The 144,179-nt window shown below is 39.3% G+C and overlaps 4 protein-coding genes, 2 long non-coding RNA genes and 1 other non-coding gene across 19 annotated transcripts; 5 read left to right on the top strand and 2 right to left on the bottom strand.

Annotated features, from left to right (window-relative positions):
- The first annotated feature begins 5,338 nt into the window (after positions 1-5,338).
- On the top strand, positions 5,339-7,477 carry LOC123756837 (uncharacterized). Of its 5 annotated transcripts, none has more exons than XM_045740211.2 (3): positions 5,339-5,474; positions 5,690-6,095; positions 6,525-7,477. In XM_045740211.2, the coding sequence occupies exons 2-3, from the start codon at positions 5,720-5,722 to the stop codon at positions 7,262-7,264; spliced, it is 1,116 nt and encodes a 371-aa protein (XP_045596167.2). In that variant the 5' UTR covers positions 5,339-5,474; positions 5,690-5,719; the 3' UTR covers positions 7,265-7,477. The 5 variants fall into 5 exon arrangements, with proteins under 5 accessions (XP_045596167.2, XP_045596165.2, XP_045596168.2 ...); XM_045740209.2 differs by having other exon boundaries at positions 5,402-5,513; XM_045740212.2 differs by having other exon boundaries at positions 5,424-5,513; positions 5,696-6,095.
- A 2,951-nt stretch (positions 7,478-10,428) lies between these two features.
- On the top strand, positions 10,429-14,667 carry LOC123757026 (uncharacterized). The gene is made up of 3 exons (XR_011229731.1): positions 10,429-10,930; positions 11,214-13,504; positions 14,528-14,667. It is a non-coding gene; the product is annotated as an uncharacterized lncRNA (long non-coding RNA).
- A 3,850-nt stretch (positions 14,668-18,517) lies between these two features.
- Positions 18,518-31,160, top strand: LOC123756839 (uncharacterized). Of its 7 annotated transcripts, XM_069331936.1 has the most exons (7): positions 18,566-18,704; positions 19,700-19,961; positions 22,755-22,826; positions 23,691-24,383; positions 25,998-26,144; positions 29,563-29,742; positions 29,868-31,160. In XM_069331936.1, exons 3-7 carry the CDS (start codon positions 22,791-22,793, stop codon positions 30,378-30,380), a joined length of 1,569 nt encoding a protein of 522 aa, XP_069188037.1. In that variant the 5' UTR covers positions 18,566-18,704; positions 19,700-19,961; positions 22,755-22,790; the 3' UTR covers positions 30,381-31,160. The 7 variants fall into 7 exon arrangements, with proteins under 7 accessions (XP_045596171.2, XP_045596170.2, XP_045596173.2 ...); XM_045740215.2 differs by lacking the exon at positions 19,700-19,961 and having other exon boundaries at positions 18,518-18,593; XM_045740214.2 differs by lacking the exon at positions 19,700-19,961 and having other exon boundaries at positions 18,546-18,704.
- Positions 31,161-33,549: 2,389 nt separating this feature from the next.
- Positions 33,550-41,930, top strand: LOC123756840 (uncharacterized). Its single transcript, XR_011229732.1, has 3 exons — positions 33,550-34,185; positions 36,303-36,361; positions 36,873-41,930. It is a non-coding gene; the product is annotated as an uncharacterized protein (transcript).
- Positions 41,931-45,250: 3,320 nt separating this feature from the next.
- LOC138369039 (uncharacterized) lies at positions 45,251-57,711 on the bottom strand. The gene is made up of 2 exons (XR_011229733.1): positions 47,019-57,711; positions 45,251-46,975 (listed from the first exon to the last, which is right to left on the bottom strand). It is a non-coding gene; the product is annotated as an uncharacterized lncRNA (long non-coding RNA).
- A 7,751-nt stretch (positions 57,712-65,462) lies between these two features.
- LOC123756841 (heparan sulfate 2-O-sulfotransferase 1) lies at positions 65,463-94,951 on the bottom strand. 3 transcript variants are annotated; one of them, XM_045740223.2, is made up of 9 exons: positions 94,887-94,951; positions 92,116-92,249; positions 85,014-85,276; positions 83,439-83,524; positions 81,468-81,606; positions 79,503-79,600; positions 78,494-78,651; positions 68,137-68,216; positions 65,463-66,633 (listed from the first exon to the last, which is right to left on the bottom strand). In XM_045740223.2, the coding sequence occupies exons 2-9, from the start codon at positions 92,246-92,248 to the stop codon at positions 66,481-66,483; spliced, it is 1,110 nt and encodes a 369-aa protein (XP_045596179.1). In that variant the 5' UTR covers position 92,249; positions 94,887-94,951; the 3' UTR covers positions 65,463-66,480. The 3 variants fall into 3 exon arrangements, with proteins under 3 accessions (XP_045596179.1, XP_045596178.1, XP_069188038.1); XM_045740222.2 differs by lacking the exon at positions 94,887-94,951 and adding an exon at positions 94,436-94,877; XM_069331937.1 differs by lacking the exon at positions 94,887-94,951 and adding an exon at positions 94,791-94,833.
- Positions 94,952-105,442: 10,491 nt separating this feature from the next.
- On the top strand, positions 105,443-108,753 carry LOC123756652 (uncharacterized). Its single transcript, XM_045739879.2, has 3 exons — positions 105,443-105,590; positions 107,099-107,925; positions 108,664-108,753. Exons 1-3 carry the CDS (start codon positions 105,539-105,541, stop codon positions 108,751-108,753), a joined length of 969 nt encoding a protein of 322 aa, XP_045595835.2. The 5' UTR covers positions 105,443-105,538.
- Positions 108,754-144,179: the final 35,426 nt, after the last annotated feature.

Here is a 144,179-nt window from a genome sequence, read left to right on the forward strand (position 1 = left end):
ACAGTTGAAATCACCCAAAAGGAGCACCGGCTCTGGCAAGGAGTCCAGGAGGTGCTTAAGATCAGGAAGGGAAAGCGGGACATTTGGGGGGAGATAAATGGAACAGACTGTATACCATTTACCCACAAAAACACGGGCAGCAGAACAATGGATAGGTGGCGGAAGAAGTAGAGGGACGAAGGGAATATCAGAACGAATTAAGAGAGCAGTAGAGTTATGGGCCCCAGCAAGAGCTGGGGGGGGGGGGAGGGAAAGAAAGGAATAACCACGAAAGTGACCAGGACGAGCACCAAGCATTGGTTCCTGGAGACAAACACAAAGTGGTGTAAACTGTGTAATTAGAAGTTGGAGTTCATGGAAGTTGGCATAAAATCCACGAATATTCCACTGAAGAATAGACATTATCAAAGAGAAAGGACAGTAACAGAAAACAAGAAAGGAACAAAGGTAAAGAAGAACACAGTTTATTAAAGAATCTCAGGATCAGGGTCAGGGTTAGGGGGCATGGGTAAACTGAGTAAGGATAGAGGGAAGGAAGCGGAGCAGACAAGAGGCGGACTGACAGGGTCCGGAGGAGGAGACAACTGAGAGGGTCAAGCAAAGACAGCTGGAGAAGGGGGGCAGAAATCACGGAGTGCACCTCAGCAAGGGCAGCAACCGAGAGGGAATTGGGGGCGAAAGAAACCTCCATAACTGGGACAGGGGGTCCGACCACTGAAATGGGAGGGGACGTAGTGACAGAGTCAGAGGGAGGGGGCGAGGAAGAAAGCGATAACTTCTTACCCGCTGGAGAGGAAGAAGAAGAACCAGGCTTACGTTTCTGACTCGAAAGAGACAGGCGTACCAGTAACAATGTACCGGGCGACAGACTCAATGGTCTCAGCAGGAGAAGAGGAACTGGAGCGAACACGAAGATTGCTGGGAAGATGAATATCAGCCTGGACAGACAGGTGGCGCAGAGGGTCAAGAGACTGGGGGGAGGGTCGGGAAGAAAGAGTGGGGGGAGATGGGGAAGAAGACAATGGAGATATGGCGGACTGGGTAGGAAGGGGGGAAACCCCAGACGGAGAACCAGGCGGGAGACCTGGCGGGACAGGAGGCAAAGGAATATGGGGAGGAGGTGGTGGGTGTGGTTGGGTATAAGGCCTGGAAACGGTTGTGAGACTGAGGAAGGTGGGAAGGACGAGGAGAGGTAGAACGCAACACACGAGCGTAGGATACGCCCGCGAAAGGGGTGAGACGACGAATTTGGCGTCTCACTTCAGGAAAAGACAGACGATCACGGTGCTTCAAGTTGAGGACGGCTTCCTCGAGTTTGTAGTGTATACACGAGCGTGAGAAAGTAGGGTGGGCCTCACCGCAATTGAAGCTGCGAGCCTGGGGAGAAGTGCACTCGGACTTAGAATGACTATCATCCCCACACATGGGGCACAGATACACAGTACTGGTGCATTTGAGGACACCGTGCCCGAACTTCCAACACTTATTGCAAAGTCTAGGAGAGGGAATGCACTCCTGAACGGAGCATTTGGCACCAGCAAGAATAATAGAGGGCGGAAGGGCCCTACTATCAAGGTGATTTTAACAACTCGAAGGGGCTGACGGCGACGACCACGAGGGGGTCGAGTAAACGTGTCCACCTGGAGGACAGAATGGCCTTGGACTTTCGAGGATATGTTTAATATCCTCATGGCAATCTTTGAGGTCCCGAACACCAGTTGCAACATGGTGTGGGAGAACAGTGCCAACACTGGCATTTAACCGAGCATTTTTGGAGACCCGAACAGGGGTCTCTCCAATGCAGGACAAAGCGGCTAAGCGAGTAGCTGCATCCTGAGAAGGAGCAGCGACGACACGCATACTGTAACTGGTGGAGTTAAAAGTAACAGAGGCATCTACTGAATCAACAAGGTGTTTATGGAGGGAGAAATCGTCAGGAGTAGAATCCAGATGGTGGAGATCAAAGTATTTAGCCCACGTAGCGGGACCAATCAAGGCGTTGTAAGTATTAGTACAAGAAGAGATCGTGTGAGTGCGGCCGTGGCGGGTACGGCGTTGAGAACCCCCTGAGAGAGAGGGGGTAAAAGGCGTAGTAGTCACAATGAGACGGAGCCGTGCCAGGGGACGAGGTGGTCACCACTGGGGACTGAGAACTCGACCCTACCGCAGAGGAGGGAGGGGAGCTGAGGGGAGCAGTCAGGGGGTCGGGGCCCAATGCAGCGGGGCTACAAGGCCTGGTCTTCCAACACAGTCCGACCCGGGGGCTTGGTCGCCCACCCCACGAGCCTGAGAAGGAACAAGGGAAACATTATCAGCCATGAAAACAAGGAAAAAACTTTCATTCACGAATGTGCCCCCAAACCCACCATGGAGCCACAATTAGAGGCAGGACACCCAACAAGAAGCTATCGCCGATCTTGCCGGCCCCCCCTCCCCCCCAGGGGTGCGTCGTGAGTATACGCCCCACAAACGCCACCTTTAAGAACCGTCAGTCCGTCGAGATCGGGTTCAGTGACGAAAGGAGGATTGACAATAAAAGGTTCCCCTCACTCTCGACGTTGGGTACTACAGTTCTACGGGTGCAAGAGTATGCCTCCTCAAACACCCGGGCGTCAAAATAGAAGTCCAAGAGAATAATCAAAACGGGCGAAAGGTCGGCAGGAAATGACAATTAGAAAGGAGAAGAGGGGGAGGGGGGGGTAGAAAAACGAAACACAAGGAAAAGGAAAAGAGTTCTGGCAAGATTGGTAATGACAGCAGCCGGAGCATAAGGCTCCAAAAGGACAGAGGACTGACCCATGGAGCATCACACTCAGGCAGCCGCCCACTAAGCCCCCTCACGGCGACAACAAGCCAGAAAGGGAGGGGGCGTCGGTGACGAGTACCCGGCCTTTGGTCTAAATATGATGTTTATACCTGCCTTTGATCTAAATATGCAACGTTAGGCTTAATATAAGCTATCTTAGGCCTAATTTAGTATGTGTTGTGTACTAGGCCTAGGAAAGCTTAGTAGAGTAGCACGAAACTTTTTCGTCCCCTCTACTAAATTATTAGTACAAAGTATGAACATTAACTACAAATTACGCCTGTATTTGGCTGTTTGCCCGTATGGCCGAAAATGGACCTAATTCGAAATTGAAAAAGATTTGAAAATAAATTTGGGATAGTTTTTTTCCAAAACAGTAAATTAAGGGTCTTCTGGTAGATTAGGAGGGCAGGAAATTATCCTAAAGTTTCAAAACGTCATGAAAAACATTAATTGAAAGTTTCCTCTTAACCTTTCCGAATAAGCCGGAGGACTCAAACAGAAAACTGAACAGTACATCACTTTTGTGAGGCGATTTAATTTCAAATTATGTCCATTTTTGGCCATAGTGCATACGAGCGAAAATTGACATTATTTTTAAGAGGACGAGTTGAGGAGCTGCATCAGTCTATTTTTGTACGTTCGATCAAATAGTTGTTACACAGCATTCTCATTCTGGAGGATGGGTTATTTAAAAAGACATTGCTGAAAACAATTTGTCAAAGTTAATTCCAACAAATATCTACATTTATCAACACACATTCCACATATACCTACAAGAGCTCTGGGTGAAATGTGCCATAAATGAAGTGTACTTTAAGAAGTTCGTGTTGTACTTATGGTGTACTATAAATGTCATGCAAGAAAATTGATCGCTACCTATTGAACAGAAATGTCATTTTGGCTAATTCAGTAATACAAAACATGAACGCTTGGATTCGGCAGAACAATCTGCTATGCTCGACAAGATAGGCTATTTCTTCCTTCCGAATGATAATACTAAGCTACTATCCCTTTGAGATGTATTTCATTGTCTCAATAAACGTACTTGAACTTGAGTACTATCACTTCTGTACGTACTACCATTTGTAGTACGTACAGTACGTACTTCTGTACGTACTATTGTAGTACGTACGTACTACAATGTACCTTCTTGTACACACAAGAAGGTACATTGGGATTGTGAGGATACATAGCAAAGTAATTACATTCTTGTAAAGCCACTAGTACGCGCAGCGTTTCGGTCATATATATATCGAAGTTCTATGTATAGCTAGGCGTACGTTGGGTTGGGTTAGGTGTTTAGATTTTGTTGGCGATTATTTGCATTTGAAGTACGTGGGTGAAGCATTTTCAGCAACCCGTCCTCGACTCAAGTCCATTACATCCAACGGTCAACCCCACAGACGATTGATTGATGAAGATTCAGCTACCCAAAAGGTGGCACGGGCATGAATAGCCCGTAAGTGGTGGCCCTTTTGAGCCATTACCAGTATCAAGAGCTGATACTGGAGATCTGTGAAGGTGCGACTGCACCCTGCGTGACGGGAGATGTCTCCCGTGACCCCACAGACGCATTCCAGCCCGTCCTCCAAACAAAGACTCAAAAGTGATTCCATGCATCCGCCAACCCCCCCCCCCCCTGTTTATGAATAAAAACGGTTTACACAAGACTCACAACTGATTTCGTTGGAACACTTCCGGAACAAGTGCTTCACTGACGAATTTTGTTCGGACCACAACGCTGTAAATGCTTCACCCACATACTACAAATACAAATAAACGCCAACAGAACCTAAACACCTAGCCTAACCTATGCCTATATATGCACAATATGCTAATATATTATAATATTAATTTATATTTGAGAAAATTCCCGATACGAATGAACAGCATGTAAAAGTTTATGAATGCGTCTGTGAGGTCGACCACTGGATGTAATGGACTTGAGTCTAGGACGGGTTGTACGCATTCATAAACTTTTACATGCTGTTCATTCAAAATGGGAATTTTCTCAAATATAAATAAATATTATAACTAGCATATTGTGCATATAAATAGGCATAGGTTAGGTGTTTATGTTCTGTTGGCGATTATTTGAATTTGTAGTACGTGGGTGAAGCATTTACAGCGTTGTGATTCGAACAAAATTCGTCAGTGAAGCACTTGTTCTGGAAGTGTTCGAACGAAATCAATTGTGAGTCTTGTGTAAACCGTTTTTATTCATAAACAGGGAGTTTGGCGGATGCATGCAATCACTTTTGAAGTCTTTGTTTCGAGGACGGGCTGGCTATTTTCAGAACATGGATGAAGCATTTATAGAGGTGTGATTCGAACAGAGGACGTGAACAAAGCACTTGAGGATTAACGAGCAGTTGGCGTTTGTTTATGAGGATAGGCTGACAATATATGCTTTTTCTAAAATATACGGTTCTCTCAATGTAACTACTGATGTTCTACAATACAAAGCAAATTATTAAATTAAACGATTTGCGAGAAAAAATGTGTCCTACAACATTGAACGGAGACAGCCAGCGGCCGCTGCGCATGATTGAATTACCCGTTAAGTTGTTTCTACCATCCTCAATTGTTTTGCTAATTATGGAGCGATGGTTTCCTTGCACGTCGCCGAGAACTGCGTCGCACTGTGACAACGGTCGCCACTAGTGTAGGTTCTCCACGATTTTCCTAATATATTTTGCGGCTGGTGTGTAAGAGGCTTTTTACGGTGACGATTGGTGCTTTGCGAGATTACTGACGCTGTAATAATTTTTTGTTTTAATGAACATAGTTTCGCATTTTTATCATTCTGATTGATAAAATTCCAGTTTTGTTGCTAATATGGAGCTTCCAGGTTGATTTGTGATCTTGTACGTATTATAGTTTCAGATACGTGCTCGTCTCCTTTTAAATATGGAAAATGAAGAAATTCACCCGGTCGACGTGTCTCCAGGACATCTCGACCTGTCTGAAGGTGACGAGGCTAACTTGACTGTGGCTGATGCTGACTACTCGGCGGGGCCCCTTAGCGAGTCTAGACACTACGTCACTGAAGCCAGCTCGGGACCCAAAGAAAATATCATCCAGGGCGTCTCCCACAACAAATTCAACTTCTTGAGCTGGTTGCCCTACCTGAACTCCACTAATGGGACTGACGCAGACTCTGACATCCTTGAAGATGAACCAGAGGATCCTGAGAAAGCCAAAATAAGGCGCTGGCTAATAGTCTGCGTTGCTCTTATCGTGGCTATTATGGTGGCTGCGTACGTTTTCAAACGTTTAAAGAGCGGTAAGGTTCCCCCACCTCTTAAATGTGTTGCACTTGTAAGTAGGTGTTTAGTCTTTAAACTGCTTCGCAACTTTAAATTTGTGAAAGAAACGTGGAGATTTAAGTTATGGATAAATTTAACTGTCCTATGAATCTTGGACAATATCAAAGCTTAATTTTGCTCCCATATTTATCCTTTAATATTAAAGCGTTACTCTTCCCAGATTTAAAAAAAAAATAATCTTAACAGCATTTTTTCACAATGGCAGCATCGGATTACTGTAGAGGGAACTTTTTAAGGGATTGCCAACATGCTTACTCCTGGTTAAAATGTTTAATCGTTCCCCCTAAACTACACTAATATTAAATAAATGTTTACTTGCGTAAGCTTCTCATATTTTGGATTAAATCTATTACATAAATTTTAATTCCGACCTGTGTTCCCAGCAGCATGGAGAACTTGGCCCCGAAGTCCCCTTCGACGACGCCTAGGAGCTTTGTTCCCGAACTGGTTCCCAGAGATCTCTGATGACCCTTTGCTGGAACCACAAGAAAAGGCGAATATTGCCCACGCAAGCACTGGATCCAATAACGACGAGAACGCAGGAACTTCAGAGGTTAAAAAAGGGGCGTCCCTGACAGATGAGGTTTCGCAAGAGGCTACCCAGATAAAAGCAGAGGGAGATTCGCAGAAAGATGACCAGACAGAAGCTAGTGAAGCGGAGAAAGTGGCAGCCGTTGACAATGAAGAGCACGTTCCTCTGGAAGAAGGAAAGAAAGATGTAGAGAGGGATGCCCATTCTCCTGCCAAGAAAGATGCCGAGGTGGGAGCCACGGATGATGCCCAGCAGCTTACCAAGGAAGAAGCCGCAGATAATGCCCAGGCGGAAGCTCATCATCCTGCCAAGAAAGATACCCAGGCGGAGGCTACAGATGCCCAGCAGGTTACAAAGGTAGAAGCCACGGATGATACCCATCAGGTTGCCCAGGCAGATGCCCAGCAGCTTACCAAGGGAGAAGCCGCAGATAATACCCAGGCGGAAGCCCTTTCTCCTGCCAAGAAAGATACCCAGGCAGAAACTACAGATGCCCAACAGCTTATCCAGGCGGAAGCTGCAGATATCCAGGCGGATGCCCAACAGGTTGCCACAGATGATGCCCAGCAGGTTGTACAGGCGGAAACCTCTTAAATTTTCCTAATTATTGGCAAAAATTATTAAGGGGGAATCTATTGACTCCTAATACTGAACAAATGCAGTTAATCATTCAAACCTTGCTCCTTGATGTAGATCCGCATATCCTAGAATGCCTCTATGCAATAGGCGAAGTAACATTACCTGTAAAGCCTTCTTTGTAAATTCTACCAGAGAAATAGAGCAGATGTAATAAAAGTGATAACAGCGTACTTTAGTTTTAATATCATAGGTGGTAAATTAAGACATAATAAATGGTTTTGTCTACCATATTTACTTCAGCTGAATTGTAGAGAGACTAAATTTACTTTCAGAATGTTAGTTACTTTGACCTCTCTCCTTTTGGAAAATCTCTTCTCCATACATGAGGATCACAGTAACGTGATAAGATCGCTCTCAAAGAACCTAAAGATATATCGGGTAAATACCAGTAGATCGTCTGGATGTAGACTCCCAAACCACATACTGAAAATAGTGACCAGAAGGTAGTAGGCTACGTTAACTTAAAATTTCAGTACTCAATGTTCTATTTAACAGATTCATTAACTTTAAGGTTGAAAGTGTTGAGTTAATGTGGTAGTCTTAACGAATGTTCACGCAACGTACTACAAAACTGGCTTTTACTTTTACTTCAATTTTGTAGTTAAATGAGGGCTTAAGAGTTAAAAAAGGCTGATCGATTTTAAAGGCTGAAGTTAACCATACATCGGAAAATGGAGAAAACGCTTGTCAGTCCTAGACCATTATTAAAAAAGTTAGTTTAATACGTGGTTTTGATCAGTGTTAAACCATTTCATTGTTCCTAATTGGTAGGATAGTGATGACATTAAATCTGTTGCAACGTATGTGTTTCGCATTGAATTGGCGTTTATGTTGGCCATTTTGCCACTGGGACTTGTTTGAAAGCTCGCAAAGGCTTCCAGACCTGGTCACTCACGCTGAGTAAACATTAAAGGATCCTGGTCAGATGGAAAGATTCCCGGTTCAATAACAATGGCTGGATGGACGAGTTGGAACTTTTTTTTTTTTTTCTTCCCACCTAGCATTACTTAGCCTACTCATGGGTTGCAGACTCTGCAAGTTGGAGGATACTTAACCCAGATTGCCGTCTTGTCCTTTCCCAGACTCTCGGAAACTTTCAGATAACTTTCCTGGGGCACCACCAACCTCACTAGTTTCTTTCCAGCCATAGAAAAGTTTAACTGATTAGAGTAACAGCAGACAAGTAAATTGAGTATCAACTTGGGTTACTGCTACTTTTCCGGTCGATAGGGTTAGTACCAATACTCCTAGTCCTTATCAGGCTACGAGTATTGGTACTAACTTTTGCCTACACATTATGGGGCTGTACTTTTGAATAAGCTCTGACAATAAATAAAAAAAACTCTGGTCCTTGGTTGTCTTTCTAACACCTTTATATATAAAATAAAGTATAAAAAGTATAGTATAAAAAAGCTATGGTATATAAATAGCTATGATTTGTTTAGATCTGAAACCTATATCTATGGGCAGTACAAAACGTCCACCAGTCATTTCCATTTATTTATATACTCAGATCTAGGGTCTCTACCAGCCACATTTCACAGGTTTCGTGGATGAGATCACTATTTTACCAGGCACCCCCCCCCCTCCAAGTTAATATGACTAAAAGGACCGATCCCAACCAGCTTATGTCCATTCCGTACTCCAGACTATTGACCCTGCAAAGCTGGCTGAGGCTATCCCCAAGCATCTGGTCTCCAACTTTTAGCGGCTAAAGCATGTTTAAGTATCTTTTTTCAATGTTGATTCATTATTACCTCAACGTCATTTGCCCAAAGGGATATAAGGAAACCATCATAAAAGTAACGTCCTAGATGTAGGTTCCCTTGATTGTTTCAAACGAAGGTTAGACACACATGAATTAGTCTGGGTTGATATAAATAGCAGCGATGTGTGGAGCCAATAGGCTCGCTAGTTTCCTTTTATTCTTATGTGAACCAAGAACCTGTATATGCCTCATCCATTTAGGTGAATCAATCGTATTCCATCGGCTCTTGAAGGAAGCTCGGTAAGGGTTCATACCTCTTTACTTCTATTCCGTATGTGAGGAGAGGGGGGGGGGTAATTTATTTATTAAAATTGCTCATTATCAGTCGTGTTATATGCGAGAAGCGGTAATAACATCCTTGCAACACAGTGACAGCCTCTCGCACGACTATCCCACTCGCAACAAAAACAGCAGCACATTCAAGTACCTTTATTGAGACAATAAGTTACATCTGAAAAGGATAGAGTACCTTAGGCTATTTCTACCCTCCAGCAGCACAGTGTGTATCCATCCTGCAGACCCATCACAAGAGCCAAACCTCAACCTGTCTTCTTACAAAGAAAGTCGCTTTTCGCTCGTAAGTGTAAGGCCAAAAACTGTCGTACCAGAAAATGGAAACGGATCGCAAAAGTGACGTACTGTTCCGTTTTCTGTTTTGGGTCCTCTGGAAGGTTAGAAGAGGAAACTTTAAGTTGACCGTTTTCTTGACGTTGGGAAATCTTAGGAGGACGGACTGAAATACCTGTAAGTCGCCACACAGCTGCCACTGACGTTTGTCATCATTTATGCACCTCAAAAGCCGCTTCGTGTTGCCAACAGTTTTCCTCATATGTATAACCATCAAACCCAAATGCAATTGATGGCAAAACACTGCCATTATGTAGCAAAACAGCTTCAAGACACGTCTGGGATGTAAACTAGAGCTAAATCAGCAATTTGAAAACATCATTTCCGTTCTCAGTGACCCAGAATTAGTCAAGATTGACTTCATTCGTTTCACATTTATTTTTAGCTGTAGACTGGTGTTATCTACAGTACAATATCACAATTTGTATGAATATAAAACCATTCGTTCATGACTTGCCACTTAGAGAAATAAGGTGAGACAAGATATTAAAGTTATAATGGCAGTATCGCCTCAGCGTTGCACATTAGTCCTTTTCATTTTAACTTTCCAATTCTTTCATACACTTTTTCATTCCAATTCATTCAAAATTCTTGTCAAAATGCGACATATATAATTACTTGAGTATAATAAACAAAGATAAATGTTAAAATACACCAATAGACGACCCACGTAAGCAAACAGGGGCTTGCCTGAGGCATTGTGGGAAGGTATTTGGCGGGTTAATGTTTGTTTACCTTTCCAGCATTCGCAGACGACGACACAAGACCCTTCTGTATTCTGGACGTTATCGTGCAATGAGACACCATTAAAGATACACATTTATCCATGGCTAATCTAGAGAATATTGACAAAGACAGTCATGCAGGAACAGCTGGCAGACATGCTAATGTCTCCCATACAAATGTCACATTTGACGGAAACCTGACCGTCTACGGACTCCAAGAAAGTAAAGCAAACTGCAGCCATCAATTTCCTACCGGGAACGCCGGAAATTCCTTTGGAGATGAAGTCGATCCCAGCCTTTCCACGCTGACTAGGATCTTAGGTGATGTGCCTGCCAGGAATGACTGCCTACCGGTCGCACCTACAGTGCTGCCGCCCACTGAAGATGAAGAGACGATTAAGCTGTCCGCCATTAAGGAAGAGATCTGGCGTGCTGTTGTCATATTTTTTTCTTTTGTCCTTGTGGGGTTTTCTTTCGCATACCTGTATCAAGCTCTTAAACGCAAGTAACAATGTTATCTCCCATTTTTGTTTTAAATTAATATAAATAGTTTTCACGTGTTTATTTATTTTGAAAACATAAGTGTAATCTAAATTCGAAGCAAATCTACTTTATATTTGTGCGTACAAAGTAATATTGACTTAACTCTTAAATATTTGATTTGCATATATTGATCAATTGTTTGCACAACGTGGAATCTTTTTAACACTTTTATATTGCTAGAATGACTCTGATATCTACTTGAGAATGAAGTGAATCAACGGTTTAACATTTCCCTTAACAGGTCACAGCTGGAAGTGGCCGGTGACATGGCTCTGGGAACGGAGGCAGCTCTATGTTAGCCAGAGACAGAGCAGCTCACATCACCTACCTACTCCCGACTTTTCCCTCGCAGACTCTTCTCTTAATGACACCTCCACGTCAGAGAGCGACTCTGTGTTTGGTGTTGGATTGGAGACTGCATCAGCATCATCATTGTCTCGAAAATAAGCTTTGCTACGGACAGTGTATAAAGCTAAAATGGAAATGCTTCACTTCGGCAACAGTGGCCAGCAGATGATTTCCAATTCAACGTTAACCATTCATTTAATGATTTCACAGAAATGAGGATATTTAAATTGTCAGGGATATACATATTTTATAATACAGGCTATAGTTAGGAGAACCTTGTATACGGCGAAGATATACAATGTTGCTATGGTCATCTTATGTATAATACACATACTGGCGTAAACCAGTCTTGGAGCCTATATCCCATATGTATGACCAAAAACAAAAAATCCCACTGATAATAACATGTGGCTAACATGAATTCCCATTAAACCCAAGTAAGGACATTTTGTATAATTATTAAATAAAATAATCGTTGCGGGATTTTTGTCATAATTAACAACTGTCCTATAAAATACAACTATTGCACAAGCTAGTTTGCGCCAGGCTAGCCTTTGAATATGCTTATTTCAACCCGTCCTCGACTCAAGTCCATTACATTCAGCGGTCAACCCCACAGACGCATTCATAAATTTTAACATCCTGTTTATTCAAAACGGGAATTTTCTCAAGTATAAATTAATATTATAATATATTAGCATATTGTGTATATATAGGCATAGGTTAGGTGTTTAGGTTCTGTTGGCGATTATTTGTATTTGTAGTACGTGGGTGAAGCATTTATAGCGTTGTGATTCGAACAAAATTCGTCAGTGAAGCACTTGTTCCGGATATGTTCGAACGTCAGCAGTTGTGAGTCGTGTGTAAACCGCTTTTCATTCATAAACAGGGGGTTTGGCGGGTGCATGGAATCACTTTTGGCTCTTTGTTTGGAGGACGGGCTGTTTATTCAAATACGACTAATACGAATAAGTCTTGAAAATATTTTGTTTTATACTTTGATCAGTATCGTTCAAATGATATTCGAACTCGGGCCTCAAGAGTGCGAAATCCTTGTACTACCAACCAGTTCGCATCTGCAATGATCACAATGCAGCCCTCCTCGCATACAAAGATAGAAGCTCGTTAATCCAGCCGCCAAACATCCTGGTTATGAATGAAAAGCGGTTTACAGACGACTCACAACTGATGACGTCCGAACACTTCCGGAACAAGTGCTTCGCTCACGTCCTCTGTTCGAACCGCAAGTCTATAAATGCTTCACCCACGTACTTCAAATACAAATAATCGCCAACAGAACCTAAACACTTAACCTAACCTACGCCTAAGTATACATAGAATTTGTATTTATGAGAACAAACCAATTTTTAATACACAATATGTTAAGATTGATGACTGCATCTGGGGAGGACGGACGCTGCTTTAAACAGCCTAGTGTGAGGGACGGGTTGCACATTAATGGCTATTGGTTTGCATCTTGTTATTATTCCAAAGAATATCTTTGACCTGAAACATTATATTGCTTACTCTCAATAGTAAAAGTTCCTCATCCATATCAAATGAACTGCTGACCGATTAGGCAATTTTTAATTTATTCAAAATAAACCGAACAATCTGGCCAGCCGTTGGCATTACCAAATTGCATTTTGAACACAACCTTTGTTGAGCAGTTTAATGCGATCCAAAGATTCAAGCAAATAATCTTCACGAGGTTCTGTTTATTTGAAGACTCGACTACTCCTAATCACTTAGTACAGTGAGTTCTGCGTAACTGGTTAGGTGACTGATACTGCTTTTCAAGGCCATTTAGTTTGTCTGGAAAGTGTCAAGATTATATTTTGGGGGTGGATTAGAGAGGACTTTCTCAAAGGCCGGTGATAAAAAGACGCTGATCAGCGTACGTTTGCTGTCAAAGTTTGACAAGAGGGTTAATACATATTCGACACATCCCAGAGTAAAGATGACGGCCGCCAATAACAGTAGTTTCCTAATTCTCGAGCAAGAATTTTTGGCCCAAAACGACCTAATTCAAAGTAATATTACGACGTGGAGCAGCAACGTTGAACACGCTGATGCAAGCCTCGTGCAATCTATCTGGGCCATAGGAGGTGCCGTTACACTTTCGCTGATGATGATAATCTTCATTGTCACCTATTTCGTGAGAACAATGATGCCTCGCCAGGGGTGAGTCTTTCTAAATTTTTTCCGTATCTTGACTAAAGAACTATTTTTTTTTTTTTTTGTTTACCCGAATTTGTATGTTGAAAACGGAGTATGTACTCGATAAAGTACTTTATACCAGATACACTGAGTATATTACTCCTTTTATTTCTAAATATATATAAATTTGTGCTTGGAAGCAAAAATTTGTCAACTAGGAATTTGCAGATACTTTATTAATCTTTTTAAAAATTCTCTTGATCTGGTCTAAAATTTATTTAAACTATAACAATTTCTTGTCCATGGTGTACCCTCAAATTCGCCCTGTGAGTGGTAATGGAAAAGGTCAAAAGCACATTGGTAATTTTCTGAGCCATGGTTTTGCTTAGAAAATTAGCCTTGATAATCCAGTTACATGCTTTAACATTTATAAACGGCCAATTAAGTTATTAAGAAACTAATATAACCAGCCCATCCTCCTGTTTAATTATTGTAACGGTGAGGAAGATCGTACATGCATATAGTAACGTAGACAATTGGAAAGTAGAATTTGGTACTATACAATTTAAACCAATTTTGCGTCTCTTTTTACAAAAAGAGTATAATTGTCTTCAGTTTGGTGGCCTATAATCTTTCATAGACTTTAAATATATTAAAGTTCTTAGGTGAAACCTACACTCGCCCCATGCGCAGAAGTTAGTAGTTTGATGCTATAATATCTTAGGACCTTCAAGTGCCCATTTACAAAATCTGTTAATCTCCCATTTAATCATGGCGACTTGAGCTCTCAAGTTTATACACGTACTTGGTAACTCAAATGTGCTGTTTAATTTGGATTAGATTTTTTATTCGTGTAAAGGTACATTGAAGATAAATCCAACATTGTTTGTAACTTAAAGATAGAGCTAGTACATTGTATATCTAAAGCCACTAGTACGCACAGCGTTTCGGGCGGAGTTTCATGTTGCCTAGGTTAACATGTAAATGATTGACTCGGTGTTAACACTGAGGATAAATTATACTAATTTATGGATGCTTTTCTTACAGGTATGCAGAGTTCAGGGCGAGGGAGCGGCAGATGGTTGGCATAACTAAGCTACTGGAGGAGATCCGTGGACATCCCAGAAGTGTAAAATCCTTTGAGCCTCTGACGGAAAGTGAAAAACACTTCCTCCTTCACGACTTTCACGATTTCTTCTAAATTTTTAATTTTGATCTATAGTACTAACGTTATATATCAACAGCAGATCTTGGTTTTGTTTAATCATGCATATCCCTGTAACTTAATCTTGTCTTTTTTTATATAATATCAGATCAGATAACGCAAATTAGTCTATTCTGGTGTTTGTGTAATGGAGTTCTTATGACGCCTGATAGTATTCCTTCATGACCCCGGGCAACCAATCCTGTTCATCACACATTCAATTGACTAATTTTTGCTTGCGAAAAAATGTCTACATTGCATAGTTTTATTGTTTAGATCAATCGGAACTAGACTTTTTATGAGTGATACCATTTTCCGTAAATGTAATGGTGTAAAATGGTTTTTAATAAAAAATGAAGTGTGAAATGTCTAAATTTAATTGTGAATGTTCACAATAAATGGTTAATAAAAAGAGCCTCTTTTAATAGACCTTGTAATATGCAACCCGTCCTCGGACCAAGTAGATTCCATCCGGCGATCGACCCCAGAGAGCCTCGTCAATTTTAACATGTCCATTCAAAACTGAAATTTTTATCAAATACAAATTTTATAATGGTATATTGTACATATTTAGGCACTGGTTAAATATGTAAAATGTTTAATAATTGCACGGAGATTTGCTCAGTGCAAATCGCCTAAATGACAAAAAAAACATAAAATACACTAGAACATACTAACCCAATATAATTGGTCCGAAATGTGGGTCCTCAAGGTGGCACTGCAATGACACTTAAGACGCCATGCAGCCTCATAACTATCTGCTTCCTCAGGTACCTGTCTCGACTTGGTGGTGCGTCTGGTAGGTTGTTGCATGTTCATTCTTCCTGTTGAGGTACCATTCGGACGTAGACGGTTAAAGTACGTTCATTGAGACAATAAAATGTCTCAAAGGGATAGTGGCTTAAGCTATTTCTACCCCTCCTCTTAGTTCCTCAAGGGGCACATAAATCTAGTGAGTACAAATCGAAGGTAGACAAGGATGGTGGCCAGGGGGCCCTTCGAATACCCGACGTTGTAGTTGATCGCTGTTGTTGCGATGCTGAAGTCAATCATGGAGGCGACCAACAAATCTGCTTGGGGGCGAGTTTCCAAACTCGCTGGTGTAGACTAGTTTGGCTTCTGAGTCTTTCCCCATCAGACACTTCTTGTTATTCTAAGATACAAGATTATCGTATCTTCCAGATTTCATTCATGTGATTGCTCGGTAGCTGGAATTGTACAAAATTTTGTTGTGATCAAGGGGGGCTTTCCATCTGTTAAGTCTTGTTTGTAGAAACGCCAAATCTTTTCCTTTAGAACTGTGCTTGTACACTGGCTTCTCATCAGTGGACGTTACACGATATACAGTCCGGCATTCCTATTTTTCTTCTTCCCGCCAGTGTTGATATTTTCCGTGATTGTTTTGGTGCAGTATCCTGCCATCTTCACAATGGCAGGGTACTGCCAGTGTCACTGGTCAAACAGTTTTACCAGTGACATTCGTCTGCTCTTCCCTTTTTGATTCCTTCACTTCGACAGCTGATTTCTGGAAGTTGTGTAGCCGTGTTAAGTTTCTCGCTGTAGTGATTTATACACTGCCTTTTCCACCTTGTTAATATGGTCCAGCACCATTGGTTATTGTACACAGAAGTCACCATCACCTACAAAGGTCGTATATCTGAGTTTGAAGTTTTCTGATCAACTCCACATCAACACTGCAGCATCCGCTTCCATATTTTTGCCACTAATTGTAATTTTTATCGCACTTTGGTAAATGTTTCGCTATCTTCTCGTCAAACTGAACCTGGGTTATTTTACCATCTCGCTTCCTTCGCTACAACACTTTGCACTGCCTACAGTGGCAGTGTGGTTGACAAATGGAATGCATTTGGAAGTGATGTGGAGGAGGCTGACTCCATACAGTTTCAAGTGTAGATATGAGAGCCCAGTAGGCTTTGGAACCTGTACATTAGTTGATTGACAGTAGAGAGGCGGGACCAGAGAGCCAGAGCTCAACCCCCGCAAGCACACATAGGCGAGTACAGTTTTTGCGCCATTCCTCCCTCGCCTCACTTCTCGTTTGCTGTAAAGCTGTCATATCCCTTGCTTGTGCACGATGAGCGAGTGCCCAATTTGCTGGTCTTGATTTCAAAAGCCTTTGACTTGGGAGGCATAGTGCAGTAGAAGTAATAGAGGTGATACTCCAGGGAGGGAAAAGAGCGAGTATTACAACACCTCTACACACTACAGTCCGCACTATGTAACTGTCATCTCTATCTCTTACCACACGCCTCACCCACGATACAGTGGTCAATCAACATATATTTATTTTTAACATAATGCTTATTCAGGTAAAAATACAATCAAAATAAATGAAAACAATGTTGGATTTGTAGATAGAGCTAGTATATACTATGCCTAAAGCCACTAATACAGTTTCGGGCAAAATGTATAATTATTAAAATGTATAATGTGGAGGTTGGAAAATTGCCCATAATTACGTTAATTTTCATCATAAAAGTATACGGTTTCCACTGTTGCCATAAAGTTTTTTTTTTTTTACAAATATTTAAATTTTAGATTTTTTTGGGCGATTTTTTTTTCAGTTATGCCCATAGTGCTTCGTCACGAGGCTACGGTGCCAGCCACGCCTCCGATAAGCAGGTTGTACATGTTCTTGTACAACCTGCTTATTGTACACCTCTCCCCTGGCTCTCAAGTTCTACAGTCTATTGCCTGTGCCTGTCAAGTTTTCTTGAGCAGACTGATGTTTTTAGGGATGTGGGGAGAACTTGAATGTTGAGCAACGTTGAACAACTAGACCGTTGCCCGAAACGCTATGCGTATTAGTGGCTTTAGGTATTGTATGTACTACCTCTATCTATAAATCCAACATTATGTTCGTAACTCATCATTTATGTATGTACCTTTACCTAAATAAAAAAATTGAATTTTAATTTTTTAATTTGAATTTTCAAATTTCACGCGCCAACCTTTAGTGCCAAAATTATTGCCCTATTGTCAGGAGAACCAACGTTGGTTCACAGCTATTAATAATAATAACAATAATAATAATACAAATTATTATTTAGGCAATAGTATATACATACAAATATTTGAACAGTGGAGGATTCAAGTAACGTAAATACCCGCTTATGCCCGAAACGCTGTACTTAACAAATTGTACTTGCGGAGGTTGAGCTTTGGCTCTTTGGTCCCGCCTCTCAATTGTTAATCAACTGGTGTACAGGTTCCTGAGCCTGTACATACACAATGAGGGCTCTATCATATCTACACTTAAAGCTGTGTATGACGTCAGCCTCCACCACATCACTTCCTAATGCATTCCATTTGTCTACTACTCTGACACTGAAAAAATTCTTTCTAACGTCTCTATGGCTCATTTGGGCACTCAATTTTCACCTGTGTCACCTAGTGCATATGCCCCCTGTGGTAAATAGTCTGTCTTTATCTACCCTATCAATTCATCTGAAAATCTTGTATGTGGTGAACATGTCCCCCTCTAACTCTTGTCTCCCAGTGACGTGAGGTTTAATTCCCGTAATCTCTCTGTGCGTGAAGCTGGTGTGACTAGCTCTATCTATAAATCGAACAAATTTTGAAAATCTCTTGTATGTATGTACCTTACCTAAATAAACATTTATTTATTATTATTTATTTATTTACCATTATCAAGTACAGTGTCTAAAGCCGCTAATACGCACAGCAATTCAACATCGCCTCTGGACCATAATAACTTTTTCTTGACTTTAATCACACAAAATTAAACTCAAAATAGAGTTAAAAGAAACTTGGCAATATTGGAGGTACTAGGGAAAACTGAGATTGGACTTGTAAAATTGTAAATGTGAAAATATGAGAAGGAAGTTGAGGTTAAGGGAAGCATTCGGACAGTGGCCAATGCGTAGGGTAAACAAACCATTGTTATTGTTGCTTCAGAATTAAGTTATATTTGAACCATTTTATGTTGTGAGTATCGTAACTGGCACAACATTACCGCAGGTCTTCACACACTACAAGGTAAGAAAGAGCTAGTTGTTAGGTGTTAATGTGTCTCCTGAGGCTGATTGGGTGGGAAGTAGACTCTATCCCTGCTTGAAGTGGTAATTTGGGGTCCACGGATCCTTGCCTGGGTTTACCTGAGAGCCACTAAGACTAGTGGCCTCGACGAGGACAGAAAGCCGGTGGCTTGTCGAAGGTCTCTCCTTCATTTACCTTGATCCTTTCCAGCTGTACTTGGAAAGTACATCTGGGCTATGGTCAATCTGGTGTAGTGGTAAGATGCTCGCCTGGCGTTTTGTGAGCGCTTTGTCCTGAGTTCGTATCCTGGCCGGGGAAGATATATTGGGCATCAATCCTTAACTATAGCCTCTGTTTACCAACCAGTAAAATGGGTACCTGGTTGTTAAACATTTTGGTGGGGTCGTATTCCAGGGAACGTAAGATTAAAGACTTGCCCTAAATCGACTTGAGAATGGTCCAGGGCGGACCGAAACGTCGTCGTCCCTTCACCTTCTAGTGTGTGGTCTGGTCAACTTGCCCTAAATGCTATGCGTGCTAATGGCTGTACAAGAATTTAAGAACTCTTGTATATATATAAATAAAAAAAATTGGTAAACAACGCTCGCTTTTCGATTGTCAAAACCGTTTATCTAGGGAAAAGTACATACATACACAATGAGTTACAAGCAAAATGTTGTATTTCTACATACAGCAAATATATACCATACCTAAAGCTACTAGTATGCGCAACATTTCGGGAAAGATGTGAAAAAATAAACTTGAAAGTTAGGTTGTGTCAGGTCATGTTGGTTTTAAAATTTATTGGCAAACTGTTTAATGTATGGTGTTGCAAGTATCCAAGGATACTTGACCTAATCTACATTATTGTGGGAAAATTATTTGAATTAATTATAGCAAAAACAAATCAATAAATGATTCACAACATGGTTGTACCAAGGGCTGCTCATTTTTTACATATTTGCTTTCATTCTGTTCCAAAATTATTGAGGCAGTTGTCAGAGGTCCGCGGTTGTTCAACGTCCTCCCAGCGACTATAAGAAATATTGCCAGAACAACCGTGGACATCTTCAAGAGAAAACTGGACGGTTTTCTAAGAGAAGTTCCGGATCAGCCGGGCTGTGGTGGGTACGTGGCCCTGCGGGCCGCTTCAAGCAACAGCCTGGTGGACCAAACTCTCACAAGTCAAGCCTGGCCTCGGGCTGAGCTTGGGGAGTAGAAGAACTCCCAGAACCCCATCAACCAGGTATCAAAAAGGTATCAACCAGTTGATATTGAAAAGGTTTGTGATATTGTTTACCTTTAGCACAGCTTTTGATACAGTACCAGTTGAAAGTGATTAAAAAGATAGACTCATGGCATTAGGGGTGCTATCTTGGCTGGATTTGATATAACCATGCCCTAGGGAAACAAAAAGTTAGTATAAATGGAGTTAGGTCAGGGGTGGGAAACTGTTGTAAGTGGATTGCCTCGTGGCTCTCCCCAAAGACTCTTGACATTTACAAAATAAAATATATATATATATATATATATATATATATATATATATATATATATATATGTCGTACCTAGTAGCCAGAACGCACTTCTCGGCCTACTATGCAAGGCCTGATTTGCCTAATAAGCCAAGTTTTCATGAATTAATATATTTTCTCTTAATTTTTTTCTTATGAAATGATAAAGCTACCCATTTCATTATGTATTAGGTCAATTTTTTTTTTATTGGAGTTAAAATTAACGTAGATATATGACCGAACCTAACCAACCCTACCTAACCTAACTAACCTATCTTTATAGGTTAGGTTAGGTTAGGTAGCCTAAAAAGTTAGGTTAGGCTAGGTTAGGTAGGTTAGGTAGTCGAAAAACAATTCATGAAAACTTGGCTTATTAGGCAAATCGGGCCTTGCATAGTAGGCTGAGAAGTGCGTTCTGGCTACTAGGTACGACATATATATATATATAATATATATAAATATAAATGAATGTGTATATATATATATATATATATATATATATATATATATATATATATATATATATATATATATATATATATATATATATATATATATATATATAATCACACATATACAGTGGTACCTCGGAAGACGAGGGTGTTGATACGCGTACAGGCCGACTAGCACGTAGTGGTACGGCGATCGCGCCTCAGTTTACCAGTGCCTTGTGCCCAGTGACTATCCCGCCTGAATTCTTCACAAGGATTTACAGTTTTTTGTCATTTTTTTTGCCATTTGAGCATAAAAGTTGTTATTATATATCTCGCCGTGGGTCCCAAGAAAGTCCCAAGTAAGGTTCATCCTAAGAAAATAGTGAGTAGAGGCAGTAGAAGCTGTCCCTTCTTCATTAAGAAAATGTGTGAAGTATGGGAAGAACTGCAAAGTTTTGTTGAAACAACTTACCTAGATAAAGCTGTAGCAGGCCGTTGCATTGACCATTTAAATGACGATGTGATGTCTTACTACAGACAAGTGTTAAAATGTAGGGAAAAACAAGTGTCTTTAGACAAATTCTTAGTAAGACAAACAAGTCCTAGTGGTATACAGGCAAAACGTGCCAGAGAGTGCACACCAGTGAAGTCCTCACTGCCTGATGTTATAATGTAAGGGGACTCCCCTTCCAAACAGTAACACCTCTCTTCCTCCCCCTTCCTCACCATCTTCCATACGCCAACAGCAGTCATCAGCAAGGGTAAGTAATAACTTGAACATAGTTTTGTAGGTTTATTTAGATGAATTAGGTATAAAATTTAGTTTGAAGTGAGGTTTTTGGGTAGTCAGGAACGAATTAATTCATTTCCTATTATTTCTTATAATCCGAAGCTAATTTCCCCATGAGTTTTTGGAATACGAGCTGTCACCAGGAATGGATTAAACTCTTAAACCGAGGTACCATTGTGTATATGTGTGTGTATATGTGTGTGTATGTATATATATATATATATATATATATATATAATATATATATATATATATAAAATATACTATAATATATATATATATATATATATATATATATATATATATATATATATATATATATATATAAGCCTATACTTGCATAAACCACAAGTGAAGATTAACAATCTTTGGACAACACCCACCAGTGGGACTCGAACCCAGAAAGCACAACTACCTTCCAGTAGCTGGCATAACTAGTATGCTTTAACCCACTATGCCATCAGACCTTACAAGCATACTAGTTATGCCAGCTACTGGAAGGTAGTTGTGCTTTCTGGGTTCGAGTCCCACTGGTGGGTGTTGTCCAAAGATTATATATATATATATATATATATACTGTATATATATACTGTAATATATATATAATTGAAAACTCACACCCCAGAAGTGACTCGAACCCATACTGCCAGGAGCGCTATGCAACTGGTGTACAGGGCACCTTATCCACTCAACCATCACGACCAGACAAAAGCTGATGGTAGCCGAGGCTATTTCCCCATCAGCTACCATCAGTTTTTGTTCGGTCGTGATGGTTGAGTGGATAAGGTGCCCTGTACACCAGTTGCATAGCGCTCCTGGCAGTATGGGTTCGAGTCACTTCTGGGGTGTGAGTTTTCAGTTGCATGTATGCCTGGGGACCATTCAGGCTTGTATGCATATATATATACTGTATTATATATATATAATAAATAACACACACAGTATATAAGATTTTACCGAGAATGCAGTTATTCCATAATTATATATGGGTATTTGTATTTTTAAGGTGTATCATCAAATTTATTGCATTCCTACACCCTCATTGTTGTATTTAATTATTATTAAACTGGTGATAGATAAATGTGCCATATGATCAGAATCCGTTTTGTTAATTTTTTCTTTTTAATATGTTTGACATTTTATGCATGCCCCAAAATTTGGACTTATAATAATATTGACTGCACGAAAATTTAGGTTGAGCCGAACAAATTCTTTTATAAAAACAAAATGCATGTACAGTATATTTGATTTGACTACACTTAAAAATTAATTACAGTACAGTATAGTATTAATTCAAGTAATTCCCTTGCAGGCAACATTGCTTCCAGTGTCTGCTTGACCTCCAAAGATGAGCATAAACGACACTCCAGCCTTGTTGATGATGGTAAGGATAATTGTTTTACTCACTTCATGGCAGATATTGGAAGGTCAAGCCCCAAATATGAGTAACAAAATGGAGCCAAAGATATGATAGGATATGCAAAATAGAGCCAGTGAAGAGTAGAGGTTCCATAGGAACAATCGGCGAACATTGTAAGCATCTAAGGTCTGTCTCTTCCTCCTCCTATTAAATATAAGAAACTGGAGAGACTGTACTATTGCCCGGGTCTTTCCCATCTATCTGTCTATCCATCTACCTTGCTATATATCAATTTATCCAACCATCTACTGTCTGTCTGTCTGTCTCTCTGTGTCTGTCTCTAACTATGTTTCTCACTCTACTGTGTACCCAGCACCTACTTCTGTCTTCAATCTTTCACCCACAAGATCATCATTCTATTTTTGCCATAAGTATGGGGAGGTGCATAATTTTGAAGAGTACTGTACTGTATGTGTTAGGCTTGTATCGAGGTCCCAACAGAGTCGAATTATTGACCCTCGCCAGGATGCAACCCCACAATAAGCAGACTTATGGTTACCTATTTTCTACTAGGTGAACTGGATCATTAGGTGATAGGAAACGTGCTCAATCGACTTGAGAATGGTCCAGGACGGACCGAAACGTCGTCATCCCTTCACCTTTTAGTGTGTGGTCTGGTCAACATGTGCTCTTGATTGAGAGTAAAGAACGAATCCAACTGTATTACCGGTACCCTTGTTGGCATCGTACTTTTCTGGTCTATATGGGGCTAAAATCCATATTGTTTTTAATAAGTATTTTATACCTGTAGTAAGAAAACTTTGTCAAGTAGTGCTATTAAATTTTTTTTTATACTGTATATCCAGTCTAACATGACACATTCTTCAGCAGGATAACAGCAAGCCAGAAGAATGTACAATCTGTTTTGGCACTTATGATGAAATTCTGCTCAGGCCACGCTCATTGCCTTGTGGTCATGCGTTTTGCTCTCAGTGCATTGAACGGGCTATCAAGAATGGTCAGGTTGCATGCCCCAGCTGTCGTGCTGAACACATTGCTACAACTGCTACTCAGTTTCCAATCAATTATGGTATGGAGGCCTTTGTTAGGAAACTCGCTTCAGTTGGAACTGTGCCGGCAAAACGTAGTCAAGACCCTCCAATAGGCATCGGCAAGAAGTTACGCTCCTTAGTGCAGGAGCAAAAGAGCAACATCAGCAGCCTCATTACCAGCTGTGAAGACACTCTGTGCCAGCTGGGTGAATATCGGGGACAGCTGAGAGACCGAAAGACTCGCCATCACCAACTCCAAGATAAACTCGATGGTCTGGTAGAACAGAATAAAACTACAATTGAACTCTTGGAACAAGAAGACACCAGTGTAGTTGATATGACGGCAAAAGGAGAGGACGGGAAAAAGCGGCTCCAGGTTATGTTGGGGAACCTGGAAAAAGTCTACACTGCACACGAGGTTGACACAATCGCAGACAGAGCTGATCAGTGCCATGTAGAGGTAAAAGAATGGCTCCACGAATGCCAGGACATCTTCCCAGATTTCAACGCACTTCACACTTCAGTAAAGGTATGCTGTTAAAGGCCACATTTGCTTAAAGTTCAAAAAGTTTAAAAGTTTTGAATTAAGGTTTTTTTAAGTCATAATTTTGCATATGTTTCACAAAGCTGCATGTTGTATATGTGATTTTTGTTTCATTCACCTAATTATGAATACATTTCCTGTTGACGGGGAATAGGAAGCCTCTACTCAAGTCTCGTCGAGATCCCCTTGGGCCAAATACTGAGCTTCCCCAGGATGCAACCCACAACAATTGATTAGCTTCCAGGTAACCAGGTACCTATTTTGCTGCTAGTTGAACAGAGGCATCAGGTGAAAGGAAATGTGCCCAATAGTTTTCTCTGGGACTGAACCCAGGTTCCATGGTTGTGAGCAAAAAAAGATGTGATCCACCAAGTTACAGAACCAAATAGTTGTCTATTGGTCTCTTAAGTCAAGGCCTGAAGCATCATCATAGTACATTTTATTGACTTATTTATTTATTTACTAACGAGACCATACGTTGGGTTGTGAGAGTACGTAACACTGGTGTTCTTACATTCTAGCAAAGCTACTAACATGCATAGCATTTTGGGAAGATAGCAATTATAGCAAAGTTATCTTCAGAAAAACTAATATAAGTATTGTTATTTGTAATAAATAAAATAGTAACAAAATTTTATTTTTTAAATGATTTCAGCTAAACTCTCTTGTTTTTAATACATTATATTCTCTGCTTTCAAAACTGTGTATGCATTTTCTTGCATGTATATTTTACATTTTAATGCAAAGTATTCCAAAAAAGTTTATCGATTAAAAACATTGTTCTCTGTAACCCTTATCTCACCGGAAAAACTGTCTCCATTATTCTTGTGTTGATAGTGACAGCAGCAGGAGACAATTGGTGAAGGAGGCCGCTGGAGGTGATGACTACACAGATGGTACCATGGCTGTCCCCGTTTACTCGGTAGACTTGACCGGCATAATTAATATTCTTGTTGAGAAAATCCGTACAAGCCGTGATGGGGATTTGAACCTATACCTGGTTGATACCTGGTTGAGGAGGTTCTGGGAGTAGTTCTACTCCCCAAGCCCAGCCCGAGGCCAGACTTGACTTGTGAGAGTTTGGTCCACCAGGCTGTTGCTTGGAGCGGCCCGCAGGCCCACATACCCACCACAGCCCGGTTGGTCCGGCACTCATTGAAGGAAACAATCTAATTTCCTCTTGAAAATGTCCACGGTTGTTCCTGTAGTATTTCTGATCCTATGCGGTGGGTAGTCCCACGCCTGACAGCTGAGTGGACAGTGCTTCGGATTCCTAGTCCTGAGGTTCCGGGTTTGATCCCCGGTGGAGGCAGAAACAAATGGGCAGAGTTTCTTTCACCCTGATGCCCTTGTTACCTAGCAGTAAATAGGTACCTGGGGGTTAGACAGCTGCTACGGGCTGCTTTCTGGGGGTGTGAGGCCTGGTTGAGGACCGGGCCGTGGAGATGCTAAGCCCTGAAATCATCTCAAGATAATGCCCCAGACAATCCCACCACCCACTGCATGGGTTCGAATCCTCATCACGGCTGCTACGGATTTTCTCGTTGATTCATCACATTAGTGTGATTACTCTCTAAATACTTGTGTTGGTAATGACAGGTGCAGGAGACCATCAAGGAGGCCCAGGAGATAATAACCCCAGAAGCAGGTGCCGCAACTCTGCTTGTCCACCCGAGGGACTCGGCCACCAACATCATGGAGAAAGTTTGGGACATAACTCGTGGAGTTCCTCTTGAGGAAATAACTGTAAGTTTGCATTTCTTTTTAAATTTGGTATTCCCTGTAATACAGCTCAATAGGATAACTTATGCAGCATGTGTATTGTCTAGATTTTTGCTTTTTTTGCTGCTAGAATTATGATAGCAGTTGCATTATACAGTAATGATACTCCTTTCTGTAAAAAAATTTCACTGTTGAAAAATTTACAGCTAAATAATAGTTCTACCATTATTTTCAACCCACAAAGTCACAAGGTAAACAGGAATGTAACCCATGTATGTCCATAGTATTTCACCATTACAAATTTCCCCAGCGCTGTTTTACACTGCTCACAGTGAGTGCCTCCACTAGTGCCGATTTCCTAAGCATCGTTACATATAATATATTTCAGATAAGCGGGAATAAAATCCATCGATGTACTTGCAACCAGTGAAAATTCTTTTGAGCACTAGAGTACATTCCCGAGCACCATTGTACACCGATTAGTGTCTTATCGGTGAAAATATCCAGAGCACCGCTATACACTACCACAGTTCCTGTAATATCTATATGTATCGGTATATACTGTATATACCTACATACTTTAGACTTGTATTGAGGGTCCCATTCCCCCCCTGTAGGTCAGACTACTAACCTTCTCCCAGGATACAACCCACAACAGTTGCTTAAGTCCTGGTACCTATTTACTGCTAGGTGAGTAGAGACATGAGGTGAAAAGAAATGTGCCCAACCATTTCTGTCTTGCCTGGGAATCAAACTTGGGATCCCTGATTGTCATTTTGCTGTCTGCAAGCCCCCCCTTTCCCTCCATCCCCAACAAAGTTTTACATGCTTACCCCTCATTGCACATGGTAAGCATGTACTGTACATAACAAAATTCTACATAATTATTTCCAGATACTTTGCATCAGCTTTACTGTCTCACTGGGTGCCTCTTGACTATATATCAAAACCATGTGCCTGATTAATTTAAGTTCTCTGTTCCTTCTGCTTTTACATTTATGATATGTCTCTACTTCTCTCCTACATACACTGAATGTCTCAAAAGATTGCAGTCATTTGCCAACGCAGACAATTACAAAATAATAAGTTGGAGTATTCGTAAGCACATAATGTAATGTTATAAAGTCACTAATACACACAGCTTCATTACATGGGGACTGACTAAGCACTCAAACTGTAATTCCTGGAATGAAGAGGAGAGAGAGAGAGATGTCAATTAATATGAACATGGAAAATATTGGAGAGACAGGTTTGAAATCTACACAACACAAATACAGCATACTCAAGTGCAAGATGTGGTAGGACGTGCAAAGGAGATCCAATGAGGAGTCCAAATGCTATAAGCATAACTGGAAAATACGTTCTAAACATCAGAGGCTCGCAGCTCTTCCATCTCGTGCCAACAAATAAATGTTGCTGGAACAATGGTGGAAACTATCAAGTAGAATTGGACACACGTTAGAAGGTGAAGGGACGACGACGTTTCGGTCCATCCTGGACCATTCTCAAGTCAATTGTGAGAATCGACTTGAGAATGGTCCAAGACAGACCGAAACGTCGTCATCCCTTTCCCTTCTAGTGTGTGGTCTGGTCAACATACTTCAGTCACGTTATTGTGACTCATCGCCTGCACAGAATTGGACACATTTCTGATGGAGTTATTGGATCACCTTGCCTATTTGGGCCTTTGGGCTGTGGGAGAGGAACCATCCTCGTATACCACACAATTGCTGGGGAAGGTTACAGAAGTATAAGAACTCTTGAAATTCTCAACAGGTAATCTTTTTCATGAGGTTTCTTTTTTGGTGTTGGTATTTATGAGATGTCTCTGTTTATCATCTAGACTCTTAAGAGTCTGGTGACTGCTCTCTGCTGGTATCCTTGGGGGTCTTGTCACTAGATCTGATGCTCTGTTCTGTGTAAAGAAGTGTAAGGATGAGTGTAAAGAAACCTTTCATGTGCCTGGATTGCCAGTCACCAGAGTTATGCTCTCTGTATATAGCCAGTTTGTACTTCGGCTGTTATGATTCTCATGAGTTTCCCACTACGTGAAAAGACGCAGATATTTGGGCTGAGCATCGGTTCATTAGTTGTCTGGTTCTCCTTAGTGTTTTTTTACCTTGTAGGTTGGCCGCTATAGAACGTTCATAAATTTTTATCTCTTTTGTTCCAGAGAGTGCGGGATTATTCTTGTTGTCGGAGACGGGAAGCCTGTACGTACTTAGGTTTGTCAACAGTTGCCTAACTCCCGAGTACCTATTTACCGCTAGGTCAACAGAGGCGTCGGGTTAAAGGAAATGTACCCAACAATTTGTGTCCCACCCAGGGATCGAACCCGGGATCCTCGCTTGCAAGTCGAATGTAAACCGCTGTGCTACAGAACCCTGCCAGATATACATGATGTATCCGGCTGCTTCCTCACCCCTGTATGTAAGCACTATTTTTATTGTACCCTTGAGCTACACCTTGGCAGTGTTTTTGTGGATACATTTTTCAATCTGTCGGTTCCAGATGGGCGAGCCTCTCTAGCCTATCCTTGTCTCTTTTGTTGAGATAGGGTTTGATTAGGGTTAGCCTGGAGCAGTGGTCTTCACATCCCTCTCCCTCCTCCTCCTCCCCAAGACCCAATGCGATAATATTACATACCCTCATGGCCATATTTCTGTTCTTAAGTCTGAAAATATCCAACAAGTAATGTAAAGCAAGATAACATGTAAGCTAGTTTAACCCCTGCATTGCGCACCTGTGTTTGGCAAAAACTTCAAAGTGCAATTGTTAAAGACATATTTTTGTTGTTTTTATAAATGTTCAGGTAAAGTTAATGTCAAAATGTTTCCAAACTAAATTACTGTATTTTCATTTGAAAACACAAAGATTAATGAAAACATTAAAAAAAAACATTAAAATATAGCCTAATAAAAAAACGGAAAACTCTCAAAACGACATTTGTTGGCCGGCACAGTTGAGGGGTTAAAACTCTTGACATGTTAGGCAAAACTTAAAGTATCAATTTAAAGAGATTTTTTGTATACTTAATAATGAAATTATAACTAATAAATGAAACATTTACTTCTTCAGTGTGACTGGTGAGCCTGCCTGTTGCTGGTTATTTTGATCCAGTCTGGTTCGCGTGGTTTTGTTATACACATCGACTGCACTGTTGAGTCGCTCTCTCTTTGGATGTAACCTTGTCAGAGTGGAAAACCCAATTTCACACTTGTAAACTGCTCTTTTTTTTTTTTTTTCTTAATGGCAGATATTCATTTGCAACACTGATCCAAAATTATGACAGTGATAATGCCCACTAGTGATAATAGGGTTGATACTGCACATAGGCTATAATGGGGACTGCTTTGTCCAGTTTCAAGTGGTTCAGACACTGTCCATATTGTCCAGACCTCTTGTTGTCCATGGGTAACAATGGAGCCGATATTCTCCGCAGATTGAACATCTTCGCAGAATGAGTGAGCCGGTCAAGAGACTGGTGGTGGCTGGCCAGGTGGTGGCTGTGGAGCAAAAGCAAGATGGCTGCCACTTTTCCAAGATTACTTTACAAGATGGAGAGCTGTTCCTCCACCCACTTCTGCGTCAGGCCTTGCCCATTCATGCTCGCTCGATCCAGGTTCCTTTATCATGCTTTCCAGTTGCACTGCAATTATTAATTACTATACTGTGTATTTTGTAATAACTGACATGTAACAAACTATTTGCAATTATAAAAATGTAATATTTTTTTTTTTTTTACAGCACAGTGATATTGTGAACATACTGGACTACTCTTCCACCATGGCATTCCTTGATCTGGCATGGGCTGGGTCAACAAAAGGCCGGGTCGCCATCTGGTTGACCCCAGACACTGGGCTAGCCAGACAGTTTGTGTTATTGTGCATGGGCCTACAAGGCCCCACTTACACAAACACTAAATTCTTTGAGGTAGAGGACAAGGATCAGCCAGGGGAGTGCATGGTGGGAGGGGACTATGAAACTAATGATGGTGAGGGAGGCACATCATTGCTGCCTGACCTGGGTGGGGAGTACAGGAGGTCGAGCAGGGCAGGAGCTGTGGGGTCTTGGTGGGGACCCGAGGACCACCGGAGTGCCCAGTTCTACATCCTCACCCGGGACCTCCCGGAGGGCCAATGGTGTTCACGTGTCTTCGGTGAGGTGGCAAGTGGTCTGGATGTGCTAAGGGCAGCAACCAGTCACGGTAACATTACGGAGGTAACTGTGGTGGACTGTGGTATTGTACTACCACTCTAGGTTGCCATCATGTACAGTTGCCATCATTCTTGTGACACCTGTGTGTGTCCCTATCTGTCTGGTGGTAGATTGTGCTATACTTCTACCACTTAACATCCCTATATCATCACTCCTGCATCACTAGCATTATGCTACTGTTGTAATTCATTATATTTTCAGCCACCACCATCACAAGAGTTGCAAATCTCTCTTGAGGTGTACTACAAACTAGTATGACAGTATTGCCTCTTGTCTTCCCAGTCTTCATATCACCATAATTCTTGTGTACATTCTTGTGTTCATTCTACCAACATGTATAATCATTACTTCTTTGTCAAAATCCTAAGGTAGGCTGTATTGTTGTCCTGCCACTCTAGGTAACTGTATCTTCATCAGTCATCATCACACCCATTGGAGTGTTTACCTGTCACCTCTCCTGCATCATCATCACTGCTGTTTTAACACTTTATTGGCAGACTATAGGGTTATGCTTCCACCAGTCTTACAGCCCTCCACTCCAATGACACCAGCATTCATTATAATGTGTGCACACCTCCATTACTATTCTCTTGCCGAAATGATCACTTGGAATCGTACAATCATCACCCATATCACCATACACCTTCATAACTATTGCTACTACATCTCTATTTCCTCATTCTCTCCCAGGCCCTGTGTTTGAGATCATTTATTGACTACCGAGTAGCAACTGAGTAGCAAACTATTAGTTTCCTTTAACATCTGTGGCCAAGTTGTTCTTGTCAAGATTTTGCACCAATATAAATATATATGTAATTGTAATATATTTATTTCATTATCCTAATAACTGTAGGCATCAGTTTTAAGTTTATAGATGCAATGTTATATAAACACTGTATAGTGATAAAAATGGTACCAGTTCGAATATTCATTTTACTAGCAATGGCAATTGAATTTCACAACAATACAGTACTGTACTAGGTTGAGAAAATATTGAAGCCATGTGATATGATCGAACATTCATCTCTGAACTCCTTGGGCACATGCACTACTGACTGGATCATGATGGGCTAAAGGCAACTTCATATATACATGGTAAGATTTGCAAAAAATTTTCTTACTATGTCACAGCTACACTGTTGGACATCTGCTACTGGATGCTCAGTAATTGGGTATGATGCAGTAATTTTACTGGATCAGTTTAATTTGAAATATTAGCATATTTACTATCAGTACCCTTGAACTAAGTACAGTATTGTACAACATAATCTCAAGAACGTGATGTACCCATGACAAAAAATTGAGGTCATATGATGATATCAAACGCACATTCAGGGATACAAGTTCCGTCCCATTATATGAACTCGGTATTTACTCACAGTACAGTATTGCATTTTAGAGTAAGGTCGTCTTGTATCGATACTCAACTCTCAGATAAATAACAGTACAGTACAAGCTTGGTCATATACATGCTCATCCACCCCTATAAGACTAACAATGTCTGAAAGTAATGTCATATTTGTGAACATCTTTGAACTGATGGTGTAAGTTTAGTTTCTCTTGTGGTAAGATGGTTATCATAATATCCAGATAATTAAATGGGAATACAAATACACAAAAGAAGTTTTTGCTTTGCTAAAAGATATTAATAATAAAATTTGGAAATTTTGGGAAAATGTGCACTGGTCTAAATGCAGTAAATTTTCTCTGTATCTTGGCTCTACAATGCATTGCTTGCATGCAGTCTCTAGCCTTGTTAATACAAACCTGGAAACAAAAATATGCACATTTGTAAAAGTAGAGAGAAAAGTTGTAAGCACAAAAAAAAAGACAAGCAAAAACTTTTGATGACAAAGAATTTGCATGGTGGCATAAAATAATCTCGGTGGACTTGAATTGCATCACATAACATTATCGTGACAGTGTCAGACCACGGAGGAAGAATTGAAACAGGAATTTCCTTAAGTACTTTCGTATATTAATACATCTTCAGAAGGAATCCTTCTGAAGATGTATTAATATACGAAAGTACTTAAGGAAATTCCTGTTTCAATTCTTCCTCCGTGGTCTGACACTGCACTGTCACATTTTTCATCACGTGTTAATTTTCGTGATTTACACACATAACATTATCGTGTAAATAGATATAAAGAAATGACCCAATGGTTACAAAAACACATAATCAACACTTGCACAAAAAAATGGGAGTTATCCAAGACTTTCAAAATTTATCAAAATCAAAATCTTGGCAAATGCCAAAGCAAGCCAAACCACTAAAAGTAATGACTATAAATAGCCATAAATCAGCCAAAGCTTCCCTCGACTCTACTAGTTTGTGGCTGAAATTACAGACACGCACAACCGAATCTCTAAACTTTCTACTCATACCTATACAGAGGAAACTATGTTCAATGAGGCATCCTGATACCACTACAATACAATGTATCTATTATATTATAGTGTATCAGATACATATATCAGGAATAGTGGTAACCTATTTGGACTCTTATTTTTGTGCATAATTACATTAAATAACCTCCTAATAGGAAATACAGTAAATGTAATCTGCCAGCCATACACCTATGGACCACGTAAAATCAGCAGACTTCTGCATGTTATTACTGCTGGGCTAATAAAGTACTCTGCTCTAAGTATGTCTGGGAATTTGCATTACATACCTGCTGATGTGGACATACCCAAATGTAAATGATGTCGGCTAAAATATTTGCACACTCTCGGTCACTATGTGATGGAGTGCGAAAAGATAAATGTAATTTTAGAGACAGCTCTATAACAAGCGTTATAGAGCACAAGAAATGTGTACCTACAGTACTCTATTTCATTCAAAATGATCTATCAGAAATTTTAGCCAAATATCCTCTGTTTGCTACCTGAAAGTGTGAATGATTGTAACCTTTCCAACACTGCCCGCTGGATGGGGGGTGTTGTACTCACTTAATTGTGCTTGTGGGGGTTGAGCTTGAGCTCTCTGGTCTCGCCTTTCAACTGGCAGTCAATAGGTTGTGCAGGATACACCCATCAATGATACTAGCTCACCACATATGTAAGCTACTTAGCTTAGGAACTGTACCAAAGAGCCAGAGCTCAACCCCCTCGCAAGCACAACTAGGTAAGTACAAATAGGTGAGTACGAAATAGCCTGTGAACGAACTGGTTAGTTTTTTGTGTACGAAACAGACGGTATAGGAGAGAGTTCATGTACGAATCGACCAGAGTCCCTGACGAGTCACGACATCATTCCCCCACAAAGGATTTACCTGAATTTACCCGAGAGCTCTTTCTAGTGGCCGCGGCGGGGACAGAAAGCCATCGGTTTGTCAACGGTGCTCCCTCTCCAGCCCTGATTCTAAGACTGAACTTAAATGCTGTTCTATTCGGCCAAAATTAATAGTCCGGATATCTGGCTTTTATACATATATATGAGAAGTTGCTGGAAATTGTGTTTTATATACTTTTTTTCCTCGAAATGTAATTTCGTTCAAGAGTCTGAGGTCACGGGAACACTGTTTGCTAACGGGTTTAGTGGCGTCAGACTTTTGAAGACTTTTGTGGAGTTTTCTGACTTATCTTCGTCGTCCATAAGAGCAGCACCTGGCCAGGTGCCACAAGTCTGACCTTCCAAGTCTGACCTGTGGTGGCCAGGTTTGAGGTCCAAGTCTGACTTGCTTCCAAGTCTGGCGTCCAAGCCTGACCTGCACCAAAAATGTGACTAGAAAGCCTGATCTGTTGCCAAGTCTGATAACCAAGCCTGACCTGCAGACCAAAGCAGAGTCTGTACAGTCAGCAGAAGACTCTGGTCCAGTGACACCAACTTTGTCATCTTCAGGTAATGCAGAGAAGAGTTATTATAACAAAAAACTTGTTAAACAGAACACTAATGTAGGCAAAATCAGGAAAGACCTGGGTAAATACTGGTCTTGAAAAACCTGGGTAAATACTGGTCTTGAAAAACCTGGGTAAATACTGGTCAGGAAACAGAGTTGTGGAATTATGGAACAAATGACTGGGTAATATAATATAATAGATGTGGGATTTTAGTCAGTTAGTCTTAATTTAGTCAATTAGCCTTGTCTTAGTGTTCAAGTTTTCTTTTTCGCACATGTTGCCCAAAGTGCCACACGTATTAATGGCTTTAGGCCTAGTATATATTAGCTCTATCTAGAAATTCAATATTCTGCTTGTAACTCAATATATATATATATGTATATTATGTATGTATACATACATATACCGAAATACAAATTGTATTTATTTAAATTTTAATGAGCTGTTTCCAAGCAAATTTGCCTAATATGGCAAATTTTTGGGAAATGGTATTAAATTTTTCAAACATTTTCTCTTAGGAAATGATGAAGATTTTTGTTGTATTATATGATTGGGATTATTTATAATAATAATAATAATAATTTATTTAGGAACAGTACATACATAGTTGCAGAGTTACAGTACAAAGATTCTGTTAGATTTAAAGATAGAGGCAGTACATACAATACCTAAAGCCACTAGTAACGCATAGCATTTTGGGCACTTTCATAATGAAAACTAACATAGAAATTTAACCTAATTTAAGCTAATCAACCGAACCTAGTCAGTAGTTTATGTTCCTAATATAATAATATTGTTAAGAATGAACCAATTTGGAAAGAATTATTTGAATTAATAAAAATTGCTCTGCCTGTTAGGCAAATTGGACCTTGCATACTAGGCTAATAGACTTGCTTAATAAACGTACTAGGCTTGCATATGAATGAGTTTCGATATAAGTAGGAACTGCCTTGTATGTTTCAATAGACCTTTTGCTGTGTCCTCTATTCTTAGATAAGGGTTCCGGTAGTACAGTACAGTCGGGTTCGTTCTCGACGCACAATCAAGATTTCCGGGTTCGAATCCCAGGCGGGACAGAAATGGTTGGGCACATTTCCTTTCACCTAATGCCACTGTTCACCTACCGTTCAGAAGGTACTCAGGAGTTAGTCAGCTTGTTGATGGGTTGCATCCTGGGCGGGGGTCAGTAATTTGACCTTTAGCGGAATTGGCCTTGATATAAGCCTAATGTGTATGAATACACTAGCTTCCTGTCCCTTGACACAATGAATTATTATTATTATTGTTATTAAATTATATATGGTGTTACATGCTTAAGCTCTCTCAGTGCTTAATGTATTCTTTTCTTCCCTACACTTCCCTACAGTAATTGTTGATTATTATGCAGGTACCAAATTAGCAATTTCTAGAGCAAGAATCACATAATAAGGTTCAGGAAGTAGACCTCAATATTCTAAAGGCTTAGAAATTAAAATTTTTGGTAAACTAATTTTAAATTACCCTGATTTTTTATAGTTTCAAGGGGTAGTAAAGTGGTCGAATTACTGTACTGTAGGTAACATAAGGTACAGTATGTGGTCGTAAGATAAGTAAGAAGCAGTCCTTGTGGCGCAGTGGTAAAACACTCGCCCGGTGCTTTGCGAGCACTTTGGCCTGAGTTTGTATACTGGCCAGGGAGGATTGACTGGGGGCGCCAATCCTTAACTGTAGCCTCTGTTCACCCGGCAGTAAATGGGTTCCTGGTTGTTAAATGATTTGGCAGGTCATATTCCGGGGAAAAATTAAGATTAAAGACCTGCCCGAAACGCTATATATGCTAGTGGCTGTACAAGAATGTAAGAACTCTTGTACAGTGGGGCCTCGACTAACGATGGTAATCCGTTTCTAGAGACGGATCGTAAGTCGAAATATCGTAAGTCGAAGCGATTTTTCCCATAAGAAATAAAGGGAATTGAATTAATCCATTCCCCACCCTCCAAAATATTAACTTACAAATACATTTTATACTGAATACAATTTTTTTCTAACTACAATACAGTACATATGTTTATCTAACCTTTATGGAGGACTCATGACATATTTCCTTTTGAGTCTCATTGATCTCATATTCTTTTGCAGTTCACCATCATGCCAGAAGTACAGTATGAAGCACCAACACCCAAGGCCATCAATCTAATGTAAGTTAAGGAAATACTACTTTATGTAGTCAATGTAACGTAATGAAGTATACGAGTGTCGGGCAATGTTAGCTCCCATCATGCTAAAATTGGGCTTAGTGTGAGTGTGCTTAAGGGGCTAATGTATATATGTTCATTCATTCAAATTTTCTGTTCAGTACTATAATCCAAAGCAGTAAAAATTTACTTATATATAGGAAGTGTTGCATTTTGACATCTACAAGATGAAGTTTATCTCTATATCATAGTTGTTGTCTGTTATAAAGTAATGTTTAAAGACCTTGTTGTGGATTGGGAAGTAATATTTTACAGCATTACCAATTGTTGATGATTTTGGACTTTATCCTGTTAAACCAAAATGGCCACATTTAGATCATAGTTCTGTGAAGGAATCTTATTTAATGATCACACTCAGGGGTATGAATTTATATTTTTTTATTTTCTGTCCTTTTTTTAATCATTATTTCTTCTAATAATAATCCTTTACATTTTTCCACGAATTTCTGCGAAGCTTGGCAAGAGAAATATAAATAGATCAAACGTGAGGCGAGTTGAATAAGTTCGTATTGGAGAGAAACAATATTAGTACCGTATACAGCATAGTGATTCAGACTGCATGAATATCATTTTGTGATGTCGGCTACAGATCTACAATAGTAATTCACATAGCAAGTCAAACAAGATAAAATTATCAGTAACTTTTTCAGACTACATATTCTAAAATATATTTTCTATAAAAATATGAGAGTTCAAATGAAAGGTAAATCATATCAGTGTTCTGAATGTCCTAAGAATTTTTCCAGAAAAAATGGGTTAGTAACACACATGAGAGTTCATAAAGGAGATAAACCATATCAATGTCTGGAATGCAATAAACACTTTAAAACAGAAGTTGAAAAAAATGATCACATGGAAATTCATTCAGAAGAAAAGCTGTTTCAGTGTTCAGTGTGTCCAAAGCAATTTTCAAGGAAAACACGGGCTAGTGGCACACATGAGAGTTCATGCAAAAGTGAAAACTTATAAATGTTCAGTGTGTCATAAACAGTTCAAGTCGAGATCTGAAAAAATAAGCCACGTGAGAGCCCATATGAAAGAAAGGCCATACCAATGTACAGTGTGCCCAAAAGGTTTTACAGAAAAGTCTAAACTATATTCACATATGAGAATTCATTCGGGAGAGAAGCGACATCAGTGCTCACAGTGTCTCAAAGAGTTTTCGCCAAATTATAATATGGTCATACATATGCGAATTCATACAGGAGAAAAACCATTTAAGTGCTCTGTGTGTCAAAAAGGATTTTCAGAAAAATCTAAATTAGTAACACACATGAAAGTTCATACAAGAGAGAAACCGTATCAATGTACAGAGTGTCAAAAGTACTTTTCAAATAAAAGTGGTTTAGTAATTCATATGAGAATTCATACTGGGGAGAAACCATTTTTATGTACAGAATGTCTTAAATCTTTTAAAACAAAATATGAACAAATAAGCCATATGAAAGTTCATACAGGACAGAAACAATACCAGTGTTCAGAGTGTCAAAAGTACATATCAAGAAAATCTGATTTAATTAAACATATGAGACTTCACACTGGAGAAAAACCATTCACGTGCTCATATTGTCTGAAACAGTTTTCAGATAAATCGGATCTAGCAAGACATATGAGAGTTCATACAGGAGAAAAGCCGTATCATTGTTCAGTGTGTCTGAAAGACTTTGCAGAAAAATCTAGTTTGGTAAGACATAAGAGAGTACATACAGGAGAGAAGCCATATCAGTGTCCAGTGTGTCTAAAGGACTTTGCTGAAAAAGCTAAACAGATTATACATGAGAAAACTCATGCAAAAGAACTATATCAGGATTCAGAATGTTTAAAAGACTACAGAAAAACCTGAACAAGCAATACATACCGAGAGATCATGCTGGAGAGAAACAATATTGGAGCTCTGGAGTGAGTTTAAAATTCTAACAAGATATGTGTGTTCATATAGATCAATTATATTAGTGATTAAAGTTAAGAGTTTTGTTAAAAATATTCTTTGGTAAAGCTTATGACAACCTGACACAGTACAGTATTTTATATTTACTTGAAAGTTCATGGTTAAAGCTTATTTATGCAATAAATATTCAATATAATAATAGATTCAGAGTATGTAGAGCTCGTGTTGCCTACTAAGAAATTATCAGAAGAAAGCACCAAATCAATATGGCTATGTAATTAATTTCCATTGTTGATAACAGGAAAAATGTACGTAGGCTTGTTGAGGTACCCACTAGGTTGACCACTGACCCCCCTCAGGGTGCAACTCTCAACAATTGCCTAACTCTCGGGAATCTATTTTACTGTTAAGTGAATAGAGGTATCAGGTGAAAGGAAACACTCAACCATTTCTGTTCTGCTTGGGGATTGAACTCGGTGCCTTGGTTGCGAGCTGAGGATGCAGATCACTGTACTATAGGACCTTTATAACACCATTACAAAATAATCAAGAGCCCTATGTATCATTCAGGATGTCAATATTAGAACAGAAAGACATAATTGATGTCAAAAGTGTCATATTCTCCAAGGATGCTATTGAAAGACATGTGACTTGTAGGAACAGTTGGAAAGCAGTACATGTACATGTAATAGCCTTGAAAATCAGGACAGTCAACTAGAGGATAAATAACAGAAAGTTGAAAATGCAATTCTTGTTCCATTATATGCCCATGGGTTAATAATTTGTGGTGAAGTACAACTTATGATGTTGCAAGCTACATTTGCTTGTTTCACTAGATAAGAGGAAGACTGCAGAATAGGTCACATTTGAAATACAGTGTCATAGTTAAATAAATAAATGTTTATTCAGGTAAAAGTACATGCAGTACATACAAGATGAGTTACAAACAGAATGTTGGATTTCTAGATAGAACTAGTGCATACTATGCCTAAAGCCACTAATACGCACAGCGTTTCGGGCAAATGTAGCTATACATAGTAGTTAGCTATGTATCTCCAATAATTGTGGTTCACATTATGAATGACAGAGAAGACGCCAGAGTAAGGAATTGACTCCTGGGTGATGGGACACGTCAAGATGGTACTGCTAAATTGCAGACAACCTCAATACGACTTGGTACCCAGCAAAACTTAATTTTTTATAATTAATATCAAGTTAATATGTTATTCCAGTGATGAGTAATGAATATGACTCATTTTAAAACAAAAGTAATATAAAATCTTTTAAGCGAAATTAATAAGGCATAGAAGATGTAATATGCACTGTTTTGACTATTCAGTAATGAGAGAACGATTAAGGTGTGGGCTTGACTGCTACTAATTATGGAATATTGTGATGAATTAAAATGGCAGTAAGGAGGCATGCAGAATTGAAACACCAAATTGGGCCTCACAAATTGGATCATCCATTGGATAGAACTATGCTTTATTTTTAATAGATCACTTAGACATAATTTTAGTTTAGAAGCAGCTGAGATTTTCACAGTACAGTAATATACTCTGCAAAATCTGATCATGGTTGTCAAAAAGTAATATTACTTCAGAGTAATAAATGCTTACAAATACATGTACTCCAGTGAACAGGACAGTTTTTAATATTCAGTCTTTGGATATGTGTTAAAAACACATAAAGAAGGGGCCTTTACAGAAATAGTACTCGTGAAGCAGTGTTCTTTCAAAGGTTTTTATGACATTTGTAACTACAGTATATTGGAAGAGTTTTGTCCTGAATACTGTACCTGTATTTTGTTTGTATTTCCCAGTTAAATTTGTTGCCTTCTTGTAAAATACTATAATAATTTATTTAAAAAATATACAGTAGAACATAATTATGTATTATATTTCTATGACTTATATTAAATAGCCATGTGTGTAATCTTCCATGTAAGGAATTATTTATAAGGCAATATTTTATAAGCATTGAGAATTGCAGTGTTATCAAATATTACATGGCATCAAATGCCACTGCATTTGTTGTGCAATTATGATATTATGGTTGTCATGTGGTTTCTACACTGTTGCTTTCAGTATGTAAGAGCATGGTAATCCAAATTCCAGTAATCTGAATGAATTCGTGCTCATCATTTGCAGGCAAGCAGCAGAAGCAAGCAGGTAGCTTCTAAAAAATGCAAGGGGGGTACACTGTGGAGGTAACAGGGTTGTGGTGCAACAAATTGGGAATTTGCTGACTTTTGTACATCCCTGGTAAGAAATATGGCTAATTCGAGTAGGGTGAGCCCCAAATGATTCGAATTATTGAGCACAGACAGTACAGTATATCCTAATGTTATTCATAACCTGACCTAGCAAAACAGAGCAGTTGCATCCCAGAATACTGGGATGCAACTGCTCTGGGTTAGAGTACTAATGATAATTATTATAATCATTATATATAATTATCATTATAATAATTATTATTGGCATTCAGCTGAATCAGTATTATTATTATAATACTAATAGGATAAAAATCCACACTTGTGTATTTGTGAAATTTATGTAAAGAATTACAAAAAGTCTTTTGCATTCTTCTGAGTGTTTTGTCAAGGTCTGAGTGTGTGGTTAGGATTGAGAGGTACATCCCAATTACTAAATCATTGATTTAATCTAATAATAATAATAATGCTAATTTTACTGTAATAACCCACATTAATAATAATTACTGTATTATTACTAACATTCAGCTAATACATCATGTGTTTAAAAACAGTAGTATGTAAGAGCATTTGTTGCATATTTTATATATTACTCATCCATGTTAAAGATAAACACAATATATCTATGTTAAAATACAGAAGTCATACAATGATACTGAACCTGCAGATACCTTTAAGCCCGTTATGATCCATTTGATAGTGCATGTGCATTAGGAGCTCAGTGATATGGGTTGAATTTCATTGTATGGCTTCAATATTTTCTCACAGTAAGATTACCATTATGTTTCAATAGTACTGTGCTGTATTTGCTGATGTAGAAGATGTATCATAATTTTAGAACAAACTATTTTTGTTATAATAGAGTATTTTAACATTTACTGTATTCTTTATAATAATGGCAACAAATGTTATATAGTACTGTACTGTATATAATGTAGTGTAAATATATATATTCTGTATATTCATATCAGCAGCCAGTGCACAACTACTCAACCTGACTTAAAAGTAGGAAGAAATATGAGCAAGGGAGAGTGTGGGTCAATTTGCTTAAGAACAGATATAGTTGACATGTTAATATCAGATGTTGTTAAGCCTCCAGGCATTTGTTTTAAAATATTTATAAAAACTCCTTATATATAAGGAGTTAAAACTCCTTATATATACACTTTCCCATACTTTTACTGTGTCACAATTTGATAAGGGTCCAGAACAGACTGAAATGCCATCACTTTCATTTCATGTAAGTATTCACATGGGTTGGGTTATGTGTTTCAGCCATGTTATTGTGATTATCTTCTCTGCAGAAAAACAGGCTGGGTGGTTGATCGGTTGATGGATGCTAGCTTAGAGGATACTGTACACATCTAGAACTGGTTTACATGGCTTCTTGGGGTAATAAATGAAAATGTTGACAGCTTGTATTGATCAATCCACTGAATCAACATGAATTGCATTCACTGATTAAGGCTGGCTGTACGTGTCTTATGTATTGCCAACCTGACCTGGCTGGCCAACTGACTGTAGTGACACCCAGAAAAACTGAACCATACTGACTGACTACTGTACGTAATGATATCATTCTTTGCATTTACAGGTATTTACAGTATTTACAGTGATATTCTGGTATTACTTTTTCATTTATTAATACAAAATCAATGTATACAAATGTCATTATATGCACCTTTAGCTCTACTCTAATGCCTTGCAAGCTCCTACATTAAATGAAATGGTTGGGCCTCCTACTTTGGCTAAATATTTGAATTTAATTATACTGACGAGAATGTGGTTGTTGATTATCTCCAGCTGTATATTTGTTTACTGTGGTTCATTAGCTCAAACATTGCCTTTGTGTTCATGATAGTTTGGCACACATGTTGTTGTTGATGTATTTTCAATAGAAGGCCACCAATTTACTTCACTGCTCCACATTGTTGAGGTTCTGGTAAAAGTCACCAATAATATCTTGCGTAATGCAAGCTTTTGTACAACTACAAAACCAATTCTACAGGGTTGGGGTTTTTGGATATAAATAGGAGCTGCCTCATATGGGCCAATAGGCCTTCTGGAGTTACCTTCATTCTTATGTTCTTAACCTTGTTGCTGGAGGCAGGGACCTCCAAGACTGGTATGATACCAACATTATAATAGAGTACCAGGGGCACTCCATCGTCCAGGTGGACATATTTATCCACACCCTTCGTAGGAAGTGTGCTAGCCCTCCTAAGTGTTGCTCAAATTACTTTGCAAGACAATTGGACCATTCTGACCTTGCTTGTACTCTGGAGAGTCAAATTTTCTGTCCTAGAATATGTACCCTCCTCGTATCGGTGCCATACTTGTTGGAAATTTGGCCATGGGGCTTCAACTTGAATGGGTGCACTGTTCTTTTGGCAAATTTGGGGTGAATCCAACCATGTTAAGGCTACTTATACAACCCTACTAGTTCACTGCACAAATCACAATGTTGATCATGTGCTTTGTAGCTCCTGTGTTCATTATAAAATGAACCTTTTGCAATGCGAGGCATCAGTAATAGAACCTGGGTTTCTTCATGAGTGTCACATATGCTTGTGCTAATCGTCATGAACTTTCATCACATTTTCATTCTAGTCCCCTTTTCCAGAACTATTTCCATGGCCTTGCCATTGTGAGCTCAACTGATGTGCATTATTCTCCTGCCTCTTCAGTCTGCTGCTGGCAGAAATCTTCACCGACCCATTCCCACATCCATGTCCCTTCCTCCATGACCATCCTCCGTGCATGGTCCCGTCCCCTGCCTTTGAGTGTCCTCTGATATCTTATTGCCAATGCAGGCCTAGACTCAATACCCCCACTTTAGTTCTTTCCTCTTCCTGCCCCTCATGGTCACAGTTCTTAATGACCTTGGCAGACACTGACACGACACAATAGAGGCCGTTCGTTCCTGTCCCATCTGCAACTATTGGGGGGGGGGGGGGGTGAGAGAGAGAGAGAATGAATGAATGAATGAATGAATGGTTTGCAAAGTACACAATTTGTTATTTGTAATAGCTTTCAAATGTGATCTCTCTGTGGCCTTTCCCCTGCCACTGAAACTGTGGGAAATGTTTGGCTAGATTTTGTATTGGCCACAAGACTAACTTATGAACACTTGTTAGAAAGAAATCTGCACCTGTTGAAACTGTGTCGTTCCACTGAAAGTTGCTTTCATCCTCGTATAAAGTCCTGATTTTCAAGATGGTCAAAATACTTTTCTTTACAAATGTTTCATGTGCTGCTCTATAAAATCTTCTGTAAGCCTAACTCCTTTGATATCACTCATCTTGTCATCATGCTCTCGTATTAGCATTCTGAATGATTCCTAGGAACATTTTGAATGTTCTGTGACAGAGGGTTCTATACTGATATTGTCTTTCAAGCTTGATGTATTGTTTTGATAACTACTTATTTGTAAAAATCTTCCATACTGTTGCTGCATAAACTGCTTATAATCGTCCTCGACTAGCACCTTGTTCTTTGATTTCTTTATGGGATATCCAGAATATATGTTGTCCTCTAATAGCCACATCAAGAAATACTAAGCCACATTGTAGTCACAATACAGCTGATGACGACAAAGGATAGCTCTGATCAGTAAGTATATCTGTTTTAAAGTTTAATATTCTTAGTTTATGTATGTTATCACAGTAACTACATGGCATTAGGCCTGTTAGAATATATAGGGAGAGGGGCGTCAGCTGATAAAATTTCAGCATCTTGACCTAATTCCTCTGTATAGGCGTCAAATTCACCAAAATCCACCACAGCACCAATTATTGTATCCCAAATAAGAACATAAAAGCATCATACAGGGATTTTATGTGGAGCAACACTTTGACCCTTGGTGAGTACCTTTTTTCAATGTATTATTAATGGTGTGATTGTGACTAGTGAGATTCAGTACCCTTATAATTATTGATTATGCTTTCTGAACTTCAGTCAGCATAGTTGCACCACAACAACTATTCATCACAAGATGCTCTTACATTTTCCGCTGTTCATCTTGCGGCTTATGTTGATTATTTTTTAATAAAATTTTGGATACTAGATCTATCTAGAGACCTGGCTCAAATAAATTTGCATATCACAAAATCCAAGATGGCAGAACATTCAAAATCCAGGCACTTTGCCTGTGAATTTTCCCCACATTGCTCTAACCAGTAACATTTGTAAGATCTTTTAACAGTGTGAAAGAAACTCTGCCCATGTTTCTGCCTCAGCCGGGGATCGAACCCGGGCCCTTAGAACTACTGACCCCAGATTGCTGTCCCACTCAGCCACAAGGGCCCCATTTTGCTCTGGAACTATATCTTGGAATTTGTTACTAACTAGTATTATGTACAGTACCACAGAAGGTACTAAATAATTTTCCAGGTTAGGTACCAGTACTTTCAAAATTAAAATACAGAATTACCATAAGTATTACAACCTTCCATATATTATGGAATGATAAGATTCAGGCTAAAAGCCAAATGCTGAAATGAATTTTGAAGGGTTGTGGTAGTCATGTTAAGTGACAGAAGCAACACTACAGTACACATATTTACTGTAAACTGGAATAAAATAGGAAGAGAATAAATATAGAATGGAACAGACAGCAGGGCATTTTTAAGGATCCAAGGCAGACACTTAACAAGGCTCTGTAGCTATCAGTTGAAATTAATGAATTTTTAATTGTCAGCAATGTTAAAGGAATGGCAATGATACAAGCATGTTAGTAATAAATATTTTTAATTTGTTATACGTGTATCATAACTGCAAGTCACAATAAATTAATGTATTAGCCATTAACAGGCCAAATAAAGTTAAAGGTCAATACTGTACTAGTTTTGTCTACTTTACACATGCTCTTAAATGAGCCGAGTTTACTTATGCTGCATATTTGTTTATGCTGTCAGAAATCTCTTAATTTTCATTCACAACACAAGAGCATGGCTGGATGACACTCCAGTCATCACTGTACATGTCCCTGAAGTCATTAAGGTGTTTCACTTTCTGCCGCATGCATGCCCAATGCCACACATTACAGGAAACTTTAGCTTGTGTTAAGCATTTGAAGTTTTGTTCTAATGCTGCTGATGTACAATGTATTCTATTATTATAGAACTTGTAATTCTAATAATATACCAATTATAAACAACCTACATTTAGAATTAAAATTTACACGTTAAACTGACTTTGCACATCACAGGTCATACAATACAGTACTGTACTGGCAAACTGTGAAACACACAACATTAAAGTACTGATAACTTGGATATAAATTGTTTAATATACAAAATATAATTTTATCTCTTCTTATAAGCCACATTTCCTGACTATGCTTTTAGTTACATAATTAAAAACAGGAATGTCTTGTGAAATTATCTAAGTACTGTACCATAGTTTCAAATTTAATAAAGGTAATGAGCAAAACATTATTGGAACCATCCAATGTTTCCAGCAACTAAATACAAATAGGTGAACCCATTCCAGTCATAAAAAAAAGTTAAAGTGACATTTCAGTCTGTCCTGTACCCCTATCATAAGGTGTCTGGGACAGACCAAGATGTCATCTCTTTTCTTTTTGTATGTGTGTGTGGGATGGGTATTAACCCTTAAACTGCTCCTGTCATTCTCAAATGATAAACCGACAATGATCCTGTCACTTGTGAAAGATTCACATGTGCCACTTAATATTCAAAGTCCTTAAATATTCTATGTAGTTTCTTTTGACACACTGACTGTAGTTTACCATATTGGGAAAAAATAAAAGCCTTGGTTACTTTCCTGGACATTAAAAAAAATTGCACTATGTCAGGTGCTTCATTTACACCTATGCTCAGAAAAATTGATGCCATGCAAAACTTCAAGGACATTTATGGACCAGGAGATATGCCGGATGTGATAAAATATTACACATAGTTTACTTGAAAAGTCAAATCCTGAAAATTAATTTTAAACATAATGGCAACATGTGGCCAAACTAAAATGAATAGATTTTTTCTTGACACATCAGAAATAAGGTTTGGTGATATACTGCAAATGGAGAATCATTTTTCTTTTTTATGCACCAGGACCCGGATTCACAAAGCAGTTAAGCAAGTACTTATGAATGTGTACGTGCATCTTTCCTCAATCTTTGACGGCTTTGGTTACATTTATTAAACAGTTTACATACATGAAAACTTCCCAATCAACTGTTGTTGTTGTTATAAACAGCCTCCTGGTACTTCGGAGCTCATTCCTGCCCGAAACGCTTTGCGTAATAGTGGCTTTAGGCATTGTATGTACTAGCTCTTATCTATAAAGCCAACAAACTTTGTAAAATCTCTTTATGTATGTACCTTTGCCTAAATAAAAATTATTATTATTAACTGTTAAATAGCAGTAAAAAAGTTGCCAAAGATTGAGAAAAGATAGACAGGTTCCTAAGTGCTTGCGTAATGGCTTCGTGAATCTGGCCCCAGGTTCGTCAGTGCTTGCGTAACTGCTTTGTGAACCTGGCCCCAGGTTCGTCAGTACTTGTGTAACTGCTTCGTGAATCTGGCCCCAGGAAATGTATCAAAAAATTTGGTGTGCAGTTTGAGGATTAATTTCCAGCCACATTATGACTGCCAAAATAAGAGGACTTGCTAGCAGAATAACCTCATCCTCCTCAACATAGGAGCAGCTAGAAGAGACAGAATCGTAGCTTGCTCCTCATTAGCCATAAAATGCACAAGCTTAGTTTATTATAGAGAAAATAACCAGAAACTATTTCATCTGAATCCACAGTACTCTAATTCTGTGGAGAGCAAGAACCGAAATGAACGATTCTGAATATAGTACATTTATAACAAGAAACAGAGATGGCTGCCAGTACAGTATGCAATTTCCATTTATGAAGTGTTACGACCCTTGCCTAGCGACACTTGTGTGACCTGTAACAACTCTGAAAGGGAGATATAGCTGCTAATATAACCTGAGATGAATGCTGAAACTTGCCATTATAAACTAAACACATTTATCCTATGGTACAGATGTTTTGATGCTGGTAAAAAAGCTATCATAGCCAAGACATACACATGTGCACAAATGCATTAAAATCTAGACATGATCCTGCTATTGTCAAGTAATGCTGAACATGTTCAATAAAGATAACGAGGCAGTCATTATATATAACAAAGATAACGTGCTTCTTTGTAAATACTTCTCACTAGACACAGCTTCTGACCATATGGAAGGCTAAATAGCTTCATGTACAAGTAGGCTTAAATTTGTTTAAGAAACAGGCTCTTGAAAAAAGCCATAATACCCAGTACATTATGCAAATGGCTCATACATGCCCAATTACGGTTTCCTGTAACTTATCATTTTGAATAGGATACAATGCTGTTATGTGTAAAGATCATATCAGTAATACCTAAAAATCCTTGAAGAATGTTTGTTTGCAGACAATACCCTAAATCAGGTCTTTCATTACTATCCATTTATTTATATTAAAAAACTACTCTTAACAATGTGTTGGTTCAAGACAGTCAATCCTTATCATGCCTCTTATAACAATGTTGCTAATTTGCTAACAAGTTGAATGACAGTAGTGTAGCTGTCTGACATCCTGCTTCAAATGCACTGGCTAGCCTTATGTCAGAGCCAATAGGCTTGTGTAAGAATGTCTTCAATAGTCCTTAACACATCCTGTACTGTACATCCAGTTGCACTTGTGCCACTCGCAAGAAATCTTCTCATACAATAAAGGTAATTCAAGAGACTATACTCGCTTGAGAAACACTCACCACTATATACAGACTGCATTATCCAAGATGTCTAACCCGAGGTATGTGGCACAAGAATAAGAAAACCTTATTTTTGTGCAGACTAGGACCCACTGACCATCAAAACCTTGGTCTGTGGGTCTTAGATCCACAGATCTATATCCTAATTATTAATCAGGTCATCAATAGGCCTGGTCAACGATCAGGCCACAGGGACGCTAAGCCCCAAAATCATCTCAAGGTAACCACAATAAGATATCAAGTATTTTCTTATCATATCTGAACACCGTTTATAAACTTCATCTATTGGCAACTCGACTTGCAAGTATCATCAGAGCTCCATCCCTGATATGATGCTGTGAAATGAATTTAACATGATGTTACTAAAAGAATAAGAGCTAAAATTATTGACAATACAGTACTGCAGTATCTTAAGATTTAAGAAAATACTCAAAATGTCTATATATTTACAGTACCTAAGGAAAGGTAGAAGAATTACCGTATTTTCCAGCATATACGACGCACCTATTTTACAAAGGTATTTTGTGGAAAAAATTATTTTAGTACATTTCATTATAAATTAATTAAAAGTAATGTTCAAATGGTTTTGTAAGGGAAAAAACATAAATTTTTTAATTACCTAGGTGTAGTTACAGGATGAGAGCTACGCTCATGGTGTCCCGTCTTCCCAGCACTCTTTGTCGTATAACACTTTGAAACTACCAGTACTGACGGTTTTAGCCTCCACCACCTTCTCACCTAACTGCATGTCAATACATGCTCAGTTGGTGGTGGACCACAAACTTGTATCCTATCTGCCTGCAAATACGGTAAATGACAGAGATAGGGCTATAAGAAAAAACATTACAGCCCTCAATTTTAAGTAGAGCTTTCATAGTATAAGATCATCTTGGCTACGACCTTAGTATCTAACTACGGTAATATAAATCTTTTATGATGAGAGTCTGAGCAAGCACAGTAATTATTGAAGGCTTTACATTATACAATACAGCATTATAAATTATAAAATACTTTACAATTGTATAAATTTGGGATGGGTTTTCTCTTTATTGAGTATTTGGAAGACTGTTGAATACTTCGTCATTATTATTCTATACATGTCAATGCAATTGGATAAAATGTTAATCAATAAAGTGGATACTCTAAATACCGCACACATCACACCTCTGCGCATAAATCACACTGTATACTGTACCTTCATAAACATGCTCCATCATGATTTATAATGAATTATTCCTGAGAAGCCAAGTTGAAGGAAATACATTTTGTAAATCAAAGATGAAGATTCAAGTTTTTCACCCGCTGTACATGATTAAGAAGCCATGAGGTTCATAGCAAAACACTCACTATTGTGGCTTAAGACTTACATAAATAACAAAATTACAGAACTAGCTAGCAATCTTAAAAGCAAATGAAATATATCAAGGCAAAAAATTTTTTCTGCCTTGAATGAATGATACTTATGAATGAATGCTGCCTTGAATGAATGATACTTATGAATGAATGATACAGACCTGCATATTTTTTGTATCAAAATGCCTCTTGTTAGCTACAGAAAGAAACTTATATTTAAGATAGACAAGTAATTATGAAACAGGGGAATATAATTTTACACGCTCAATATTTATCCAGTGATTAAATCACGTAAGGATAAAACACCTTCCTAGCATTATCATAAAGTTCTGTTTTCTTTTAAATTATGTTTCTAGTTTTTATAAATTAAGAATTTTCAGATTTCAATATTCCCTACACCTAGGAGGCCTGGACCAGGACCGGGCCGCGGGGACACTAAGCCCCGAAACCATCACAGGGTAAGGTAACCACCTGAAACTGTGCAAACACCAGTGGCTTCACAAGGTCAAGTCTTCACTGAAGACAGTCTACGGTGAAGAGTTGACCTCATGAGGTGTCACATCCTTGACGGCTGCCTTTTGTCTCATGGTCAATCTATCATGAAAAGCCTACCCAAGAATAATAATAATAATAATAATAATAAAATTCTTAAATGCAGTTTGAATGGAGCTGGAATATTAAATAAGTTCAACGCATATGTGCAACATTGAGACACTCGATATCTCACTACAATATGCCTGTAGCTTCAAAATTGTATTGTATAGCTTTTATGGTTTGTAGTTCTAGTACATATATATGTATTAGAACTATAATACCAAGGATTCTACTGAAGGATTATTGACCACAAGGGAAATTAAGAAAGCAAAGTACTGTATATGATTGGCCTGAAAATCAGGACATTCGAGGAGGTGCAAGACTGTAAATGAGAATGCAGTTCAGACAATAAGGAGCGTGACAGCATTCCACCAAGTGCCTGCGAGTTAAACGTGCATAGCCAATACGTAACCTAACCAGAGCCATTTCCCATCATATATTATGGTGGTAGGAGGAAGGTCAAGAGGATAGGTTACCTTTAAGAATGTGCAGTTTGATACTTGCAGTGTCAGACTAATGATAAATGACCCTGGCAATGGTCATAAATTGAGGAATGAATGACTGGATGGAAATCTGAATAAGGAATACCTTTTTTGGGAAATAGGGCAAGTGCAAATGGCCTCCTTGATGGCAGTGTTCACACATTCAAGGAAACACCATATGGCTGGATGTGAGGACGAGATGCTGGGATATGAGGATGGAGGGAAGGAACAGTACCCAACACCTTGGACCATCTGGGATCAAATGTCAACCTGCAAGAAGCCAGGCCATTGCTCGACTGATTAGTCCAAGTCAAAATTAATGTTCTTTGGCTAGGCACCGGAACAACGAAGGCCCTTCAGCACCAGGGGAATGAAGAAGTTAGATCTATTCTCATATTTGTATATATTAAGTACAAATGTTTCTTGTCTTTTAAACTTTTTTCATATTCCATATACAGTACAAACAAATTTTTTCATATTCCATATACAAACTAAATTCATCATAAAATCTTTTATAGTTATATTTCTTATATACATACACACCATTTCAAATGTGTTAATTTTCCCATAAATAATTTTACCTTACATACAGTACAGTATTTCATACTTTTACCCACTAACTTCATATTCCATATACACTTAATTCTCATCCTACTCCATTAAACATAAAACAAATATAACCTTTAATCTCAAAGAATGAGTAATGCATATACACTACCAGAAGATGATTATAATTAACACTTCAGTAGTAATGTTAATCCCACACTTGTTTACGTGTACCAAATCATCAATTAAGAGCAAACCTTTCTCTCGTGCTGATGTTGGGGCAGTCTTAAATACATACAGATTAGCCACACAAATGGTCCCTGTAATACGGTAGTCTACATCCTCTACTCTCGATCAAGGGACCCGGGTTCAATTCTGTGGGACAAAAACGGCTGGGCAAGTTTTCTTTTACCTGATGCTTCTGTTCACGAACCAGTATATAGGTACCCAGGAGTTAGACAATTGTTGTGGGTTGCACCCTGGTGAAGGTCAGTAGTTGGCCTAGGGGGGGCCAATAAGCCTAAGTACAGGATTCTTGTTGTAGCAATGGGAATTACTAAGTGTTTGTCTCATTTAAAGAAAGTGCCACACAATCTACGTACACTAGAACCCTGGCCTTGTCCAAGATCCTGGACCATAACCTTCCATGACTTAAACCTGCAGCGAATTATAAACGTCTAAGGCCTAAGGTATGCCCTTGTAATTTTGAACTTTTTAAAATTATTCTTAAAGACACTAATTCACAAAAGATGCCAATACAAGAACAAAAGTACATAATGAGAGCGATATCAAAGGTATTGGATTTACCAAGGATTCTATTGAGGGACAATTCAGGAAGCAAGACCTCACAAAGGTCCTCAAAAACAGGACACAGCAAGGAGATACATGACTGTAAGAGGGACAATGCAATTCGGACAATAAGGAGCAGGGCGGCATTCCATATGTGCTCGCAAGTTAAATGTGTGAGGCCAATACTTTAGCATTAGATTTAGAGCCAGCAGTATATGCAGGAACAGTGCTCTCATGGAGGGAAGAGTGCTCTTCAAATAACCGACACAACATCAACATCGAGAGAGTTGCCATTTGTCCCAGCCAAACACTTGCAGTACACTACTTGAGGCAAGACACAAGGAGCAGTCTTCGGATATTCTACTTGGGTAATTGGCATGTGTGCCAGAACCGGGTTATTAATAATTACTGCATATTGGCCCTATTACTGAAGGCCAAGGCAAATTTAGATCAAGGAAATGGGAATTCTGGGAGGTATTTCTCACAGCACAAACAAGAGAAGTTGGTATTTTTCAAAATGGAGAAAACACATAAGTGTAAATGAGCCAGAGAGAAAAGTGCAAACAAATTTTTTTAGGCAGGCGAGAGCAGATAACAAGGGTAAGTCACTGATAGTATCAGCAGCAGTAGTAATGGTGGTGGTGGCAGCCTGTTCCATTTGCAGTCTCACTAGCAACTATAACAACAATTGGAACAACTAGAGAAACACTTAACTGTAAATGGAAGCACCAAACAGGTAGGGAATGATCAGGAGAAAGTGCCAAGCCATTACAACTATATAGCCACCAGACAAGAAGGGAAGGGAAGGGAAGGGCAACAGTGAGAGAGAGAGAGAGAGAGAGAGAGGTGGCAGTCAGGCTGAAAGGGTATACAGTAGTAAGAAGGCTCGTGTCCTGCAAGGCTGTCCTAGGCCCATTGCTGTCCCTGATATACAGTACTGTGTATGAAGACTTTATTTACTAGAGGGAGTGAGCTTGTGTATGTCAATGTTTGAAAGAAACTGCAAAGCTAATGAAAGTAAAGCCTAAGGAAGACTTTAGTACTGAAAAAAACATCTTATCAAGAGCAAGGTAAGGTAAGGTATTTATCAGGAGAAAATGCCAAGCCAGTAGGACTACCTATATAGTACCTGGGAGAGAGAGAGAGGGGGAGGGGGGGTACTTGGAAGTGGATATAATTATATAATTCCAGCACTAACACATGAAGCTCATAAACAAGTAACATGGAAAGTTGGTACACATAAGAACAGCATTTAAAAATCTAAAACAAGGACACTTTTGCAACAATTTACACAGCCTGTGTATCACCAGTACTCAAGTATGCAGCTCCTGCATGGAATCTGCACCTCCTAAAGTATAAAGGTTTGCAACAAGGTTTGTACCTGCATTAAAAGAATTATGCCATGAGGACATGTTAAACGAGCTCGTTCTAACAACTCGAAGAGGAGAGAAGGTGCAGAGAGGATATGAGAACGTACAAAATACCAAGGGGAAAGAGATAAGGACAGCATCTTTAAATCGTGTGAAAAAAGAACACAAGAACTTCTATGGAAGTTGTAAATCCAACTTAAATGAAGATACATGAGGAAATTACTCTGAACAAGTGGAATGCAGTATTGTATCATTTGCAAGGTGAGAAAGACCTAGATAGCATTACCCACAGACTGCTAGGCAAGCACTCTTATGTAATTTTCATATTAAATGTGGATATTATTTATCTCGCATTACATTCTATGGAATGTGTCTATTGGATTGTCAATTATTATTTAGAAATATTGGGACGATTTTGTTTCTTGAAATTTGTGCTTACGGTTGTACGTTTTAAATTATTAGAAGGTATTTCAATTCCTTTTATTCACATTGGACAAAATCTACTGAATGTATTGTGTTCCTTGAAATAGTTCTTCTTTATTGGAGTACACATTAAACTGTAAAGGCATGTTATTTTTTCTTATTTATAGTGGAACATTTGTATGCCTAAAAAATTACATGCTTCATGAGCTAATTACTTAGTAGTGTACAAACCCCTCACAATCTTTAGTTTTTATATCTTTCCTTTGATCCTATTAACCTTTGGACTGTAGGTATATAAAAATGGTCATTCCTTGCTATGCACAAAAGATATACAAAAGTCAAAAAAAATTTTTCATTATAGAATTACTAATTTGTACACAAAATATAATAAAAACATGTATTTACCTATTTACTGCGTGGAGGCACTCTAAAAAAAGGTTCCGCAGTGGCGGAACCTTTTAATCTTGTGTGGCGTCAGTCAATACACGATGACAAATTTACTCACACAAAAGTATGCGAGACATGACTCCTGTGTGATCCTCAGGTGTTTCATCGATTGTTTATGACTCGTTTCTCTTCATTATTTACAAGAGTATGTGTGTGTTAAATAACTTGATAATTCACATAACACGTGATAATGCACGTGACAATTGGTTTAATTACAACTGTAGAGAGTAGCGGAAAGCATATAAACATAGTATACAATAGTGTTGGGATCTGGGCAATGCTATATGGTCTAACTGGCACCATATGGGCGAGAGTATAGATTGAAACAAAGGCGTGAACCACCAATGTGCCACCCACAGGTGACGGCAGACTCTTAGTATAGGTAAAGAATGATAACGGTTCAGCTGATGATTGGTTTACCTCGTATACCTCATTACACCCATACAGAGTTGTGAAAACCATATGATCATCACTGGTGTACATATGTAATTATGGAATTTTATACAATGATGAGAACCACATTCACATAGTGACGTAACCATGCAATGATAGCAGGATGTCTTCAAGGGTCAAAGTAACTTCATTACATCGACAGAGAGCTATTATATCCTTATTTGCATCATACATGTAAAACTCAAGACAATAATTGATTAAACCGTCATATGACAATAACCGCATTACCCCGTGAATCAACATACGACGATAACACTGTCTAAGGGTTAAAAGTACAGTACTGTAATGCTAAATACAACACTGGCTACATGAAACAAAAACACACACACACACACGTTACCACAACTACTCCTGTGCCCTTGCGTAATACATCACATTTTTCACAGAATAGCTATACATCCATTAATAAAAATGGCATATTAGTACAAATTAAAGCATGGTAATATTGATCCTGTCTATGCATCAAACTCAATTACAGTACGTAGGTTGCATAGGTTTGTATGTTTCTTTCGACAAAATAGTTGCATTTTGGACAGAATAACAAACTGAAAGAACAGGGTGACCAGACCAACATACTAGGGTCAAGATGTCCCAAATCACTGTGGGTCATTACAAGGCCTTAACTGAGGTGGTTATTCGTGTAACAAGTGGTCGCAGCAGATTGGTCTTTCATGAAATAGCATGTTAATACTACCAATCATGCAACCTAGATCATCATCATCTTTTACACAATGTATTAACCCCTTTACATGGCTCTAATTGCTATCTGCAATTACTTTCTGTGCTCAAATTGCCACCCTTTTTTTTAATTACTTTTTGTCACAAACACTATGATGTAGGAATTTTAATTAGGCAAGCTGTTTAAGGGTTAAAAGCTGTGGCATAAAAAGCTAGCCATTAATAGGTAGATAGAATGTAACATACCATGCCAATGACGAGACACAATAACGTGGCTGAAGATATATATGACCAAACCACACACGCACACCAGAAAGTGGAGAAACGACGTTTCAGTCTATCCTGGACCATTATCAAGTCATGTGATTAGGTTGGGACATCACATAGCTGTGCCAGGCCATGGGAACCTGGAATGGGGGCTCAAGTGATGCTACCTAACTTCATGGGGTAGCACCACTAAGGTCTCCCTAGGTAAGCAAGGTAAGGGCTACCTAGCTTCCTCGCCACTCACACTTTCCACAGAGTCGTCAAACTTTTGAATGCTTATCCCAGTATCATGGAAGCTTTGTGATATATTCCACAGTTGGAATAAGCAGCATCCCACAACTCAAATACATCAGATTAAACTATCTCCTCACACAACTTGATAATGGAACAGAACGGACCGAAACATCATTGTTTCTTCGTTCTCTGATGTGTGGTTTGGTCATCATTTAATATACTAATTATATTACATGCAAATTGTTTAAAATACTGTATTACTAAACCGAAGAAATAATAATGACCAGCTTATGTAACAATATCCAAAGGGATTCATATCTTGTACTGAATAATAAATAAGGAACTTTTAAAATAAAAAGTACATTCCTCTGTCTCAATATACCATAATTAATAAATATAAATACACACACACACACACCTCGACTTACAATTGCCCCTACTTACGAAAATTTCGAGTTACGATGTAAATTTCATTGAAAAATGCGACTCGACATCCGATGGTGTCGTCAACTTCCGATATTTGTTGGTACATGTTCAGGTCGACCGAGTGCATGGTTCCCAGTCACGCGCTCCGACCTGCCTCGGTTTACTACAGCTGCCCGCTTAGTGACGATCGCCCCTATAAGAAATTCCGCGTTTGTGGTGATTTTTTGCATTTTGAACATTAAAGTAATTATTATATATCACACCATGAGTCCCAGGTAAGTCAGTGGTAAGGCTCAACATATGAAAACCCATGTAAGGATGACCATAGAGCAGAAACAAGAGTACAGAATGTCTCTTCCTCAACAATTAAGAAAATTTGTGCAGCATGGGAAGAATTGCAAACCTTTGCTGAAACGACTCACCCAAATCAAGCTGCAGTAGGTCATTGCCTTAACCTATTCAATGACACTGTGATGCATCATTACAGACAAATGTTAAAACGAAGGGAAAAACAAATGTCTCTTGACAAATTTGTAGCGAGACAAACAAGCACTGAACCACAACCAGGTCCTAGTGGTATTCAGGCAAACGTAGGAGAGAGAGTACCCCAGAGAAAACATCACTGCCTGATGTGATAATGGAAGGGGACTCCCCCTTCCAAACAGTAACAACTCTCCTCTTCCCCCCTCATCATCATCTTCCATACGCCATCAAGAGCCCTCCATGAAGTTAAGATAAACTTAGGTACTGTATTGTAGTTAGAAAAAACATTGTATTCAGTATAAAATGTATTTGTATGTTAATATTTTGGAGGGTGGGGAACGGATTAATTCAATTCCCTTTATTTCTTATGGGAAAAATCGCTTCGACTTGCGATATTTCGAGTTACGATCCGTCTCTGGGAACGGATTAGCATCGTAAGTCGAGGCCCCATTGTATGTATGTATATAAAAAAAAAAAAAAAAAATAACACACACACACAAACACATATTTTGAGTATTATGATACGCCATGGACGTAAGCAACACTGGTGGTGGAAGACTTTTCCGAAATAAAGCAAACATTTTAGAACGTAGTAAAGAGAAACGAGTATATGGACATATTTCCATCCAGTAACCCATTTTACTACATATGTATGTCCTAAATTGTCTTCTCTTCAATTGGTAGTTAGTTACGAATATAAGTTGACCCCCCGAACCGTCTAAGCAGTAGAGAACGTTTTGGACACATTAATTGCAAAACTATTTGGACATCAATTCTCTAAGATACATCCTGATCTTGACCCATTGCTTTAAATCCTACATCAAAATTTTATTCACATTCAAAATTACTCTTAAACACACACACACACACACACATATATATAATAATAATAATAATAATATATATATATATATATATATATATATATATATATATATATATATATATATATATAATCTTAAAAGATGACTTAAAAAGATTAACCTTCAAAATTATTACTTACAGCTTACAGTAGGCCTATGTCAGCTCGCAACATAGAGAACCGGGTTCAATCTCCGGGCGGGACAGAAATGGTTGGAAATGTTCCCTTTCACCTGATGCCACTGTTCACGTAGTAGTAAATAGATACCTGGGAGTTAGGCAACTGTTGTGGGGTGCATCCTGGGGTAGGTCAGTAGTTGCCCCTGTATGACCTCAATAAGCCTAAATACAGGCTCCCAGTCCCAACAATGGGGGATTTTTTTGCAGGCAGTTTATTGCAAGCTTGCAAAGAAAAGTCAAAGTACCAAGAAAAATGTCTCTCCCAAGCCCATGTGATTGGTGAAGATGCTCCCAACATTGCCAAGAAATGGAGCTTGCCATTTACAAAATTTTGTATATCATGTATCAACATGTGCAATTCTTCCAAACACATGTACTGTACTGTACATAATCATCATTACCCCCTTTATTTCCCACTTTCAGGGGTGGGGAGGCATTAGCCTGGAAAAAACAGGCGAGTAATATACACAACGAGATCACACAAGAACATGATGTATCGAGATATCGAGATAGATATCGGAGGTCGCACGATGGGATCAAATCCCACATTTGTGGACTCCCCAGGCACATGCACTACAAACTGAAACATGAGTAATACACTAAATGATTACAGATATGAAATAATAAAATGTTAAAAATATTACTTGTCCACTCATTATAACATCCGCAATAAAATATTTATCACGGATAAACAAGCATCACCGCACTCCAGCAGTCATTCACTGCAGAACTCTACCACTGCTCAGTGTTTTATCCACACTCAACACACCCACCCACCTTCTTTCTGATTCTTCTCCTACCCTCAAATTTCCTTTACCACACTTTTTTGCCAGTCTTCAATCTTCTATTCATTCAACATGGCCAAACCATCTTAGTCTTGAGGTTACTAACTTTTTACACTCCAGATTTCTAAATGACATTTTCATTCCTCGATGACCTTCTCATTCCTTATTCTCATCTACTCTCCTAACGGCACATATGATTCTCAGATTGTCTGTTTTTACTGCTCTAACACTGTCGTCAAGCATTCGTACATAACAGGTGGCATCGCTTCTCCTTCGTGCACACCTTTGAATGCATCTAGTCTTGTTTTGATATTCTAACCCAAAGCTTTTAGAGCACCAGCCAATTTTCTTCCCTGACTGACCTTACTCTCAACTTGAATTGCACAAATACCACTCTTGGCAGTCACACATCCCAGATATTCAATCGCCCACTACCACTGGTCAAACAGTATTTCATACAAAGAATTTCCATTTCTCTCAACTATAACCATTTGTTAAACATTTACTTCAAAACACACTTCTCTCACACACTTCAAATTTGAAACTAATCTACATAGTTCTCTTTCACTCTATTAAAAGTTTATGCAACATTTGCATAAATAAAATTGTATAAACTGTTCTCCCGTCACTAATTTTAGATCTATAACAAGGTTATCAACCCTTCTCTAATATTTATCTCCCTCATGACTCCATATACAGTATGCATACCCAGCACCTTAAATAACCAGAGTGATATCACACAACCCTGAAGTGCAGCTGTCTACATCTTCAGCTCACAACCAACGATTCTGGGGGTTTGTTCCCCCCCGAGTAGGATAGAGATGGTTAGGTACGTTTCCCTTCATCTGATGCCCATGTTAGATTAATGTAAGTTGCATCCTGGGAAAGATCATCAGGAGTTGTTGGCCTAGAGAGACCTTAAATTAATTAAGAACATAAGAATGAAGGTAACTGCAAAAGGCTTATTGGCCCATACGAGGCAGCTCCTATTTGAGCTGCCTCAAACCTTGATGAGCATTAATAAGCTTCCTGTCCCTGACTATGGGTAATTGTAAGGTGACCCATACACCTATACTAATATCGCACTTGTGACTCATTGCTCCATTAGCAGTCACATGCATTGCTACCAACAAGGAAAGTTCTCAGGATTTAACAATACTGCCAACTTCATAAATGCTCAGGCACTCTGAAAGTTCTTCTTCATTAATTTTCTTCAATACCATATGCAACTTACAATCTCTCCCATACCTACTTTACAACCTGTTTCAATGCAAATCTCTGCAATATAGTCTCTTCCACCACAGAACCCACTTTATTCATCAATGATAAATTTCTCTGTAATCTCCTGTACTCTTTTATCTTGCTTTGACCACTTAAAGTCATCATGAATGTTATAATAGTTCAATCACGGCTCCTTTTCCAAACCACCAACAAATACAACTATCTTATGCTAGCCGGGCAAATTCTCTGCACACACACACGAGTAAACACTACTCGGAGTTCCTACGTATTTTCTTCACAACATTTAATGATTTCTGCATATACCTCATCAACTCCTGTAACTTTCCCACATACCAGCTTCTTCACTAATGTATTAACCTTTTCCAAAGACATATCAGTTATTTTACAATCTTGCATTCTTCTACACCATCAAACAAAAGGCCAAGCATACCTGGATAGAGTTTCGGGAGTTATTCTACTCCGCGAGCCTGGCCCGAGGCCAGGCTCAACCAGGGCCAAGCACATTCACATTAATTCATCACTTCGAATCATAATAGCATTCTCCCCACCTATTTCTAATCTCTACACCATTTAACTTTCTCCCATGTACAGGGAATAAATAACAATAACATGGTTGAAACAAATAACCCAACCCACACATGGGATGAAATGATACTGACAATGTTCGGTTCGTTCTGGACCTTTGTTGAGATGTGACATGGCATGATAAGGGTCCAAGACACCTCAAAATGTTGTCACTTTCATTTCAATCCATGTGTGTGAGGGTCAGGTTATTTATTTCTCCCAAAGCTATCTTGAACATCCCATTTACTCATCCACGAGTCTGCGTGCTAAATTTCCTGACTTAATTTCAAAAGGTGCCCTGCTTTCTCAAAACATTACTGGTAATTACTTTTAATTTTTCTTCTGATCTCAATTACTATTTTTTTTTTAACAAAGGGAACTGCATAAGGGCTACTTGCCCATAAACAGGCAGCTCCTATTTTATACCCATCCAAACCCATTCATATACCTAACCCCTCCACACTCCAAACATTCCACCAATGCTACATCTATTTGGTTACCCGATAATTTGTTCCCTAAATCAACAAGCCTATTTCTAAGCCAGTATTTACCACTTCTCCAATAAATAACAACTGTTAAAAGTTCTAATTTGTGTTTATACATTTAAAACCTAATTTATCTCTCTTGTTATAACTCATTCATATACAATACACTGTACTGTACATTAACAATGCCACTCCCTATTCTTCATCTTTTTATTTTTAATCTTATTGTAAATATTACTATATTTTTAATCTTTCTTCCTACAGAAGGTTTCTCATTCCCAGGATTACCTTCTTCATCCTTCACGGCACGCACTCAAGTGAACTTATGTCCCTTCTAATCTGTTTTACATACTTTGATGCTGCAATAAATTATCCACAGCATCTGAAGAATTAATCAGTTTTCTTTATGTAGCTTTATTCCAATCACAGCACATTAAAATGTAAATAATGCGGTAATAACTTTAACTGCCTAGAACTGTTCACTTTCTTAACCTCAATATAGAATCAAAACCTCTGGAAATGAAAATACAAATATATAATTGCATTCTTAAACAGGAGGGAGGATGGCTCAAGTGGCCGCAACAGGAAGAGTAATCGTAGCAACGTGTATAATACGATAACGTGGTAATATGAGCAGAATGCCGGCAAAATCTGGTAACAAATTATGAAAAATGTAGAACCAAGTTAAAAACTTAAAAAAATACTGAGAGTTTTGCAAAGTTCCCAATAAAAATTACATAAATCTGATGTATACTTTGGACTGTTAAGCATTAAGTACATGCATGTCACGAGTGGTTAATAATCCCCCCCCTTCCCAATGGAAACAGGTTTCAATAAATAATTAAGAAAAACTTCATAAAGTACTTCAGAATAACATTTTTGTAGCCCGTCCTCATAAAAAATGGCCAATTTTCACTCCTTGCAGCCACCAAACCATCTGTTTACAAACGAAAATGCTTTAAGCTTCACTCACAAGTGATGATATTCGAACATTTCTTGAACAACGTTTCGTTGGCAACCTATGTTCGAATCGCAACTCCGTAAATGCTTCACCCACATGCTACAAATACAAGTACTGTAACTGCCAACACAGCCTAAACACTTAACCTACCTTAACCTATGCCTAAATACATACAATAATATATAATATTAATTTATATTTGAGAAAATTCCTATTTTGAAGGAACAGCTCAATAAATTGATGAATGCATCTTTGGGGTTGGCTGATGGATGGATTGAACATAGCCTGAGGATGGGTTGCATTTTTGTTACCTCAACCAAGCCAAATTCACCCACCGAACTTAAATGTATCGAATCTCACCACTTCAAAAACTGCACGATTTCATCCAAAATGGTCCCATTGACTTTTCTACACTGTAAATAGTTTAATTAAGTTTAAGTTCTCTGACATTTATAATAATATATAGAGATAATGGGTCACTATTTAGATCTCCTCGCTCTCAATAAGAAAACTAATCCTATGATCCTTTTCAAACAAGACCCATTCACTTTTACTACCCCCCAAATACTATATGACCAACTTCACCTATGAAATAACTTAGGAACCTGTTCCAATTACAGTAATAACATTTCTGGCACCTGTAGACGTAAACTCGGAGTTCCATTGAATGATAAAAAAAAGCACAAGAATACTGGTATAAAAATTTAGGAAAAAGAAGCGCTGCACTAAATAACTTGGCCTAGTCATCTGGATTTAACCAGGCCTCTCTCTGGAACTCGGACGTTTCTTTCCCCACAGCTGTTTCACAACTACTGGGCTATTAAATAACGAAAAAAAAAAAAAAGCATTGAATGTAATGAAATGTCATTTTCTGGGCGAGTCCCGGAGGCTCCCCGGAGCTTACTAGGCTGATATGCTAATGTCAGACTTTGGCATCAGTCATGTGTATGGAGTTTTATGGGCCTACCGGGGACCACGAGCCAGAACCTGGTTCCCTCAGAAGAGGCAAGGGGAGCAATGGCCTATAGAAACCCCCGTGTGGTTGGAAGCATTCTATGTCTGCCATCGACCGGGTTAGGCACCCAGAAAGGTAAGCGTCCCAAAACAAACTCCTATTCTGGTGAAAATTGCTACCACAAGCTGAACAAGTAGATAGAACTCCCCCTAAAATAAACGAGCAAACAATCATGACGTCACACGTATCCGCACCGCTGTCCACGCAGCTCCCCCCTCCCCGGGAGAGGGAAGGGGGAGCCCCAGACCCCATGCACCACCTAGAAGACAGACACCACACTCTAGGTACATGGAGCACATGTCAGCCTTTAGCATCAGCCTTAGCCTTAGAACTGGGGGTGGATAGTCGGTGCGATGGGTCTGGGGCTCCCCCTTCCCCCTCCCAGGGAGGGGGGAGCTGCGCGGACAGCATCACGATGACGTGTGACGTCATGATTGTTTGCTCGTTTATTTTAGAGGGAGTTCTATCCACTTGTTCGGCTTGTGGTAGCAATTTTCACCAGAATACGGGTTTGTTTTGGGACGCTTACCTTTCTGGGTGCCTAACTTGGTCGATGGCAAACATAGAATGCTTCCAACCACATGGGAAGGGGGAAGGCCTTCTATAGGCCATTGCTCCCCTTGCCTCTTCTGAGGGGGCCAGGTTCTGGCTCGTGGTCCCCGGTAGGCCCATAGAACTCCATACACATGACTGATGCCAAAGTCTGACATTAGCATATCAGCCTAGTAAGCTCCGGGGAGCCGAAGGGGCTCTTCCCAGAAAGAGAACAGAAAAGACCACCGACTACCTTCACACGGCAGTACAATAATATGTATATACATTAAATCTTAAAACATATAAAATGATGCACATACATCTACATAAACATACAGATATGTCAATACATGAATATCTATACGAGTGGTTTACAGTCAAGTATTTAATTTCTAAGGCATATATAATAGTTTTGTTTTTGCTTGCCAGTTTGCCCATACAATATACAGTATTCAAAGAATTCACTTAAAGGGAAACACAGCATTTAAATAGACTACACGAGTTTGCCCAGCTGAACTCTTGGGGAAGAACAGGGTTGGTTCGGACAGCATGTTGTGATGACATCACAGCCCGCCCTTTGCTTTTGGAACGGGATTCAAACTTTTGGAACAGACTTTTGTAAAGTCTGCAATGGTCAAGTGAATAACATACTGGATCTGCTAGAGTATTTGGAGTACTAGGCTATCTCAGGTTCGAATCCTTCACAAGGTTGAATTCTTCAGTTGCATATAACTTACGCGTTTATGCAAGTGTGTCACGTATTTATTTATTTATTTACTGTATTTATATATATATATATCGTACCTAGTAGCCAGAATGCACTTCTCGGCCTACTATACAAGGCCCGATTTGCCTAATAGGCAGAGTGATTTTCTTTATTTTCCATAAATTGTTTCGAATTGGTTTATTTGAATAATTATCATTAAATTATATTAGGAACATAAATTATTGACGTAGTTGTGTTAGTTTAGGATAGGTTTAGATAGGTTAGGTTAGGTTAGGTTAGGTAGGGTTGGTTTGGTTCGGTCATATATCTACGTTAGTTTTAACTCAAATTTAAACAAATTAACTTATACATAATAAAATAGCCAGATTTATCATTTCATAAGAAAAAAGGTTTGAAAAATATATAAATTCAGGAAAACTTGGCTTATTAGGCAAATCAGACCTTGCATAGTAGGCAGAGTACGACGTTCTGGCTACTAGGTACAACATTATATATATATATATATATATATATATATATATATATATATATATATATATATATATATATATATGTATATATATATATATATATGTATGTATGTATGTATGTATGTATGTATGTATGTATGTATGTATGTATGTATGTATGTATGTATGTATGTATGTCGTACCTAGTAGCCAGAACGCACTTCTCAGCCTACTATGCAAGGCCCGATTTGCCTAATAAGCCAAGTTTTCATGACTTAATTGTTTTTCGACTACCTAACCTACCTAACCTAACCTAACCTAACTTTTTCGGCTACCTAACCTAACCTATAAAGATAGGTTAGGTTAGGTAGGGTTGGTTAGGTTCGGTCATATATCTACGTTAATTTTAACTACAATAAAAAAAAATTGACCTCATACATAATGAAATGGGTAGCTTTATCATTTCATAAGAAAAAAATTAGAGAAAATATATTAATTCAGGAAAACTTGGCTTATTAGGCAAATCGGGCCTTGCATAGTAGGCCAAAAAGTGCGTTCTGGCTACTAGATACGACATATATATATATATATATATATATATATATATATATATATATATATAATATATGTATGTATGTATGTTTTTTAGGTTTTAGTAAAGCTCAACCTACTCCGACTCACATGACTCCATGATAGAGTCACATCACATGACGAACTAGGCAGAAGAATAAATGAAGCTGCAGAAGACCTATTGGCCCATGCGAGGCAGCTTCTATTTATATCCACCCAACTCGCTTGTGTCTTGCCTACACTTGAGACAATTCGATGATCCTACATCTATCAGGTTACCCCAGCAACTGGTTCCATAAATCAACAACTATTTTCAGGCAACTCATCAATTAAAATGAAACTTAACAGAAATGTAAATCAACTGGTCGAACTATATTAATTAATTTTAATTAATTGTAATTTTAATTAAAACTATATTAATTAATTATTAATTATTAATTAATAATTCAGTAATTTTGATTATATGACTGATGAATACTGCTTTCTTTTCAAAATAATGATGTACTGTATTCATACTGTGGCTTTGAGGTCATATAAATATATATCGTTTCTCAATTCACCTCTATATAAATTTATTTCATACTATTGGAATTAAACGTGTTTTTGTTTCAATGTGTTGGCTTTTATGAACGCCAGAATTTACAGATATTTTCCCAAAACCTGTCCAAACCATTCCCAGTCTCCCCCTCCATTAACAAATCCAATTAGGTCATTTGGATAACAAATAAGCTTCGGCTAATATTTAAAAAGATTCTGCAGAAAATCTTGACACTGAAGAAAATAAGTATTGCAAATGTGTGTAAACACATTGTGTGTAAAGTAGCAGTGTGGGTACAAACACCCAACTTGAGTCAGACTGCCAATGCACCACAACACCCAGAAAGATCATAGAATTAAGTGCGGTAGATTAATGATTCACAGAACCATCATTTCTTTTTCCAATTCCATTACAGTATTCCAATGCACTTTATGGAACATGATGGAACTACAAAAAACTGTAATATATCTAGTAAATGTATTAAATTATATATGCACTGTCTACATAATTACCAAGATTTCTCTAATGTGCCTTATCTACGTCATTACCCTAAGAGTGACATCATAAACAGCAATTAAAATGTCGACGAGGCACTTGTGGGGGAAGTGAAGACTGACTCTGTGGTGTACAAAACTGAGAAAGCCAAGCACCTTAAATAATCACAATTCCCAATGAGTTTACTTATCCTATATAGCACCATTAATTTCACTGGGTCATGTTTTGAACACTCCTTAGCTTTTCCTGGGCTTAATTTTACCATAGACAAAGTTTTGTCCTCTGTCCACAAGACCGCCACCATTTTCAGCTTCTACGAGGGTCTTCTTACGAATATAGTGGAAATGATCCAGAGCAAAGTTGTAAAACTCATTTTCCAACCTCCAAACCTGCAAAGACAAATACTTATTCAAATTATTCAAACAAACAAATTCAAATGTATTGTAGCCTCTAAAAGAGCCTTTTCGAGAATATGGCAAAAATCATCCAGAGCAGAGCTGTAACATTCTTGTTCCAATCTCTATACCTGTAAAGACAGCACATTAAGTTTAAAATTTAAGCCAATAGTGGAAGCTTTCAAGAGAGAACTGGACAAGTTTTTGCTGGAGTTACTGGATCCACCAGGCTGTTATGGTTATGTGGACTTTTGGGCTATAAAAAAATGAACCAATCCGTCCTCTTATAAATTACTGTACGTCGCATTTCACTCGTATGCGCACTCAGGCTAAAAATTGACGTAATTCAAATTGAAATCTGCTCACGAAAGTGACGTACTGTCACGTTTTCTGTTTTGGTTCCTCTGGCTAAGTCTGTTAGGTTAGGAGAGGAAACTTTCAATTAATGGTTTACATGACATTTTGAAACCTTAGGAGAACTTCCTGCCCTCCTATCCTACCAGACGACCCTTAAATTGGTGTTTTGGAAAACAAAATTCCAAAATTTAATTGGAAAATTAATTTTCATTTTGGATTACGTCGATATTTGGCCATAGCGCATACGAGCAAAAGCGACATAATTTGTAAGAGGACAGGTTGGACGAAATGCCTCACAAACCAGGCAAGTCCCAGGAACGGGTGGCCAAAGACTAGGCTATGGTCGTAGACGAATTCCCGAAATCACAAACTGGTAATCATTTAGTTATGGAAAAGGACTTTTACACACGTGCACCATAGTCTGCTCATAATGATTTTAACTTTTTGGTTAATAAGTGATTCGCTTCAACAGAAACAACCGATTCATCCAAATACTACAGCAGATATGCTAGGCATTATCCACCAATGATTATTATCCAAGAGAGCACACACGTTCTTTAAGCTGTTGCATCAAGATGATATTAATATGGAGCTCCAGGTGGAGGGCTACACTCAATATTTACAACATAGAACAGTTCTACATACTACACCCAGAGGGCTTAACTGGAAGCTAGAAATGCAAGGAAACCAGTTTACCACCCAGTACGGGTGGTCAGTGAGTGGAATGCACTGAAAAAAATTTTGTGAGAGCCACCTCCATCCATAACTTTAAAGCCAGATTCAACAAAGGATTTGAACACCAGAATAGTTAAATTAATATCAAACTGGTACAACAAGGGTACAGGGGCAAGGCATAAAGAGCCAGACCTAACTTCCCCACAGTCACTAATAGGCAAGTACCTGGTAGTATCCACCAAATTTTGAATTTCTGCCTCTCAAAGATAGAGCATACGTACAGAGCCAGAGAGCTCCATTTGGGGAATATTCAGGCGTCCGTTACTTAGGGATAGAGCGGGCACAATCTAGGGGAATAATGTGCTAGTGATAGCTCCTCAAAGACGGGCAGAAAGGGAAGAAACATTCTGCGGAAGAATATACAAGAACCATAACTACATTCCAAATAAACAAATAAGACTTTACCTTTGTATTTTGAAGCTTGGCTATAGTTTCATCAGACGGCATTATCTTCTTAGATGTTTTTCTTATGTGAGATTTTGTACCTGTAAAAATATAAACATAATAGTGATATCAAGAAAATTCTGACAACATTTTATATCTTCTTTTTCATAGCCAATAAACGTTCTCGGTACGAAAATGTAGAAAATCAATGTTATAAACAACAATTCTACATCCAAGTAGCAAACTATTAAGAGTTAAAGATAGTACAGGTCTATAGTCAAAGCATAGATATATATATATATACAAGGTTTGGCAAAATCTACTACACATTACCATGAAAATCAAGCACAGTACTGTACAGTAGTAAGTTTGTAATAATAAACATTACTACATTTATAAATTACATACTATACTGTAAAATTATGTACATATTTATAATTACAGCATTGAGTGAAGATTACTTGTCATTTACAGTGTATAGAGCATCTTCATTACGAACTTTGGCTATGTCTATTCTCAGTAATTTGCAAGGAGAGTGTGCAGCATTTTCTCATGATGTGTCAAATCATGAATCTCAGTGGAAAAGATCATACCATCAAGGCAAATGGGGGGGAGCCTTCAAGAACCCGCCGGCTGCCTGTCCTCGTTGAGGCCACTAGTGTTAGTGGCTCTTGGATAAACTCGGGTAAATGTGAAGTAATTTTACTTAACCAGAAACATTCAAAGCAAAGGAAGCCACCTAACCTAATGAGACCAATGCTCGCTAATCAGAGGAAGCGTCAATAAAACCCAACTTGAAATTTTGCAAAACCACTATTGCAGTGGTTACGAGAGTCAAAATTGCTATACACTGTGTATGTGCAGACGGGATGGAATCTGAGACCCCTTTTACTACCATGCATAGCGGGTAAATGTTGCTGTAACGGGTAAATGTTGCTGCAATGGGTAAATGTTGCTGCAACGGGTAAATGTTGCTGCAACAAGTAAATGTTGTTACGTGTAAATGTTGTCGTAACGAGTAAATGCATAATGTTTTAATGAGATCACATGAACGTGATACATGTGTGGGAAAATAATGAGAAAATAAAAATAATGTTTATGCTCATCTCGCCTAATACCGTTTCAATGGTATCTGAAACTTCATCATAGAATTTTTCCCATTTACTCTTCCTGCTAGAAATTCAAGCAAATTGAGCTAACATCTTGGAAACCTTCACTGCCTAAAGAAATTCTATAACTCTTATGTGAATACCAGAAGCCCTATAATTTACATATTACATGTAAACTGCTTCATCTAGCTTTTTATATAAATTTTTTTGTATACTATGTGGTTTTATTATTACTCAGTATATAGCATGTAATGAAAAGAAACAGTTTCAACAGTTAATATTTTGATGCAGATTTTAAAATAACCTTCATTTTATATCTTCCAAACAAATATTTGTTATTTTTTGGCACCTAACGAACAATAAACTGTTCAATAGAGCCTACTATCAGGTGCTGATAAAAAATTTACACAGATGACTACACAACCAAAATTTAAACAGCAAGCCAGCCTAAATGCCAAACATTCGTATATGTTGTCCTGCTACTTCATAATATATTTTTAATACTCTATAATCCCAGATACTGCAGTTGAGCTGTACATAAATTTTATATAATAATGGAACACTGGTCAAGGCAGGTTTTAAATATATTGCTTATGCTCAAAATTTAGATGTGTATTCTCTCCCACACAACTGTGCGTGCAGAGAATAAGTCACAATAACGTCAGTGAAAAAACCAGCCTAACCCATGTGAAGTGAAAGTGACAAAACATTGGCCCATCTCGGACCCTTATCAAGCCACAACTTGATCAGGATCCAAGACAGGACAAAACATTGTCACTTTTCTTTATTCTCATGTGTGTGGGTTGGGTTATATATTTTGCATACCGAAATAATTTGCTCAGCATTTCGATGGGGGCTTGTGCAATGTATGACAAGCACAGCCATGTACAGGCTTAAATGGGCAAAATGTGTAATTTGCTACGCACTGCAAAATGACATCACAAAAATGTAATATATTCATGAGAACATGATAAGATCATTTGATAGGATCAAGCCCACATCCCCGAACTCCCAGGCACACGATACCTGGAGAGGGTTCTAGGAGTTGTTCTACTCTCCAAGACCGGCCTGAGGCCAGGCTCGAAAGCATAACACTATGTTGCCATGCTTAACCCATAACATCTTCATTACCCATTTTCACCACTTTGTGGAGTGGAGAGGAATGAGCCCAGGGAAGCAGTACAGTAAAACTAAAGTTAAGATTCCATTCACCCGAACCGTACGGGCCTCGAACCACGGATCCCACGCGTGTGAGGCAATATCTTCTAAAGTTAAGATATTTTAAATTTTTTACTCGTCTATATTCTACACTACACACGTCCACACTACAACACAATATGGGAAACCATCCACAGTAGCACCCCACTGCATCATACAACCAGGTGTACAGTGCCCTTCACGAGTTGTCAGTGGTCAAATTCCATCCCACGCTTAAACCGAGAGCTAAATGACGCTTCCGACACGGTTTGGGTATAAAGATTTGGCCAGGGTGTATAGTCATAGGAGTTAAAGGGGAAGTGGTATGAGATGGTTACGAAGTATAACAAATGATTGAATAGGCCTCTAAACTCTTTCTAAACTTAAATATATATGAATAGTTAATGAGGCTATATCTTTATTACTAATTGAATGATAATATTGTTGTTTTAAAAGTGGCAGACAGTGAACAGTGGACTGACAGGTGCACTTCCATGGTTCAAATTCAATATCCCAAAAAACTGACGCCAGCAACAAGCGGCCACATTGGATAGACGAGACAGGACACTTCTGGATGTCACTCACTATGCTAGCTAAAAACCTTATTGTCTTATATTAATCAATCTAAATTTATCTTGTTTAACTATTATATATAAATTAAATAATAACTAATCATTCACAAAATTTACAAGTAAGGTTTAGTCCATTCAGTGATGTTCATAAATGAGTTAATTTGTTTAAGAATAAACTTCAACCACTTGAGCCTTACTAAATACTTGAGTTTAAAGTCAGATTCAAATAAAATAATCACTGAATAGTCTAATTCAAAATTCGGATTAAATACGTCATATAATTCAGCCCTCAAGTACTGGGTGAGAATCAACAACAATTTTTTTGATAAAATCTACTGACGGTAGGATTTATTACAAATAATTTCCCACAACACTATATTCACTATCTTCTATTCACCTGGGCTCTTTTTTATCACTCACTATATCTGCCCATCCTTTTCACACTCACTTTTACTCCTGCCCTAAAATTCCCTGGAATTATTTGACTAATGTATAACTAATGAAAAAATCCACAAGGGCCGTGATGAGGGGTTCGAACCTACGCACGGGATGTTCCCAGATGCACCTTAGTCAACTGTGCCACAACATGGTAAAAAGAATTGCAACCTGGAGTGCTACTGCCCTCACGAGGATAGTAGGTTCGAACCCTCATAACGGCCCTTGTGGATTTGTTCATCTGATATATCATGCTATTGTGATTTCTGTGTGCAATGTATAATTAGTTTGCCCTATATACCCTATAAGGTATATATGATAAACACTAGGATTATAGTAAATATGCAGGAATATTTCAGGAATGTTTAAGAGGACCTTTGACAAACCATCAGCTTTCTTTCCCCATCAAGCCACTAGAGAGAGAAAGTGATCATCAGGTATATTCAGGTAAATATAATACAGTAAGATAAAAGCAAACATAGATTGTCAATTTGAGGAAAATGAATCGATCAATACTTTACAATACCGTATTATAATTTGGGTATGGCCACGGTGAGGTTAACTATTAGTGAACATGTTGACTAAACCACACACTAGAAAGTGAAGGGACGACGATGTTTCAGTTCGTCCTGGACCATTCTCAAGTCAATTGTGGAGCAACTTCTCAATCGACTTGAGAATGGTCCAGGACAGACCGAAACGTCGTCGTTTCTTCACTTTCTAGTGTGTGGTTTGGTCAACATATTTCAGCCACGTTATTGTGACTCCTCGTCTGCATATTAGTGAACATTACTGGGTAGATTTTACAGCTGAACAGCACCACTTCCTCTAATAAAGATTCATATAGATTATATTAGTAGAGCAGGAAAGCACTAAGCCAGTGTAACTATATAGCACTTGGAAGGGACATGAGGACAAGGTGCTGGGATATAAGCACGGAAGAAATGGTGCCTAGGTATGCATTAAAATACTAATGAATTGTGCATCTTATAATACAAGTGCAATATTTGACGGAGGTGGATAGCTCTTTGCAGTGAAAAATTTACAAGATGGAGGTATTGGCATATGACATCATGTGACATTATACATTGAAAATACCCACCAGGAAATATGCATGTTGTCACTGACAGGCCAAGTACAGTATAATCATATTAATAAGACTACTTCAAAATATCATCTAGTGCATCTGATGGTTACGTGTGCATGTTACAAAGAATGGAGAGAGCAAGAGGCATGTGTGTATAGCACCAACATTTCTGCATAAGCATTTTTCCCACTTCAGATGATCCATTATGAATCCACAACAATACTAGTCCTCATCCTCGTTAACTTTCATGCCCAACGTTACTGTAATCCCTATGCAACTGCAGCAGTCGTGCAGAAACATGAGAAAATTGAGGCAACACCTAACCTAGATACTAAGGCAATATAATACAAATCACCAGGGGGCCAGATTCACGAAGCAGTTACGCAAGTACTTACGAACGTATACATCTTTCCTCAATCTTTGATGGCTTTGGTTACATTTAATAAACAGTTTACGAACATGAAAACTTTACAATCAACTGTTGTTATGGTTATAAACAGCCCCCTGGTACTTCGCAGCTCATTAACTGTTTAATAATTGTAAACAAAGCCACCAAAGATTGAGAAAAGATGTACAAGTTCGTAAGTGCTTGCGTAACTGCTTCGTGAACCTGGCCCCAGGACCCTTGGATTTGGATTAATACATTCTTTGCCAAACTTCAACCCAGACACACTACTATATCCAGTAGATGAATACAAAGTGCAGGATACTGATACCAGCTACTGTATATGTAAATACTGTCGATGAATTTTGTAGAAATAAAGAGCTTGCAATCCTGCCAACTTCAGTACACACATTAAGGTCTTTGTTGAGGGCATTAAAATAGGATAAACATTCACAAAACAGCAGAAATTTTCATATACCCTGTATACAACAATAACCTACAATGGGATATAGAGTGTAAAAGAGCAAACTTGAAATTTATCACTCGATGCGGGGAATCCAAAACCTCTAAGTGTGGCACAATAGAGCTGATTACACAGCAAAACATATACAGGCGAGGTGTCACAATAACATGGCTGAAATATGTTGATCAAACCACACGCTAGAAAGTGAAGGGACGATGACGTTTTGGTTCGTCCTGGACCATTCTCAAGTCGATTATGACTGGACCATTCTCAAGTCACAATTGACTTGAGAATGGTCCAGGACGGACCAAAACGTCATCGTCCCTTCACTTTCTAGTGTGTAGTTTGGTCAACAAAACATATACAGTATACGTACCGAGTTAGTTGATTTGCTTGTCACAAAATAAACTTGATACGACTCCCAAAGTAATGCCTTGACATTTCATACTGATAAAATGAGTTCACAGTCATGGACATGAATTCATTGAGGAGCCTGCTAGTAAAATTGGAAAATGGTCATCCTGGAGCAGAGATGCCAAATAATCCAAGAAATACAAATAAAGCTTTTATGCATAGCATTTACTGAATTAGTGACTTATATGAAGCAGACATATAATGAATTTAGAGGCAGTCTCATCGTTCATATTAGCAAAGTTAACAAAAACAGATGCCAGTCATATAGAGCAACTTTGAGGAGGAGTTGCATGTGAAGAGCTTTCTCATATGGCTTGGTTGAAGAAAATAATACTTGCCCACCTAACATTTGTGCAAGAGATTAATAAGGATGTTATGTTTTACTTGCCTTTACTAAAGAAAACTGCAGATGCACTGAAAAACTGTAATGAAAATTACCATAAGAAAACCTGTTTTTATGCCTGGAAAATCACGGTCATAAGTTAAGAAGCCAAAAAGAATATGAAGAGACATGCTTTCCAGTGACAATATACACCTTACAGGGGGACCAATCAACAAGAAATCTAAAGTGAACACTGTACCAGGCTCACTCACCACCCTTGTCAACATGACAGTACTGTAGATGGTCCTATCCTTCATAATACATACTGTCGATGGTCCTATCCTTCACAATACATACTGTGGCAAGTGCATCACAACAATGCGTGAGTGGGGGTATTGTTTAATCCCTATTACGACAATGATTCCAATCTACCACCTTGCAAGGAAAAAGCAACTATTTCCGGAATAAAATTACATGCTGTAAATGCTGCCCAGAATGGGTGCAAATGAGTAATGATACGTACTGCCGCCACCACCGACTTACTCGTGTTGACAATAACTTTCTTCGAGTGAGCACTCCATGCAGTCGGATAAGATAGTCTGTCATCATCAGTAAGAGAGAAGAGTCGGCACGAGATGTGTGTGAAATGTATCTGAAGATGTTACTGCTGCATTCCCTGCCCTCTCACACAATCGAGATGCACTTGAACAGGACAAAATGCTCATGCTGGAACACTTTATATTTCTCTTGCATGACCATACTAATGACCTGCAAAAGGTCAATGAAGCTAGAAAGCATTTTTCATTCAAAAGGAAAAGCACTGCTATTTTACCAACTGAAAATGCTGTTGTACAGCTTACCAGTACAGGTATTTGGATATCTTTGAAAATGATCAGAGTAGCCGATAAATCAACCCGTCCTCCCATCTATTAAAGTTCATTTTAATGAACGCAACCATTCTGTTAACATTAAAGCACTGTAATATGCATCTTTAGTATGCATCCATCTTGGTAGGTCAGGTGTGTTTCTCAGGTTTGTATGTTTCTGGTTAGGCAAAACAATTGCATTTTTTATGGTGTGACAAATCGGGAGAATGGGCTGGAAGCCCAAATTGATCTTTCATTATACTTAATCAACAGAATGGAAAAAGTTTGTGCCCAAAGCCTTGTTTAGTGCAATATTACTTATATTTGTAAAGTATTACTTATATTACAAATAAGTAATACTGTTGGGACAAGTTTTGAGACATGACCAGGATTTATCAACCATTTTCAGTATTTACTTGTAAAACCAGCACATCTTTTTTTAATCATGGTGGCCTACTTTCCTTTAATTAAACAGCCTATAAGCTCCAATGCACTACGAGGTTGCTCTTAATAATACTAGCCTTGCATGGAAGTTTCAAAGCTCATAAGCTGTTTAATAAATACAGACTAAGTGGCCTTGATCGAAGAAAGCCATACAGCTTTCCTAAGTGGGCATGTACGTGGTTGATGAATCACAGACTTTTTCTTCTCTGATTATTGTGAAAGATCAACAGAGTATTTGAATCAACCTGTCCGTTCACAAAGAACATCGCATTTCCATCGCATGAGTTAATCGAGGCCAAAAATTGTCGTACTAAAAAATGGAAGCGGCTTGCAAAAGCAACTATCTGTCATTTTCTGTTTTGGGTCCTCTGCTAGGTTAGGTGAGGACACTTTAATTTGACTGTTTTCTTGACGGTGGGAAACCTTAGGAAGACAGACCGATTTGAATAGCCACTCTGGATAATGCTTGCAAGGGCATTGAATAATATGCAAGGATCCACCACAATGTTTAAGATGGCAGGTCAAAGAAATTTAATGTTCCTATGATGGTGCACATCTATAATTCATGTGGAAAACATGAATTGCATCCACTGTGTTAATGTGGGGAGTACTTATTGACAATGAGGAATAGTAGTAAACTAAACTACCAATACTCGGTAAACTTGAGGAAATCTTCCATGCATGAGCACATAGTGGATACATGCCCCATGGGCATGATAATAATATTGTAAGTTGGCATATTTATGCATTGTGAAGCAAAACCAATATACATTTCTAATTACACGCAGAAATCACAATTGCGTGATGCATCAAATGAACAAATCCACAAGGGCCGTGACGAGTATTCGAACCTGCGTTCGAGAGCATCCCAGACGCTGCCTTAATCGACTGAGCTACGACATGGTCAAAGGGAGTTTGAAACCGAAGTTCTACTGAACTTACTGGATCCTGCAGCCTCCTGCAGCCTCTCCGAGGCACAAACCAGGCTCTGAGGCCTGGTTTGTGCCTCGGAGAGGCTGCAGGATCCAGTAAGTTCAGTAGAACTTCGGTTTCAACTCCTTTTGACCATGTCGTAGCTCAGTCGATTAAGGCAGCGTCTGGGATGCTCTCGGAAGCAGGTTCGAATCCTCGTCACGGCCCTTGTGGATTTGTACATTTCTAATCATTGTTATTATGCATGTGATTTGCATTTTGGATCACTAGCAGCATTAAAATATAGTTAAACCCAAAATGTGTGTAGTTATGTACCCTAAACCTAAGCAGAAAATAATAGAATCCTTAGAGTTTACAGGGGTCAACGTTTGAACCTATGTGAGCTTGATAGGGAATAAAAGTCATCTGTAAGGGGGATGAAAGACCATCCGCCAAAACTAAGTCATATTTTCTTCCTCACTTCATCATTAAATAATTGGCCCATCCATACTTAAAGAGATGGAAGGGCCCAACAACAGATAACAGTCGGCAACAAAATTCAGTACTGTAATGTGAAGTTCAATTCGGCTTGAATAGTGAAGCACTTAAACCTGAATGTAATTGGGCTTCTTGTCTGCCAGAAACTGTGGAAACCAGAGTATTTGTTCTGTATAATTTTTTTAAACTGAATTCCCATTTGGGTTAAAAGGTCCCCCCCCCCCAAAAAAAAAGGCGTTGAATGTAATGAAACACCATTTTCTGGGCGAGGCTCAGTAGCTCCCTGAAGTTACTATACTGATATAGTGCCAGACTACAAATTGACATCAGTCACAGAGTTCTATATGGTCTACAGGGGACCATGAGTCAGAACCTAGCCCCCCTCAGAGAGGCACTGGGAGCAGTGACATGTGTAAAAATAAGTTATGTAAATTTATTCATGTCTGCCACCACCAAGGGAAGGCACTTAGAAAATGAGTGAAACACTTACTCGAGACCTGCCCACCGGGAAAGGAAGAGGTGGTGTAGATGGAACCTCGGTAGAGTTAACCAACACCTTCAAATTCAAGTCCCTAAGATCACCAGCTTACCTGAAGGGCGAGGGTCATCACAAGCGAAGAGACCCCTCTAAGGGACTAACCCCGAACACTCCAGGGAAGATAACCCTGACAGTGCAAGGCAGCACTTAAGGAGCACACAAGGACAGTAACCAAGCACAAGCAACTTCAAGCACACTAAACTCGTGGCTCACTCATGCTGCACAACCGTGCACAGGAAAAGCTGCAAAGGCAAAACACCACTTTGCCAAAGGCAGCAGACTGGAACCAGAGCAAACCGAGAGGTCAACCAGACGTGTACACATTAAAATAAGAACTGTTGGTGGAGCAGCCGGCTGATTCAGTCATTCCTCCCTCCTCCACCCCCCAAACCAGGGGGGGAAGTGAGTTGAACTAGCTCGTGCTAGTGTCATAAATTTTTTATCGGTTGTTTACATAGTTGGAAAGTTCTTTTGGCTGTTTTGAGGCTGCTGTCTCATGTCTAACCAAGTAGTAATCTGTTTTGTTTCTCTGATTTTCTGGGTGCCTTCCCTAAGTGATGGCGGCAGACAATTCAATTTACATAAAAACTTTTATGTGCCACTGCTGCCTGCACCTCTCTGAGGGAGCCAGGTTCTGGCTCATAGTCCCAGGTAGGCACAATAGAACTCCACAACTAATGACACCTTGTAGTCTAGCACTATCAGAATAGTAGCTTCAGGAAGCCACAAGGGGCTTCCCCCAGAAAAAGTAAAAATTATGAATGAAAATGTGAATTCATTCAGATTACTCAGAGTTACCGTATTCCAAATTACAAAGCTTTAATTACAAATTACAAAATATATACAACTTTGTACAGTATAATACTTTTCTGTGACCTGTACATAATTAGTAAGTAATCTTAGCATGTTTTAGGCTTTAATAGAAAAAAATTATTATTTGGCAACTCACCATTATTGCTAATTAAATATTTCATTATCATCATCCATTTTTTTTGTACTCAAACATGACTGACTGAAAAAAAAAGGCAGCATTGACCTCTCTCTTCTAACGAAAGCTCAAAATATAGATAATAATCTACGCTATCTAATGGTGATAGCGTAGATTATCATCTTGAAGAAAATCAAGACATTCTCACCCAAAATATAGAGATCCAGAGCCCCTTTAAACATTCGCGGGAGAGAATATTCGAGCATGGCCACAAAATCTTCCATTTCTTCAGTTACCCCAACAAGGAAGTAATTGTGTACTAAGTTATGCTTAGCAAGTTCCAGGGCCCAACTTGAACCTGGTATCCTGTTAGAAAAATGACAATGTAAATGATCACAATGTGAAATGTAAGTCTGTTCCTAAAATTAGCCAGGTCAAAAGGGCATGATGTAATGATCAAAACATTGTTCATATAAGTTGACCAAACCACACACTAGAAAGTGAAGGGACGACGACGTTTCGGTCCGTCCGGAAACCGAAATGGTCGTCGTCGCTTCACTTTCTAGTGTGTGGTTTGGTCAACATATTTCAGCCACATTATTGTGACTCCTCGTCTGCATTGTTCATATACAGTAACAGTCTTTTAAGTAATAGGGATGATGTTGGAGAATGATCCTACTTTGAGGAATTCCATGAATAAAATTACAAGTAAAGCACCAATAGGATAACCAATTTTTATACCAAACTGTTGACAGAATTTAGAGCCAAAGCAGAAGTAATAGTAATGTAGTGTAAATCATACTAGAAATACAGCTTTTATTTACATTTTTATACAAAATTTAAATTATTCTATTAATATAAAAAGCTGTTTATTACAGAAATAAACAGCTTTTCATGTTATTAAAAATTTCATAATTTCAGGCATAGATCTACACCAACCAGCAAATTTACCAATCAGTCCTCTCATCGAATACATCACAATTTTGAAAAGAACCAACCACCATGTTAAAAACATGATGCACTGTACTGTATTAGTAGTAATAATTAACTGTGATAAGTTTGAGTTAGGGGGTTTTTGCTTGAGTTTATACAATTCTAGTTAGGCACAAAAGTTGGATTTTTTTTTTACGTAGAGAGTAAATAGGCAAATACGTAGAGAGAACAAGCTGCATTTAGACATTTAAACGTTATCACGTTGCTATGACTATGAAACTTGCCAGCACTCAGCGTGATGACCACAGAAGAATGGAATTTGCATCCATAGATGATTAGTTGAGCAATCTGGATGCTGCAAGGCTACACATTCATCTAACGTCTGAAAATGTCAAAATACAGTACAGTATGTGGGTGATATATATTTTACACGTACATTATATGTATGTTGCCTATAATTCAATAACATATTTAACAATGAGGCTCACTTAACCCCTTGTTTACGGAAATACTGGAACTAAATACAAAAAATTTTCCTCCACGTGATATTAAGTTATAATTATTGATTTGTCTTTAATTATTAAGGGAAATTATAGTTTTACATTTTAAAAAATGTTGACAAATGGTACAGTTTTGCCCTAATGTTTGCTTGGTGCATTAGCAAACTTGTGCTCTGAAGATGATAGTAATGCCACAACTGCCTATATACATCCAAGTGTGGTTTTGAACTACATACACTTCGAAACTATAACGTAACCTCCAAAATCCAGACTATATCATTTTAGACTCAATAATTCCGATTCACAAATGATCCAGAATTCCAGTGTGACCCCAAAACCATATACGTAAATCACTAATGCCAAATAATATTTAAAAGTCTATTTTGTGCACAAAGTTGACTAATATGCACACCATCTTCTACCTTAACACTGTACATTATCATCGTTATTGATTTTCGGAAAATCTAAGATTGACCTAATATTCTCTTCTCGCCTCTCGGTAAAGTCATCTCCGGATGTTCAGAAAATCTGGCACCAATTTAAATCTGCTTTTGTTGGGCATTTTGGAATTTTTTTGTTGGCCGAATGGTAACTCTTAATATGCCTCCAATCACAATTTAAATGATTTTTGTAGACGGACATAACAAGAAATAGTAAGGGGCCTTGGGAAAGCCATTGTGCATATATAAAACCAAATTCTAAGATTCAATATAATTTTGAGATTCCCTGCTTTTCCTTAACTGACACGAATCCTTTCTCCTTTGAAAATGAGATTTCAAGGCACAAAAGTTACGTGGAAAAATATGCTAGATGTAGATGAATCTCTTTACAGGTTCTTTTGGTAGTTGTCCTTCATATTACAGGTTGAAATTAAAATTTCACTCGGTGAAATCAGCCCCATAAAGCATAGGAAACATTAGTGTATGAATAGTAACTCTTAATAAGGCTCCAATTAAGTTTTCGATGATTTTTGTAGATGGACTCAACATTACAAGAAATAGTTGGAGTTTTGAGAAAGTATATTGAGGATATTTAAAACAAAATTTTATGGTTTGTTTTTATTTAGCGTTAGCAAGATTTTTGTTCACTCGGGTATGGATGGCCCTGCTATAATTTGGAAATGAGTTTTGAGGCTGGGGATGTGAGAAATAAACTAGACGTAGTTAAATTTCTTTGCAGACATGTTCATTTGGTAGCTGACTATTATATTATAGGTTGAAATGAAAATTTTGCCAAGTTTAAATTACCCCATAGGGTATGGAATATGGATTCTGAAGGCATTTCCAGTTGCAACGAATCCCTTCACTGCAACAAATTGGGGCTGGTCCAATGTAGTTCATTGAATTGAGGTTGTATTGTATGTTATAAACAGGCCTGCAATATTGGAGATTTCACTCTGACACTGTACTAACATGGCAAATATTCACACAAGAAACTTATACAGTAACATCAATGTGTTACTGGTAAATATACATGACTAAGAGAAACTTGTGTACAGCAGTATCAACATGATACTGGTATTAATGCACAACGAAGAGAAACTTACCATTTTATGTTGACCAAACCACAAACTAAAAGGATGAAAAGATGACAACGTTTCAGTCCATCCTGGATCATTATCAAGTCGATAGTGATGAGACGAGGGAGGCACAGTCATAAGTAAGGCAAGAGAGGGGTAGAAGAGGAGGAAATCTTAGAGGAAGGTAAAAGCTTCTTCAGCCACATTATTGCGACTCATCATCTGCTTACCATTTTATCACCCATCTTCTTATAAACGCGTTGTGGCTTAATGTCATCACCATATCGGATGAAGTAATAGTGGGACACTAGACGTTCGAGAGGATTTCTTATGATGTTGATGTATAGTGGTTGGACATTTACACCAAACCTGTTTTCAGTACAACAAATTTTATATTTCTCTTACATGTTAATATATAATGTAACCTACACAATGAAGTCACAAAAATGTGATGAATCTATGAGAAGACATTGAAGCCATATGATGGGATTGAACCAGTATCCCTAAACTCGGAATAGGTGTAGCTAGAACCGCCCAAGCTCATCCCCCCAACTGATTAAGCATACATCATGAACTGTTGCTTCGTCTGCCATTATACAAAATATTCAACGTTGGTCTGTAAACAACAGGACCTGTCTTGTTTACCGCTGCTCAAGACAAGTGGCTTATAGCTGCAAATATATTTTAAGTTTTAGTTATTAGGTAATTCTAAGGAGCTCTTGGAAGCAGCTCCTTCCCTTGAAAATTGAAGTACAAGTCGATCTTATTTTCATGTCACAATGAACTTATATTTATTTAGTCTCCATTCTTCACTACAGGACTACATTAAAGCTATGTGGTTATAATTACATTTAATTTTAATTATCATTATCATTATTATTACCTAATTCTAGATTCTTACTAGATGCTTAACAAAGTCTGGAGAAGTTGATTCAATTTTTGGTAGAGAATTTCCACATTCCAGTTGGTATTGTATGTGGCTGAGGAATTCAGTGATGTGAGTCTGACCACATCATACAGCTTTAATGTTCTCATATAATGTAATCTTATATTGGTAAAAGTAATTAGTAGCATTTTAAATACATATACAGTGGAACCTCAGCTTACGAATGCCCATATTTACAAATTTTTCAGGTTATGTGCTCAATTTATTTGCAAAATTCGATTCGGTTTATGAGTGTTGCCTCGAGTTGCGAGTTTATTGATACATGTATGGGTCGACTGAGCACGTGGTTCCTGGTAGAAAGGGCGACCGCGCCTCAGTTTAACAGTGCCTCCCACATAGTGATGATCACGCTTGAATTCTTTGTAAACAATTTAATTATTTTTCAGCTTTTTTGGTTTTTAAACATAAAAGTAATTATTACATACCACATCATGGGTCTCAATAAAGTCAGTGGTAAGGTTCAACCTATGAAAACACATGTGAGGATGCCCAGAGTAAAAACAAGTCTATGGAAAGGTTCTTAGTGAGACAAACAAGCAGTGAGCCACAACCAGATCCGAGTGGAATGCAGGCAAAACGTAGGAGAATACCCCAGAGAAGTCATCACTGCCTGATGTTATAATGGAAGGGAACGCCCCTTCCAACCACTAATACCTCTCCTCCTTTCCCCCCTCCTCACCGTCTTCCATATACTGTATATATATATATATATTTTTTTTTGAGATATATACAAGTTGTTACATTCTTGTACAACCACTAGTACGCGTAGCGATTCGGGCAGGTCCCTGGAATACGATCCCCGCCGCGAAGAATTGTTGTTACAACTAAGTACTCATTTTACTGTTGAGTTAAAGAGTCTACAGTTAAGGATTTGCGCCCAGTAAATCCTCCCCGGCCAGGATACGAACCCATGACAAAGCGGTCGCGGAATGCCAGGCGAGTGTCTTACCACTACTCCATGGAGACTGGTAATATGCCAACAAGAGTCATCAATAAAGTTAAGCTACAATTTGTACATACAGTACTACACTGTTTAATAAAAAATATGTGTTTATTATGTATGAAATGTATTTTGAAGTTAATATTTTTGGGAGTGTGGAACAAATTCAATTTACATTATTTCTTACGGGAAAATTTGTTTCGGGTTACAAGCCGTCTCTGGGAACAGATTAAATTCGTAAACGAAGGTATCACTGTATATACTGTACTATAAACAATAACCCATTGCAAAAATCCAACTGAATAATTAACTGACCTATTGAAATCCAAGTATGCAATATGACCATGATATATTCCAGGTTTCTTCTCTTCCCAGTTTGAAATATTATAGACAAGCCGCATCTGTAGAGGATGTTAATGCTGTAGAGTTAACTCCTAAATTAGTTTACCCGAGAAATCAAAATAAGACATCTGGTCAACAGGAAAAGCTTTTTTTCCGAGCAAATGCTGAAGAGTACAGTACAGAAAATACCGTACTCAAAACTAAATCAAAATCAAAGTCCGATAACTTGTTAATATAGACATTTATGTTTAAAGTTATTGATTGGTTATTTGATAAAATATGCCTAATGTGTTAAATATATATCATAAATAGAAGAAATATATTCTCCAAGGAATTTTAAGCATTTAAGTTGGGAGAAAATAAAGATTCAGCTATATTTTTACCTAAATTCATTTGTTTTCTTGATAGTAATTTTTATACAGTACATTCCTAAGAAAAAGAATGATCTTTCATACTTATTATTGATTATTATAATAGTACTCATTAAGGTGACCAAATATAAATGTTTATAATAATAATTCATAACTCATTGTGTCGTGGATAGGAAGCCAGAGTGTATTCATACATGGTAGACTTATATCGAGGGGCCCCCCCCAAAGGTCGAATTACTGACCCCGCCCAGGATGCAACCCCGACAACAAGCCGACGAACTCCTGGGTACCTACTTACTGCTAGGTGAATTGACGCATTAGGTGAAAGGAAACGTGCCAGACCAGGATTTGAACCTGGAATTCTCGTTTGTGCGTCGAGAACGAACCCGAATGTACTTTCAGGACCTATTTGTTTTTTTAACAAAGGTGGTACAAGTTTTTACCAAAAAATTCTAGGGGGGGGGTGGATGGTTGCTTAGAAATCCCATATTACTAAGATTTGACATCTCTCTGACAACTGTTACCTTATAAATAAAAACTCCCTTATTATTATACAAAACATAATTAAGAAAATTTTGGAGAACATAATGCCATCATGGCCAAAAATATTATGTAATAAAAGTATCCCTGGGACCAATTTTTTTTTTTTATTTTACTTTATTCACCCATATTTATTTATTTTCTGTGAATGTTTTCATGGATAATGAAAATTTTTGTTTAACCTTTTATCCAAATCTCAGGAACTGATATCAATAACAGAATTTAATCAATTTGCAATTCTGTATATCCAAGGGATGCATGTCGATTCTTTTTTTAACTATTTTTAAGTCTCCTACAAAAGAAATCACAAGAATGTAATGGACGAAAAAATACTGAGGTATCTCCGAGATACTTTTGAGCTCATCATGGTCCAGCCGGTAATGTTTGTACCTGGAAAGTCCACGGATGCAATCCCATTGCATGACCTCAATATTTTCTCAAAACATATATATTTTCTTTCTAATATTTTAATAATTGCACATACTGATGACCAAGACTAAGATAATTACACACACTCATTTAAAAAGTGGAAAAACTGCAAAATATTGCCTAAATCGTTGATATTTGGTTTAAATCACATAAAGGAAAAAAAATTATAAACGTAGAGTTAACAATGAACATTATCATTCAAATTTACCTGATCTGTTAAAGACAGAGTTGGGGTCTTCTTTGTAGTGTTTACATTAATGACATTGAACTTGTTTTTAGAGCAGAGGTCATACGCCAAGCCAATAAATGACGTAGAGCCTGTCTTTGGGACCCGGTTGTAGATAACAATTAAGTTATCCAAGTCGAGACCTCTAACAATATTGTTGCTGCTGGTGAGGCCTCTTCTATCTTCATCGTTACTGCTGCTGCTACTACCCGCAAGTGCACTGCTCACTTGAAGTTCCAAGGCAGCTGCATGGAAAATAGCACAAATTGATGCTTAATAGTGGGGCAACCAAGAATTTGTAGGGAAAACTGCATGTAACATGTTGTTAAAATTTCCCATTTGCAGACATGTAATGAAAACACAATGGCTAGTTATGCATATGAATGTAAACTTCATTATCTCAGTTGCATTGGCTGGATAAGAATTAGAGCCAAAGTAAATAAAAGTATGAAAATTTTATATCTTGCAATTATAAATGGCAAAGTAAAAATTTACTCTACCTTAAAAAACTACAATCATGGTAGATTAGGTACTTTATCAGATAAGAAAGACAATTGGTGAATCAGCAATAACAGTAAGTCAGATTTCAGAGAAAACCAAGTGTCTTCCACACGAAAAGTATTCTAAGATCAAGAGTTCATTCACAGTAAACATTCAACACTAATCCATTTAAATACACCATTCATAGTGTACCTAATGTATACTTTCAGGAATTCTAAAACATTGAAAAAATACTGTTGGTAACAGTGGTAATGGAAATTATTGTAAAAACCTGCTGTAGTCTACATTCAAATATGTATCAAATCATGTTGCAGAAGACGATGACACGTTTGCCTTTCCACAGGAGACTTTCGGTGCTGAGGAGGGGGGGGGGGACCTGCTGCATGGAGTAACAGCTTCTCCACCGTATCAACCTACCCTGGCTTTGCACCCTAGAGAGGCCACTCCAGACCGACAACCAGAGCGCAACTTCATAGTCTTCTGAGACTGATGGATGCCTACTAGATCCTTGAGTATCTCCTAAGGTTCTAGCCTCTTTCAATGACTTTGTTCAGCTTTAATGTTAGTAACTGTTCCTGGCATTAGCAAACTACATGTCTGTAATATTTCTTGTAAACTTTATTTATGATTGAATAGTGTGGATAGATTGTGTAAATATCTATAATCCTTGTACTATTCAATAACAATCATCCAGACACCATAAGTTGCTGATCCGAGTTGTGTGTAATTATCGAAGATGTGGCTAATATCTGGGATGTGTGTAATTATCAAAGTAATGATCCAAGATGTGTGTAATTACCAAAGTAATGATCCAAGATGTGTGTGTAATTACCAAAGTGTGCAGTAGTTACAGGGATGAAAGTCACATGGTGTGACTTTCTTGTAATGTCATGTGAAGTTTTTTGAAGCTTCTAATGATTTTTGGGATTTACTATATCATATAATTTATACCATCCATCCACCAGTCTTCAAAATTATAATTTTAGTTTTTTTCCAGTTGTTTTTGATTATGCAGACTTGAAAGATGATCCTTATAATTTTTTAAATTTGTTAATTTTGTGCACAGAAAATTTCTCGGTCTTCAGTACTCGTTTTGACATTTAATTTAATACCTATAGCCCCTCCTCGATGCCCTATATTTTATAAAGATGGCTTTGCACCCTTTATAGTGGAATGTATTTTCAAAGTATGAATGTCATACAACTGCATTCTAATTCACCTGTCATACAATTCTAAATTCCTATGACAATTGACAATTCTAAAACTGCCCAGAGGAGTGTAGGTGAAAGGGCAAGTAGGAAAACAGTGTTTAATATTTATTTACATGATAAACGGTACAAACACAGTTCTTATTTTTTCTTCCATCATCACACCCAACATCACTGCTCATACTCTGCATGCTTTCTGCTAATTACATACCATATTATAAGGCATATAACATGAATTTAATATAGGAATATGTTTCATGGAAAAGGCAGTTTTAGTACCTTTCTTCATACATTTATTGAAGAGATTTTCAAGTATATTTTGTAGGGGCGGGGAGGACATGATTATGTGCATGTAAATGCAATAGTGTGTATTCTCGGCTGGTGATGGAGAAAAACAAAGAATCCTACCCACTGCCAAATACCAGGCCATCCTCCCATTTAGGTAGTACTTATACCAACATATATATACCCTGTACAGGTATTGACATAAAAGGCAACTAGAAAGTAGAAATTAATGCTGCTGAAGTTGGACAAACCGGAAAAGCTTTTGTACTGATGTGCAAAGAAAATCTAACCTAACCTAACCTTCCTAGGCTTAATACATAGTATTCGAGGCCTAATATAAGCATATACGTATGTTCTGTACTAGGCCTAGGAATATTTAAGTTTGGTTTTAGCTTTATTATTTTAGGACTCAATAAAGTGAATACAGTAGTACCAGATTAACAAATCTCACTGTCCATTATGTCTGTGTGTACGATGGTCCACAGGTACAAAAAACCAGCGTTGAATGTAATGAAACGCCATTTTCTGGGTGAATCCCGGAGGCTCCCCGGAGCTATCCCAGGCTGATATGCTAATGTCAGACTTTGGCATCAGTCATGTGTATGGAGTTCTTAGGCCTACCGGGGACCACGGCCAGAACCGGGCCCCCTCAGAGAGGCAAGGGGAGCAATGGCCTATAGAAGCCCCCGTGTGGTTGGAAGCATTCTATGTCCGCCATCGACCGGAACAGGCACCCAGAAAGGTAAGCGCCTCAAAACAAACCCCTATTCTGGTTAAAATTGCTACCAAAAGCCGAACTAGTGGATAGAACTCCCCAACCAAAAACAAGCAAACTAGTGTGACGTCACACACCGCCGCGCCGCTGTCTGTGCAGCTCCCCCCTCCCCGGGAGGGGGAAGGGGGAGCATCAGACCCCTCCACGCCGGCTACCCATACCTCAGTTCTTGAGGCTGGATGTCAAAAACGCGAAAAACTGCCAACCGGAGGGAGGGAGGGATGCCGGGGAGCCTCCGGGATTCACCCAGAAAATGGCGTTTCATTACATTCAACGCTGGTTTTCTGGGGGGAGCCCCTTCGGCTCCCCGGAGCTAACTACCCACAGACAGAAAAAAAGAGGGACTTACCCGGGAGGTGGTCGTCGCTCACTCCTCAACTCGAAGCCGAGACAACTGCTGCAACCGCCGACCCAAAGCAACACAGGCCCGACGAGGCCCAGGGACATTCACAAGGTAACGAGCAGCCAGGACCCTGTTCGACCGCCAAAATCCCCGCGCCCGAATATCAGACCAAGACATATTCCCAAAGACGGCAGCAAGAGCCGCGAACTTATGAACGTCATGGGCACGGGGATAGACTGCAGGCTGGCTGGACTTAATAACCCTGCGGACGACCTGGGAGACCCGAACCCGCGAACAGGGAAGAAGGGAAACCGGATCAACCCACAGCGCGTCCCCGGACACAGGAGCTGTGGCACGCAAATAACGGCAACCGGACACAAAACATGATGCACCCCCGGCCTGACCAACCAAGCATCAACCACCCATGGACCCCTCCGGAACGTAGCAGTCTCATTCTTCGCCAGAAAAGAAGGAGACGGCTGCAAACGAACAAAACAATCACCACGACCAAAAGAGCAGAAATCCCTGCGCCGGAGGAGAGCATGAAGCTTCCCTACCCGACCCCCAGAGGCCAAAGCCTGTAACACTGTAAAAGTGTTTGGTTTAGTTTATTTAAAATATATATAGAGATATATGAGTCAGAGACAAGAATTTGGGAAGGCGCCAGTTGGTCGACCTGAGATCTCACACCTCTAAGAGGTAATGACCCCAAGTGACCTGAGGTCAGATCATGCGAATTTCACCTTGCTTCTGCTAATCTTATAATTGGAGCCTGGTAGCCTTCAAACATGCCGACGTTTAAGGAGTGGCTTGGTAGAGAGCCGGAGGCTATCTACTTGTGGGCGGAGTTAGCTACTAGGTTTCCCAATATATACTCGGAGAGCTATCGATTCGAGAGCATTAACACTTTCGCGCTCCGTGGAAACTCGCGGTTGACAGGGGGTAGGTGGCCCCTCCATGCGGGTAAGCGCGCGGTGACACCCAAATGTGTATATTCGTTCCAGCTTTATCACCTTAATTCTCGTGCTACGTCGCTCGTTTTGGTATCATTGTGTTCGCAATTAAATTCTCTACAGGTGTGTATAAATATAATGTCCAAAAGCCTAGCGTGACTCCCAACAGCAAAGCGTAAAGTCGGCAAAAACGCACAAAATCAGTAACATGTGCATTCTCGTTCCATTTTTTTACCTTAATTCTCGTGCTACGTCGCTCGTTTTGGTATCATTGTGTTCGCAATTAAATTCCCTACAGATGTGTATGAATAAAATGTACAAAAGGCTGGAGTGCCTCCCCGCAGAAAAGCCTAAAGTTACCCGTGAACGAGCACCATTTTGTACATTGCAACCTAATGTTCAACTCGTTCAATTTGATAACATCAAATTTCGTGCTACGTCGCTCATTTTGGTATCAAATTGTTCGCAATAAAAAGGCGATTATTTTAAAACTAGTCCCAGAATAATAGAGCAATAACTGGATTTTTAACAAATATTTTAATTCTGGACGCTCATCATCACAAATTTATTTATATCTTTCCAGTGTTCTGACATAAATATTTGTGTTACATCTTTCATTTTGGTATCAAATTACTCGCAATAAAAAGGCGCACATTTTAAAACAAGTCCCAAGATAATAGGACAATAAATAGAATTTTAACAAATATTTTAATATTCAGACCATAGACCTATTTATAATATTTCAAGTGTTTGGACATCAAGTTTCATGTTATATCTTTGATTTTGGTATCAAATTGTGTGCAATCTAAAGGCGCTTATTTTAAAACCACTACCAGATTGATCTGATAAAATTTAAATTTTTAAAAAATATTGTAATGAGTGACTCAGTATTGCGTCGTTGGAACACATTCAGTAGAAAAGTGAGTGACGAATTATTCAGTCTGTGGAACGCGAAAGTGTTAAGAGAACAACAGCAGTCAGGAGAGCAGAGAAGACGGCCCTAGCAGGGGGGGCTGTCGGCCGGCAGGGCGAGACAGTCTCTGTCAACTATAGACCCCCCCCTCTCTATCCAGCTATAGGCAAACACTTGGCGAGTTGAACATTAAGGTGACTTGGTCGTGTTTTACAAGTGTTGTGTGATGATCAGGGGCAGTCAGTTGTAGTGTTCTCAGATTCTTGGAGGATGACTCACTTTACATATATATATCTTGAACATTGCTTGAATTATGATACTTAGTATGTGAAATATAATTGAATTTATTATTTAAATTGCCTTTGTGTCCCCTAGAGTTGAGTTGAGGTGAGAAGCCTCTGTGATTACTGGTTTCATGATTTAATGAGTACATGTTTGGAGTTGATACATGATAAAAATGGGACATACTAATAATGACCTTGATAACATCTTTTGAGAATTTTGTGATACAGACAAGTTCCATTCCTTGTCTTGTATGTAATGATCATGAATGGATGGTGGCAGCATTTCGTCTTCTACTATCTACTCTTCTACTTCTACTATCTACTTCTCTACTTCTACCTATTTACACCTCTCCCTCCACTCCTCTCCAGACTCTCACTTTCAACTAATGACCCTCCTCGCTCCTCCCACCTCCCTACCTCTCACCCCAAACCCTCACTAATTACTTCACTATTCATTTCTTTCCTTTCGTTTTCTCTTATACGTTTGTGGCAATGATTCTGTATTCTAGAGTTCTCTCTGGGGTTTCGGGTAGCTGATCAAGTTACTGCGCCTTGTAGTCTTAGCACCTAGGTAGTCAAATACCTAGGTTACAAGGTGTTGAACGAGAGAGGCTGCCTTAGGAACTCTGGAGGTGTTCTAGAATAGTTAGCTAACTGGGGACGGGATAACGGACTAGAGAGAGCTGTTTCCCCCGGCCTCGTTAGTTAACTGGGGGGTGGAATAATGGACAAGATAAAGCTATTTTCCCCACCCCCCATTACAAGCCAACAAGAAAAGTGCCTTGGAAAAACAATCCTGGACCAAAGGGGCCACAACGAAACGAGGAGACGAAAGGAAAGCGAGCACTCTGTCCAAAGACCAGGACGGCTCAGGCGACGCATGAGCAGGCCGGAGGTGAAACAATGCACGAGACAGCTTGCGAAACGGCGCAGACGTAACATCGATACCGAAAGCAAGCTGAAGCGGCTCCGCCAGCGCCGCACGATACGAAGCGACAGTGTTAGGCATAAGATGACGGTCCTGAAACAATTTGAATAAAATGACAGAACCCCCCACCAGGCAAAAAGAAAAAGAAAAACAAAACCCCGCAAGAGGACAGCGAACCCCAAGGAACAGAGCCGGCCGCGATGTCGGGAAATACAAGCTGAGCAGCACCACACGCAAAGCACAGTGCAGTAGCAACACCGGAGCCAGAGCACACGACCATCGCCTATAGCATCAGCCTCAAGAACTGAGGTGTGAATAGCCGGCGTGGGGGGTCTGGGGCTCCCCCTTCCCCCTCCCGGGGAGGGGGGAGCTGCACAGACAGCGGCGCGGCGGTGTGTGACGTCACGCTAGTTTGCTTGTTTTCGGTTGGGGAGTTCTATCCACTAGTTCGGCTTTTGGTAGCAATTTTAACCAGAATAGGGGTTTGTTTTGAGGCGCTTACCTTTCTGGGTGCCTGTTCCGATCGATGGCAGACATAGAATGCTTCCAACCACACGGGGGCTTCTATAGGCCATTGCTCCCCTTGCCTCTCTGAGGGGTCCCGGTTCTGGCCGCGGTCCCCGGTAGGCCTAAGAACTCCATACACATGACTGATGCCAAAGTCTGACATTAGCATATCAGCCTGGGATAGCTCCGGGGAGCCGACGGGGCTCCCCCCAGAAAATGATATCTAAACAGGAGGATGGGATGCAAATACAATATACTGTACAGTACTTATAATAATCTTGAATATAATACAGTACTGGTGTAGATACAAATGTATGATTAGCACAGAGCACTAGATTTGGTAATTTGATTTACGTAAAATATCAGTAATCAGAATTGTTAACTTACGATGAGAATGGATATAATTGCGTAAGTGACAAACTTCCTTCGCCAAGTGTATATACATCAGTATTACTACCGCACTCACTCCCACCATCAATAAGACAACCACACGGGAGGTCTGCAGGCGGGAACTTGTCATACTGCAAATTAAATGGAAGTCATGTTAGTAATTTAATAGACAGGAGTAGAAAAAATAATACTGTGCAAGACAAAATATGGATGATCAAGGATTTTAATTGAATAGATGATTAGTTTATTTCTTCCGACTTCCAATGATAGGTTAAAGGACCTGTTGCATTAAATACAGTACAGTGTAGTGGATTATCGAGCACTCGGCCACAGTGACTCGAGGACTTTTACTATGGTAATTAAGTTAAAATTCTATTCAACAAAAAGCACATTACTTTATATACAGTACATTTTTGTGTCATCCACCTAACCGGTATTTTTTTAAGTAACTTTTTAATAATATAGAAAAAAAATAAATCTTTTGTTGAATACTATTTTACTGTATGCATGTAGATATTGCCCTATTATGCTCTTGCATACTGCAAGAGCTGGACACTGAACAAATTACAATAAATCTGTTGGCCAAACCACACACTAGAAAGTAAAGGGAGGTCGACGTTTCGGTCCGTCCTGGACCATTCTCACAATCAATTTGAGAATGATCCAGGACGGATCCAAACGTCGTCGTCCCTTCAATTTCTAGTGTGTGGTTTGGTCAACATATTTCAGCCATATTATTGTGACTCCTTGTCTACAATAAATCTTAAATATGGCGGTGAAAAAGGCTCAATTGCTTCACGCTCCACAAGGCATGTTCAAGACAACTTGAAAATGCCTCACTTGAGCCAAGGTATCTTTTGCAGGTTCCTCAATTCTTAAATCACTCGTTGAACCTGAATTACATATAACCCGACAAAGATAAAGCCTGAGTTTGGAAGGATTGAATCACTTCTGACATGCTGCATTCGCTATCTCTTGTGCCGGGAAATCCTGTTTTTGAATTGTATAACATGAACTATATAACTTCAGAACTGCCTAATAACTAACAATTTCATCATTTCCCTACCTATGCCTTATCAGCAGTTTGTCTTCACAAAAGTTCCTAGGATATGGTCAAATCTTACACAAATATTAACCAAACCACATCTCAGAAGATGGAAAAGCGAAGTTAGTTTATTTATATTTATGCAAGAAGGTACATTGGGTATCAGAAAGTACATAGAATTGATGTTTTTACATTCTTGTAAGGCCACTAACACGCATACCATTTTGGGCAAGACCTTAACCTAACATAATTTTAAGCAGGTACAGCAATTTGTAGTGAAACTGATTTGGTCATCAAATCTAAAGTTGTTTGGTCATCATTTCTTCAGCCACGTTATTGCGACTCATTGTCTGCTAATACAAATGTTTCGACACGGCTCATTTTCAAACTGCAAAAACCATGTACTCTACAGTAATGACTTACTTGCTTGTACTATAGAACATTAGTTAGGCTAGGTTGCAAGCAAGTCTTATATGACCGTACTCCATTTCTCAAGGCATCAGTTATATGCTTGCGTTATTAAAGACCGCTTAGCCTATCCAACACGGGTCAACTGGAGTAGGGTTAAAAATGGGCCAAAAAGGGTTGTGTTGTGGCATGTCATCGCTACTCTTTAAATCCTACCCTAACAAAAATCAAGATACATTCATGTGTTGTATATATACTTCGTGAATGGTGGCCAATGTCATTGTCCTTCCTCCGGGGGAACCTTTTAATATACCACCATTGTAAGAGATTGGTAATTTGGATTCCGGTAACCGAAACCTCATCGTAATCTGAACGAATTCACATTCCAGTTTTTGACTTCTTAAACTCAAAATTCAAGCCTAAAATGCAGCACTCAATAACATAACTAGCCTTAAAAATATAAAAAGTATATAAATTTATATATTATATATTATAATTATATATACAGTATAATTATATATATAGGTTAGGTTAGGTTAGGTAGGGTTGATTAGGTTCGGTCATATATCTACGTTAATTTTAACTCCAATAAATAAAATTTACCTCATACATAATGAAATGGGTAGCTTTATCATTTCATAAGAAAAAAATTGGAGAAAATATATTAATTCAGGAAAACTTGGCTTATTAGGCAAATCGGGCCTAGCATAGTAGGCTGAAAAGTGAGTTCTGGCTACTAGGTACGACATATATATATATATATATATATATATTATAATTATATATACAGTATATATATATTACAAAGATATTGTAATCAGAGCCTCTCAATTGTTTATTACAAATACAATAATCATTACATACATTGTCATTAATCTTGAAAAGGCCCCCTTGACTGGCAGCCGGCTTTCTGTCCCCGTCGAGGCTCACCAATGACGTGGTGCAGGTAAATCCAGGTAAAACAAAAGGAGTGTAATTCTGAAAAGCTTCGACACTATAGAAACCTCCTGTCATTAGTACGTCACTCTAAAAACTCTAGTTAGAGTGCCAGAGTGCCTAAATCCCCACGTTCCTAGCCGTGTCATTAACCGAGAGAGGAGGTATAGCTAGGAGTTAATGCTAGGAATGCTAGGAGTGTGTGTGTAGTCCCCTTCTTAAGGAGCTAGGAGCTGCGTCTAATCTTTCAGACTTTCCCTCCTCCTCCCCTAATGTCACTCACACGGGTGGTGGTCCAGACCCACCACAGCACCCTAGGGGTCGTGTGTGAGGTGTGAGGGGTTGTGAGGAGGGGCAGTGTGAGGTGGTAGAGACTGACCTGGTTGCGGAGGAGTCCGGACGGCCACCACGGCAAACATGGCCTCGCCGGGTACTAAGCCACCACTCTCAACACTCTTTATTTCTCTCTCTAATTCATCCTTCAGCTCTAAATACAATCATTTTACCCTTCTAAGTTCACAAATGGTGTTTATTCTAGATAATTTTGTGTATTTACGGTTCATTCAATTCGTTATATGGGATTATATATTGGTAATTCATGTTTTGAAAAACCCGCCCCTTGAAACCCCTGGCAATTCTGCTCCAGCTTTGGCCTATATAGGCCTACTGAGGGAACTCAAGGCCAATGGAGGTATACCAAGAGGTTTATCTTACGGTCTATATACACTCAGAGTTTACTTTACTATGTTCAAGGCTAAAACGCACATATTGGTTGGTCAGTAAGCTTGTGGTGACCTTAATAACCTTTCAAAGTCCATTTTGAATTTTTATCTCAAATTTCAATTAGAATAAATCATATAAACTTTAAATGGCATTATAGTTCCCGTTTTGACTGCTAGTTCCCTCTCCAATGTTTAAACAAAAAAATCCCCTACCGCCCACAGTATGGGTATATGTATGAGTATAATAAATGATGCAACAGCACAAATTTGTTCCAACTGTAATGGAGCATAGTAGTCTTGTCACTATAGTTCCAAGACTACTCACTATGGTTACAAGTAGTTATAGTTGTAACTATAACTATAGAACGAGAGGTCTATAGTTACAAGTAGTTGTAGGAATTATAGTTACAAGTGGTGTCGTAACTATAGTTACTATCTCTAGCAAGTAATTATAGAAACTATAGTTACAAATGGTGTTGTAACTAGTTACTATCTCCTGCAAGTAGTTATAGGAACTATAGTTACAAGTGGTGTTATAAATATAGTTCCAAGACAACTATATATAGTGACTATCTCCTACAAGTAGTTATAGGAATTACAGTTACAAGCGGTGTTGTAACTATAGTTCCAAAACTACTATAGTGACTATCTCCTGCAAGTAGTTATAGGAACTATAGTTACAAGTGGTGTTGTAACTATAGTTCCAAGACTACTATAGTGACTGTCTCCTGCATGATCCCTGGCTCAAGTATGGAGAGAGAGACGGTGTAGTGTTAGATATATACCTCGCATCCTGACCTAGTTTAGGCTATAGCGTATTAGCATGCACCGCGGTGGCCTCCGGCAGATAGCTTACTGGGGTCAGACTGTCTGGAGCCTCCATATTGGCCAACCACCCGCCACTCCACATTACAGGGGCCACCCCTTATTCCACATCACAGGTGCCATCCGCCACTACACATCACAGCCGCCACCCCCTTGCCACCACTTCTGAATAAGCATCTTCAGCATATGGTACCCTCACCTGGAGAAGAACAAGGGCAACTAGAAAAGGTTCAAAGATATGCAACGAGGAACTGTCCGTGAGCTGAAGGGATTGAGTAATGAGGTAATGAGGTTTGAGATCCTAAGAGAACAGGATCTCAAACACACGTAGGAGAGGAGATATAGGAGGGACGTGGACACGATAAGAACACATAAGATCCTAAGGAAAACTGACAAAGTAGACAAAGAATCAGTATTCAAAGCTAGGAACGGCAGAAATAGATGGAAAGTTGAGACGTAAATGAGTTACAAAGACGCCAAAAAGAAGCCAAGCTCGACCCTGCAAGCACACCTAGGTGAGTACATCACTGCCGCCACTCCACATGTCAGGCAACATATATACATAAGGCGAGTGTTTGCAGCTATGTGTTTATTTGCCACATCTCATTCTATTATCCTCGTCTTCTCCTTCCTCTGTGTGTGTGTGTGTGTTTGTGTGTGTACTCACCTAGTTGTGTTTGCGGGGGTTGAGCTCTGGCTCTTTGGTCTCGCCTTTCAACCGTCAATCAACAGGTGTACAAATTCCTGAGCCTATTGGGCTCTATCATATCTACACTTGAAACTGTGTATGGAGTCAGCCTCCACCACATCACCTCCTAATGCATTACATTTGTCAACCACTCTGACACTAAAAAAGTTCTTTCTAATATCTCTGTGGCTCATTTGGGCGCTCAGTTTCCACCTGTGTCCCCTAGTGCGTGTGCCCCTTGTGTTAAATAGCCTGTCTTTATCTACCCTATCAATTCCCTTGAGAATCTTGAATGTGGTGATCATGTCCCCCCTAACTCTTCTGTCTTCCAGCGAAGTGAGGTTTAATTCCCGAAGTCTCTCCTCGTAGCTCATACCTCTCAGCTCGGGTACTAGTCTGGTGGCAAACCTTTGAACCATTTCCAGTTTAGTCTTATCCTTGACTAGATATGGACTCCATGCTGGGGTTGCATACTCCAGGATTGGCCTGACATATGTGGTATACAAAGTTCTGAATGATTCTTTACACAAGTTTCTGAATGCCTTTCGTATGTTGGCCAGCCTGGCATATGCCGCTGATGTTATCCTCTGTATATGGGCTGCAGGAGACAGGTCTGGCGTGATATCAACTCCCAAGTCTTTTCCTTTCTCTGACTCCTGAAGAATTTCCTCTCCCAGATGATACTTTGTATTTGGCCTCCTGCTCCCTACACCTATCTTCATTACATTACATTTGGTCTGGTTAAACTCTAACAACCATTTGTTCGACCATTCCTACAGTGTGTGTGTGTGTGTGTGTGTGTGTGTGTGTGTGTGTGTGTGTGTGTGTGTGTGTGTGTGTGTGTGTGTGTGTGTGTGTACTCACCTATATGTACTCACCTATATGTGCTTGCAGGATCGAGCATTGACTCTTGGATCCCGCCTTTCGAGCATCGGTTGTTTACAGCAATGACTCCTGTCCCATTTCCCTATCATACCTGGTTTTAAAATTATGAATAGTATTTGCTTCCACAACCTGTTCCTGAAGTGCATTCCATTTCCCCACTACTCTCACGCTAAAAGAAAACTTCCTAACATCTCTGTGACTCATCTGAGTTTCAAGCTTCCATCCATGTCCTCTCGTTCTGTTACTATTCCGTGTGAACATTTCGTCTATGTCCACTCTGTCAATTCCTCTGAGTATCTTATACGTTCCTATCATGTCCCCCCTCTCCCTTCTTCTTTCTAGTGTCGTAAGGCACAGTTCCCTCAGGCGCTCTTCATACCCCATCCCTCGTAGCTCTGGGACGAGTCTCGTTGCAAACCTCTGAACCTTTTCCAGTTTCATTATATGCTTCTTCAGATGGGGACTCCATGATGAGGCGGCATACTCTAAGACTGGCCTTACGTAGGCAGTGTAAAGCGCCCTAAATGCCTCCTTACTTAGGTTTCTGAATGATGTTCTAACTTTTGCCAGTGTAGAGTACGCTGCTGTCGTTATCCTATTAATATGTGCCTCAGGAGATAGATTAGGTGTTACGTCCACCCCCAGGTCTCTTTCACGCGTCGTTACAGGTAGGCTGTTCCCCTTCATTGTGTACTGTCCCTTTGGTCTCCTATCTCCTAGTCCCATTTCCATAACTTTACATTTGCTCGTGTTGAATTCTAGTAGCCATTTCTCTGACCATCTCTGCAATCTGTTCAGGTCCTCTTGGAGGATCCTGCAATCCTCATCTGTCACAACTCTTCTCATCAACTTTGCATCATCCGCAAACATCGACATGTAGGACTCTACGCCTGTAAACATGTCGTTAACATATACAAGAAATAGAATTGGTCCCAGCACCGATCCTTGTGGTACTCCACTTGTTACTGTTCGCCAGTCCGACTTCTCGCCCCTTACCGTAACTCTTTGGTTCCTTCCTGTTAGGTAGTTCCTGTGTGTGTGTGTGTGTGTGTGCGTGTGTGCCTGTGTGTACTCACCTAGTTGTGTTTGCGGGGGTTGAGCTCTGGCTCCTTGGTCCCGCCTCTCAACCGTCAATCAACAGGTGTACAGATTCCTGAGCCTATTGTGTGTGTGTGTGTGTGTGTGTGTGTGTGTGTGTGTGTGTGTGTGTGTGTGTGTGTGTGTGTGTGTGTGTGTGTGTGTGTGTATGTGTGTACTCACCTAGTTGCACTCACTTAGTTGTGCTTGCCTGGGTTGAGCTCTGGCTCTTTGGTCCCGCCTTTCAACTGTCAATCAACTGGTTTACAGATTCATGTGTGTGTGTGTGTGTGTGTGTGTGTGTGTGTGTGTGTGTGTGTGTGTGTGTGTGTGTGTGTGTGTGTGTGTGTGTGTGTTCTTGAGGCTAATGCCGAAACGTGGAATAAATTGCAAAAGAATATACCTAAGTATACTTAGAGTATTCATATGCAACCTCTGTAATATGTGCTTATGAATATTTTATGAATAAAATTATTATTATACTTTGCCGTTTCTTCGTTCCTTAATATTATTATTTTATTTATAAGATATATAAATGATTTGATTACATGAAATATATTTGTTTATTTTATAAAACTGTTGTGTTCAATTACATTGATTATAGTACTATAATCTGTTTATTATAGTACTAGCAATAACCTTTACAAGCCTTGATATGTGAGAAATCATTGCAAGGGGCAAAACACAGATAGATGATCAAAAGTTATAAACAGTAGCAGGAAATAATCATATATATAGTCTCACATGAGAGTTTAAACACCCTTAACACCAATAATATACGGGAGCACGAGGCTATGATGTGGATATACACATGCCGGGTAGATTGTATTGTTTAACCAGCCAGCCAGCAGCAGGAATGGCGATCACTGGGCGTGGGTGAGCACAAGCTTCTGGTCTGGCTAACGCACGCACGCAAACACATACGCATACTAGTTGATGGACAGTTGAGAGGCAGGACCAAAGAGCCGAAGCTCAACCCCCGCAAGCACAACTAGGTGAGGTGAGTACACACACATACACACATGTGTATGTGTGTGTATGCGGTGACTCCATACACAGTTCCAAATGTAGATATGATAGAGCCCAATTGGCTCTATTGGGAGGACAGGAGATAAACGGAATCATTTGTGACTCACAGAAAAGAGATTGTCTCCCTCTACTATCTTGATCACTTGAACCCTTCTTACCGTCACACTCGCACTGTACTGTGAGCTACCCCAGAATATGTGCCTAAGCCATATAACTTCACCGTTGTAATCACTGCCATCATCTTATATCATGTTTGTTATGTTGAACGCAAATTGTACTGCAATGTACCTAGAAATAATCCTCAAATTTTGCTACAATGTATCTGTCAATAGACTTCAAATTTTAATAAAAGGTACCTATTTATTTTCTTCAAGTTTTCTTACAATGTGCCTGTTAACTTTTCTCAATTTGCTACAAATTACCTACTTAAAATTATGTGTTAGATTAAGAACCTGCCCAAAACACTTTGCATGTTACCATCATTTAGTTTGAGGTTGCTGCCTAAATGAAGTTGTGCCCAAGAATGTCAATAATAGAAAGCACGATGCGTAATACCGAACAGGAAATAACTTGACATTAGCCAGCAAGGAAATGCTATATATCAGGGGATGCCGGGAATCTGAGATAATATAGTGCCTTAAAATGCAAATAAATTGATAGTGGGGGAATGTGTTAGAGAGCAGACATGCCAAAAAGCAAGTGATGCTGTGCTCAGTTTAATCGTCATATAAAGGCAATGTCTAAACTACAAGCTCTTATATGAACTTTATTATATTATATGGACAGTCAAAAGTAAACAAATGACTTGATCTCGTTCAGGGAAGGCTGAGATACGATTGTTGTTGAAGTTTTGCATCCACTCAGGCGAGACCACGCAGGGAATGTGACACCAGCACCACTGCCCACGATAGGTAACGCGAGCACAATGAAGGGGGAGTAAAACACCCTCCCAGCCGGAGCCTTCCCAACGGGGGACAGTTGTAACATACGAGTCTTCTCAGTACTCAATCTTTCAAACCAAAATTCGTCACGGTTTTATTGAATATACGAGTATATTAATGAGTTATTGCACATGGTTGTTTTTGGCAATCAGTTTGCTAGAATGCTTCACTGTCAAGAGTTGTGCTTGATTAAGTTTAAGTGTTAGTTAGTTTAGAGCCGCATACTTTATGTCAAGATGTCATGACGTCAGATGTTTAATGGGATGTGAGCAGAGTGGGAGGGAGGGAGGGATGAAAAGGGAGAGAGAGAGAGAGAGAGAGAGAGGATAGGGGTATCACTTGGAGTCGAAGTAAGCGGAATTGGTACGTTTTTCAGTGTTAAGGGTGTTTGTTCACAGTCATTTACATATTTTTTTTAGTTCGGTATTCACTGTGCCATTTAGAATAAGATGGTTAGCATTAGAGAAAATAAAGGCTGTGTCATCAGCAACTAGTGGTGGTGTGCAGCATTTGATAAGTCATTGATGTAACTGGTCCACTCTTCTTTTCTCATTTACATCAATCGAAGCCAATTCTATTTACTAATGACACAACCTTCATTTTCTCAAATAATACCCCACTTATTCTGAATGACAGTAAATATGGAACAAAAAAATAAGCCAATCTGTGGCTGACTGAACAAACTCGCCCTTATTGAAAAAAAGTATTATATATTGTCTGGAAACAAGTCCACCAATCAAATTAAACTAAGAATTAACACTAGCCAAATTAAGAGCAGAATAGATAGAAAATTCCTTCGTGTTCACATTGAGAACAAACTGGGAGCGTGTGCCTAAAGCCCACATGAGACGTCAATGACAGTCCTTGGTGACCCGCCCGAAACGCTGCGCGTACTAGTGGCTTTACAGGAATGTAATTACTATGCTATGTATCCTCACAATCCCAATGTACCTTCTTTTATATATATAAAAGTACCTTCTTTTATATATATATATATATATATATATATATATATATATATATATATATATATATATATATATATATATATATATATATATATATATATATATATATATATAAGTAAATAAATAAACAAATAAATGACGAAACTACCGGTTGTACAAACTGGCTTACTAGTGGCTAAGAAAGCTATGCTGCAGACTAGCAATTCAGGAAAAGGCTTAGGACAATTAAAGACTTAAAACCATCTAAATTAGAAAATATAATTATAATACCTCTTTCCGGTATCTGACTTGATACCGGAATTGAGTGGAAACTTGCAGTTTCCACTCAATTGCCGAGTTCTAATACTTAGCAATAAAGAATTATTATATATATTTTGAGATATATACAAGAGTTGTTACATTCTTGTACAGCCACTAGTACGCGTAGCGTTTCGGGCAAGTCCTTAATCCTACGGTCCCTGGAATACGATCCCCTGCCGCGAAGAATAGTTTTTTCATCAAAGTACACATTTTACTGTTGCGTTAAACAGAGGCTACAGTTAAGGAATTGCGCCCAGTAAATCCTTCCCGGCCAGGATACGAACCCATGACATAGCGCTCGCGGAACGCCAGGCGAGTGTCTTACCACTACACCACGGAGACTACGTCCAGACATAGTGAAGTGTTATTAATTATTGGTGCAACATAAGCGCCTTATTCTTAACAATAAGGGATCGATGTACTCGGTCCATCAGGCTTCACTATTGATATCTGTCATGACTGGTAAAATGGCGTATCCTGCGCAGTGGCGCGCTCTTCCAATGAAACCGAGTTATTGCCACTAGCAGACGTCATGCGTATCTGGCTGGTATTTGCGTCGTGGCATGAACTCAAGGATTAGTGCAGCTAGTGTTGGCACCAGTAGTGTTGGGGAGCCTAATGGTATTGGGGCCAATGATGGGGGTTCAACACTCCCTGTCTCGCCTTCCTTGGAGAAAGAAGCACATGATATTCGCTGAAACCACCAACAGGTATGCCAATTGGACAAACTCGGTAATTATATATACATAAATACCACGGAGGATATATTTGATATTGATTCTATTGTTTGCAAACTCGCACACTACCTAATTGATGGGTGACCTTGAAGTAATTCCGAGGTGTAATTTCCCCGCGGTCCGGTCTCCAAACCTGGTTGAAGGAAGAGTTTGGACCAATCGGAAACCTGGTGGCTTAGTCACTATCCATTCCCACTATCTATCACAACAACAGTCTATCACATTGACATTAGCAGTCATTATCCTTAGTTAATGTCATCAATAAAGTTGATATTGTTATCTAAGTTGATGACACTGGAGTAAAGAATATTGATGCTGTGCGGCTAACAGCCTGGTTGACAACCAGGCGGCCTGGTCCAACCCGTTCTCGCACTTTCTTACACTCAATATTGACTTATTAAATACGTGCATATGTGACATACTAAACATACTAGTTTACCTTGAAAAGCTTAATAGAAAACACCGACCTTACCTAACCTTCTTAGTATGTTAAGATAAGCATCTTATTGCTTCGTAATTACAATTATTACTTAACCTATACCTATAATAGGTTATTAATAAGCATCTTATTGCTTCGTAATTACAATTATTACTTAACCTATACCTATAATAGGTTAAGTAATAATTGTAATTACGAAGCAATAAGATGCTTATCTTAACATACTAAGAAGGTTAGGTAAGGTCGGTGTTTCCTATGAAGCTTTTCAAGGTAAACTAGTATGTTTAGTATGTCACATATGCACGTATTTAATAAGTCAATATTGACTATATGAAAGTGCGAGAACGGGCTGCCTCGTCAGAGACCGGGCCGCAGGGACGTTCATCCCCGAGTCAAGAATCACATCTGTACATTTACTTTAGTATGGGCTCCACATGACGGGAAAGGAGTCACCAAGAGACTGGGCCGCAGTCTCTTGATGGCCCATTGACTGGGGCCACGAAACTTCCTGACTGGAAGATACTTATCTTCGACAATGCACTAGAAGACACGAGGCTGTCACCTAAGAATGCAATGAAGGTAGGGTGATTAATCTATGCTGGGAAAGTGAAGACCAAATTCAGATAGTAGTAGGCATCCATCAGTCTCGGGAGACTTTGGGGGTTGCGCTCTGGTTGTCGGCCTAGAGTGGCCTCTCCAGGGCGCAAAGCCAGGGTAGGTTGATACGGGGGAGAAGCTGTTACCCATGCAGCAGGTCCCCCCCTTTCCAAGGTGCCGAAAGTCCCCAATGGAAAGGCAAACGCCAATACGGTACAATAGATAACACTTGGTTTAAAAGCCCTTGGTTTAAGAATCCCTCGTTTAACAGCCTTTGGCTTAACATTCCTTACCTTAACAATTCTTGGTTTAACAGCCCTTGGTTTAACAGCCTTTGGTTTAACAGTCCTAGGTTTAACAGTCCTTGGTTTAACAGTCCTAGGTTTAACAGCCCTTGGTTTAACAGTCCTTGGTTTAACAGTCCTAGGTTTAACAGTCCTTGGTTTAACAGCCCTTGGTTTAACAGTCCTAGGTTTAACAGTCCTTGGTTTAACAGTCCTAGGTTTAACAGCCCTTGGTTTAACAGCTCTTGGTTTAACAGCCCTTGGTTTAACAGCTCTTGGTTTAACAGCCCTTGGTTTAACAGTCCTAGGTTTAACAGCCCTTGGTTTAACAGTCCTAGGTTTAACAGCCCTTGGTTTAACAGCTCTTGGTTTAACAGCCCTTGGTTTAACAGAGAATGCGTAGAAAAAACTCATAAACAAAAGGAAAACAAATACCTGGTTGATGGGGTTATGGGAGTTCTTCTACTCCCCAAGCCCTGCCCGAGGCCAGGCTTGACGTGTAAGAGGGGGGGGGGGGGTTCTATCAGGCTGTTGCTAGGAGCGGCCCGCAGGCCCACATATCCACCATAGCCCGGTTGATCTGATAGTTCTTGGAAGAAAATGATCTAGTTTTCTCTTGAAGATGTCCACGGTTGTTCCGGCAGAATTTCTTATTTCAAATCGCGATGTTCTAATATTGCCCTTTCCTAACTCACGTGGTTGTGGTAACACATTTGCTCCCTTGCTGAATATATTTGAAAAAATTGTTGACCTGGTAAAGATTGGTAGTAATATATATATTAATACGAGTAACCCACAGTCTAAGGAATTTATTATTATTATTATTATTATTATTATTATTATTGTTGTTGTTGTAACTAATATTTATTACTCTTCCTTCTGCTGAGTAAATGAAGGAAGCCGTTCTCGGGTGAACGAGGGCTGTGACGATCTCTTTCTGGAACCCGTAGGTGCGGGACCGGGACGTCCACCCCCTGGGGCTCGTGCGGCCCCAGGCTCTGCTTCAGAAGACTATGGAATCGTTCTTGTCCTTGCTGGGGTGGTTCTTCTCTGGCCCCGACCACGGCGGTGTCCGGGTTTGGAGTCCCTGTGCCTTCTTTTACCAACTTCGAGGAGCCCCTAAGGCAGTTCGTTGTTGCCTTCAACCTCATTCTGACAGTTCCTGCGACGGCGCTGGAACCAATCGTATTGCCGTTTGCCGATTCCATTGGAGACTTTCGGCGCCGTGGTGAGGGGGGACCTGCTGCATGGGTGACAGCTTCTCCCCCGAATCAACCTACCCTGGCTTTGCGCCCTGGAGAGGCCACTCCAGACCGACAACCAGAGCGCAACTCCATAGTCTCCTGAGACTGATGGCTGCCTACTACTAACCCACAGAATGTTTGACATTGCAGGAATGTTGACCAACGGGGCGTAGGAGCCGTGGGCGGGACGTGGGTGGTGTTATGGGTGGAGTGGGCGGGAGTACTGCTGGGTCTGCTGCCCCTGGGCGGCCCCCATGGACGCTGGTCGCTGACGAAGACGCTGCTGGCCCCTACCATGGCCCTCATCTTCCTCATCATGATCTTATTATTCGTAGTTCTGTTTGTCTGTAAGTATATACATATATATATGTGAGTAAGCTGCAGGAACACGCAACCCATAGAGTCCAGGGGTCTCCAAACTATGGCCCGCGGGCCACATCCGGCCCGCCACATAATTTCATCCGGCCCTCCAAACCTGTGTGGCCCTGTGTGGTGGCCTTGAAAAAATAATTATCGTACGAATGGCATCACAGAATTATTAAAAGCTGGGGCTGCTGACTGGTGGCGCTCAACCCGAGTCAGTTTTCCTCTCTCTCGATAGTGTGACGCACAGATACTAATACTGGTAGGTATGTGTTGTGCATTACAACCAATCAGTTGTGTATAACTGTATATTGTGGGGATGGAGGGCGAGTGGGGCTTCGCTGCTTCCAACTCAATTTCAAATGGAAATTATTGATCTCCAGGCAGATGACAGACTGAAAGATAAGTATAGAGAAGGAAATCTGATTGAGTTTTATAAATGCCTGCAGCCAGATCAGTTTCCAAATTTGATAAAGTTTGCTTGTAGTTTTGTGTCCATTTTTGGTTCAACATACTTGTGTGAACAAACTTTTTCCAAAATGAAGTATGTGAAATCTAACTATCGAGCAAATTTGTCTGATGATCACTTGAAATCAATTCTTACAATTGGCTCATCTAATCTGGAACCTGATTTTAATGAAATTTTGAAGTCAAAACGACAGTATCATTCGTCACACTAATTTGGTTGCATAAAACTAAAGGCAGGAATCTATTTAGTTTACCCTGATTTTTTCCAAAAAGATATGTTTTAATTTTTCCATGTTTATACTTTAATATTTGAGGAAATTAAATTACTGGCACTGATTTTTTTTTTGTTTTTTTTCATTTTTTATTCCTCCGGCCCGCATAAATATGGGAAATATATTATGTGGCCCTTACATTGAAAAGTTTGGAGACCCCTGCGGCATAGACCACTAAAAACTCTAATTGACCCGGCCAGGATTCGAACCCATGCCGTCAAGCATCACCCCTAAACATACACAGTACCTTGACCACCTGCAGCAGATGATAAGTGGCGCGGGGGTCACGGTACTGTGTACGTTTAGGGGCGATCCTGGACGGCATGGGTTCGAATCCTGGCCGGATTAATTAGAGTTCTAATTGATATATATATATTATATATATATATATATATATATATATTATATATATATATATATATATATATATATATATATATATATATATATATATATATATATATATATATATATATATATATAATATATATATATATATATATATATATATATATCCCATATTTTCGGAGAAAAGCGCACACGAAGCATTAGAGTGGAATTTTAGGTCCCCCAATACATAAAATATATTGCAACCCCGTTACACAGTGTTTCAACGTCTGCCTTTGCTTTCTTTAAGAAATATCTAAGCTTGGCAGTTGTCTTGAATTATCAACTTTTTATCTAACACAATGTAATTCTTATCACGACACATGAGTACATACTAATTTACTGTTTGTTCTTCTTGTTTCTAGGCATCACTTCGTTGCCTCTGATATTAATGGCACCATACACTCCTGTTTTCCTGGCTATTGATTTGGTGGGTATCGCCATGAGTGACATGGCGCCTGTCCTTGCGGGGATCATATTCTGGTGGAGGAGTCGAGCCTTGGTCACCTTGCTGCGGTCCTTAGAGGATCTCATGCTGCTTGAAGGATTCCAGTTGATGACCGGATCTTATCTGTTCAAGATGTTTATTATTCTTCTTTCACCGTTTTCTGATTTCATTATGAAGACTGTATGGTACGGTAATATATTTAAAAAGACTTCATCACACCCCGTGCTGAAACTGAGTATGGCCTACGGTATACCCGTTATGCCACTAGTGCTGAGCTTTCCACTGGTACTGTGCGTCACTGCTGATCATGTACTCCGGAACGCTTTCATTTGCACCAACGGGTCCCTGGAGCGTCTGCTCTCATGCCAGGCGGGTATGGAGGATCACCCAACTACCCGCATAACCGGCCAGGGGGTTATGAAGGATAACCTAACTACCCGTATAACCCGCCAGGCGGGTATGGAAGAAACCCCAGCATCTCTGCTTGACTCCACCTGCAAGCTCCGACATACATACATGAGGCTACATAGGATCCACCAAGAGTTTTCCAGTGCTTTGTCGGTCCTTCTGTTTCTCTCCAGCCTAGAGCGACTCGTGCTGCTCACCTTAATGATCATTTACATGATTGCTTATCCCCAATCCATCGCAACTGTCCATGAATACGTTGCAATATACATAAGAGCCATGTCTATCGTGGCTATCTTCTACCTTCAAGGCTACACGGCAGACTTGCTTCAGAAGGAGGTATATAAGATACTCGTTCTTTTAATAGCAAATAGAATTTGTCAGTGTTTTTAGACAGGTGATAAAATTCTTGATTATTTGGTATTAGCTTATTACTCTCATGAATGTAATAATGTAGAATAACTTGGTGTATAAGTATTTTTTTTTCTCTTTATTGTTCTCCTCATCTTCCTTATCTACATAAACAGTGTTAACCTAAAGTTAGAACTTAAATTTATGGACGCAGTGTATAACTAAATTTTTAAAACCCTAATATAAAATTCTAAATTTAGGGTAGCAATGTATAAATTCAAATTAAAGGAGTCCTTATATATATATATATATATATATATATATATATATATATATATATTATATATATATATATATATATATATATATATCTTCAAATTTAAGGGTTACAACCCTTATAAATTTAATTTACAACCAAGTCCTGATATCGATTGGCACCTTCAATCAACCGCAACCTTCACTTTTAACTCAGAACGGCATCATAAAACCAACAGCAGTCCACAAACCCAGCTATAATGCCTCAACCATGCAAAGAACCACACCTCCCACAGCTACCTCAAAAAAAACAAACACGTTATCAGGTCACAACCTACAACTACCTCAATTACCACCCTCAGCTCACAACCCCCAACCCTTCAACCAATCACTAGTGAGACCCTAAGCTCTAAACGTCTCTCGAACAACCAATCACAAGCTGACATTCTTACTGTATCTTCCCACCATTAGGCTGCGACTCCAGGGAGGATAGTACTCTACGTGGAGGCGATCAAGAGGAACAACAGAGATCAGCTAGAGATTAAAGCCGAGGCAAGTTGACCTGTTAGTTAGTAACTCGTACCTCACTCACATAGAGCACTCACCTAGGCGATTAGCTTCTGGATCATGATGATATTCCTTAATGTGCTGGCCAACGCCAACTACCTCACCCGCATCGTTACAGAGTGGTAACTCATCAATAACCAACTCCAACTACTACAATCATTTCAAACCATTTCGTCACATAGTCTGAAAACTGAAGTTATTCATTTTTTTGTTTACATGCATCTCCATGTGGTATACTATGCACACATACACAAAATCTTGTTCCAGAGCTGAGGAGCACGAGCTACCAGGAAAGACTGTGTGTAGTATTCTCACAAGAGTTCTGTGGGTGTGAACATTGTTCTCACAAGAGTTCCGTATTTGTTAACCTTTGTGGTCGCCTGGTGACCTGGCGGCCTCACTAGCTGGCTATAAGTGTTAACTTTATCTGTCATTAAAAATCCCCCTTTAACTTTCAATCGTACTTGTGTGATAATATATCTTTCCTCACAAAGAATCTTCAACGTTTCTACCACCTGGTCCTGTTATCACTATGTTCCTTGGGAACTTATATACACAACATTACATTTTCAAGGCTCAATGTTTTGTTTACCCCCCTCGTGCTCAATAAAACCAATTTCCTGGTCCCCTCAACCGGTTAGGAGTCGTGAGTCGTCACCACTGTACAGAGCACACCATGCTTGCTTCATAATCGTAACTTAGTGCTATTCAATGAATTTACGCTTATAATTGTACAACAAGGGACTGAACACGAAAAGTCTGTACTAGTTTGATCAAAATTTATATGATCATTAAATGGGTGTTTTGTCCAAATTGCAGAGCACAATAGCAATTAGTTCAGGTACAACTGGTTAGTAAATATAAATGTTGTTTGTCCATTACAGGTTAAGAAGATCATCAAGATAAGTGAGCTACCTGTTGTCACTGACCCCTGCGGTTTCTACACTGTCTCCAGGACCAACCTGTTGGCTGTAAGTGTCTGTTCACTCAGCCCTGTGAGCAGTACATTGTTTTTCATATATATAATATACATATTTGTCTATCTTCAGAAGCACATATCTAAATTACACATGTAAGTGTACGGTTCAGGATCTTAAAAGACTATAATGTACACATATACCTAACCAAACTAATTATTCGTCGAGAATCCCCTACATGGAGAGGTTGAGCTAATACCCCATTTTATACCACAGATGATGAACTTCGTCACTTCTTATCTGGCCATAATTTTGCAGTTCCACTTCGCTAGCAACCCCAACATGGCTAACAACTCCAATATGACAACAAACCGCTGACAACCTCAACATACCTACCAACTGCTGAGGGAATCAATGAGTTTTCTATTTGCATCCTATACCTACAAAAATGAGACTACAATGAGTCGTTTAAATATATGTTTTCTATCTTAGTGGAGTCACTCCTGACAGAAGATATATGGGCTATGTGTTAAGCCTGAAAACGAAATATACAATATTTGGGGTGTTTGTCAGTTTTATACTGGTGTTCAAATCATTGCAAATAAATACAGATTTTTGGAAATTTAGGCGAAATATGTTAGTATCAAAAGTGATCTTTGCACTGACTTCTAATAATACAAATTAATTTAGCTCACATGCGAGAGTGGTCAAGAGTTTCATGTATCGATAAATTTGTCTCCTTCCAACTGGCAAATATATTGCACCTGGATTGACAACAAAGGCATATTCCCAAAGCTGAGATTATATACAGTTGATATATCTCCTGAAACTGAGAGCTATTAGGCTACTTGTGCTTGATGTTATATACTTCAGTGTAATTTTATATTGCAGTATTTACCCTTTGATAGAGTGATAGAACATATACCAAAGTATATGTTCACAGCTACTGCGACACCCAGATGGAGTTTCTCATTATATTCAGCTTGCATATTCTGTAACAAACTATTAAAACATTCACTTGAACACTTCATTGTTGAATACAAAACTGTAAAAGATTTTGGACCTCGTAGCCTATTGTTCAATCAACTCTGTAACTAAATAATTAACTTCTGTATATTGGAACACATCCTGACCACTTATTCAAAATTTCCTTGTCCATATTAAATAAAGGATTTTTTTTTTTTAAATACTTCTATTAGAATCCATCCCTGTCCTGTACATTAAATTCGTAAATTAAAACATATAATATCTGATATAGTGGAGTATAACTTCATGAAATATATATAAGTACTAACTATCAACAATTTAGACCTATTGTCTTATGTATGATTCTCTGTCCTGCGTGACAGTGAATATGAGCAGCATCTTCACTGTCCTGTGTGACAGTGAATATGAGCAGCATCTTCACTGTCCTGTGTGACAGTGAATATGAGCAGCATCTTCACTGCCCAGTGTGACAGTGAATATGAACATCCTCCTCAGTGCAATAAGACTTAATTGAATTACTCGGATAAGGCAAACTGTACATTAATTTTGTCAATAAAGACTTTAATAAACAATGTCAGCAGACCAACTAAACCACACACACACACACACACATACACACTGAACTGAACAAAAAGGCGTGGAGGAACTTCCGGAATAACAGAACACCAGAAAGCAGAGAGAGATACCAGAGAACCAGGAATGAGTACGTCAGGGTGAGAAGAGAAGCAGAGAAAAATTTTGAAAATGATATAGCAAACAAAGCCAAGACCGAACCAAAGCTACTCCACAGTCACATCAGAAGGAAAACAACAGTGAAAGAACAGGTATTGAAACTTAGAACAGGCGAGGACAGGTATACAGAGAATGACAGAGAGGTGTGTGAGGAACTCAACAAGAGGTTCCAGGAGGTCTTCACAATAGAACAGGGTGAGGTCACTGTGCTAGGAGAAAGGGAGGTAAACCAGGCGGCCTTGGAGGAGTTCGAAATTACGAGAGAGGAGGTCAAGAGACACCTGCTGGATCTGGATGTTAGAAAGGCTGTTGGTCCAGATGGGATCTCACCATGGGTACTGAAAGAGTGTGCAGAGGCACTTTGCCTGCCACTCTCCATAGTGTATAGTAAGTCACTAGAGACGGGAGACCTACCAGAAATATGGAAGACGGCGAATGTGGTCCCAATATACAAAAAGGGCGACAGACAAGAGGCACTGAACTACAGGCCAGTGTCCTTGACTTGTATACCATGCAAGGTGATGGAGAAGATCGTGAGAAAAAACCTGGTAACACATCTGGAGAGAAGGGACTTCGTGACAAATCGCCAACATGGATTCAGGGAGGGTAAATCTTGCCTTACAGGCTTGATAGAATTCTACGATCAGGTGACACAGATTAAGCAAGAAAGAGAGGGCTGGGCGGACTGCATTTTCTTGGATTGTCGGAAAGCCTTTGACACAGTACCGCATAAGAGGCTGGCACATAAGCTGGAGAGACAGGCAGGTGTAGCTGGTAAGGTGCTCCAGTGGATAAGGGAGTATCTAAGCAATAGGAAGCAGAAAGTTACGGTGAGGGGTGAGACCTCCGATTGGCGTGAAGTCACCAGTGGAGTCCCACAGGGCTCTGTACTCGGTCCTATCTTGTTTCTGATATATGTAAATGATCTCCCGGAGGGTATCGATTCATTTCTCTCAATGTTTGCGGACGATGCTAAAATTATGAGAAGGATTAAAACAGAAGAGGACTGTTTGAGGCTTCAAGAAGACCTAGACAAGCTGAAGGAATGGTCGAACAAATGGTTGTTAGAGTTTAACCCAACCAAATGTAATGTAATGAAGATAGGTGTAGGGAGCAGGAGGCCAGATACAAGGTATCATCTGGGAGAGGAAATTCTTCAGGAGTCAGAGAAGGAAAAAGACTTGGGGGTTGATATCACGCCAGACCTGTCTCCTGCAGCACATATCAAGCGGATAACATCAGCGGCATATGCCAGGCTGGCCAACATACGAACGGCATTCAGAAACTTGTGTAAAGAATCATTCAGAACTTTGTATACCACATATGTCAGGCCAATCCTGGAGTATGCAGCCCCAGCATGGAGTCCATATCTAGTCAAGGATAAGACTAAACTGGAAAAGGTTCAAAGGTTTGCCACCAGACTAGTACCCGAGCTGAGAGGTATGAGCTACGAGGAGAGACTACGGGAATTAAACCTCACTTCGCTGGAAGACAGAAGAGTTAGGGGGGACATGATCACCACATTCAAGATTCTGAAGGGGATTGATAGGGTAGATAAAGACAGTCTATTTAACACAAGGGGAACACGCACAAGGGGACACAGGTGGAAACTGAGCGCCCAAATGAGCCACAGAGATATTAGAAGGAACTTTTTTAGTGTCAGAGTGGTTGACAAATGGAATGCATTAGGAAGTGATGTGGTGGAGGCTGACTCCATACACAGTTTCAAGTGTAGATATGACAGAGCCCGATAGGCTCATGAATCTGTACACCTGTTGATTGACGGTTGAGAGGCGGGACCAAAGAGCCAGAGCTCAACCCCCGCAAACACAACTAGGTGAGTACAACTAGGTGAGTACACTCACACTCACACACACACACACACACACAGGAATCTGTACACCTCGTACACCTCGAATCTGGGGGCCTCGTAGCCTGGTGGATAGCGCGCAGGACTCGTAATTCTGTGGCGCGGGTTCGATTCCCGCACGAGGCAGAAACAAATGGGCAAAGTTTCTTTCACCCTAAGTGCCCCTGTTACCTAGCAGTAAATAGGTACCTTGGAGTTAGTCAGCTGTCACGGGCTGCTTCCTGGGGTGTGTGTGTGTGTGTGTGTGGTGTGGAAAAAAAAAAAAAATGTAGTTAGTAAACAGTTGATTGACGGCGGGCCGAAAGAGCAAAACTCAACCCCCGTAAAAACACAACTAGTAAACCTGTTGATTGACGGTTGAGAGGCGGGACCAAAGAGCCAGAGCTCAACCCCCGCAAACACAACTAGGTGAGTACACACACACACACACACACACACACACACACACATATACACACACACACACACCGGACGACTAGGCTTCGTATACTTGTTCACATCAAACATTTCGCAACCAGATTTAAACTTGTCCGGATGCTGCAAACACACAAAGGTAGGTAAAGTAATTTTGAGGAGAAAGTATTGAGCCATTACGAATATATAAAACTTAAATGGGGCATGAAGATAAGGATTTAGGATGGGACGGGGAAAATGAATAATGCCCAACTATTTGGTCGGTCTGAGATTGAATGCTAACCTGCAAGAAGTGAAGCCTTTGCTCTACCGTCCAGTCCAAATGGCTGGGTTTCGACGTTATAACGTGCTTAAAAAGTAAAATATAACGATGTGTTGTCGGCGTATTTGTTGGGATAAAATTTATTGAGTGATTTGCCCTTCTCACCTGATGGTCTCGCTTGCTGACGCTGCCTCGGCTGGTCGACCCATCCGTGACAGTCATCAGCTCAGTTATGTCCACGGAAGCTGACATCAACCTAGTTTTGACCAGGGGAAGCTGTTAAAAGCCATGGGCAGCTATTAACAACAAAGTCTTGACCAGGGAAAGTTGTCAACATCCATGGGCAGCTATCGACAACAAAGTCTTGACCACGGAAACTGTCATTAGCCAATGTGTTTATTTCCCTAGGTTACGAAGTCTCTGTAACTCTATAGTTTCTTGACACGTCACACCCCGCCCCCCTGAGGGGTCGATGAACGATTATTCATTTTTTGTTGGATCAAAGGAGCTATGTTTGCCTTCCACAGCCACACCCAGTCAACGAAAACAGCTCCAAGGTGTGAACCACTTGCCTTGTTGATCTTGTTGTGAATTGAGCTGAAGTGTTGTAGCCAGTGTTAAGGTCGGCGTTGGGGCCACTATTAAGGCCAGTGTTGGTGTCAGAGTTGAGGTCAGTTTTGGGGCCAGTGTTGGTGTAGGAGATGGGGATTTACCTTTCACAGCTCCTCACATCACGGAACAAGACGCATGTAATCTCCATCGCTGGCGTCCACAACAGGTAGGATAACCTGACGAGAAGTGTGTGTGTATATATATATGTTCTACACGGCAAATGAACATTACATTACAGTATAAGTGCGGCTGCCTCACTTGCATTATAGGGATGTAGACCAACGGGACGTAGGAGCCGTGGGCGGGACGTGGGTGGTGTTATGGGTGGAGTGGGCGGGAGTACTGCTGGGTCTGCTACCCCTGGGTGGCCTCCATGGACGCTGGTCGCTGACGAAGACGCTGCTGGCCTCTACCATGGCCCTCATCTTCCTCATCATGATCTTCATATTCATAGCTCAGGTTCTCTGTAAGTGTGACCCAGTATGTCCTGTGTCCTATCATTACATATATGGAGAAGTATATGCGTGAAGAATATGCGTTATATTAGCTTTTCCAGTTTTATTAAAATTTCCGAGCATATCAAAATATTAAAGTATTGAATGATTGCTTGAACTATTATGTTATATAGGTCTTGTTTTACTTATTTACTACATCTCTTACAGGTATATATATATATATATATATATATATATATATATATATATATATATATATATATATATATATATGTCGTACCTAGTAGCCAGTACGCACTTCTCAGCCTACTATGCAAGGCCCGATTTGCCTAATAAGCTAAGTTTTCATGAATTAATTGTTTTTCGACTACCTAACCTACCTAACCTTACCTAACCTAACGTTTTCAGCTACCTAACCTAACCTAACCTATAAAGATAGGTTAGGTTAGGTTAGGTAGGGTTTGTTAGGTTCGGTCATATATCTACGTTAATTTTAACTCCAATAAAAACATATTGACCTCATACATAATGAAATGGGTAGCTTTATCATTTCATAAGAAAAAAATTTGAGAAAAATATATTAATTCAGGAAAACTTGGCTTATTAGGCAAATGAGGCCTATATATATATATATATATATATATATATATATATATATATATATATATATATATATATAATATATATATATATATATATATATATATATATATATATATATATATATATATATATATATATATATAGACTAAGCTCACGAATCCTTTTCAGAAATATTCTCATAATTCCAGAAAATTAATGTATTTCCATTAAAAATGCCCAAGTGCATTATAATTAATTGCTTGACCATTCTTTTGTTGACAGGCACCAAAATGCTGCAGTATATGTTGGAACAATACACTAAGACCTACCTGGTTATTGAATTGACTGGTGTATTCTTCTCCAACACGGTTCCCGTTTTAATGGCGATTATATGCTGTATGAATAGTCGAGGCTTGGCCTCATTACTGCGGTCCTTGAAGGATCTACTGCTGTTTGAAGGATATCACCTCTTGACTGGATCCTATTTTTTTAAGATGTTCATAGCTCTTCTTGTTCCTTTTGTTGATGTTCTTGTTAGGCTGTATTGGTACGCCCACTATATCCATTTGTATGGGACTGACTTTGCCGTGAAATGTAATATAGTTTATTCTATACTCGTTGTCCCACTAGTACAGAACTTTTCTCAGGTACTGTACGTCACTGCTGGTCATGTACTCCAGAATGCTTTCATTTCCACCAACGATTCCCTGGAGGGTCTGCTCTCAAGCCAGGTGGATATAGACGACCACCGAAATACCCGCCAGGCGGGTATAAACGACCACCTAAATACCCCTATAACTCGCCAGGCGGGTATGGAGGATCGCCCAATTAACCACATAACCCTCCCGGCGGGAAAGGAAGAAGCTCTAGCACCTCTGCTTCACGCCATCCGCCATCTCCGTCACACTTACCTGAGGCTCCAGAAGCTCCACCAAGAGCTCTCCAGCGTCCTGTCGCTCCCTTTGCTTCTTTTCAGCCTGGAGAGACTCGTTATAATCTCCTTAATCGTCCTTTACACGATAGCATTCAATAATTACATTAAGTCTGCTTACGAATTCGTTTTATACGGCTTCTCGTGTCTTGCCTTTGTGGGTGTCTGCTACCTTCAAGGCTACACAGCAGACGTGCTTCAGAAGGAGGTAAGAAACATCAATACCTTTACTATATTATATAAGATTTTGTCTCGATTCCCGATTTATTAATATGACATATGAGATTCTTGTTTATTGATCACTAATTATTTAATCAGGAAGGTACTAATTTGGAGGGAACTGGTCGGAAACTCTCACTTAAATGAGTCTTGTTGCTATTATGCAATCATTTCTTCAGTATATTTAAACAATACATTTCCAAAATATTTGTATACGAAATATTTTCATCTAAAGTCCTACCGCCAACTACAACGCACACCCCTTGCCCACAACCCACACTCTCGAAAGAGACCGCAACTCTACATTCAATCACAAGCTTGAATGTAGCACAAGCCTAAGCACAAGCACACGCATCCAAGCTACATACAAGCACAAGTGCACGCAAGTACATTTATTAATAATTGAACGAGCTTTATCTATCATTGTTTCCATTCTTATTCTTGATACTGTGTATGTAAAACATAAATATATGCAAGGGTTATGAAAATAAAAACAATTCTAGCTCATATGCTAATTTTTTTTAGTTGATCATAGCCTAGTGTGGCACATATATGATAATAAGCAACCCGATTGATGGACCGGTTGTTGGGCCAAGAACTATTGGAACATGCGATTGACGGCTTGCTATTTCACCAGCACATATGATTGGTGAGCAAGTTCCTTGGCCGGGAACAATGTACATGTAATAATGAAACAAAGTACACCCGGACTATTACAACACATTTTATTATTCAATACACATACAACTGTCACCGTTTCTTGCAAAACATTTAGCCAACACACTCAATTTTTATAAAATTTGGTGACAAAACGTTGCCAATTCACCCGACCCTCTACCTGATCGGGTCTTTTCCCCCACCCCAAACACACACACCGGATGACTAGGCTTCTCTGTTTGCCATGAACCCGTATGGTGGCTTGTCCACATCAAACACTTCGCAACCGGATTTAAACTTGTCCGGATGCTGTAAGCACACAAAGGAAGGTAAGGTAATTATGAGGAGAAAGTACTGAACCATTACGAAAATATAAAACTTGAAAGGGGCATGAGGATAAGGATTTAGGATGGGACTAGGGAAATGAATGGTGCCCAACCATTTGGTCGGTATGGCATTGAATGTCAACCTGCAAGAAGCGAGAACGTTGCTCTACCGTCCAGTCCAAATGGCTGGGTTTCGACGTTATAACGTGATTAAAAAAGTAAAATATAACGATATGTTGTCAGAGTGCGTGTTTGTTGGTGTTACGGCCACAATGGGTCGTAACCGGGTTCTTTGCTGGTGGAACTAATGTTCTGATATCCGGCCCCAAGTTAGTAGTGGCTTTCAAGGAGTGAGCTCGGTAATGCAAGTAAAACACAATGAGGGAGGTGCATTGAATACGACACTTCATCAATTATCAATATATTCACATATAATCACTTTTCCATCACCTCATATATAATCCTAAAGGAAGTATTACTACACTTAATATGTACACAAGTGTCTCTCTCATAGGACACTAAACGCTCCTCGAAGCTCAATCGATGCAGTCTTGTCAGCTACCGTGTTTCCCCAACACACAGTACCGTCCTCAACCAGTACTGGGAAACACCAACGAGTCTACCCTGGCCACGGGCCAGCCAAAACCCAGTCTCACTAGGTGCTCTTCGTGCACGCCCACAATCACTCTCCAGCCTGGTGCTGGCAGAGAACATCAGCTTCGCGCTGCTGGGCCTCTTCACGTACAAATACAAGGGCAGCGAACCCCTGGCAGGAGCTTCTTGCAACTCGCTGGTTACGCTCCTCCGTAGTACCTTACTGTCAGTCGTCTCTTCCGTTAGCCAGTCCCGGGTACGCCGAATTCTGTCACTGACACTTCACAGGCAGACCATACAACACTACACAGTTCTACTACGGCGGCGGCTCACTGCTTCCGTAAAGCAGAATGGAGTAGAGAGATATTGGCTGCCCTGAGTAGACTGACTGTCCTCGTACCACAGCAGCCCTACGTCGACTCTGTGGATGCAGACACATCATCAGTACACTGGTCAGTACATGGGACACTAGGAAACATCACTTACGTACTCTGACATAGACATACAACTCCTACAACAGATGGCGCTGATTTTCTAGGCGCCACCTCACCAGAGGTCAACGCCAGCTACCTCTCGAGCTGACTAGGACAGGAATCTAGTGCCTCTTGCTGGTATAATCCTGTCACCACTAGATAGCGTCGTCCAAATTGTGGGGGGTTTCGGGAGCGGACTCACAGATGGCATTGACGTCGCTGTTCCATGCTCCGACGATGGAATCGGGCTCGTAACAGCTGGAAATATAATTTATTATGTGATTCGCCATTCTTGTTTGATGGTTTTGCTTTCTCGGCTGGTCGACCCATCCGTGACAGTCAACAGCCTAGTTACGTCCACTGAAGCTGACACCAACCTAGTTTTGACCAGGGAGAGCTGTCAACAGCCATGGGCCGCTATCAACAACAAAGCCTTGACTACGGAAGCTGTCATTAGCCAAAGTATTTATTTCCCAAGGTTATGAAGACGATGTAACGCCATAATATTTCGTGACACGTCAACCCCCCTGCCCCTCTGATTAATGTAAGGGGTCGATGAACGCTTATTCATTTTATACTGGATGAAGGGAGCTATGTTTGCCTTCCACAGCCACACCCAGGCAACGAAAACAGCTCCACGGTACGAGCCACTTGCCTTGTTGATCTAGTTGTGTATTGAAGCTAAAGTGTTAGGGTCGGTGTTGGGACCAGTGTTAACGGGCAGTGTTGGTGTCAGTGTTGAGGCTAGTTTTGGGGCCAGTGTTGGTGTAGGAGATGGGACTCTACCTTTCACAGCTCCTCACAATTCGGAATAAGACGCATGTAATCTCCATCACTGGCGTCCACAACAGGTAGGACAGATAACCTGACAAGCACAACGGGTAGTGTGTGTATATATATATATATATATATATATATATATATATATATATATATATATATATATATATATATATATATATATATATATATATATATATATATATATATATATATATATATATATATATATATATATATATATATATATATATATATATATATATATATATATATATATATATATATATTCTTCACTGCAAATGAACATTACTATAGTATTAGTCAGGCTGCCTCACTTGCATTATAGGAATGTAGACCAACGGGGCGTAGGAGCCGTGGGCGGGACGTGGGTGGTGTTGTGGGTGGAGTGGGCGGGAGTACTGCTGGGTCTGCTGCCCCTGGGCGGCCCCCATGGACGCTGGTCGCTGACGAAGACGCTGCTGGCCCCTACCATGGCCCTCATCTTCCTCATCATGATCTTCATATTCCTAGCTCAGGTTATCTGTAAGTGTGACCCAGTATGTCCTGTGTCCTATGATCACATATGTAGACAAGTATATGCGTGAAGAATATGCGTTATATTAGCTTTTCCAGTTTTATTAAAATTTCCTTGCATATCAAAATATTAAAGTATTGAATGATTGCTTGAGTAATTATTAAATATTTGTCGAGCTTTACTTATTTCTGTCAATTTTTGATGAATAATGAGCCTACTTTGGTGATATAGGAATCTTCACAGGAATAAATAAAACGAAAATTATGTTATATATAAATATATATACACATATATATATATATATATATATATATATATATATATATATATATATATATATATATATATATATATATATATATATATATATATATATATATTATATATATATATGTGTGTGTGTGTGTGTGTTTATATCACGAAAATAAACAAGTGATTAAAAAGTGAGTGTCAGACCACGGAGGAAAATTGAAACAGGAATTTCCTTAAGTACTTTCGTATATTAATACATCTTCACTTCTTCTGAAGATGTATTAATATACGAAAGTACTTAAGGAAATTCCTGTTTCAATTTTCCTCCGTGGTCTGACACTGTCATATATATATATATTAGTATATTTTGGTAGCAGTCTTTCCTGTAGACATATATTATTAAATATGACCGAAAAAGTAAGATTAATAATTCTAACACGAATTTTCTCAATATTTCTTACGTTTCTTTTTACTGTCGATGGTAATTGAAAAATCAATTCTCCAAAATTCATTTTATTTCTAGTCTGACGCGACGCTTGAACGCGTTTCGTAATAACTTATTACATTTTCAAAGACTTTAGTTTACACACACAACTGTAACCTGAAAATACTAAACAGAGTTTTACTTATGCTAACACTAAACAGCTTATCTGTCTTATATACTCGCACTTGGGTGAGGTGATATGGTGCAACAGTTTTGGATGAGATGAACAAACGTTTGACAAACACAAGACAGAACACGGAACAATGGGTATTTATTGGTTATATGAGAGCATAAGAATGGAAGTAACTGCAAAGGGCTTATTGGCCCATACTTCCTCTTGATGCTTCTATATTGGTACGGAGTCTTGAAGTGGGGAGAATATAGTTGTGCATTAATTGGCTGTTGATTGCTGGTGTTGACTTTTTGATGTGTAGTGCCTCACAGATGTCGAGCCGCCTGCTATCGCAATATCTATTGATGATTTCTTTGTTGTTTGTTAAGACTTCTCTGGTGATGGTCTGGTTGTGGGAAGAGATTATATGTTCCTTAATGGAGCCCCTGTTGCTTATGCATTGTTAATCGCCTGGAAAGATATGTTGTTGTCTTGCCTATGTACTGAGTTCTTTGGGGCTTTTACTCCCCAAGTGGACATTTGAAGCCATAGACGACGTTGGTCTCCTTTAAGGCGTTCTGCTTTGTGTCTGGAGAGTTTTCCATGAGTGGGTTGGCCGTTTTTTTGGTTTTATAGTAAATCGTCAATTGTATCTTCTGATTTTTGTCTGTAGGGATAATGTTCCTATTAACAATATCTTTCAGGACCCTTTCTTCCGTTTTATGAGCTGTCGAAAGAAGTTCCTGTAAAATATTCTAATAGGGGGTACAGGGTTTTGTGTTAGTTGACTCTTCAGAGGTTGCATGGCGTTTCACCTTTCTTTTTATGATGTCGTCAACGAAACTATTGAAGAAGCCTTTGTTGACTAGGACCTGCCTTACCCTACTGAGTTCTTCATCGACTTGCTTCCATCCTGAGCTGTGGCTGAGAGCATGGTCGACGTAAGTGTTGACAACACTCCTCTTGTACCTGTCTGGGCAGTCACTGTTGGCATTGAGGTACATTCCTATGTTTGTTTCCTTAGTGTAGACTGCAGTGTGGAAACCTCCGCTCCTTTCCGTGACTGATACATCTAGAAAGGGCAGCTTCCCATCCTTCTCCATCCCGTAAGTGAAACTCAACACAGAATTCCGCTCGAATGCCTCCTTCAGCTCCTGCAGACGTCTGACATCAGGTACCTGTGTAAAAATGTTGTCAACATTCCTGCAGTATATGGCAGGTTTCAAGTTCATGTCAACTAAGACCTTCTGTTCGATGGTACCCATGTAGAAGTTCGCAAACAGGACACCTAGGGGAGAACCCATGGCAACCCCATCTACTTGCTTATGCATGTGCCCATCAGGGCTCAAGAAGGGTGCCTCTTTAGTACAAGCTTGGAGTAGTTTCCTTAGAATGTTTTCTGGTATGTCAAGAGGAGTACAAAGCTGGATCACGATACACTCTGTGCGCTATCATCCCGATTGTTTCATCCACAGGTACGCTGGTAAACAGTGATTCTACGTCCAACGAGGCTCTTATCCCTGTGGCCCGTGTTCCCCGCAGTAAGTCAACAAATTCCTTTGGAGACTTCAGGCTGAAAGCACAAGGTACATAAGGAGTCAGCAAGCCGTTGAGTCGCTTCGCGAGTCTGTACGTGGGTGTGGGTATCTGGCTGATGATTGGCCGAAGTGGGTTTCCAGGCTTGTGTGTCTTGACATTTCCATACGCATACCCAGGTTTGTATTCCCAATAATCTTTGGCAGGTGAAGTCCGGATTTCTTGGCGTTCACAGTTTCGATCAATCTGTTTACCTTTGTTTTTAATTCGGCTGAAGTGTCCTTCGTTACCCTCTGGAATTTAGTTTGGTCAGAGAGTATGAGGTTCATTTTCGCCAGATATTCGTCTTTCTTAAGAATGTCGTATATTGGCGACTTGTCACCTCCTGACGACTATCTCCTTGTTCTCACGAAGGCTCTTAGCTGCCGCTTTAAGCTCGGGGGGACAGTATGGTGCTTCTGTAGTTGCCTCAAATCTTTCGTCCTTCTGCAATAAGTTCTGCTTGCAAGTTGTTTTTGGTGGTAACCTTCTTTTACGGTCACCACCAATCGACTGGGTCCGAGAGCATCCCAGACGCTGCCTTAATCGACTGAGCTACGATATGGTCAAAAGGAGTTGAAACTGAAGTTGTAATGAACTTACTGGATCCTGCAGCCTCTCCGAGGCACAAACTTTTGACCATATCGTAGCTTAGTCGATTAAGGCAGCGTCTGGGATGCTCTCGGACGCAGGTTCGAATCCTCGTCATGGCCCTTGTGGATTTGTTCATTTGATGCATCACACAATTGTGATTTGTGTGTGTAATGAAGTAAGGGCGAAGAGGGAGAACGGCCTATTGACATAGCTCGAGTGCATGGGGGGAGTTGTGTAAAACCCTGGTTTGTGCCACGGAGAGGCTGCAGGATCCAGTAAGTTCAGTAGAACTTCGGTTTCAATTCCTTTTAACCATGTCGTAGCTCAGTCGATTAAGGCAGCGTCTGGGATGCTCTCGGACCCAGGTTCGAATCCTCGTCGCGGCCCTTGTGGATTTGTTAAAGGAAACAAACATAGGAATGTGCCTCAATGCCAGCAGTGACTGCCCAGACAGGTACAAGAGGAGTGTTGTCAACACTTACGTCGACCATGCTCTCAGCCACAGCTCTGGATGGAAGGAAGTCGATGAAGAACTCTGTAGGGTAAGGCAGGTCCTAGTCAACAACGGCTTCTCCAATGGTTTCGTTGAAGACATCATAAAAAGAAAGGTGAAACGCCATGCAACCTCTAAATAGTCAACTAACACAACACCTGTACCCCCCTATTAGACTATTTTACAGGAACTTCTTTTCGACAGCTCATAAAACGGAGGAAAGGGTCCTGAAAGATATTGTTAATAGGAACATTATCCCTACAGACAAAAATCAGACGATACAATTAACGATTTACTATAAAACCAAAAACACGGCCAACCCACTCATGGAAAACTCTCCAGACACAAAGCAGAACGCCTTAAAGGAGACCAACGTCGTCTATACCTTCAAATGCCCACTTGGGGACTGTAAGCCCCAAAGAACTCAGTATATAGGCAAGATAACAACATCTCTTTCCAGGCGATTAACAATGCATAAGCAACAGGGCTCCATTAAGGAACATATAATCTCTTCCCACAACCAAACCATCACCAGAGAAGTCTTAACAAACAACACAGAAATCATCGATAGATACTGCGATAGCAGGCGACTCGACATCTGCGAGGCACTACACATCAAAAAGTCAACACTAGCAATCAACAGCCAATTAATGCACAACTATATTCTACCCACTTCAAGACTCCGTACCAATATAGAAGCATCAAGAGGAAGTATGGGCCAACAGGCCCTTTGCAGTTACTTCCATTCTTATGCTCATCTATCCAATTAATACCCATTGTTCCGTGTTCTGTCAAACGTTTGTTCACCTCATCCAAAACTGTTGCACCATATCACCTCACCCAAGTACGAGTATATAAGACGGATAAGCTGTTTAGTATTAGCATAAGTAAAACTCTGTTTAGTGTTTTCAGGTTACAGTTGTGTGTGTAAACTAAAGTCTTTGAAAATGTAATAAGTTATTATGAAACGCGTTCAAGCGTCGCATCAGACTAGAAATAAAAATGAATTTTGGAGAATTGATTTTTCAATTACCATCGACAGTAAAAAGAAACATAAGAAATATTGAGAAAATTCGTGTTAGAATTATTAATCTTACTTTTTCGGTCATATTTAACAACATATGTTTACAAGAAAGACTGCTACCCAATATATATATATATATATATATATATATATATATATATATATATATATATATATATATATATATATATATATATATATATATATATATATATATATATATATATATATATATATATATATATGTCGTACCTAGTAGCCAGAACTCTCTTCTCAGCCTACTATTCAAGGCCCGATTTGCCTAATAAGCCAAGTTTTCCTGAATTAATATATTTACTATAGTTTTTTCTTATGAAATGATAAAGCAACCCTTTTCTCTATGTATGAGGTCAATTTTTTTTAATGGAGTTAAAATTAACGTAGATATATGACCGAACCTAACCAACCCTACCTAACCTAACCTAACCTATATTTATAGGTAAGGTTAGGTTAGGTAGCCAAAAAAAGCTAGGTTAGGTTAGGTTAGGTAGGTTAGGTAGACGAAAAAACATTAATTCATAAAAACTTGGCTTATTAGGCAAATCGGGCCTTGAATAGTAGGCTGAGAAGTGCGTTCTGGCTATTAGGTACGACATATATATATATATATATATATATATATATATATATATATATATATATATATATATATATATATATATATATATATATATATATATATATATATATATGTCGTACCTAGTAGCCAGAACGCACTTGTCAGCCTACTTTGCAAGGCCCGATTTGCCTAATAAGCCAAGTTTTCATGAATTAATTGTTTTTCGACCACCTAACCTACCTAACCTAACCTAACCTAACGTTTTCGGCTACCTAACCTAACCTAACCTATAAAGATAGGTTAGGTTAGGTTAGGTAGGGTTGGTTAGGTTCCGTCATATATCTACGTTAATTTTAACTCCAATAAAAAAAATTGACCTCATACATAATGAAATGGGTAGCTTTATCATTTCATAAGAAAAAAAATAGAGAAAATATATTAATTCAGGAAAACTTGGCTTATTAGGCAAATCGGGCCTTGCATAGTAGGCTGAGAAGTGCGTTCTGGCTACTAGGTACGACATATATATATATATATATATATATATATATATATATATATATATATATATATATATATATATATATATATATATATATATATATATATATATATATAATATATTATTAAATATGACCGAAAAAGTAAGATTAATAATTCTAACACGAATTTTCTCAATCTTTCGTACATTACGCTTCACTGTTGGAGGTAAATCAAAAATCACTTCTCCAAAATTCATTTTTATTTCTAGTCTGACGCGACACGGGCGCGTTTCGTAAAACTTATTACATTTTCAAAGACTTCACAAATACACAACTGATTAGAACGTATCTCTGATTTTATATCTACATTTGAGTGAGGTGGGAGGGATGATGTGGCATTAACACAAGACAGAACACGAGGGGATATTAATAGGGTATTAAAAGTATCAACACAAGACAGAACAGAAACAATGGGTATTGAATAGAAGTGTTTGTAGAAAGCCTATTGGTCCATATTTCTTGATGCTTCTATATTGGAGCGGAGTCTTGAGGTGGGTAGAATATAGTTGTGCAATAATTGGCTGTTGATTGCTGGTGTTGACTTCTTGATGTGTAGTGCCTCGCAAACGTCAAGCCGCCTGCTATCGCTGTATCTATCGATGATTTCTGTGTTGTTTACTAGGATTTCTCTGGCGATGGTTTGGTTATGGGAAGAGATTATATGTTCCTTAATAGAGCCCTGTTGCTTATGCATCGTTAAACGCCTAGAAAGAGATGTTGTTGTCTTGCCTATATACTGGGTTTTTTGGAGCTTACAGTCCCCAAGTGGGCATTTGAAGGCATAGACGACATTAGTCTCTTTTAAAGCGTTCTGTTTTGTGTCTGGAGAGTTTCTCATGAGTAGGCTGGCCGTTTTTCTGGTTTTATAGTAAATCGTCAGTTGTATCCTCTGATTTTTGTCTGTAGGGATAACGTTTCTATTAACAATATCTTTCAGGACCCTTTCCTCCGTTTTATGAGCTGTGGAAAAGAAGTTCCTGTAAAATAGTCTAATAGGGGGTAGAGGTGTTGTGTTAGTTGTCTCTTCAGAGGTTGCATGGCTTTTCACTTTCCTTCTTATGAAAGTCCTGAAAGATATTGTTAATAGAAACGTTATCCCTACAGACAAAAATCAGAGGATACAACTGACGATTTACTATAAAACCAGAAAAACGGCCAGCCTACTCATGAGAAACTCTCCAGACACAAAACAGAACGCTTTAAAAGAGACTAATGTCGTCTATGCCTTCAAATGCCCACTTGGGGACTGTAAGCTCCAAAAAACCCAGTATATAGGCAAGACAACAACATCTCTTTCTAGGCGTTTAACGATGCATAAGCAACAGGGCTCCATTAAGGAACATATAATCTCTTCCCATAACCAAACCATCGCCAGAGAAATCCTAGTAAACAACACAGAAATCATCGATAGATACAGCGATAGCAGGCGGCTTGACGTTTGCGAGGCACTACACATCAAGAAGTCAACACCAGCAATCAACAGCCAATTATTGCACAACTATATTCTACCCACCTCAAGACTCCGCTCCAATATAGAAGCATCAAGAAATATGGACCAATAGGCTTTCTACAAACACTTCTATTCAATACCCATTGTTTCTGTTCTGTCTTGTGTTGATACTTTTAATACCCTATTAATATCCCCTCGTGTTCTGTCTTGTGTTAATGCCACATCATCCCTCCCACCTCACTCAAATGTAGATATAAAATCAGAGATACGTTCTAATCAGTTGTGTATTTGTGAAGTCTTTGAAAATGTAATAAGTTTTACGAAACGCGCCCGTGTCGCGTCAGACTAGAAATAAAAATGAATTTTGGAGAAGTGATTTTTGATTTACCTCCAACAGTGAAGCGTAATGTACGAAAGATTGAGAAAATTCGTGTTAGAATTATTAATCTTACTTTTTCGGTCATATTTAATAATATATGTCTACAGGAAAGACTGCTACCAAAATATACTAATATATATATATATATATATATATATATATATATATATATATATATATATATATATATATATATATATATATATATATATTAATTGAAATAGTAATTAAAAACATTAATTGCTTGACCATTCTTTTGTTGATAGGCACCAAAATGCTGCAGCGTTTGTTGGAACAATACACTAAGACCTTCCTGGTTACCAATTTGGCTGGTGTATTCTTCTCCAACACGGCTCCCGTTTTAATGGCGATTGTATTTTGGATGAAGAGTAGAGGCTTGGTTACATTACTGCGGTCCTTGAAGGATTTACTGTTATTTGAAGGATATCACCTCTTGACTGGATCCTATTTTTTTAAGATGTTTATCGCTCTTCTTGTTCCTTTTGTTGATGTTCTTGTTAGGCTGCATTGGCACGCCGAGTATATCCATTTGGATGGGACTGACTTTGCTGTGAAATGTAGCATAGTTTATTCTATACTCGTTGTCCCACTAGTACAGAACTTTCCTCAGGTACTGTACGTCACTGCTGGTCATGTACTCCAGAATGCTTTCATTTCCACCAATGATTCTCTGGAACGTCTGCTCTCAAGCCAGGCGGGTATGGACGACCACCGAAATACCCGCATAACCCACCAGGTGGGTATGGACGACCACCTAAATACCCGTATAACTCGCCAGGTGGGTATGGAGGATCGCCCAATTAGCCACATAACCCTCCCGACGGGAAAGAACGAAGCTCTAGCACCTCTGCTTCACGCCATCCGCCATCTCCGTCACACTTACCTGAGGCTCCAGAAGCTCCACCAAGAGCTCTCCAGCGTCCTGTCGCTCCCTTTGCTTCTCTTCAGCCTGGAGAGACTCGTTATTATCACCTTAATCGTCATTTACACGATAGCATTCAATAATCACATTAAGTCTGCTTACGACTTCGTTTTATACTGCTTGTCGTGTCTGGCCTTTGTGGGTGTCTGCTACCTTCAAGGCTACACAGCAGACGTGCTTCAGAAGGAGGTAGGAAACATCGATACCTTTACTATATTATATAAGAATTTGTCTCAATTCCTGATTTATTAATATGACATATGAGATTCTTGTATATTGATCACTAATTATTTAATCAGGAAGGTACTAATTTGGAGGGAACTGGTAGGAAACTCACACTTAAATGAGTCTTGTTGCTATTATGCAATCATTTCTTCAGTATATTTAAACAATATATTTCAAAAATATTTGTATACGAAATATTTTCATCTAACGTCCTACCGCCAACTACAACCCACACCCCTTGCCCACAACCCACACTCTCGAAAGAGACCGCAACTCTACATTCAATCACAAGCTTTAATGTAGCACAAGCCTAAGTACTAGCACACGCATCCAAGCTACATCCAAGCACAATCACAAGTTCATTTATTAGTAATTGAGCGAGCTTTATCTATCATTATTTCCATTCTTATTCTCCTGGCATGTAATATTCTCCATTCTTATTCTCCTGTACATGTAATAGAGAAAGAAAGTACACTCGGACTATTACAACTCAACATTTTATTATTCAATACACATACAACTGTCACCGTTTCATACAAAACATTTAGCCTACATGCTCAATTTCTATAAAATTTGACGACAAAATGTTGCCAATTCACTGCCAGAAGAACCTGAGGTTTTAGGGCTCCTTGTGCCAGGAGGTGAGACCAGACCTTCTACCTTATCGGGTCTTCCTCCCCCACCCCACAAACACACACGCACACACACACACAGGCACACACACGCGCGCGCGCACACACACACACACACACACACACACGCACACGCACACACGCACACACACACACACACACACACACACACACACACACACACACACACACACACACACACACACACACACAGGTTCAGAGGTTTGCGACGAGGCTTGTCCCAGAGTTACGAGGGATGGGATATGAAGAACGTCTGAGGGAACTGAACCTTACGACACTAGAGAAAAGAAGGGAGAGAAGAGATATGATAGGAACATATAAAATACTCAGGGGAATTGGCAAAGTGGAAATAGATGAAATGTTCACACGTAATAATAACAGAACGAGGGGACATGGGTGGAAAATGGAAACTCAGATGAGTCACAGAGATGTTAGGAAGTTTTCTTTTAGCGTGAGAGTAGTGGAAAAATGGAATGCACTTGGGGAACAGGTTGTGGAAGCAAACTCTATTCATAATTTTAAAATTAGGTATGATAGGGAAATGGGACAGGAGTCATTGCTGTAAACAACCGATTGCTAGAAAGGCGGGATCCAAGAGCCAAGCTCGATCCTGCAATCACAAATAGGTGAGTACACACACAGGAGCAAAAGAACTGTGCCTACCACTCTCCATAGTGTATAACAAATCATTGGCAACAGGGGAACTGCCGGATATTTGGAAAGCAGCTAACGTAGTCCCGATATACAAGAAAGGGGATAGACAGGAGGCACTGAACTACAGGCCAGTGTCCCTAACCTGCATACCATGCAAGCTGATGGAGAAGATTGTGCGAAGAAAGCTAGTGGAGCATCTGGAGCGAAGGAACTTTGTAACACAGCATCAACATGGGTTCAGGGATGGCAGGTCCTGCCTCACAGGGTTACTTGAATTCTACGACCAGGCAACAAAAATAGGGCAAGAAAGAGAAGGGTGGGCAGACTGCATATTTTTGAACTGTCAGAAAGCCTTTGATACAGTATTACACAAGAGGCTAGTGAAAAAGCTGGAGATGCAGGCTGGAGTGAAAGGGAAGGTACTCCATTGGATAAAGGAGTACCTAAGCAACAGGAGACAACGAGTCTGTGTGAGGGGTGAAGTCTCAGATTAGCGAGACGTTACAAGTGGAGTCCCGCAGGGGCTAGTCCTTGGACCTATACTGTTCCTGGTATATGTAAATGATCTCCCAGAGGGTATAGATTCGTTTCTCTCAATGTTTGCCGATGATGCAAAAATTATGAGGAGGATTGAATCAGAGGATGATAGCAGGAGGCTACAAGATGACCTAGACAGACTGAGTGAATGGTCCAACAAATGACTGTTGAAGTTCAACCCGAGTAAATGCAAAGTAATGAAACTAGGCAGTGGAAACAGGAGGCCAAACACAGGATACAGAATAGGAGATGAAGTACCTAATGAAACAGACAGAGAGAAAGATCTAGGAGTTGATATCACACCAAACCTGTCTCCTGAAGCTTACATAAAAAGAATAACGTCTGCGGCATATGCGAGGCTGGCTAACATCAGAACAGCGTTCGGGAACCTGTGTAAGGAATCATTCAGAATCTTGTACACCACATATGTAAGACCAATCCTGGAGTATGCGGCCCCAGCATGGAGCCCGTACCTTGTCAAGCACAAGACGAATCTGGAAAAAGTCCAAAGGTATGCCACTAGACTAGTCCCAGAACTAAGAGGCATGAGTTACGAGGAAAGGCTGCGGAAAATGCACCTTACGACACTGGAAGACAGAAGAGTAAGGGGTGACATGATCACAACCTACAAAATCCTCAGGGGAATCGACCGGGTAAACAAGGATAAACTATTCAACACTGGCGGGACGCGAACAAGGAGACACAGGTGGAAACAGAGTACCCACATGAGCCACAGGGACGTAAGAAGGAACTTGTTCAGTGTCAGAGTAGTTAACGGATGGAATGCATTAGGCAGTGATGTGGTGGAGGCTGACTCCATACACAGTTTTAAATGTAGATATGATAGAGCCCAGTAGGCTCAGGAACCTGTACACCAGTTGATTGACAGTTGAGAGGCGGGACCAAAGAGCCAAAGGTCAACCTCCGCAAGCACAAACAGGTGAGTACAAATAGGTGAGTACACACACACCGGACGATTAGGCTTCTCCGTTTGGCATGAGCCCGTATGGTGACTTGTCCACATCAAACACTTCGCAACGGGATTTAAACTTGTCCGGATGTTGTGAACACACAAAGGAAGGTAAAGTAATTATGAGGAAAAAGTACTGAGCCATTACGACTATATAAAACTTAAAAGGGGCATGAGGATAAGGATTTAGGATGGGACGGAGGAAACGAATGGTGCCCAACCAATTGGACAGTATGGCATTGAATGCTAACCTGCAAGAAGCGAGATCGTCTCTCTACCGTCCAGTCTAAATGGCTGGGTTTCTACGTTATAACGTGATTAAAAAAGTAAAATATAACGATATGTTGTCAGAGTGTGTATTTGTTGGTATTAAAATTTATTGAGTGGTTCGCCATTCTTGTCAGATGGTCTTGTTCCTGACGCTGTCTCGGCTGGTCGACCCATCCGTGACAGTCAACAGCCTAGTTACGTCCACTGAAGCTGACACCAACCTAGTTTTGACCAAGGAGAGCTGTCAACAGCCATGGGCCGCTATCAACAACAAAGCCTCGACCACGGAAGTTGTCATTAGCCAAAGTATATATTTCCCAAGGTTATGAAGTCGTTGTAACGCCATAAAGTTTCGTGACACGTCAACCCCCCTGCCCCTCTGATTAATGTAAGGGGTCGATGAACGATTATTAATTTTATACTGGATGAAGGGAGCTATGTTTGCCTTCCACAGCCACACCCAGACAACGAAAACAGCTCCACGGTATGAGCCACTTGCCTTGTTGATCTTGTTGTGTATTGAGCTGAAGTGTTGTAGCCAGTGTTTAGGTCGGTGTCAGGGCCAGTGTTTGTGTCAGTGTTGAGGCCAGTTTTGGGGCCAGTGTTGGTGTAGGAGATGGGGCTCTACCTTTCACAGCTCCTCACTACACGGAACAAGACGCATGTAATCTCCATCGCTGGCGTCCACAACAGGTAGGATAACCTGACGAGAAGTGTGTGTGTATATATATATGTTCTACACTGCAAATGAACATTACATTACAGTATAAGTGCGGCTGCCTCACTTGCATTATAGGGATGTAGACCAACGGGACGTAGGAGCCGTGGGCGGGACGTGGGTGGTGTTATGGGTGGAGTGGGCGGGAGTACTGCTGGGTCTGCTGCCCCTGGGCGGCCTCCATGGACGCTGGTCGCTGACGAAGACGCTGCTGGCCTCTACCATGGCCCTCATCTTCCTCATCATGATCTTCATATTCATAGCTCAGGTTCTCTGTAAGTGTGACCCAGTATGTCCTGTGTCCTATGATTACATATATAGAGAAGTATATGCGTGAAGAATATGCGTGTGGGAACCGACCTGTGAGATTTATATTTATTTAATTTATATAGAATTTATATTTACGTTAATTTATATATTTCGATAGCAATTTGTATGAGGTTAAGTGGACTGTATTTCTGCAATATTTCTCACAAATCGATCCTTACACATTAGGGGAGGGGGGGGGGGCTATATTAAATTTATATATATGCAGCCAATCAAATTACAGTATTAAACTACATATATTAGTATATAAAATTGGGGGTGCCTTAACTTACTGTACAGCAGGCTTAGTCCACCAGATATAACTAGGATGTAGATACCAAATTATCCTCGTGTGAGGCTAGCTTCCATCACCCATAGTAACTGATGTACCAAGATTAATTCTTGCTTCTTCTTCTTGTTCCTGTCAAAGGGCACTAGCTGTAAGCCGGAATCCTAACACATGACAGCTATATCAGAGAAAACACTGTACATTATATATGATAAGGACCAAGGCTTAATTACCTGTATTGAGTCGGTCGTTCGTGTTGTAACCGGTTCGCCCTTTATCTGCCTAACATTAACTGGCCAGAAATGATTAGATAAACGGGTTTCGGTAAGACACTTCCCTTGTTTATGTTGACAGCGTGTTGATGATGGTAGAACACTTAAGTTGATCTCCATAACACTTCGTCCAAGAGAAATTATAGGAGCTGAACTCGCTCCAACGACTCTGGTCTTAACAAACAATGGCTGACCTCCTCCCCATACTGACCACACTTTGATATATATATATATATATATATATATATATATATATATATATATATATATATATATATATATATATATATATATATATATATATATATGACAATGTCAGACCACGGAGGAAAAATGAAACAGGAAATTTCCTTAAGTACTTTCGTATATTAAATACATCTTCAGAAGGTCATTTTACAGATCGAGTGATGGGTATAAATAGGCAGGAAGGAGTGGTGAAGTAAGGTGAGGTACAATACTTGGACAACGCAGACGGCCCATTGGCCCATCAGATGTTGACAGCCTCCATAAAATTTACTATGGAGACTGAAATTGATAAATGTTTGCCATTCTTAGATGTGCTTATTCATAGGGAAAACTCTTCATTAAAGTTTAGTGTTTACAGAAAACCTACGAACAATTTATCTTATGTTCATTATTTTTCAGGGCATAAATACAATGTAAAAAAGTCAATTTTTTCTTCAATGTATCTAAGAGCTCTTCGAGTTGTGAGTCCAGAATTCTTAGATGAAGAATTTAAGAATATTGATTCGATTGGTCTTAAGCTTTGTTACCCACTGAATTTTTTGGAAGTTTGTCGTAACAAAGCTCGTCGTACATATTATAATAATGTATGCAGTGAAAGGATTCGCCCAAAGAATGTGTTATGTTTACCATATTTCTCTGGGTTTGAGAATATTGTCAAGGCCTTGAAACTTTTTAATATAGATGTAATGTTTAGCTACGAAAACACTGTTGGTAAGCTATTAGTAAGGAACAGCCCTCGTAGTGATAATTGCGTCATTTATAAAATACCTTGTAAGGAATGTAATAAGTTCTATGTCGGGCAAACATCTAAAGATTTAAAATGTAGAATATCGCAACATAAATACTCTGTAAAACATGGCCAATTGTCTAATGCTTTGTTTGTGCATTTGTCAGAAAAAGCTCACCAAATTGATTGGGAGAGTGCTTCTTCAATAACAAATTGTAAAAGCACCTATAACAGAAACATAATTGAATCTGCTTTGATACAGATCACCAAAGAAAGTAATTTGAATATTAGCAGTGGTCTATATAACTTAGATCCATTTCTAATAGATCAGCTAAAGGGCGATTTAAGTAGAATCATTGAAAAACATTTGTCTCACTAATTTATTGTATATATTTACTTCTTTATGTTATAATTACCTATATATTATGCTTGTATGTCTGCTGTATCAGATGAGCCATTGTGCTACATCGGATGTGCCAATTGGGTGCATCTGATGGGCCAATGGGCCGTCTGCGTTGTCCAAGTATTGTACCTCACCTTACTTCACCACTCCTTCCTGCCTATTTATACCCATCACTCGATCTGTAAAATGACCTTCTGAAGATGTATTTAATATACGAAAGTACTTAAGGAAATTTCCTGTTTCATTTTTCCTCCGTGGTCTGACATTGTCACATTCTTAATCACGTGTTTATTTTCGTGATATACACACACATATATATATTCAATTGGCAATTACACTGGATTAATCTTCGTGTTTAGATAGGAGCTGCCTCGTATGGGCCAATAAGCCTTCTGCAGCCTCTATGTTTCACCTCACATTTATCCCTTATGTATCCCCCCATGTTTTCACCTTCATTGTATTATCACCTGACCCAGTGCGGGTATAAAATAAACTAGTGTTGTAAGATCTGTTCACTTGAGAATGAACCATGGAGGTTCGAAACGTCGTGCAAATTATATAAATAAGTGTAATACACTCTATAGTAAATCACTTCTTTTCTTCACCTTAAAAGTACGAAAATGAGTTTTGGAGAACTCCTATTTCAATTAAGCCCTGATGCTAAGAAAATAGTTAGAGGGATAGAAGCCCTAAACCAGAAAATAATAAATACAGAATATGCGGTCATATTCAATGAAACATATATATATATATATATATATATATATATATATATATATATATATATATATATATATATATATATATATATATATATATATATATATATATCAAAGACCAAGCTAACCAGTTCTGTACGTTGAGTATCCTTTTCATAAATATTCTCATAACACAAGAAAATTAATGCAATTCCACCCAAAATGCCTAAGTACATTATAATTAATCGCTTGACCATTCTTTTGTTGACAGGCATAACATTTCTGCAACGTATGTTGGAAATATTCACTAAGACCTTCCTGGTTATCAATTTGGCTGCTGTATTCTTCTCCAACACGGCTCCCGTTTTAATGGCGATTATATTCTGGATGAAGAGTCGAGGCTTGGTCACATTACTGCGCTCCTTGACGGATCTTCTGTTTGAAGGATATCACCTCCTGACTGGATCTTATTTTTTAAAGATGTTTATCGCTCTTCTTCTTCCTTTTGTTGATGTTCTTGTTAGGCTGCATTGGCACGCCGAGTATATCCATTTGGATGGGACTGACTTTGCTGTGAAATGTAGCATAGTTTATTCTATACTCGTTGTCCCACTAGTACAGAACTTTCCTCAGGTACTGTACGTCACTGCTGGTCATGTACTCCAGAATGCTTTCATTTCCACCAACGATTCTCTGGAGCGTCTGCTCTCAAGCCAGGTGGGTATGAACGACCACCTAAATACCCGCATAACTCGTCAGACGGGTATGGACGACCACCTCAATACCCGCATAACTCGCCAGGCGGGTATGGAGAATCGCCCAATTAACAACATAACCCTCCCGGCGGGAAAGGACGAAATTCTAGCACCTCTGCTTCACGCCATCCGCCATCTCCGTCACACTTACCTGAGGCTCCAGAAACTCCACCAAGAGCTCTCCAGCGTCCTGTCGCTCCCTTTGCTTCTCTTCAGCCTGGAGAGACTCGTCATAATCACCTTAATCGTCATTTACATGATAGCATTCAATAATCAAATTAAGTCTGCTTACGACTTCGTTTTATACTGCTTCTCGTGTCTGATCTTTGTGGGTGTCTGCTACCTTCAAGGCTATACAGCAGACGTGCTTCAGAAGGAGGTAGGAAACATCGATACCTTTATTATATTATATAGGAATTTGTCTCGATTCCTGATTTATTAATATGACATATGAGATTCTTGTATAATGATCATTAATTATTTAATCAGGAAGGTATTAATTTGGAGGGAACTGGTCGGAAACTCACACTTAAATGAGTCTTGTTGCTAATATGCAATCATTTCTTAAGAATATTTAACAATATATTTCTAAAATATTTGTATACGAAATATTTTCATCTTAAATCTTACCGCCAACTACAACCCAAACACACCGCTTGCCCACAACCCCACCCTACAACAACCCACACTCTCGAAAGAGACCGCAACTCTACTTCCAACCACAAGCTTGGATGTAGCACAAGCCTAAGCACAAGCACACGACACATCCAAGCACAAAGGCTGAACGTATCACCAAAAACCAGTCAGAAGCTGGTAATCTTACACTATCCCCCCTCCCTCCTTGCAGGCTGCGGCTCCAGGGAGGATAGCACTCTACGTGGAGACGATCAAGCAGAGCCTCAGAGAGCAGCCAGAATTGAAAGCTGAGGCAAGTTGACCTGTTATCGTTGCTATCGTTACCACGAGAGGTATAATTGTTGAGAAAGACCATTGCCAGAATTTATCAAGCATTTAAGTATTCACTTACGAAACCTGTGCATCTCTTCTCAGTCATGGCGGCAAAGTCTTTATGCATTATATTCATTATTGTTATAGACAACCTCGTAGGGCTTCGGAGCTCATAAACTGTCTAATAAATAGAAACTAAGCAGCCGTGATTGAAGAAAGATGTACAGGTTTCGTAAAATGGACACGTAAATGCTTGAGGATTCCTGGTCCTGGAAGGTTCAAATAGTTACGTAGTATTCAGTGAGGTGTAGAAGATTCCTAGTCTGTTAAACGTACAAGTCAGTTCTGTATTCCTGACCCTATTAAATGCTCCAGCAACACATGAAAGTATTAAATATGTATCCTCTCCTTAGTATAGACTTTTGTTCCATTTTATAGCTAATGGTAGTGCTTAATACACTTTTCTTTTATCTATACAAGTTGATGTTTTCTCCAAAGTGTGGAGTAAATTTACTGACGTAAATACAAATTTAGCTGTATTTAATTTAGCTTATCCATTTTATAGGTTAAGAAGGTCCTCAAGCTGAGTGAGCGTCCCCTTGTCACTCATCCCTGTGGACTCTACACTGTCTCCAGGACTAACCTGCTGGCTGTAAGTATCAGACTGTGTCAGTCTTTTTCACTCAGCCCTGCGGACTGTTCACCGTCTCCTAACCCAGTATCTGTGACAATCTTGGTCAGAATTACTGTGTAATCTTGGTCATTACCAGAATATGATCATACAAAAACTTTCTTCCCACTTACTGTGACATCACATATTTTATTTTATAGGGTGTAGCCTAAGACTGAAATCACAGAATGAAATGATAGAACTAGTTTTTATTATTTATTATACAATGTGCTCAGTGTGTCCTCCATTATGATTGGTATACAAATGAAGATGAGATATCCAATCAGCAATGGGAATGTGAGGAGTGATGGTGTTGAACGAGATGATGATGCGCTTCTGCATGCGTCGATTGTGCATGTGCACTCTGCCACATATCAATGGTGCTCTCCTGTGTGCATTGACGATGTGCTTCTGCATGCATCAATAGTGTGCTTTTTCACATGTCAATGATGCAATTGTGCATGTGTTCATGATGCAATATGATCTGTTCTTCACATAGACCAACGCTTTTACTTGTATTTATGCATCAACTATAATAATGCATAATATTGCATAATAATGCAAGAATGCACACATTGAATAAATTCTTTGAATAACATAAAACAATAATATAATACCAAATATAATCAGATTTCACCATTTCATTATATAGTTCAAGAAATAAGGGACATCCAGTGAATCTTTGGGGACTTACTTCATTCCTGCAGCTCCCCCATTAGAGCCGGAGGCTTCCCAATAGAGATGCAATCTTCCCATTCGTGCCAGGGGATCCCCTTAGGGCTGGAATTAGGGCCCTTAGGGCCCAGACTATTAGGCCCTGGAGATCCTAATACGGGCATAGATACAGAAAAAGGTTTCTCCAGGTAAGCTAAGTTACATCTTTAATGTTCTCCAAGTACTCTCGTGACAGAATTAACCTCAGGCTACTAAGCAAGCCCCCCACCCCCTCGACGCACCATGTAATTGTAAGAACGTGAAAAATTAAGGCATCTGTAGAAAGCTTATTGGCCATAAGGATGAAATGTTAGTCTCAGGCTACTGTGCCTTTCAGTTTATAATGATATTGTACTTGTATTAAATTCTTAAACTTAGTCCTCTAGGGTGTTGCTTTTCAACCCCGTAATGGGAAACGGGGTAATGACAATATATATGTATGATTTATGTATAACACTTGGAAGCTATTTTATATGCTAGTTATATGCGTTGTGGCTTCCTAAGCAGATATCAGATGTATTGATGTGTTGGGCACGTATACCCCTTCTTGTGACATCTGCGTGGCCTATGACATTGATAATTCCATCACAAAAAGAGATATTAATACCATTTGTCATTGTTTGTGGCTCTGTGAGAAATTTAAGACTCCATATGAGGACGATGAGTCACAATAATGTGGCTGAAGTATGTTGACCAGACCACACACTAGAAAGTGAAAGGACGATGACGTTTCGGTCCGTCCTGGACCATTCACCAGTCGATTGTGAATGACTTGAATCACAATCGACTTGAGAATGATCCAAGACGGACCATTCCAAGACGGAATGATCGGGACGGACCGAAACATCGTCGTCCCTTCACTATCTAGTGTGTGGTCTGGTCAACACTCCATATGAGAACTATTTGCAGTTTGGCAAGATCCCACTGAGTGACTTTCCGTGGGTGGTTCACTCAGGGATTATTTGATTTGTGTCAATGACAGCTTGGTTTGTTGTGATCTTGGTAGTCTATTCTTAATCAACTAAGCGATCCATATTCATTTGTCTTTTGCACCATTCAATGATGGTTAATTTAGTTTGAAAATATAACGTGATTAATTAAAGCTTGATCAATGGTAGTGCTAATAATCTTACCCAATGAATGGCTATCCAACAGTTTTAAATGTTTTTTTTTGGAGTAAAGAGGAAGGAGAGGCATAGGCGAAGGGAAGTATAGAAGTGGGAAATACAGTGAGAGGTATGAAAGCAGGCGGGCTGTCCGCCCTGTTGACACGATGTGTGGGTGTTGGCAGTTTTTTAAATGGTATGGTGATTAATGTTAATTATCTCACCCAATAAACTGATATCCAACTCTATTTTAATTGTACGATTATTAATGCTAATCATAAATTCACAATCAATGACTAAACTGTTATATACTTTTAACGTGATTCTTGACTGCATGTAGCTTTCAGTAAGTATGTTACGGAATATGGTTCAAAATTTCAGTGGCGTTTAGAGGGTCTTTGAATTTTTTCGTTTCTCTTTATATATTTTAGCTTAGATTGCAGTCGCTAGAAGCCTCGCTTAATATGCAAATGCATAAATTATCGAGTACTTAAATAACATATAATATAAATAAGAATGTGTACTCAGATTTTGTATACTAATGATGTATAAATTGTTCAGTAGTATAATTAGTCTTCTGATTGGATAACCAAAGATAAATGTATCAATAAGTCAACCATCGATAATTTCTCATAGAAACATTTAAATTAAACGCACCTATTGCCGCAGATGATGACCTCTTTGTCCACCTACCTGGTGATACTACTACAGTTCCACTTCGCTGACAACCCTGAGATGTTCACCAACAGCTCAAGGAGCCCTTGAAGCACCATTCCTGTGTCCTCCGCATAAGGAAATTCTACGACGAATCTCAATGTATGTAGGAAATGTCGACAACACGTCTTGTGTTATAACTGAAGCCAAAATATATATTCTTAGTTTTGGATATGATTGTTTGTACAAGTTGCATTTAGCCAATCTTATTATTGTAATTCAAGCAAAATGTGTAGTCTGGGTCTCTACCTGGTACCTTGGATCTTCTGAAGAACATGTGGGATATTAAAGATCGTAGAGTGAATTTGTGCCTCTTCCTTAACCCCTCAAGTGCTAAGCAGTGTCATCTAATCAGCATGTTAAGGCATAGTCTTCTTGCTAGGAACGCGTGGATCCTGTGAGCTGTATCCTTTTCAGTGTTCCTCCTGAATTTTAACCTTTCTATTTTGAAAATCCTAGACAATAATGATATATTCTCTGATAATATACTCACAGAACATTGCCTGCTAATTGTTTGGTGCCTATTTTGTGATTATAACCAATTTAGAGGAAGAATTAAGTATATTATCAGTACTTACATGACAATAATATTATATGAACATTTATTACTAATTGAGAGAGCTTTATCTATCATTGTTTCCATTCTTATTCTTGATACTGTGTATGTAAAATACGAATATATGCAAGGACTCTGAAAATAAAACAATTCTGGCTCATATGCTAAGAGAATTTATAGCTGATCGTAGCCTAGTGTGGCACATATGTGATAATAAGCAACCCGATTGATGGACGGGTTGATGGGCCAAGAACTATTGGAACAAGCGATTGACGGCTTGTTATTCCACCAGCACATATGATTGGTGGGCAAGTTCCTTGCTCGGGAACAATGTACATGTAATAAAGGAACAAAGAACACTCGGACAATTACAACACAACATTTTATTATTCAATACACATACAACTGTCATCGTTTCATACAAAACATTTAGCCAACATACTCAATTTCTATAAAATTTGGTGACAAAACGTTGCCAATTCACTGCCAAAAAAACCCAAGTTGTCTTGTCGTTTGATCAAATCAGAAGAACCTGAGGTCTTAGGGCTCCTTATGCCAGGAGGTGAGACCCGACCCTCTGTCTGATCAATCGACCATCTTACGAGTATGCCATCTTTGTGGTTTGAGGTCAAGGTGGCTCAAACGGACACGTCTGTGAGTCGCGTTCGAGTGGGTTGCCCAAGACGATGTTAAAGGACTTAAGGAAGGGGGACCACCATAAGTGAAAGTTAGGAACTCAAAGCTGCTGCTGGTGGTGGTGGGGGTCTGTACAGCTCACGTTGTATAATATAGGGGTGAAATGTTTTAAGTACACACGCACACACACACACTCTCTCTCTCTCTTCATCAGATGTTTCAGTAATTTTAGTAATCTTTATTTATATTTCAATTCCTGGCAAGATATAGCAAGAGAAAGTTGGATGTGCAACTTAAAATTGATATTTTTTGACTTTAATGTCATTTGTAATATGATTATTGTTAATTATTGTAATTGTGATTATTGTAATCTGTTGTAATTTGATTATTGGCGCATTAAGTCCTTTAAAATCATCTAGGCATTATTACATTCATATTTCTCTAGGCTTAAGCCAAGTCCAAGTCTGAATCCCAAAAGGAATGTTCCAGATAATTTTCACAGAGACTAGGATTTGCTATGCTATCACTCAGAGACCTTTACGGCCAAATGGCTTGCTATGCTATCTCTCAGACTTTCAAAGACACTTAGACTTGCTAGGCTATCATTCAGGAACCAAGTCAAGTTTCTATAATTCCAGACCAGAATAGTTTTTCCTAGGCTCCAGACTCGGACAAAGGTGAAGTTTAGAGGCCTACGAATGTAAAAAAAAAAAACAGGCCTAAACTGGTTATTGCGACATATGTGAACTAAAATACACTCTATTGGGAATTTACTTACAGATTCATAGATTAGATAGACACTCGCTACCTAAACATCACCAGCACACTTAGGTAAAACGCTAACCATTTGTAAAATCAATGACAAATTTCTACTACATGATCCTACGAATTGTTCATCTTCCATTTATGGGACGAAAGTGCATTTTCTCACCAGATGTTGACTGAAAGAATGTTTTATTTCAATTATAATCCATTATTATACAGAACATTTCTCAGCATTTAAGAAGACCATTAAATAATATTTTGCATAATATATATATATATATATATATATATATATATATATATATATATATATATATATATATATATATATATATATATATAATGTATATATACATATCGTATAAAAGATTCATCATTTCTTATAACACACAGGTATCATATAAACATGCTGAGTAGATGTACACACACACACACACACATTTATACAGCCAGCTGCAAGTCACTGGTTGACCAGCGAGCCGTCCTGCCTCTAGCCAAGTGAGCGTAGTTCTTCTGTACAGCTCCGCTACACGCAAAACCAGCGAATGAAAACACCCACCCTTGTGGCGCATAATTAGACGATTCGTATACAATCAATTAATATAATGAATACTAGATGTAAGATATCTATTGTCCTTCAGCAATGAATGAGCTCTGCTGGAACATGTTATTTGAACTATTTAAACGGAATGTAGCTCACATGGAAGGACTGGCGAAATATATAATGTGAAGCATTCAACTAACTCGGTAACTTTAATATTCTGTCTAACCAAGGAAAGTTGCATTTTCCTTTTTAATTTAGTTTTTCAAGGAATAAACGGCTCTTAAAAAGGCATGGCGGTCACTAGGGATATCTTCCTTCTAGATGCCTGAGGCAGAACGGCTGGGGAAGTAACCAATGCCTCACAAAAAGGTATTTGTGTAAATAAAAAAAACCTACTGGAAAGAATTTCATAATTCCTACCGTAAGTGTAACTTCTGGTTCACTTAAGGAACAAGAAGTCAAACCCGTTATTATATTCACCTGTTCTGGACAGAGGCGATTTTAAATTAAAATCTTCACCCAGAAAACACACGATATTGCTACATTGTAAAACAAACATATCAACCTTGTGATTGAGAAGTGTTGTGTGTGTATGTGTGTGTGTTGGGTATAGGAAGTGTTGCTAGACATTCTCGTTTGCTCAGTGCCCCGTTTGGCCTTGGGAAGAACTGTCAATTGCCCTGACAATGTGTTCACTCCCTAGCCTGTGTTTTAGAGTACAAGCTGCATCCCAGTGGGAACAGTAATCAAGAGCAACTTTAGTTCAACGTTCAATCAACGTTTATTAAGCGTTGAATCAATGATACTCTTCGAAATTTTGCTCACTGATATAATCCCCCAAAGAAGCCTTGTGTTTCATGTTGACTATAAATTATGATATATCAGTAATATATAGTTATTTGTAGCATTCCATAGCGGACTTCATCCTAACTTTGTAACTTGAGAGAGTTTTATAGCTCTTGATGCAACTTTCTGGGGACTATGATCTGCCGCAATGCTCTGGGCTTGAGTTGTGTTGAAACACATACAACACTTCTTTGATAGTGTTAAGGGGGTTTTCTGTAACTATGTACACACACACACACACACACACTCACACAACTTGTGTTTATAAAACTTGACGTGTTTACAAACACTTGACTTGTTTATAAAACACGTTAAAATGGAGAAAATCAATTGCAACAATGCGGGAATTTGACCCAGCGTCCTGGTGAATGAATACCAGAACGCTAGGAGGATAGAAATAGCC

This window comes from Procambarus clarkii, chromosome 26 (assembly GCF_040958095.1).
Source record: "Procambarus clarkii isolate CNS0578487 chromosome 26, FALCON_Pclarkii_2.0, whole genome shotgun sequence".
Lineage (NCBI taxonomy): Eukaryota > Metazoa > Arthropoda > Malacostraca > Decapoda > Cambaridae > Procambarus > Procambarus clarkii.

Coding starts and splice junctions, on each gene's coding strand:
- LOC123756841 (XM_045740222.2), bottom strand. Junction 85,277..92,115: donor CAATTATATCCATTCTCATC/GTAAGTTAACAA, acceptor TTTTCCATGCAG/CTGCCTTGGAACTTCAAGTG. Junction 66,634..68,136: donor CCAAGCTTCAAAATACAAAG/GTAAAGTCTTAT, acceptor TTGTCTTTGCAG/GTTTGGAGGTTGGAAAATGA.
- LOC123756652 (XM_045739879.2), top strand. CDS start 105,539: ATGGCCCTCATCTTCCTCATCATGATCTTATTATTCGTAGTTCTGTTT. Junction 105,591..107,098: donor ATTCGTAGTTCTGTTTGTCT/GTAAGTATATAC, acceptor TCTTGTTTCTAG/GCATCACTTCGTTGCCTCTG. Junction 107,926..108,663: donor CAGACTTGCTTCAGAAGGAG/GTATATAAGATA, acceptor TCCCACCATTAG/GCTGCGACTCCAGGGAGGAT.
- LOC123756839 (XM_045740215.2), top strand. CDS start 22,791: ATGAGCATAAACGACACTCCAGCCTTGTTGATGATG. Junction 22,827..23,690: donor CTCCAGCCTTGTTGATGATG/GTAAGGATAATT, acceptor CACATTCTTCAG/CAGGATAACAGCAAGCCAGA. Junction 24,384..25,997: donor CACTTCACACTTCAGTAAAG/GTATGCTGTTAA, acceptor TGGTAATGACAG/GTGCAGGAGACCATCAAGGA.
- LOC123756837 (XM_045740211.2), top strand. CDS start 5,720: ATGGAAAATGAAGAAATTCACCCGGTCGACGTGTCTCCAGGACATCTC. Junction 6,096..6,524: donor TTTCAAACGTTTAAAGAGCG/GTAAGGTTCCCC, acceptor TGTTCCCAGCAG/CATGGAGAACTTGGCCCCGA.